General features: G+C 45.2%; 1 protein-coding gene across 1 annotated transcript; it reads right to left on the reverse strand.

The window, feature by feature from the left end:
• Nucleotides 1-1,166: 1,166 nt before the first annotated feature.
• Nucleotides 1,167-64,565, reverse strand: TAPT1 (transmembrane anterior posterior transformation 1). Its single transcript, XM_068975142.1, has 14 exons — nt 64,373-64,565; nt 51,240-51,370; nt 35,396-35,514; nt 24,052-24,214; nt 21,175-21,310; nt 19,289-19,386; nt 19,035-19,104; nt 14,772-14,852; nt 13,334-13,443; nt 11,737-11,796; nt 11,141-11,209; nt 8,065-8,141; nt 6,118-6,281; nt 1,167-3,433 (listed from the first exon to the last, which is right to left on the reverse strand). Exons 1-14 carry the CDS (start codon nt 64,563-64,565, stop codon nt 3,207-3,209), a joined length of 1,698 nt encoding a protein of 565 aa, XP_068831243.1. The 3' UTR covers nt 1,167-3,206.
• Nucleotides 64,566-144,179: the final 79,614 nt, after the last annotated feature.

Consider the following 144,179-nt stretch of genomic DNA (forward strand, 5'->3'; position numbering starts at 1 on the left):
TTTGGTTATCAGACGACTTGCTCCCAGCAGCTGCTGTTTCACTGACTTGTTTAGCGTCAGTCCCCCTAGGAGGGCAGGGACTTTGTTCATTGCTGGTCCCAGTAGCAAGAGCAGTTCCTGACACATAGGAAGTGTTAATGAGTGAGGCTTGAGTCGCTCAGTTGTGGCCGACTCCCTGTGACACCATGCCAGGCTCCTCTGTCCACGGGACCCTCCAGGCAAAATGGAGTAGGTTTCCATTTCCTTCTCCAGGAACTGTTAATACGTCCTGGTTAAAAGAATAAATAGGTAGAAGGAACTGAAATAGAGCAACATGTAGGGATTTTAAATTATTTGGGGCCTTTATATCTTTCTCTGCTGAGTTGGGCTCAGTGGTAAAGAATCTGCCTGCCAGTGCCTGAGACGCAGGAGATGTGGGTTCAGTCCCTGGATTAGGAAGATCCCCTGGAGAAGGAAATGGCAGCCCACTCCAGTATTGTTGCCTGGGAAATCCCATGGACAGAGGAGCCTGGTGGGCTACAGGCCATGGGGTCGCAAGGAGTCAGACACGACTTAGCAGCTGAGCACACAACACCGCTGAGTTACCAGGGATGGTAGGAACATTTCTGACGGAACACTTTCTAATTATAACAAGATTCTTCCATGTATACCTATAGAATATAAAGTCTAAATGTACAAAGTACGAAAGTACAAAGAAAATTTCAACAGGCTCTGAACGACTCCTCGTGTTTATACTTCTATCTTAAAGAAAAAGCTGTGAGCCTGACTCGTGTTGTGCCTTGGAATGTTTTTTTTTTTAAACCAAAGCTCTGTGTTAAACCTGACTCCCAGATGTGAAAAGCACATGGTGTGCCTTTCAAAACAACTGCAAAGTGAAGTACCTTAATTTGCTGAGATATTAAATGGTCTATGATCAAGATCCAGCCAATATCTTTCTCCAAAGGTAAAAAGCCAAACATTTTTCTCCCATTAAAGCCAAAAGAATAATTCAAATTAGACAGTCCTGTCACTTGTGAATTGGAAGGGAATTCTTACAGAGTGGGAAATTCACTCCAAATATAGCAGTCAATATAATTAAAATAAATTCAGTGGCCGTTTTAAAAAAAGATTATAAAATTGAATTTATTGAGTTTCACACAAGATGCACTTATAAAATTAGTACTGAATGCCATTTTAACAGAAGATATGAACATCAGTCCAAACTCCCAATATATTCTGCAAAAACAAAACAAAACAAAACAAAAACTTCCAAAAATGACAGTATAGTTACAGAGTCATTCAAGCTGAACTGAAAGATATACCCACATCATATTTTTGCTCTGATCAGGTCTTTGTTTGGCAAAGGTTTCTCCACGCTATTCCCATTCCTCGTGGACACTGTTCCTTATGGTGGTGAAGAGAAGGTGGGAAAACAATAACAACACAATAATAATTCTAATATGGGCCTTCACTGAAACATACACAAAGCAATTTCAAGTCTTTCATTTTTAACTTAAAGTACTTCCTGGTTTCCCACAAGCATTTCTGTACTATTTCCTTTTTCGTTCTTATGTGAACAATCATCTTCAGACTTCTTCAGCTTTAATGCAACACATTAAAAGTTGCTTTTATTTTTCAGAGGAACGAGTCAAAGCATTAAAGCCTACTTTGTTTCACCCAGGAGATAAGACAAATCAGCTAAAATTTACCTTCTGCGGTATCACATGCAGGGAATATCAGCAAAAGGGCTGAGCTTCAGATGAAAACCTCAAAGGAAGTTAACAGCTAACGGCAACATCTGGACATTCTGAAATCAGACCCTGGAAAATCTTTATAAAAATGCAGAAAGGCTCCTCAAGATAAAATGTGGTGGAAAAGAACTTGTCCTGTGATGTGGGCTATGGACTGGTAATTAAGCAGAAATAGAATCTTGATCTCAAACAAAGCCAAGAAGCACTGTTTGGCTGCTCCCCACACAAGCCCCTATACACGCCGTGACGACCACACACACGCCCCAAACGTCTCCTTTCCTTCTCCCCACACAGCCTGCCCACCCTGGCACATAGGCACCCAAGCACCCACCTCCCCCCAGGGCACAGACCCGGACCAGGTGTGGGCGCACAGACAGACAGACCGACAGGCAGACCAGTGCACCCGAGGGCCCATCTCCCCAGAGCACAGACCCGGGCCACGTGCAGGCGTACAGACAGACGGGCAGACCAGCTCTTTCTAGGAGCCCGAGCAAAAGGATGCCCCACCCACACAAGACTGACTTTAAAACTGGGACTTGAAAAACCCAGTTGAAGTTGATAACATTTGAATTTTGTCCTCTGATGATTCCTCAGCCTGTTTAACACCAAACCCTTTTAATGGTAACAACTTAGGAAGCAATCAATTTGAAAGGGAAACCAGTTAACTCTACCTGAAAATGAACACTGCTCTGCTTTTTTCAGTATAAAAAGTGCCTTTCTGTCAGGGAATTCCTATTTTATCCACTGCAATTACACAATACACAGCTCACATTTGGCTGTGAAGAGTAAAACTGAAAAATTAGGAAATATTTTCTCAGTGATGCAAACCTTCATTCATTCGTATTTTTTAAATAAACTGGCTTAAGGGTTTTTTTTCTTTCCCTCTATGAAATGCTACTATCCATCATGTCTCATTTAAGGTAGCTTTTTATTCTGATTAACTCAGATACATCTCCGAAGAGTATTCTGGTGGTAAGAACATTTATCGTAAGTTTAATTATCGTTATCTTTTTTTTTTTAATGCTTTGGCAGATGAAGTTTGAAAACTGTGGGAACAGAATGAGGCTGGAAACGGAGCATCGTGTGAGAGCTCCACCGTCTCCAGCGCATCCCGACGCCGAGGAGGACTCGAGGTGGAATCCCACCCTATGGAAGCACAGAGTGACGAGCGGAGGGGGTGGTGGGGTCGCTCCCGCGGGGCCCAGGGTGACTCTGTGGCTTCCCCAAGCAGGAGGGACCCTTCCTGAGCCATCCATCTGTCCAAGGGCTCGAGGCTGCAGGTTGCTGCTGGCTGCCCCGTGTGACCTGACTTTTAGCCAGACCACGTCACCGGAAGAAGGACACTAAGATTTGCTTTCTGTCAATAAGTTAAGTTCTTAAATAAATATTTAAGTGCCGTCTTCAGCATCTGTCCGTCCGGGGGGCACCACCTCTGGGGCCCCGGGACTGCGTCTTTGGCACCCGGAGCTCTGGAATTCAGTCAATTCGATTTCCACAAATTGTGAACCTGTCTATCTCTAACAGATCTTTCTTTGAGGACCTGTGTTTCAGTTCCGAGTTCTCCTGTGTTATGTCCTTCTCGTCGCCATCCGGGGTGGTCAGAAGCTGATCAGAGCTGCTCGTGACGAGCAGCGGGATCGCATTTTCCTTCTGATGAGAGGGCTGGCTGGTGACCGAGGCAGACAGGGTTTCTTCTGTGGAAAAACAGATCTGTTAAATTAGAAAAGGGTGTCCCGCCAGCCTACTATAACCACAAGCTTTCCAATACAGTGGGACTGAAAAAGAGTGTCGACTGTCCGTGCTTTCGGATAAAGCAAATCATAGCCTAATATTAACAGCATGCTGTATAAACCCTATAGCTTATAATGAAACTCAAGAGGCTATACTATTTCCATTTTCTCATCCAAAATCGTATATGGCAGTGTACTGTGGACCATCACTGTTAGCGGATGTGGGGAAAATCAGAGCTCCTGTGTCACAGCCACCTTCCTGCACAAGCAGGTCCCAGGAAGACCGCTGCGGACCAGGAACACTAGCACTGACTCCCACCCAGGACAGCAGGGCTGAGCGGACTCGAGACCACTCCGCCTCTCGTGTGTGGTCACGGTAGTTAGAGTCGGCCTTTTACCTCCGGGAAGTTCAGATCGGAGATTAAAAACACACCAATGAACGAAACCCCAAAGGGCCATGGGGATCCAGTCTGGGGGCCCGGACCCACCAATCTCTGAATCATACACGCAGCCCTTACCTGAGCAGCGTCATCATCGGGGTAAGAATGACACCCCCCAAACGGTGCCTGGTTAAGACGGAGGGTCAGACGGGCGCTGACACACACAGGCACCCCTCCACCCCGTTCAGCCTCACCCGCGGGGTCACCCCCTGCCCCTTCGCAGGCACACACCGTGCTCGGGCACTGACCCCGGGTCTCTGCTCTGCCACCTCACTGTGGACCTCTGCAGGTCCCCTTCCTGATGAGCCCCACCTGCACCAGGTCCTACTCCTTGCGCTTTGGGATTCAGTTCAGGCCTCACCAGCTCCAGGAAGGACCCCTCTCCCGTCCCCTCTAGAGCCCCACTGTCCCCGATCTGGATCAGCCGCTTTTGCTGTCTCCTCTGTCAGTCTGTGAGGTCCCAAAGCTGGATTTATTTACCTCTGTAGCTCCAGTGTCTCACATACCGCTTGGCACAGGCACAGAAGAGTAAACTGTTTAAACTAAAAGTCATCTGGATAAATACTCATGTGGACGTGGAACTGCCGTCCACTGACAACAATTAAGCCCCAGTCCTTCCTGGAAATCTTCCAGGCCAGAAATCCTGGGACCATCCTTAACTGCTCTCTCCAGGGCACGACCTCGCCAGCAAGCACTGTGCTCCTGGAGATGCGCCTGGAATCTGGTCTCCCGCCGCTCCCACGGTGACCTGTGCGCCGAGCCAGGCATTTCCCCACCGGCCTCCACTCCTGGGCTCACCTTCCCGAGTCTATTTCCCACAGAGACTGAGAGTGACCCTGCATCCTGGCGCCCCTCTCTCCAACGGCCCCTACCCACATGGCAGAAGCCGAGGTGCTCACGAGAGCGGTGGGAGCCCTGGGCGGCCTCTCGCCACCCGCCCCTCTCCCACCCAGTCCCTCTCCCCCGGGGTCGGGGCTCTCGGCAACCCCCACCCCCGGTCCCTCTCCCCTGGGGTCGGAGCTCTCGGCAACCCCCACCCCCGGTCCCTCTCCCCCTGGGTGGGGCTCTTGGGCCCGCCTTGTCCCTCTCCCCCGGGGTGGGGCTCTCGGGCCCCCCTCATCCCTCTCCCCCGGGGTGGGGCCCTTGGGGCCCCCTCGTCCCTCTCCCCTGGGGTCGGGGCTCTCGGCAACCCCCACCCCTGGTCCCTCTCCCCCGGGGTCGGGGCTCTCGGGCCCCCCTCATCCATCTCCCCCAGGGTCGGAGCTCTCGGCAACCCCCACCCCCGGTCCCTCTCCCCCGGGGTGGGGCTCTCGGGCCCCCCTCGTCCCTCTCCCCCGGGGTCAGAGCTCTCGGGAACCCCCACCCCCGGTCCCTCTCCCCCGGGGTGGGGCTCTCGGGCCCCCCTCGTCCCTCTCCCCCGGGGTCGGGGCTCTCGGGCCCCCCTCGTCCCTCTCCCCCGGGGTCGGGGCTCTCGGGCCGCCCTCATCCCTCTCCCCAGGGGTCGGGGCTCTAGGCAACCCCCACCCCCGGTCCCCCTCCCCCGGGGTTGGGGCTCTCGGCAACCCCCACCCCCGGTCCCCCTCCCCCGGGGTCGGGGCTCTCGGCAACCCCCAACCCCGGTCCCTCTCCCCTGGGGTCGGAGCTCTCGGTGACCCCCACCTCCAGTCCCTCTCCCCCGGGGTCGGGGCTCTCAGGCCCCCCTCGTCTGTCTCCCCTGAGGTCGGGGCTCTCGGGCCGCCCTCGTCCCTCTCCCCCGGGGTTGGAGCTCTCGGCAGCCCCCACCCCCGGTCCCTCTCCCCCCGGATTGGGGCCCTCCGCCTCCTTGGCTCTTGCTGCCGTTGCCCACACCCCAGCCCCTCACAGCTGGGGAGCCCCCACCCCACGTGTCCTCCTGCCAGCCCACTTCGCTCTCCCTGATGACTCGGTGCACGTCCACCTGCTCTCCCCCCGACCATCTCGTCTGCGGCCCAGCTGTCCCTCGACCCGCCAGGTACCAGGCGCCCAATGACCATCTACTGAACAAGGGACAAACAGAAAAAGGTTTCCCCAGGGGTGCCTGCGATGAGATCTCAGCATAAACACTAAAAATCCACAGCTGAGCAAAGCAAAATCTGGTCTTGAAAGCGCTGCTCAACAGTGATTTTTTTATCATGGAGAGTTCAGACAACTGATTCTTTAGGTAACAATTCACAGAGGTGATGAACAGAGAGCCAAACCCACCTTGGGAGGGTTTACACTTGTTTTGTGATTTACTGGACGGTTTGCCGGGAGCGCTGGCCGGGGGAGGGTTAAACAACTTCTCTTCCATTTTGGCCTCCTTCACGTACTGGCAGGATTTCCCCAGCAGGACAATGCTGTTCAGGACTTTCAGGGAGATCAACCTAAAACCGGGAAGAAACCACCACGTGCTGCTGGGGTCCGTCTTTGCACATGGGGGCCAGCCGCCCCCAGCTCGGCCAGTGAAGAGGGGAGCTGCAGGGACGGGGGACCACCCGGGCGCCACAGGACCAGTCCCTCGCGCAAACCCTGAGTTTTTGGAGGCTTCTTTACCCCAGGGAAGCATTTTTGAAAAAACTCCTTGGTTTTCATTATAAGAACAAATTATACTTAGAAGTCTTACCTGGTGCTAAACTGTCTAACATGTATTCTCTTACTACAAAACAAAGACATTTAGCAAACGTAGATGAAAACCAACAACAAAAGCTTATAGCGCCACACTGCAGTGCAGACCACTGCGACATTCGGCATGTGAACCTGCAGTCACCTGTGCTCTGAGTGGACATCTACTTGTGCCTCTCGCTCTCCAGAAACAGGGTGTCTTTAAGAAGGCAGTAGGGGACTGGAGCTCACAGCCAGAGGAGAGACTCTGGGGGCTGAGCATGTGGGTTCAAGTCCTGACTCCACTGCTCAGGACTGTGTGGATCTCAGTGAATTTCCTAACGAGTTAATCCACAAAGGGGTGATTTTGGTAAGATGCTCGGAACAGTGCTGGGCACTCAGAAATGCCAACCAGTTCTGCTGTATGCCCACCACTGTTGTAAATGACAGTACATCTGGAACATTCCCCTGACCCAGCGGTGGTCCTCAGTGAGCTGACCGTGATGGGCTCGCAAAGCTTCACTGTGCTGGCCGTCATATAATAGAACCCCCCAAAGCCTTCAATTTTGGGTTACTTAAGGTACTTCTAACATGCTGCTTCTATTGTTACAGAAGTGGGATTTCTGGGCCAAAAGGTACATAATATTTTTAGGCATTTGAAATAAATCTGGCAAAAATTCTGAAAAAACAAAAACAGAACAAAACTCTTCACACTGATATGTGTGTGTGTGTGCGCGCGTGCGTGCGCTCAGTCGTGTCCGACTCTTTGTGATCCCATGGACTGTAGCTTCTCTGCCCATGGGATTTCCCAGGCAAGAATACTGGAGTGGGTTGCCATTTCCCTCTTCAGGGTATCTTCCCAACCCAGGGATTGAACCCATTATTATCTCGTGTACTGCAGGCAGATTCTTTACTGTCTGACAAGGCCTACAGTGTGCTTAATAATTAGTGTGGCAAACATAGTAGAAAAAAACATTTCTTAAAACACAGAACAACATCTGATTGTAATGGCAAATTTTATCATAAAAGAAAACATGGGTGAAACTTAAGCCTTAAATAAGGAGGACTATAAGTAAGTGATTTCATTAAAAGATTAAGGCACAATCTAAAGTGCCATCAATACTTTTGCCCAACAGCATATTTAATTTAGCCAGAATTTAACTAAGTCACAAATACATCTGGGGATACATGCTGTCAAGGGCGATCCCAGGACAGCTGTGACCTGGTTGCTGTTAACTTCCACTACATTGTGCATTTTTGTGTGTGTGTGTGTGTGTGTGTGTGTGTGTGTGTGTGTGAAGTCACTTCAGTCGTGTCCGACTCTGTGCGACCCTAAGGACTGTGGCCCGCCAGGTTCCTCTGTCCATGGGATTCTCCAGGCAAGAACACTGCAGCGGATCCTGCCCTCCTCCAGGGAAATCTTCCTGACTCAGGGGTCAAACCCGCATCCCTTTACGTCTCCTGCACTGGCAGGCAGGTTCTTTATCGCCAGTGCCACCTGGGAAGCCCTTTGCATTCACACTTTACTGTACAACCAAAAACATATTAAAGAACAGTTAATCTTACCCCAAATAGAAGAGGATGACGCAGGCATAAGACAGGATTCCTTGCACCTTAACTGAACTTGTTACCACTCTGATGAGCTAGCCAGAGACAAACCGAAACAACAAATTACAAAAACAAAGCACACAACCAGAGTTACCAGTTAGTATTTAAAAGACAGTTTCTCCATGCCGACTCCAACACCTTGGGCACCTTCCCGTGGCCTCTGTCAGAACCCAAGAAAGCAGCTCTAGGACGTGTCGATTCACATCAGGACCTGGCTGCTTGTGGAACCTTTTATGGTAGATTTAGACTCTTTGGGCAAATCTAAAATGCCCGCTAATGCCAAATTCAACCACTGACTCTAAAGTCAGACACTGCTCCCAGCTCGTGACTAACATGTTTACCTGTGCTTTACAGAGATGCAAATTAGTTAACTTTAAAAATAAAAATTATTCTGGAAAATATAAACGGATTCATCTTGCTGCATGCCTCCCCACCAGGGCTGGAAGCATCTGGTGGGCATTTCCCTCATTCCTGCTTTTTCTGTCCTTTGCTCTTAGGCTCTCTAAGAACCCCAAGGACTTGCTGAGTGAGAGAGAAAAGGGAACCCTTAAGAGGCATGTACTGTTTAACAAAACTAAATACTATTATGAAACTAATTACTTAAAGGCCAGAAAACTTCTCTTTTGGAGAGTTACAGTTGCTAAGTTGCTTCAGTCGTGTCTGACTCTTTGCACCCTATGGACTGTAGCCTGCCCGGCTCCTCTGTTCATGGGACTCTCCAGGCAAGAATACTGGAGTGGGCTGCCATGCCCTCCTCCAGGGGATCTTATATTTTCTTACTTATCTCAGAGAAACATAAGAGTAACAGCACTACCTCTGGACATCTGCTGAATAAATCTGATGGGATCTGTCACTGAAAAGCATTTACACATGTTATAGGGTCAGCTTAATGCACCCATATATTACAGTATGCGGGGACCACTACGCGAAAACAGAGAATCAGGGAAAATACCCAACCTCATCCAGTAATGCCATCCTCAAATGGAAGAGTCTCAATTAAATAAATAACACAAGAACATTTCAAGTGACGTTTAAAAATGCTTTAAGTAAAAGAGCAATTGGGAGGAGCCAGACAGAATGAGCTGCCACACATATTTAATAAAACACCTGGCTCAGTCTCCAATGGGGAAGTGACCTGTCATCAAACATTTGTGATGGAAAGTAATACGGTTCTAGAATTTTGTTCAAAAATATGAAAAGCAAATGGAGGTTTCAATGACTTCATTTTTACCCAGTATATTATTAGGTAACTTTAAGATACATATATCCCAAGTCTAATTTCCTTGAGACCTTAATATGATTTACTTTTCTTGGATACGAACTCATTCTAGGACTTAAAGTAACATTTACAAGGAAACGCTGCTACTCTTGGCCTTAATGCAAGAATTGGCTTGGTTACCGAGGCCTCAGTTTATTCCTCAGAGGCCCGAGATTTCTGCCAAAGCTCTGCTGTCACTCTGGAGTTCAGTGAGAAAAACACTGCAGAAGAAAATCCCCTGGGTCTGCACGTAGCTCCATAATCCCCGTTAACACTACAGGAGATTCCCCAGAAGTGTTCTGCTAATCAAGTATTAACTAAACTTAAATCTTCTGGTATAACAACCATAAAGACTCACTTAAAAAATAAAATAAAGATTAATGAAAAATCTAAAGATATTAATTTTAAAAATTCATACTAATTATGATCAGAATTTTTTGGTGACTAAATTACTAGACAAATTATTATTTGGCAAAGCAGGACCACATTTTAATCCAACCAATTAACTAATCCTTAAAAAAAAAAAAAGGCAGCCTAGGTTTATTCTCACACTGTACGTATCCTTTTGCCAGTTGCAGAAAACATAGAAAAAATCTTAAAATTCTATTTTATCAATCTCTTAAACCATTAACAAATAATTTCACTCTTCAGAATTTTCTGTTTTTCCAAAATTCTAGGAGTTCCTTTCACTAAGCAAAAGAAAGCCATATTTGTATATAATAAAAACAAGCTACTAACACAACTGAAAACATTTAGGATGTGCTTATCTGGGGAGTCCTGCTGAAGCTTAAAATAACATATCATTCATCCTCTAAAAAAAAGTTAGGCAAGCTGATAAAAAATGCAGTCAGTATGACCAACACTTCTTTACACATCTCTTAATTTCCATGAGACTTTGCGTCTTTGGGAAACTTCAGATGTCCTTCAATGAAAAGACAGTGCATTTGTTTTGATGTGAGAATAGTTAGCCAAAAAGGAATGCAATCAAATATTAAGTGCAGCCAGCAAAATCTTCTTAATTATTAGAGCCCTAATTAAATATTACAGTAACTATTTGCAAGGCTGTTCTGAGCACTTCAAGAAAATATCAGAAGTTGATGACTAATGTTTTTGATTAAGTTTCAGTGCCATTATTTAAAAATATATAGGATATTTCCTGTGTATAACAGCAGAAAATTCCCTTGTAAAAACTTTGGAAAGAAACTTAAGAAGTAGTACTTATAATGAACACAGAATAGTTTTTCATTTGAGCATACTGTATTTATTTAATCTACTTCATCTGTTGCCAAATTTTCACTACTGTAAATGCTACTGCAGTGCATAACCTTTCCTATAAATCACCATTTGACTTTCATGACTGTTTTCTTAGGAGAAATTCCTAGAACTGGAATTACTTCATCAAAGCATAATACTGTCACAGGGCTCTTTAGAAATGTTGGATCAACTTATACTTCCACCAATGTGTGTTACAGTGGCCACTCAATGCCTATCACTAGGTATTTCCATTCAAAAAGAAAAATCACTGCCAAATGAATAAGCAAAAATGAATATTCTCATTGTTAGGAAAGCTATCATGTAAAATATGCCTTAAAATCTTTTATCCATTAAATGGCTCAAAATCCAAAAGGGAAATATTATAATTTAAAACAAAATTTCCTTCTAAGTTATGGACCTTTAATTTTACTATCAAGTCATTTTAGAACAAACTGATTGTTAATCCATTTATTCATATTCTTTAATGACGGTCATCTCATCATAAAAAGCGTATGGACTTACTAAAACAGCTAGTGGGAGAGGAATGAACCCCATCCTCCGGGCCACGGAGTCACTATAATCAGTATACGCCTGGACAGAGAGAGGAGAAAGGGATTTATGGGATTTAATAAGCACTTAAAAAGCAGAATTCATCAGAAAAGTCAGGTATAGGAATGTTATCTGTGCTCACATGTAATGTTTCTTATTGTTATCGTAATTAAAATAAGAAATGTTTCAAACTTAAAAAAAAAATGTACAATTCACTCATCACCAGCAAATATTCTAAACAGGAGAGACTGTAAGAAGAGACCCTAGTACCTATACTGAAATTTAGTAAAACAATGGAGTGATCTAAATGTTCATAAGAAGTTTAAAATACAAAGTTGTATAACTGTTACAATGCTGTAGAAATCATACACTATGTAATAAGTATTAGCATTATTTTTATTATTTTGTAAACATTTAGTGTCAAGAACAGAAATAAGGCAGTTTATCTAGCTTTCCTGTAATTAATATCCCATGCTACATTAAACTATTATTCAAAAAATTAATTATTAATTAATTAAACCACTGTGCAGTTAACTTCAGATTATGCCTTTTATATATATAATGCTTACATTTTTCTGTCGACTGCTAACAAGGTCAAAAGCAAGGCTGGCTCTATATTCACTGTAGACCTAAAGACAAATAAGAATGAGGTATTAAGTAATACAGTGCAAATACAGAACATGGGAAGATTTCCTTTGTAGATAAAATGTTCAATATCTAGCCAGGAAGGAGGTGCTAATAACCAAGTGACCTCTGGGTAGTTTTTCCCTATTTGTTCACCTACAATAAGAGTGAAAAAGAGCCTCAATTCCCCTTGATAGGTTCAAGGCCTTTTAAAGGTTTCCTTTAAAGAGGGATAAACATTCAATGATTATGGTCGTTGAGAGTTTAGACTTTTAGGAAGAGTAGCTATTTTAAGTAGTGCAAGGCACGGAAAATAATTCTGAAAATTTAAATTAAATGAACAGTTTTAAAAATTACTACTGTACATCTAATGATAATGATGTCTTCTCAGAAGAGTGAATGCTGAGTCTGATATTAAGCTGAGTTGGAGAATACAGCAGTCCTGAAGGCACTTGTAAACCATCATTTCCACTGCAAAACACACTAAATATCTGAATCAAGGCTATCAGTTTTGACTTCGGCTGCTGAGAAAATGTCCCATGAAAAGGGATTCCTGTTTTGAGGAAGCCGAGAGAGTAAAGGGTGAAACTGTTGTATCCGGCCTTTGCCAGAACCTGCATGATCATCTGTTATTCAAGGATATTAATACATTCAGAAATGCCATAATCCCACCATCGACTGTAGCAGCTGCAACTGCACTGCATTTTAAGTCCTTGCCTTTTAAAATATGACAATAAGCATGCACAACCCAAACCATATTGAGATACTGCTAAATTACCGTTTATTTGGGGCCTGGGGGAGGGATGAGCATTGCTCTTGAAAACTCGACTGGTGGAACGGTTCAGTGAGTAGGCTTCATTTTGTTTATATCAAGCCTACAGCCACATTTCTATTTTTGGAAATGCTACAAAATACCTGTTGTAACATCGCTCAAAGTTCCAACAAATGTTTTCAGTAGAAAAATATAAGGTGTTTGTCTTCTAGGACTTACCAAAAACCTATTAATAATCACAGGAGAAAGGAAAATCAACTTTAAAATATAAAATACTAAACAATCTAGCCAGAGAGAAGTTTTGGGTCTAATATTTTAAATAGGAACAATGTGACTTTTAAAAGTTTAACAAGACAGGTTATGATGGTATTAACAGTTTATAATGGTTTCAGTGACACCCTGATCTCAACTACTGATCAGTCTATGAGTGGGTGAGTGAAGTCGCTCAGTCGTGTCCGACTCTGCGACCCCGTGCACTGTAGCCCACCAGGCTCCTCCGCCCATGGGATTCTCCAGGCAAGAGTACTGGAGTGGGGGGCCATTTCAGTCTATACCTCTACACAAATGTACAGAACTGTTGAATACTGAAATAATGTACTTTTGGCAGCAAAATCATTTTTAGAAATTTAAAAGTATGATTCTAACTTTAAAAATGTAGTTCTTCTCTATCCTATTCATAAATTCAGTAAATTTAACTTGCTATCCTACAACCTTATGATACTTAATCAGAAGTCAACACCAAACATTGAATTGCCTATTAAAATACATACATCTGCCGTGATGTCATTGAACTTTGTGATAAAAGCATGTTTTACAATATCCACAGCAATTTCTGATGCGACCACCATACAGACATCTGGAAATAACACCCAGAGATGATCTATAAAGTAGGGGAGAAGAGAGACAATTACATCTCGTAATATGAACAGAATCCATAACATCCTATCACAGGCTACCAGAGAAATGTACACTCTCCACACGGCAAAACTAGAACATTTTCAACAAGTGATCATGGAGGGAACGGGCATAGAATTAATTCTCAGGAAGAGTCATATCTTATCAGGATAAAGGCTAAGTCATTCAACAAGTGCTTACTCCGAGCTTGGTACAGAGGAAGCCTTGAGGGGTGCCGGGGTCAGCGGAGCCCGGCTTCTCCCTGGGGAGAGGCACAGGACGCTGTGGGACGGTGAGTGAGGAGGCTCCGTCTAAGTCTCTGGGGCTGCCTCGGTGTGACAGTGGGTAACCAGGAGGACACGGTGCTAAAGTCAACTGGACCGTTTTTTTCTCTCTGATCACTAAGGTTCAACAATACTGATCCATCCTTTATTTCACATTCATACAGAGGTAACCTGCCAAATTTGCTCACCTTTACCATATTTATAAAACATCAACTCAGTACCAAGTGGCTGATTAACAAATGCAAACAACAGGATAACCTGCTTAGGCCCTGAAGGAGGATATACGAGGGGGACAGAACAGGAAGAAGACCAGAAATGCTGGCAGGGACCTGGGGCAATCCCACCCTGAGGCAGCTGGCGGGGCAGGTGGAGGGCACAGGGCTGGGGCTCCGCCTGCTGACCAGGAAGGAGGTCTTGGCGGGTCTCACATGGTGCTCAGCTTTAGCCAGGGCACCTCGACCTCTTTCAACACTTAGCTCCGCCACTGACTGGCTACCTGACGCTGGAAACGGTCTGTTAATAAGTTCCAGTTTCCTCCTCTGCGAGAGAGAAAAATGTCTACGCTGCAATGCTCAGCAGGGCCACTGGGTGCGCGGCTCCAGCGACGCTGTGTGGCCTGTGGGAACCGTGTGTGTGCACTCAGCCGTGTCCGACTTTGCGACCCCATGGACTGTGGCGCGCCAGGCTCCTCTGTCCATGGGATTCTCCAGGCAAGAACACTGGAGTGGGCTGCCATTTCCTCCTCCAGGGGATCTTCCCCCCTCCCAGGAATCGAACCTGCATCTCCTGAATTGGCAGGCAGGTTCTTTATCACTGGCGCCATGCTGGGCCAAAGACTACTGCGGGGGGTCTGGCTCCCACCACCCCATAGCGAGCAGAGGCAACCCATCCTCCATGTGAAGAGTGGACTAGCTAAAGGCTTCTAGAGTTTTCTGCACTTTTCTGTGTACTCATTTTATCCCATGGAAGAGAACGACTTTTCGCTCAAGAGTAAAATTGAAAGGCACCATAACTGTTAAGACTTCCTTACCTGGATTCCAAGAAAACTGCTCCATGTTTCTTAGACATACTATTAGCAAAAGCACATAATTTGTGAATCGTTCCTTAATATCTGAAAAAAAGTTTAACATAAAAAAATAGTAGAGTGTATATAAATAATATAATAATACTGTAGTATGTATCCAAAATAATTTTAAGTCAGAATATGATGAAATTATATTACAGTGTAAATGTCTGTGAGATAAATATTTTATTTATAGGGTGGTGCTACACTGGCAAGCCATTTACTTCTTTCCCCAACATAATCCTAGTACAGAAATGCCAGTTCTCCACAAACCTCAAAAAATGGTCAAAGCATCAGTCTGGTCAGACTCAGTCAAATTCCTCCAACGGTCTTTGGGGACATAAAGAAACTGTTTTTATTTTACAAAAGAAGATAAAAATAGAAGCAGAGAGTAAAACACAAGACTTTGGGTAACATAAAACCCCTGCTTCCCAGACTGCTTCCGATCTGGTAAGTATTTCAAGTCTGGAATACAAGAACCAACCGGATGACTCCTTTAGCTAGCTAACAAAGCCAACAGCATTACTAAGGGAACTTAGGGGAATAAGATAAGCCAAAAATTAGGTTTCATGATGATATTCACCTTAATTACTAAGTATTCTGAGCTTAGTCTGAATGAATTTAATAAAAGCAAAGAACTAAATTCCTGCTAAGGGCTAGTTAATACATTTCACTTTTTAAGCTGTTATCTTATCAGCATCTAAGATACTATGTAATCAGCAAAGGGAATGAAATAAATCTCTGACTTGGGGTGAACTCTTATGTTAAGTTAAAAAGTGAAACTTCTACCAAAACGGGAATGTTTTCTTTTAATCGTTATTCAGTTCAGTTCAGTTCACTCGCTCAGTCGTGTCCGACTCTGCGACCCCATGAATCGCAGCACGCCAGGCCTCCCTGTCCATCACCAACTCCCGGAGTTCACTCAGACTCATGTCCATCGAGTCAGCGAGGCCATCCAGCCATCTCATCCTCTGTCGTCCCCTTCTCCTCCTGCCCCCAATCCCTCCCAGCATCAGAGTCTTTTCCAATGAGTCAAGTCTTAAAAACACCGGTGATTAATACTTCAAAAGTATTTTTGATATTCAAATTATTAATCTCCTTTTTCTAAGTTACCACTAACAGGGATATACTTTAACATATTTACAATCACATTTCAAATGTGAAGTGACTATTTTGTTTCCAACAGTTATTCAAATGAATGCAAGTACACAGGCTTATGTTAAGAGACTTAAACAGAATTACCCTGAGCTGGAACCTTACTTCACACCAATGTAACGCCTGCAGGATCTTTCTGAATGTATAGTTCATAGTGTCAGTGGGTTACAAACTATGTAAAACTCTTCATTTTAAGAACCCAAGTCAGAGAGGCCTAGATTCCACACTCAGCTTGGGCTTACACTGACATGAAGTGCAAGAAAGGACCAAAAGTTGAAAACTTGTGTTTTATTAACTAAACTCTATTTCATGTGTCCTCGGACAATTCCCCGAAAGAAAACTACAGTCAGGCAATAAAATGAAAGGGATAAAGTTGCTCTAAAGTCTCCAAACCAGGTTTTCAACATTAAACTTGCACAACGTACTGAATTTGATCCCACCTACATGGCATCTCTCTCTAGGAGAAATTTTTCTTTTTCTTATGTGGGAATGGGTTTTAAGGCTACTTTAGGTAAAATTCGGAGAAGGCAATGGTACCCCACTCCAGTTCTCTTGCCTGGAAAATCCCATGGAGGAGCCTGGTGGGCTGCTGTCTATGGGGTCGCACAGAGTTGGACATGACTGAAGTGACTTAGCAGAAGGTAAAATTAATTTCTTGTAAAACTTGAAGGGAGATAGAAGGCGGTACAAGGCAGACCACACTGCACTGTAACATAAGCTATTCTACCTCTAACAAAAAGCAAAACTTTTCATGTTGATTTCTAACCATTTTAAGCCATAATATACTCTTGAATTTCTTATAAACTCACATGCATTGCTTGATCAATAGACCATTGTTTTCAGAGCTTTCTTAAAATGGAAATACTAAATTCCTAATTTTTCTAAGCTAAGAGGTTATAATTCTGGGGACTTGTTTCTTAGGAAAGGGGACATGAATTATTTCAACATATTGGTGATAAGGTTGAAAATTGTTCACAATCTCCTCCACACAATAAAGATTAAAAACTGTTAAAACCTTAAAAAGACCTGCATGCCTAGTTTACAGCTCTACGAAGAGTGCCTACTGAAATCAGGCTCTTAAGTAAAAAGAGCATGATTTCTGCTACAAGTGAAAGTCTCATTGTTGCCTCCATAGAAGAAGAAATCCTATCTCAGCTTCCCTCCTGTCTCTCCCCTTCCTCTCCCATTTCAAATTCACAGAGACTGGGAGCACACATTCAAAAGAGCATCACTGCACAGAAAGACACAAGCGCACACTGCCTCTCACAGCTCTGAGGTCCAAGGTTTTATCACTGCTCCACAGAACGGCCTAACGTTTCTCATGAGTTCTTTTTGTTCGCTGCCTAGTTATCAAATCTCCTGTAATTCCAAACGTTCCTCTGCTTCAATATATTCACATGCCATTACTTTCCTTGCCTAACACAGAGGCAAAATTTACACATGTGGAAGTTTTAAATGTAGAATTTGATGGGTTCTGATGAACCCATAAGCTCTGCCACCACTCCCGCAGCTAAAACATGAAGAGTTCCATCACTGCAGTAAGTTTCCTCACACCCTCCTAGCCAATACCCACCCCCATAAGCAATGACTGTTTGATTTCCATTATCATAAATTAATTTTGTCTGATCACAAACCTCATAAATATGCAATCACACAGCATGTACTTATTTATGTCTGGCCTCTTTTCACTCAGCATAGAGCTTTTGAGATGCCTCTATACAGTGGAAAATACCGTAGTTCTAACGGCTGAGCAGTGTTCGCAGTGTAGGTATACTGGCATTTATGTATCTGCTTTCCTCTGAACAGGAGGGTCTGGGTTGTTTCTAATTTGGGGCAGTGTTTAAGGCTGCCATAACCATTCTTGTACAAGTCCTCTTGTGAAACCATGTTCCTGCTGCTGGGCGACAGGGCAGGTGACCGTGTAAGGCTGGAGGAAGCCCCTAAGGGTTCCCGGAGCAGCTGCAGCCTTGCACACTGGCCCTCGGTGCTGGGCGCACCTCAGCGTCACTGATGCGCGCCGGCAGCCACTGGACCGGACATTCCGGTGGGCGCCTGGTGGTCTCTCCTTGGCTTTCTCACCCCGATTTGCCACCACGGTGCAGATAGCAACATGGTGAATGAGATAAATACCATCTTTACAAGAACAGTCTTGACTTCACAGAATCTTGTCCAGGGATCTGTGGGCCACACCTTGAGAACCAAGACACTGCTGTTCTGATTATGACAACTATGTTAAGATAATGTTTCTGGGATAAATTTTGTGCCCTCTTTGGGAGAATGGCATTGAAACATGTATACTATCATGTAAGAATCAAATCACCAGTCTATGTCCGATGCAGGATACAGCATGCTTGGGGCTGGTGCACGGGGATGACCCAGAGGGATGTTGTGGGGAGGGAGATGGGAGGGGGGTTCATGTTTGGGATCGCATGTACACCCATGGTGGATTCATGTCAATGTATGGCAAAACCAATACAGTATTGTAAAGCAAAATAAAGTAAAAATAAAAATTAAAAAAAAAATTAACAAGGCCAAAAAAAAAAAAATTTTGTGCCCTCACACTCTATAGAATTAGGAAGGAGGCAGTAAGTCATAACTGAGAAAGCTGAGACCTATCTGAGGTGTGTCACAATTCTTCTCTCAGCGGCTAAGTGGGTGACCTTGAGCGAGTCAGATCATTTTCTCTGTATTTCAATTTACACATCTGTAAAATGGAGTCATATCAGCAGCTTCCAAGAAATTTATGAGTTAGAAAGATAAGATAATAAATAATTATGGGCATTTGTATAGCACTTTGTGCTATAGTATGGTAAAGTGTAGTACCATACTATACCATTGTATGAAAGTATGGTAAAGTACTATACAAATGCCTGTAATTATTTATTGTATTAAACATCCTCAAGATTACAGTAACCAAAATACAAAAAACATGGTAAAGATGTTGAGAGAGTTAAGAGAAAACACAGCTTTAAGTCAAAGAAACAGTGGCCTGTTGGAAATGTGACATTAAGAGTTTCAGAATGAATTACACAGTAACTCTGCATGAAGCTTCAAGTAGAATCTGATTGTACCTACCGCTATTTGACATTTGAAAAAGATTGTTCTTTTCGAACTTCTTGAAAACACTTCCTTTAATTTCGACAAACTGAAAGAGAAAACACAAAAGTCGTCTTTATTATTACCAGTTTAAAAAAGTGATGTGCTATATATTAAACTTCCCAGAGAATAAATAACAAATAAGAAAAAAAACCCAATTTTCTCCCATCTAGAATACTGCTGTTAATGTACCCATACAACCTCAAAAATGTAAAATAAAATCTCATACTTACATTATTAGACATCATGATAGTAAGCAGGGACTTGTTGTGTGAGTTAAAAGCCACGTTCAGAGTTGTTGCTTGAACCATTATAAGGATGGCGTGCAAAACTAGCAGTTAAGTGACGTCAAGGGAAAAACTGAATTCTGGTTCCAGTTTATATTAACAGATATGTTATTAAAATCTCAGAAGTTTCAAATGGGGAAAAATATGACTATGCTTTCTAAATCATGCCTTACCTAAGTACTTTATTATCTTTGTAATTTCCCTGTTAGCTATAGTTGATACACATTTGATGGGATAAGACACCTATGAAACAAACTACGGAACAAACAAAAGCAGAAATGATCCAACCGCTTAGACGGTGAGTTCTGGAGAACAGCCGTCTTATTCTTTCTGGAGCTTTGGCATTGGGCACGATGCTTGGGAAACGGGATCTCAGAAAAGTTTATTAAATAATGGAATACATTATGGTAAATCCTGAAAGAAGAGACTTAGATATATACATTGTGAATTCAGATAATTTACATCCTAAGACAGAAAAGAACATAAAGTGAGAGTCAGTCGGGAACTGATTTTCCTCTCTGGTTTTCATCGGGGGATGGGGAACACTGGAGTCAGAAATGTCTGGTAATTAGGATTCTTCTTCAGATGCCAGTTCTGAAGACATTCATGAGCTGCAGAATTACATCGCCTGTGGAAGAGCTTAAATTCCATGGAAGAGCTTAAATTAGAACCGTAACTTTTTACTCCACTGTGTCTGAAACAATCTTTTACTCGCCACAGACATTTTCCCCATATAGTCCCTTAACTCCCCAGATGCTAACCCAATTCTTTTAGGCATTGTTCTTTCAAAGACAGGGCAAAACAAAACCCCACGACACATTCCTGTGAACCCGCCCTGCTCCCATAGGAAGCGAGTGTGAGTACGCGCATGTATGTAAACACACAGGCATGCACAGTATACACACGTGTGCACACTGTGTTACATAGTAAAACATTTATTCTCCAAAAGAAAAGCTTTTAGATGGAGGTGAGGGAGGGGGAAGAAAACCGCTAGAATCCCTCCCCGGCTCATTTCAAATTTTACTTCTAGATGAACTGTATACATGTTATCTTTCATTTATTTTTTTATTGAAGAACTGCATACATTCTCAGCTGAAGGTTAGGGGCAACTTTATAAAATTCTAACTTAAGTATGAAAAAGCTATATAGATCTATATAAATCTGAAGTATGTATAAATATAACTACCCCTTTATTCTAAAATCCTTCCTTAGAACCAGGTTCTAGCAGTTTAAAGGGGCATGCATACATGACTCTTTAATTTACAGTTAGAGCTGACCCCTGAGCAACATGGGTCTGAACTGCATGGGTCCACTTACACACATGTAATTTTCAATAGTAAAATACTACAGTATTAAACGGGCTGTTGTTGGCTGAACCCTCGGATACAGAGACTGGTTACAATTGATACCCGGATTGCTGCGGCTGCTATTTAGCTGCTAGGTTGTGTCTGATTCTTTGGAACCCTATGGACTGTAGCTCGCCAGGCTCCACTGTCCATGGAATTTCCCAGGGAGGAGTACTGGAGTGGGGTGCCATTTCCTTCTCCAGGGGATCTTTCTGACTCAGGGATCAGACCTGCGTCTTCTTTGTCTTCTGGTGGGTGGATTCTTTACCACTGAGCAATCAGATGAAGCCCCATACTTGGATTAGTCCCTGTGTTCAAGGACTAAGTAGACTGTTATAACCAATTTCTCAAAACAAAGTAGACATTTCACATTAATCTTTAGGATACACACACACACACCCACCCACACCCCTCTCTAAGTCTGAGAAATAGCTAAGCGAACAGGATAATGTAAGACGCACATCCCCGAGCGGCCTGAAAGGATACAGACATAGAGGACTGCCATGAAGAAGTGGGGGGCCACCCCGATGTGGGCCCTCCTCCGCTCCTTGGGCTCTGTGGCTGTCCAGTACAGAGCGTCTAACGTATCTTGCCCAAAGGAGGAAAACAGGCGATCTGCTACCTAAAGAGAAAAGTTAAGGAAGCGCGTTTCTTACTACGCCGTCGGTACGTCTTATTAAACTTCAGAGGTGACGCAAACACCAGAGGAGATAAGCTCCAAAAGAGTCAGGATCTTTGTTTACTTACTCGTTCACATTTTCTTATTCTCTGACACACGCGGAGCGCCCAAGTGTTGTACTAACTGAATTAGAATTTGTCTAACTAGCCATGTTTGTAACAAGGAAAATCTTAGTCATAAAAATAAAAGGCAGACGACACATCAAAATCATAGTTCTTCTGGCTTTAACTCTTTGAATTTAAATTCAGGACTCAAACTTTTAAGGACAAATGTATCACTTGACCCATTCTCCTCATACCTAATATTGGTAAGTAAGAATAGCTGTGATTTGTTTGAAGTTTACCGTATAAGAATATAATAAGTAAATTTATTCCTGGAAGACATTTTCAAGTACTCATCTCCATGAATATAGTCCAATAGATAAAGAGAAGCACATAAAAAAGAAAAAAAGGAGGGCTATCATTCAGGATTCAGTTGGAATGTCACATTCTGAGACAGGACGTTCCTGGCCTATCCAACCTTTGGTGGCTCCTGTGGTCTCCAAAGCATCATCCTGTTCCTCTTCATCACGGTATTTATCACTGCCTCTCTCCCACCTGTGGAATATTAGCCAGGAGACTAGGCTTGTCCATCTCAGGCTCTTCGGGATCTCAGCATCCAGGAAGTGTTGATTAAACATTTGCCAAATGAAGAAATGATAGCTACCATTGAGGGCGCTCCCACCACACGACTGGCTTGTCCTAAGCTCCTTCTATTCGCTGTCTCATGGAAACCTTGCAATTCTCCTAATATCTCCATCTCACAGACGACAAGCTGAAGAGCAGAGTCACTCAGCAGCTGGACGCACGTGCAGGATAACCAGGATTGGAGGGAGTTATCTCTAGACTAGAGCTTGGACTCTGCTCCACTGCGCTTAAACTACATCATCAACTGTAGTCTACAGAGTGAGTGAGTATTTAAACCACCAGGATCAGCAATTCATGGAGCCTCCTGCTTGGCCTACTTCCTGTTAACAGCAACGGCAGCACCTTGTGGACGCTGTACAACAGGAGGCACCTATCTTAAGTTTTGGGGGGAGGGAGAAGCCTGGTCAGCTGCAATCCCCCCAGGGAGGAGGCAGCGGGACTTGACAAGGAGAGCTACCCACATGGCCAGAGGGGACAGGAGGCCTGGGCTTTTCTTTGATGGGAGTGAGGGGAGCGCACGGACAGCTACTCTGCTTCACAAACCCAGCCAAACCCACTGTCACATCTCACCTGACCTGGCAAAGCAGGTGTGCGGCAACGAGCCCGCACCAGGAAGCTGGGGTGTGGTTCCAACACATCTCAGTCGATGAATTTAGGAGCAAACAGGATGGCTAGAGTGTGTGGTTTTGTGAAGAGACAGGAAGTCCCCACCTATCACACCCAGGCAGTGGCATAGCAGAGGGGCCAGCAGTCCCACATCACCCCACGTGTCCACCACACGTCAGGAAAACCCACTGCAGACATGACTTTGCCCACAAAGGTCCGTTTAGTCAAGGCTATGGTTTTTCCAGTAGTCACATACAGATGTGAGAGTCGGACTACCAAGAAAGCTGGATGCCAAAGAATTGATGCTTCTGAACTGTGGTGTTGGAGAAGACTCCTGAGAGCCCCTTGGACTGCAAGGAGATCCAACCAGCCCCTTCTAAAGGAGATCAGTCCTAGGTGTTCATTGGAAGGACTGATGCTAAAGCTGAAACTCCAATACTCTGGCCACCTGATGTGAAGAACTGACTCACTGGAAAAGACCCTGATGCTGGGAAAGATTGAAGGCAGGAGAAGGGGACGACAGAGGATGAGATGGTTGGATGGCATCACCAACTTGATGGACTTGAGTTTGAGTAGGTGCTGGAGTTGGTGATGGACAGGGAAGCCTGACATGCTTCAGTCCATGGGGTCGCAAAGAGTTGGACGCGACTGAGCGACTGAACTGAACTGAGTCTAAGAGACAGGGAGACTTACTGGTGTCCCCGAAAAGCAGTACAGAAAAGTACAAACTGAATCTTAAAGGTTAATGACATAACCCAGGTTAGTTTACTATTTAAAAAAAAACTTAAGATTCTGCCTAAAAGGAAAGTGGTTTTCTATTGTGCACTTTGTGTAACTGTTTATTTTTTACATAAATGCCGATTTTCACAGGATGACTACTTTAAAGTGTAGTGTACTTTGAAGACATATTGTATTAAAAGTGTTAAATACTTAGAGAAACTGGGATATCGTTTACTTGTTCTGTGTGAAAATTTAAAAGCAATTTAAAATATAAATCTACTATAGCCAATAAACACATAATCCTAAAAATCTCTTCATAAGATTTAAAGTTCTAACAGAAAGCACACACAGGTTTTCAATGAATCGAGAAAATACTCCCCTGTCATCTGACAGTTTACACTCTCAAGGGGGCACTGACTCCAAAAGGTCTAGACGGCCGGTCGCCCTCCTCCTCACCGGAGGACACATAATGCCCTGCAGACCGGCTGCCCCCAGTGTGTCCTGGGACGCACAGGCACCATCTTGTTAGAGGGATTCTAAATCAGAACGTGCGTTCTCACAAGGCCACCCCTGACGGTATGAAGCCGAGGCTGGAGGTGCGGCTGGCAGAGCCAGTGGGAAGCTGTCCCGTGCAGGCAGCCAGGCGCCGTGGGCCGGGCCTGCCAGGCTCACCTCGAGCATGTTGTAGATGATGTAGAGCTTGATGACCGACTGCCCCCGGATCAGGTGATACATCATGGAATAGTCCACGTAGTGCATCATGAAATAGCAGATGACCAAGATGACCCCCTTCAGGATGTCACACACCTGGGCGGGCTGAAGCACACGTCTGTCCCTGAAACAGATGAGAAGTAATAGACGGTGAGTTTCACCTTCCGTGCTCTTGAATAAATCATCTTTACGGGAGAGGCAGTGGCAAACAAAGGGAACAGCCAACAAAAACTTCACGTTAACGAGGAAAGTTATGCTGACTGCTCAACAGTAGCACATTTCCTGCCCAGGCCGAGAATATGAAGATACTAGACCAGAACTGCAATGAGAGGAAGTGGGAACCTTAGCGAGTGACCGCAGAGGGCAGGTGGCTGCTGGCCGAGCGCCTGGAAGCAAGGGGTCTCCACAGTGAGGACACAGGCCTCCCAGCTCATCAGGATCCCGGGACCCACGCGCGCGGCGCTTCTGACACAGGGACAGCGTTCTACGCTACTTTCCATTATCAGTTCTTACAGACAGCACGGTGTTCCACTGCGTGGATGCATCATAATTTAACAACACTGACAGATTTCCAGCCTTTTTCAACTATAAACCATGATGTAAGTAAGCTACATGTCATACCTCGTAAGTGAAAACACATTCATAGGATAAAGTCTTAAAACTGGAATCTCACATTCTTTACGTTCACTTGTCCTTCTGGTAATACTTGTGCTGCCCTCTGCAGGAGTTGTACCAATTTACACTTGCACCAGACGCCTGGAAGCTCACATGCATCCATGCAGGGATGCTGGCTAATGCCACTGGTGAGAATCCAATTCAGCAGTTTCACTGTTGATTTCCCTCACTAGAACACTGACATATTCTTCATATATTTATCTATACTTTCTGTGAATTCTCTCCTCGTTATCTTCTTCTTACTCATTTGTAGGATGGTTGTTATTATCACAAACATTAGCCCTCTGCAACATGAGCTGGAAATACAGCTGCCCCTTGAATAACATGGGTTGAACTGTACGGGTCCACTTAAACGTGGATTTTTTTCAATAAATACGTTACTTCAGCACTACGGGACCTACGGTTGGTTGAGTCCATGGATGAGGAAACAGAGATAGAGAGGAGTCCTGGATACAGAGGGACCATGGATATGGCAGGCTCTACAGTGCGCATGGGGCTGGTACCCCAACCCTCAGGGGCTCAAGTGCTGACGATGGTTTTTCCCCCTAATTAATATAAGCAGAATCATCCCTTACTTCCGAGGTCAGAGTCAAAAGAGCTAAACCTAAATTGCGAATGGAAATGTATTCCTAAGATACAGGGAAAAATACATTACAAAAGAAGGAAGATGTCTATCATGACACGTAAAGTTCCTGGGACTGGGACGGAAAGGTGTTTTCTCTCAGTCCACTGCAGGCGACTCCTCAAGATGGAAAACGCGCAGGCCCTGCCTTGGCAGCTTCTTCATACTGTGCGACCAGCAGAAAGCCTGAAGACCTGCATCAGGAGACGCAGAGCCTCTTCACTTTGCTGCCGTGATGGCACTGCGGCTCCTACTAAGGGGTGAGCTCCCTTTCCAGGGGCCGCCGGCATCCTGAGCTTTCACTTACTGGCTGCTCCCTGGCCACCTACTTCCTGAGCTCCTGCTGAGCCCTCGGACACATTCAGATCAGGGGCGCTTTTCTTGCAAAGATCCCTGTTGGGTTCAGCAAGGACAGGAAACCGCTGCCAGAGTGCTGTAAGGGTGACGGTGAGGCACGCAGGACCTCAGCGACGTGTCCTGGGAACGGCTTTCAGTCTCATCACAGAGAGAACATGGAGCCCGACAGACGCCCCCAAAAGAGGCAGACTCTGCGAGTACTGCGTCCAGGGAGGGCCGACAGCGGATGACCCTGGGCTGAACCAATGAGCTTAGATGCAGAGACAGGTCAGGACGGTCCAGGTCACACCCTGGGCCTTGAGACGGGCGCAAGAGAGCGAGGGGAGTTCTTCTCAGCAGTGAAAGTTCAAATCTTGGGGAAGACTGCCTCCAGGACAAGGCTGATATATCTCCACCATCACTTCTCTGTCCCCTTCTGTCTCCAGTGCTCTTCTCCCTCCCCACAGACAAGGCCCTGTTTTTCCCTATGAAATCAGGAGTGAGTTATGTCTTAGTTCAGACACTGAGCCCAGAGTACAGAACTCTGCCAGGGGCTGTGCAACTCTCAAGGGAATTCGCTGCCCCCTCCCCCCACGCCGAGATGAGTATTTGTCAAGAGCCGGAGGTAAACATTTCTAATGCAAACAATGAGAAAAGGAGACGTGCGGACACTCTTGGGCTCCTGGACTGTCTGTACCCCCGAGACGGCCGGGGCACAGACGGCAGCATCAGCCACGAGCGCCCGCCCACGTCCCCGCAGACGTGCGGGCACAGATGGGCACACACTGAAATGCACACATCACCCGCGGCTGGGGCCTTCCGTTTAAGTGCTGGAGGCCATGCTTTATGAATGAAAGAAAAGGACAGGAATGAAATGCAGGATGGCATTAGTGAATCTGCATTAATTACCCAAAGGCTTTAGGTAACTAATTACAGCAGAAATCTGTAGAGCTTTTAGGACTAGAATGGCATCTACTCAGTTAACTGGTCTCAGCCAACGCTCTTTAAGAGGTGAAGGGACTTTTGCCACATATATGTTCAATTGTGTCTCTTTATAAAACATTTACAACAATGGAACAATGAGATAGTATATTCTCTAAGAAGGAACAGGCTTCCCTGGTGGCTCAGATGGAAAGAGTCTGCCTGCAATATGGGAAACCTGGGTTCGATCCCTGGGTCAGGCAGATCCCCTGGAGGAGGGCATGGCAACCCACTGCAGTATTCTTGCCTGGAGAATTCCATGAATGGAGGAGCCTAGCAGGCTACAGTCCACGGGGTTGCGAAGAGTTGGACGTGACTGAACTGAACCAAACATTGAAAAGCTATAATCTCAAATAACATAATATCACACTGTTTAAACAAAGATGATACTAAGTCCAAAATCTCGCATAAATAACTTTAACTTAGCTTTATGTTGCCTAGGATTAAACCAGGTTGGGAAAATGCAGAAGTGCTGTAGAAACACGCTACAATCCCCAGGCCCTGTGTGGCAGGCCCCTCTCCAGGCACTTCGTACGTTCTCTCGTTCAGTTTCCACAGTGACCTTATGAGATCCTATGAGGAAGGGACCACCACCATCCTAATTTCCCAAAGGGTATCAGGAACGTGACTGCAGCTGCAGTTCGGAAATAATAAGTGGCGGAGCCAGGATCCGACTCTTGGCCTCTGGCTCTAGAAGGCAATTTCTCACTCCCGCCTACTATTCTAGACGTTTCTTTAAAAGAACTTTTTAAACTCACAGGAATCAGCAACTCAGCATGTTTGATCTTTCAGCCTAATTTAATACTGTATAATTTATCACTGTACTGTCATCTCATTTGGAAAAATGATTGGGCTAAATACCAAATAAAGCTACAATTTTTGCTCTTTGTTTCTAGAAAGAGAGGGGGAAAGGGCTGTTTCCACTGGGCCTGCTGCTTTCTGTGCACTCTCTGCTTTGGTGGAAATGTTCCATCGCTTACATCATAACTGGCTGCTATGGAGATGACTGATTTTAAAAATTAGAGAGATTTATTCAAATAAAAAATAAAAGAAGCAGAACTGTTCAGAAACAAAGGATCTTGCTATCATATAAATGTCCCTGCCAATGAAAAAGGAAAGCTGGAAAAACTGAAGAAAAAAAAATTCTAAGGTGGCATCACAACCTCTCTGAAGTAAGATTGAACCTCAGAGTAAGTTTACCTGGTGGAAACAACCCAAGCCAGCTCCAATGTTTGTTTCCTGCTCTGCCAGGACACTTGTGGATGACTGTGTGATACGCATTTCCAACTCCAAAGGAAGCTTATCCACCAGCCCTGCCAATCAGCTTTGAACTGGTTCCTGAGTAATGATTTCAGGGTGAAGCTCTTCCTTATAAATGCCTATGAAACAGCAGTTACTCCCAATTCATTTTGCAAATGCTGAAAATCCCACACAAACATATAAACAAGTGGAGGAAGCTGCTGGACAAAGTGAAAACCCCGCTAATCTAATTTATAGCTTGGCTATCAGTTATCATAAGACAAGTACTATTAACTAAGAAATTCAACAGAACTTAAAATCATTTAAAACTTCAGGTTAAGCCACACTTGCAGAAATTAAACTTTCTACATTTCTAAATTTTATCTTTCGGTCATTCAAATACTTTCCCTGGGTTTGCACATTTACCCGGGAAAGGACCCTGCTGCTTCAAGAGCACTCCTGGGGAACAGAATGACGGAGCAGACAAAGACGGTCAGTTGCAGGGTTTTCCTCACCCTGTGCAGCAGGAAGTGCTCAGCTGACCAAGACTGAAGTGTGAGCTGACAAGTGAACAGAAAGACCAGGGAAGAGGAGGCAGCGTCCGTGACCACGAGACCGCGGTAATCCGTGCCTACTTCATGTTCAAATCGCTGTTCAAACATGCCAAGGCACCAGCGTGAGGCACATCACCACAAAACACACAGGCTGGAGCTAGCTTTCTCTCTTAACGCTTCTAGCTGCTCATGGTATAACTGAAAGAATGAAGAAATACAAAGGACTATTGGAAAAATGTGCAAAGTAAAAAATGGTGTCCATTTTTGAAAGAGAAGTCATTTTCTAATTTTAAAGTAAACTGCAATTAACTATTGAGATTAAGAGGTTTTCCTTACTCAGAAGACTGAAAATTGAGCACCTTAAGGTTTTGCAACAGACAGTAGAAAAATTAACCACAAATGCTTAAACTGAATGACTAAAGTGTTTCTTGGACTTTAAAATGATTCCAAACTATACTAGGGAAAAAAGCACTGGCTTGATAAAGCTATGTTTGGTGCTTGGATGATGCAAAATAAAAACCACTCACATCGAAGGAACTGAAGCTCACGTGAAGGAACTGATGGGGCGTGGGGAGTGAAGGACTTGATGTCAAACCTAGACAACATGTGTAATTGAAATTCATTTTATCAAGTGATCTTCCTAGGTTAGGTGAGATTCTGCTCAAATCCTGCACAAATGTGGACAAAACTATCACCAAGTTAGGATAAGGAAGCTCGTTTCCTTCTGAAGTGTCCATGTCCAAACAGTCATGTCTGTTTCCCATTATAATCAATATCTTGTTTGTACTGATGTCAATTTGGACAAGAGAATAGAAGAAAAATCAGGGTTTACTCACCACGAGGAGTCCCTGTGACACCACATTCCACTCTACAAAGGAAGTGAGAGTGCTCCTCCCTTCGGTCTGATTTACGAGAGAGAAAGAGAGAGAGAACGTTGTGATGTCGCTGCGCTGCTGAGAGCGCCAAGGGGAGGAGGAGGAGGGGACGACGAGACCTGCGGTGGGGAGGCCCTCTAACGAGACTCTGCTCTCTACAAACGAGCATGGAGGCCCGGCCTGGGAGGGGAATGACGGCCGGCCGTGATTCCCGGAGAAGCGGCGCGAGCTGCCAGGGGCAGCACAAATCACTCAGGTCGGAATTAAGGCTTATGTCTGAAAAGAGGGAAAATCTCGTGTGTGTGTGTTCGTGTGTGAAGTTCATTTCAGGGAGAACTACCTTGGAGGAGGTAAGGCAGGGGGAGGAAACCCAACGGGTTAAGAAACGCTCGAGCATCTGAAATTCTTAATTCTTCAGGAGATGAGAGAGATTTTTATGGGGTAAGTTACCACTGCCTTAAAAACAGAAAGGTACTTGAAGCTTCCTGAGAGATATGCTTAAAACCAGGGTGAGAAATCAGTAAAATTTACTTGCATGTATTTTATTTGCTCTAATAGTAAAAAAAAAATACTCTAGCATTTACTACTTAAACCTCACCTACACTTATTGCTGTCTAAAATATCACAGCAAAGTTTTCAAAACCATCAGTTCTTGGCATGAGATACTATCATTTTTCTCTACAACTTCTCTCACCTTCTAACTCAAGTAAGACTGAGGATTCTAAAACACAAAATGAAGTCACAGCTTGGAGGAGGAAAAGGATACATAAAAATGCCAGGTAAATTAGAAATACACATACATACAACTGTTATTATTTATTTATTCTTTAAGTTCAGAAAAATAACATTGGGCACCTCTTTAGCATAAAGCACATTATGCTACATTTAGCAAATGTAGCTACTGTAGAGCAGTCTACTTCTCTAAAAACAAAATGCTTTCATTCTTTCAAGAAACAAAGATGTCTCATATAATAAACCAAAACTTAATTCCCATTTTCATCTCATCATTTAAAGAATTACCTTAATTCAAGAATTTTCTCAAATGTTTTTCCAAAACTATACTACCCTATCTGAGAAAGAGGGAAGAAATACATAAATCAGTAGGCTTTTAGAGAACCTGCATGTGTTTATTATAACCTACAACAAAGTATGTAAGGGCAAAGATTTTTCAAGATTGTTAATTCGTTAGCAATAATTTTCACCTAGTTATTCCTGAAATTGCTAAGGGTGGGTGTAAACGTTCTATGGAAGCAGTGCAGCCTTTGCAGATAACGTGCATACAACTACAGAGTCAAGAAAAATTACCCTGCCAACATCTCAAAACAAAAAAATATTTTCACAGGGTCAGAGGCTGGCACAGTGCCCATCAGTGGAGCAGCCACGATACAGGCCGGCCTCCTTAAGGGCTGCTGAGTGGCCTCAGCCTGAAGGAAAAGCAGCGAGTCGGCTTTGTGTCAGGGCCAATTAAACCCCCAAGCCAAATCCTGTGGCCAGTTTACGGAAGATTCACAAGTGAGTCCAAAGAGTCCATTCTAAAGCAGAAAACCTGGGAGACTGTCAGCTTCCACAGGCCCCACAAACACCGTGCCAGACCTGACTGAACGTACAGGAGGTGAGAGCGCCGACCCCACTTCTGAAAGGAGGGCTATGCCAGCCCTCGGCCACTGTCGGACGCCGACAACACAGCACCAGGGCCTGCAAACTGCTGCTGCGTTCATGCCAGCACCTTAACCACTTTGACAAATATCCTTTCTCCTCGCTCCCCAACTTTCTGGGTATACTTTCTAAGAACTAAGAGACTAGGAAGACAATAACTTTGTTTGTTTTGGGCTGCAGCTAGAGGCAGGTGGAATTTTAGTTCCCTGACCAGGGACCAAACCTGTGCCCCTGTGCTGAAAGCATGGGATCTTACCCACTGGACTACCAGGAAGTCCCCAACTTGTTTTTTTAACAGAAAGGAAACTAAAACACAGGAGTGTGAGAAAAGGGAAATACAAAAAAATGCAATTGACCTCTTTGCTGATCTTTTTCATTTCTTCTTATCTCTTCGAAAAAATTAAGTCAGACTGAAGGAAAGAGCACTTTTTGCTTGCTGAAAAAGATGGAACATGATATAGCCACAGGAAAGAAAAGTCAGATAATCCTGAACAGAATAGAATGTTGGAAGAAACAGAAGGCAAAACTTGTCTGATTAATAATTCTGTAAAAGAGAAAACATATTCATATACTCCTAAAATATCTGAAAGGTTTTAGACTTAGTATTAACAATAGTTTTAGTAATACCATTTTTTACATTATATTTTAAGTTTCAAATATTTCAAGTTAGGTGCTTTAAAAAATAATGCTCAGAAGACTTTGCTTTCCAAATTGCTCAAAGAAAATATGGACTGCAGCCCATGTTACCGTCAGCAAAGTACTCCATTCTGATAAAGCACACTTAAGGCGCTGAGACAGGGAGGCAGGGTCTTCGTATCTGTATGATCTGCCTATGCTCACGGAGTGCTTAGAAGTGCTGACGTTCCGTTATACCATTTTAACTGCGCTTCACGTTATATACACATATATAACTGACAGCATAAAATGTAATTTTTCAGAGGAGCCAAACTGCAGGAACAGCAAGCATCCTCTGCCCAGGAAAACTGAACGGCGCCTTGCAGCAGGGTGACGGGCTGCCCTCTAGTGTCGGCCTGGCTGCAAGAGCGTGAAAACAGAACAGACTTGAATGCTGCTTTAAAATGTCACTCAGATTAATTTAGATTAAAAAGTATTTTAGAGAAATATATGAAAGTTATCATCTTTATTTTATAGGCTAAAAAAAAAAAATCTGAAAAGGTCTAGAAAAGGTTGGCTCCAGGGACCATCGACCCACTGAAGCCACCAGGAGCAGAGGGCTGAAGGCATCCTGGCTCTCTCCAACAGCTCTCCCGGTTTCGAGAACAAATACCAAAGGGCTTCCCTAGGCGACCTTGGTGCCTTGCTCCCCCAGGGGACACAGACACAGTTTAGATGCCTCTGCCACAGCAAGAACTCGGCTCTTCAAATAAGAGCCGCGAAACAGGGGCCCTTGGGAACACGGCAAATCCCCTTCGTCACTCACCCCGTGAACATCCACTGAGGGCTTGAGAGACCCCAGGAGCCCCTACAGAAGGACGGGGTCTTTAGGTTACACAGCCTTTTGACCCTTTACCTCATCATGCCAACAGCCACACAGAATATGCTTAAAGACAGCTAGAGCAGGAACTTGCCTCACACTGCTGAGCCGAGAATAACTTAGAGGGAACCCAGCTCACGGAGCAGACATCAAAAGCTACATATGGCATGAGTTATCCTATGTGAGGCAGCCTCACCTGGCTTTACCCAACTTTCCATGTGTTCATCCTTGTTACGCAATCACACATGAAGACTTCTGTTTAGTAATGTCTTACCAGATTTTTTTTTCCTGCTGTTCTGAAAAGGTAACTGAAATAACCATGACTTTGTTGAGCTCCCAGGGGTGATAAAGAAATAGGGACAGTACAGAAGGTGAGGCTCTGTGAATGTTACAGGCATCTTCCAAAAAGGTTTCCTGGTATGAATAGGCCTTCTTAAAAATTCTTCCAAAGGCATAAAACAAGTACTTGAATAACTTAAAGTTGATGGTAAATTCCTAAAAAAGATTTCCCCATTTGATTAATTGTACTTAATAAAATATAAAACACAATTCTTCCATTCTCGAAGCAGAGTAAGAAGACAAGAGTATAAAGCATTACATATAACAACGATGTGACCTTAACCCTTGTAATTGTTTTATTCCATGCAATCTAGCAAAGGAGTTTTTACTCTTATCATAATATCATGATAAATAAATTCTTCTAATTTATATTGGAGGGATTAGTGGAAACAGTGTCAGACTTTATTTTTGGGGGCTCCAAAATCACTACAGCCATGAAATTAAAAGACGCTTACTCCTTGGAAGAAAAGTTATGACCAACCTAGATAGCATATTCAAAAGCAGAGATTACTTTGCCAACAAAGGTCCGTCTAGGCAAGGCTATGGTTTTCCCAGTGGTCATGTACGGATATGAGAGTTGGACTGTGAAGAAAGCTGAGTGCCGAAGAATTGATGCTTTTAAACTGTGGTATTGGAGAAGACTCTTGAGAGTCCCTTGGACTGCAAGGAGATCCAACCAGTCCATTCTAAAGGAGATCAGCCCTGGTGTTCTTTGGAAGGAATGATGCTAAAGCTGAAACTCCAGTACTTTGGCCACCTCATGCGAAGAGTTGATTCACTGGAAAAGACTCTGATGCTGGGAGGGATTGGGGGCAGGAGGAGAAGGTGACTACAGAGGATGAGATGACTGGATGGCATCACCAACTCGATGGAAGTGAGTTTGAGTGAACTCCGGGAGTTGGTGATGGACAGGGAGGCCTGGTGTGCTGCAATTCATGGGGTCACAAGGAGTCGGACACAACTGAGCAACTGAACTGAACTGAACTGAAAACTGATTAAGGCTCATTTTGAAAAAGCCTGAATGTCATTCGGTACTTACTAAATACCAAGTACACACTCATTTACTAAAAGAGAAGCTTCGAGGACTTTAGTCTTTGAAAAGAAAGCAACATATAATTCTGGATATATTGTATATTAAACTTAGTTTCTGTGGTTATTGATAATAATGTTATTAACTATACATTTAATATACCCATGGAAGAGTCACCTACTTCATAGCTAAGTTTCACGTATTATTATCCACTTCAGTATTCTGAAACTTTTTGGAATGAAATGTATTTAAAAAAGTGATGCAGTGTTAGAAATGCAACTTGGGCAACTGTGTTAAGAACTGTAATAATGTTACAGAGAGGGACTACATAGAGTAGAGGCATGGAGATACAAGTATGGAGGAAAAAACCGTAAAATCCAATCTCTAACCTCAAGACCAATAAACCATCAAGATTCATGTAAGCTTTACGTTTTCATCTTCCTGTTCCTAGTTTCGGAAGAGAAGGAAAGAAGGAAACTAGTATCTGTTCCTGTCACTACGCTGGGTATTCTCTTTACATCTCTCAATCTTTGCAGTAAAAGATGCCGGCACTAAATATCCCCTTTCTGAGGATGGGGACACAGGCTGAGAGAAGTCAAGTAATGGCTCCTGAGTCATCAGTTCCTCAATGCTGGGCCAGGCTGTCTGATTCTTCCCACCAGGACAATGTCTTTCAGGGTTTTCCCCTCTCAGAAATCAGAGGGTGTCTCACCTGTAAGCAGGTAACGCTTGCCAGACCACGAAGACAGTGTCTCTCAAATGAGATGGAGGAGAAGCCTGCAGGGGGAGTTCCGTAGGAGCTACTGATGCTACCCGCCCCTCCACGTCCCAGCCTAGAACCTGCTCCTCACTTTATACAGACTATGCCCAAGAGGCTGGGGACGTGAAGAAAATAAAAGCACAGGCTGAGCAGCACAGTGGCCATGTGGTCGGGCCTGGCCCTCAGCACTGGGCCCTTTCTATACTTCCCCGGTGGCTCAGATGGTAAAGAATCTGCCTGCAGTGCCGGAGATCTGGGTTCAATCCCTGGTTAGAGATCCCCTGGAGAAGGGAAAGAGTACCCACTCCAGTATTCTGGCCTGGAGAATTCCATGGACAGAAGAGCCTGGCAGTTCATAGCATTGCCAAGAGTTGGAGACGACTGAGCAACTAAACACACACACACAAACACACACACACACACACACACACACAGACACACACACACACACACACACACAATCTGCATTATTAACATTTGTCGCCTAGCCAAAACAAAGTTCTGGTTCAGAACCATTTGGGAAAAAAAAAAAAAGTACAAATAAAAAGTAGAAATATTATATAAGCATAGTATATAATATTCACTACAAAGATAAACAGCATTAGTTGATGCGTTAAGGGCCAAAGTATGAAAGAAACTTAATGAGTTATTCCTATTCTAAAAAAATCTATCCAAGTTGATTACTAAGCACAAGTAGCAAAAATAATTTAAACCTTTACAATAGTTCATCATCTTAAACTTACCTTAGGCCATAGCAAGGCAGAGTGAAGAGCCTGAATAGGGCCAGGAAGACTCTGACGGGAAGCAGGGTGAACACATAGAGAAACGCGTCCAGGCACAGAAAGATCCCAAAAACCATGAGCTGGATTTTAAAAGGAGAGAGGAACGTAAAAGACAAAATGCAAAACAAACTGTTCTTTAAAATATTGTAGATGAAAATTTCAAACAGTCAAGGAATTTCTAAACTTGGTAGCAAATTCATTTCTCATAACTTAGCTATGGGAATAACAAGTTAACAGTTCTCCTTGTCGAAAATGAGCCATATTCTAATAAAAGATTTCTTTTCAAAATGCAAGCTTGTAGTTCTTCTTCTGGAGCCTTTGGTTTATCATCTACACAAGTCAATTATTCAAAAGACAAGTCACCCTCAACCACAACTATGCGACATCTGACGTAGCTCTCTGGGTACTTCCTCAAGCTGCAGAGATGTTATAGAAAACCTTTCAGATGAAACTTAAACTCTAACTTTAAAGTAAAGATATTACTTATTTTAATACAATTTTAGGTACACTTGAACTTGCTGTGCAAAGAAGTCATTATTTCTCCCTGGAGGAGTAGCTGTTGATGTCTGCACCTCTTCTCCTTTCTCGTGTGCTTGTCACATCCTTCCTGTTTCGGGTGATACTGTACACTTTCATCTGTTACATTTAGGACTATATTTCGTGCTCTCCACACTTCATGGCAAACAGAAGGGAAAAAGTGGAAGCAGTGGCAGATTCTATTTTCTTGGGCTGCAAAATCACTGCAGATTATGACTACAGGCACGAAATCAAAAGACGCTTGCTCCTTGGAAGAAAAGCTATGACAAACTTAGACAGTGTATTAAAAAGCAGAGACTCTGCTGATAAAGGTCCATATAGTCAAAGCTGTGGTTTTTCCAGTAGTTATGTATGGATGTGAGAGTTGGACCATAAAGAAGCCTGACTGTTAAAGAACTTATGCTTTCGAATTGTGGTGCTGGAGAAGACTCTTGAGAGTCCCTTGGCCTGCAAAGAGACCAAACCAGTCAAACCTAAACAAAATCAACCCTGAATATTCATTAGAAGGACTGAAGCCGAAGCTCCAATACTTTGGCCACCTGATGAGAAAAGCGGACTCACTGGAAAAGACCCTGACGCTGAGCAAAAGGAGAAGGGAGTGGCAGAGGATGAGATGTTTAGACAGCATCACCGACTCAATGGACATGAATCTGAGCAAACTGCGGGAGACAGTAGAGAACAGAGAAGCCTGGAGTGTTGCAGTCCACTGGGTCACAAAGAGTTGGACACGAGTTAGCGACTGAACGACAATATTTCACAGATGGAGGGTAGAATCTTGTGATGCCTTAGCAAATAGCCACACCCAGGCTGCTAACCTGTACTATTTCAAGAGGGGTGACTTTCTGTACATTTGACACACAGACATGGTATGATGTACACACCCTCACACACAACACTCCATGTATTCTTAGTCAATAAACTGACCTCCAGAAATGTACTAAGTAGCTAACACGCACACTGTTACTGGAAGAACTGCATACGTTGCTCGCAATTCATATGCTGAGGGCCTGACCACAGCCCTCCCTCCCCACACCTCAGAATGTGACTGTATTTGGAGCGGGGGCTCTTTAAAGAGGGAATCAAGTTAAAATGAGGTCGTGAGGATGGCCCTTATCCAGCATGACTGTGCATCCCTGTAGGAGCTGTTAGGAGGCAGACACACACAGGGAAGATAGATGATACGACATGGATCAGACGGAGTACACAAGCGAGGGAAGAGGCCTCAGAAGACACCAACCGTGACGACCCTTCCATCCTGGGTCTTCTGACCAGACTGAAATTGGTCTCTTAAAGAATCAGACTTTCTGTCAGAGAACAGTCATCCTTCTTAGGCTTAGAGAAACTTGTGTTAGCATTGCTTCTCATCTATGGCAAGCAACAGTAACAAACGTCTAAGGGCCTTCCCATCGCATTTTAAATCAGCCCAGGAAGCAAAAATCCCCCCACCCCTGCACGCTCAGCATCTAGGGACCACCGGAGCTATCGCGACAACAGATCACAATGTGAAAATGGAAGGAAGCAAGCGGCTGTGATCAAAGACACTTCAACTGGGGGCCAGGAAAGCACCCAGCTATGCCTTTCAGGGTTCAGGAATGTAACCAAGTGACTCCATTCCTGTACCTACTGCTCCGTGACGTTTGTTCACAAAGCACAGCATTCTTTTAAATCCTTTGCAAATGATAATGAGAAAATGTCCTTAAAAGACAATAAACAAGATGTAATCCTGAGAACAGTTACCCTTGAGGGAGGGAGAGGAATCCCTGGGTGCCCTGATGGGCGCTCCAGGGCGTCTGGTTTAATCTGCCTGGTGACCCAGGTGTCTGGGTGGCTGTGCCAAGAGGGACTCCCGTGTCCTTGGGCCTCAGGGCGTGCGGCATTGACGGCTGATTGCTTCATCCCTGTCAGCTCCTGAGCTGCTGAGTTTCAGCCCTGCTCGGCACACCAGGAAGCCATAGTTTTGGTGGCTGGACCCCGGCCTGGGGCTGCACGTTGGAGTGCAGGAGCTGGCCTGCACGCTGCGGCTGTCTACCCTCAAGCCCCGCAGGTTTGAAGCCGTGTGAGTGCAACAAAAGATCTCAGGCCCAGTTTTTGCTAGGTATAGAAGGCAGCGTGCTTTGGCATCTTGATAAAACGTTGTAGACTGTTGTGGTTGCTTAGTCACTCAATCGTATCTGACTCTCGCGACCCTATGGGCGGTAGCCTGCCAGGCTCCTCTGTCCGTGGGATTTCACAGGCAACAGTACTGGAGTGGATTGCCATTTCCTTCTCCAGCGGATCTCCCCGACCCAGGGACTGAATCTGAATTCTTTACCCTTGAGTCACCACGGAAGCCCACCTTGATAAAACAGACAAGGATGATGATTTACTTTTCATTGGCATCAAATAACCACAAGGCAATCACGGAGTCTGAAGCAAAGGCTGATGAAATTGTCCCTAAAATATGCAAGGTGTTAACTACAAACCAGAGAGACTGGTGTCATATGCCACCCTCTGTCTCCCTTCTGAGAAACAAAAATCTCCTTTAAATGTCACTGGAAAGGTCAAAATGAATACAGTGGTGTGGCTAAAATCAAAGCAGCACGATGCTGCTGGAATCCATCTCGACCGTGGGTGCACGCCCGTCTAACCAGATGGTAGTCACGTCACCGTGTGCCTGGGTCCCTGTCTCTAGCTCGCCCCGCCCCCATTTCTCTCCTACTCCAGTTCCATGCACCCACCCCCGCACCACTTTACCCATCTTGTAGAAGGTGATAAATTATGTATGTCTAAGTTATAACTATCTCTTGCCTTAGCTGTGTCTGAGCTTTACGGGGTGGTGGAAGGGGAAGCCTTATAAACATGTCATCTCTCTGAACCAGCAATTATATGAATTTTTTAAAAAAAGTGAAGTCACTCAGTCATGTCCAACTCTTTGCGACCCCATGGACTTGTAGCCTACCAGGCTCCTCCGTCCATGGGATTTTCCAGGCAAGAGTACTGGAGTGGGTTGCCATTTCCTTCTCTAGGGGATCTTCCCAACCCAGTGATTGAACCCAGGTCTTCTGCCTTGCAGGCAGATTCTCTACCAGTTGAGCCACCAGGGAAGCCCAGTTATATGAAATATAACAAAATGCAAAGATGCCAAAGCATAATGAACATGCTTCAAGAAGAAATCCTACACTGCAGTTGCCGGCTTTTACCTCTTTTCCAGCTGGTGGATTTTCCCGGGGTTGGATGACAAAATGCTACCTGAGGTTTTGTGTGGAAACTTCCCAGGGCTGACTTAGGCTTTGATTTCTTCCTCCTTCTCTCTCTTAACTGAGCATTCATTGCCTTTCTCACAGGAGATCTTGTGTGGAAGGGTTTCAGAAGCCTTTCGCAGGTACTGGGCAATAGGGCCACGCGCTGGCCTCCATCCAGCCTCATCTCCACCTGGACGTCATCACCATGCCCCCAACTCTGCAGCGAGGTTCGGGGGCTCATCTGGTGCCTGAGCAGCAGAGGCAGGGCCAGCCCCCCACAGGTCTGCAGAAGACGTGGCTTTGAGACTGAAGCACTATTTCTACTAACGACACCTGCCACTCAGCCTCAACCTTGCCACTGGATTTGTATGTTTTTTAAAAAAAAGGATTTACCACTAAGTTTTTAACATCTGAACCTCAATGTGAAAACCACAACGATTCTATAACACTGGTCAACATCACCTGCTAGTGAAAAGTTCCACAACCAGCTCTTACCACACTCATTTTGAACCTACTGCTACTGCTCTCGATCATCTGAAAGATACTAGCCTCAAAACAAATAAAAACAAATAAAATGCCGGCCCCTCTCCATGGAGAGCAGAGCAAGGTTTCTTCACCTTTTAAAAATGTTTCCTTTTTTGACCAAAACTTCCTGCCTTTCTTTTAATGCCACTTGGAATTTCAAAATAAATAAAATGTTATGGCTACAATTAAAAGCAGCACAGGGATTTGGAAGATGCCTCTTTGAGCTGCAGAAACCACCTCTGGCAATTCTGTATCCATTCCCCCACAGCCCCAAGCAGTGCCTGGAGCAGAGGGCGCTGCTATGGGGTAGGAGCCGGGAAGCAGGGGTCAGGCAGGAGGAGGGCTTTCTTTCCGCCCCAGCTCCAGTGTGTGAGGCTTTGGGTCCACTCCTGCGTCTTGCTCAGTCCTATACATGGGATACAAGGTCACTGGGGAGGGACCCCTTCCCCAGGGAATTCAAAGTCAGCGAGGAGGACCGCATGGTAAGGGCTGGATGAAGGATGTGCTCTGGGTGCGCTGGGGACAAGCTAAGGGCTGTGCACCAGCTGGGGTGGGGACGGGGGCTGGGGAGTGGGCACCCTGGGGAGGCAGGAACGGTCAGCAAAACTCCCCCACGAGGAGAAAGATGGGCACGAGCTGCTGCCAGGCACAGAAAGGAGGAAGCACCTTGACAAGAGCGCCTGAGTGCTTTCTGCTAGCTTCACAATGCCATCTCCGGACTGTCTCATTGACATAAAAGCGAAACAGCGGCTGCAACTACCTCTTCTTAACATACCCTCACACTACAGAGAAACTAAAAGGCTTTACATGACATTTTCATTCAGTTCCTTATTTTGAAAGGAAGTTTTTGATTTATTTTTCCTAAATGTTTATCACCTGTCTGACTGTCAAAAGAGCAGAACTGAGTTCCTCCACTAGAGAGATCAAATCTGCCTTCTATGACTCTTTTTTCCCTTGCTGCCACATCCTCTCCTTGTGGGCAAACTCATTCACAGGGTCACGGACTGCCGGCCCTCCTGAGATGACCGAGTCCAGCCTCCTAATCTCAGACAAAGACAGCCAAAGCCAGAGCAATGGCTTAATCGGTGGACCTGAGATGTGAAGGCGAGGTTGTCCATCTCCACCCCAAGACCCCCTGTGCGACACTAAGCTCTCCTCTCCAACAGGAGCACAGTCTATGCCCCAAACACAACGTTCTATACCTACCGTCATACTTATCTCTTCAACCTGATGTGACCTATGTAGTTACTATTTAAGACTAAGCAGTTGAATTCAATTTTCTATAAAAAACTAACATACAAAGCATGGTAACAATGAAAAAGACTGTCAAAATGCACAGTTATAAGGCAAAGAAAAGTCAAAATTATGATTTCACCTTAGTTCTACATCTTAGGATAGGCAAAGCTATATAAATGTATGCTACCATAGAAAAGTAATTTCGATAAAAGTCTTCATAATAATCACCCCTACATCTGACATGTGTTTAACTTGAGGGATATATTTCTTAAAGAGGAAAATTAATCGACTGGTTTGAACCTGAAGAGCGCACACCTGGAGTGGTCTTGACTTCTCCCTGTTTCCTTCATTTCCAGTCCACGCTGAACATCGCTATGCTTCAGAAGCAGATCTCTGGAGGGGGCAGATGACCCCTCACCACCCTCAATCTCCTTTTCCCTTTGCTGGAAAAGCCTCATCTACCCTGGCCCAGCCCGCGTGCAGCAGAGTGGCTGTGCAGCTCAGTCTGGCCAACAAGGCACCGGCGGAAGAAGGCACACTGGGCACCTCTGGGGAAGCTTTTAATTTATTATGAAAGGGTCGGTGGAGAAGGCGGCGCTGTCCATCTCCTCGTCTCTGACTGTAATGCAGATATAAGGTCGGAGGTGCAGCTGACATCTTTCTAGTGAAAGGCAGCAAGGGGACCAAGAGCCAATTTGCCAGTGATGGTAAAAGAGAAAGAGAAAAAGGACTTGAGTCCATGCTGGCCTCATGAATCTGCTGGAAACAGATCGCCTTCCTCTAGGCTTGTTAAAAGTTTTTTAAAACCTTTTCGTTTAAGTCACTTTTAGGTATTTACGCTCAGTCACTCACTCGTATCCAACTCTTTACAACCCCAATGGACTGTAGCCCACCAGGGATTCCCCAGGCAAGCATACTGGAGTGGGTTGCCATTTCCTTCTCCAGGGGATCTTCTTGACCCAGGGATAGAACCCAGGCCTCTTCTCTGTGTCTCCTGCATCAGTAGGTGGGTTCTTTACCATTGTGCCACTGGGAAGCCCATTCTGTAATACAATACACACAGCTAAAAGTATTCTCGAGGAAAAAGTTTTAATTTCCTTCCGATGCCAGCCTAAATCCCTTAGTCTAACCTTCAGAGTCACCTGGTTCCAACCCGTCCTTTCAGTGCACCTGTCCTTTCTTTTCTGTTCCTGACAATCTCCCAGCTCTGGGTCTCCCTAGTATATCTCACCCCCTCACCGCTACATGGACTTCCCTGTGGCTCAGATGGTAAAGAATCTGCCTACACTATGGGAGACCCAGGTTCAATCCCTGGGTCAGGAAGATCCCCTGGAGAAGGGAATGGCAACTCACTCCAGTATTTTTGCCTGGAGAATCCCACGGACAGAGGAGCCTGGTGGGCTACAGTCCATGGGGTCACAAAGAGTCGGAAAATATGGAGCAACCAACACTAACCAGCACCTCCACGTACGCCCTAAACTGTACAGAAGTGACCTCTGTGTCCTCATCACCTTGCCATTCCCTTCACGGGTCCCATGTTTATCTCTGTACTTCCCCACGGTAAAAGTGCCTGGAACATAGCACTCAAATCAAAAACTGAGAAGATAAATAACTGCACGAAGGTGGGTGGGTGGTTGTTCCATCACTAAGTTGTGTCTGACTCTTTCTGACCCTCTGGACTGCAGCACGCCAGGCCTCCCTGTCCATCACCAACACCCGGAGCTTGCTCAAACTCATGTCCATTGAGTCTGTGATGCCATCCAACCATCTCACCCTCTGTCGCCCCCTTCTCCTCCTGTCTTCAATCGTTCCCAGCATCAGGGTCTTTTCCAATGAGCCAGCTCTTCAAATCAGGTGGCCAAAGTATTGGAGCTTCAGTATCAGTCCTTCCAATGAATGGGTGATTTCCCTTAGGATTGACTGGTTTGATCCTGCTGTTCAAGGGACTCTTAAGAGTTTTCTCCAGCACCACAGTTCAAAAGTGTCAGTTCTTCGATACACAGTCTTCTTAATGGTTCAGTGCTCACATGTGTATATGACTACTGGAAAATCCATAGCTTTGACTATATGGACCTTTGTCTACAAAGTGATGTCTTTGCTTTTTAAAACACTGTTTAGGTTTGTCATAGCTTTTCTTCCAAAGAGCAAGCATTATCTCTGTAGCCATCAGCTAAACCCCCATGAAAGATAAGCTTCACTCTCAGATAGCTTGACTGCAAGGACAAAGGGAAGAAAATATTTTTCCTAAAGGTTCTTTCTGCCTGAGATCAGCAACCCAAGAGGCTGGGGGTCAGAAATCATGACCCTTCCAGAGTTAGAAGAGCCCTTTATTAGCAAGTGAAGCAGGATGGTTAGTAGTAGAGCCGGAGATCAAAGAGGGACACAGAGAACCTTGAAAACCAGTCCCCTCCCAACCACTCCCTGCTGGACTCAGCCCAGGGAGACTGCCATCCCCACCGCAAATGAAACGGCCACTGCAGTACAACCAGGGGACAAGAAACCTTTCAACCTCTTCCTGTTCTCCCAGGGCAGGGCATTGCAATTTGCTAAGTGGAGGTGATGGAATTCCAGTGGAGCTATTTCAAATCCTGAAAGATGATGCTGTGAAAGTGCTGCACTCAATATGCCAGCAAATTTGGAAAACTCAGCAGTGGCCACAGGACTGGAAAAGGTCAGTTTTCATTCCAATTCCAAAGAAAGGCAATGCCAAAGAATGCTCAAACTATCACACAATTGCACTCATCTCACACGCTCGTGAAGTAATGCTCAAAATTCTCCAAGCCAGGCTTCAACAATATGTGAACCGTGAACTTCCTGATGTTCAAGCTGGTTTTAGAAAAGGCAGAGGAGCCAGAGATCAGATTGCCAATATCTGCTGGATCATGGAAAAAGCAAGAGAGTTCCAGAAAAACATCTATTTCTGCTTTCTTGACTATGCCAAAGCCTTTGACTGTGTGAATCACAATAAACTGTGGAAAATTCTGAAAGAGATGGAATACCAGACCACCTGACCTGCCTCTTGAGAAATCTGTATGCAGGTCAGGAAGCAACAGTTCGAACCGGACATGGAACAATAGACTGGTTCCAAATAGGAAAAGGAGTGCGTCAAGGCTGTATATTGTCACCCTGCTTATTTAACTTCTGTGCAGAGTCCATCATGAGAAATGCTGGACTGGAAGAAACACAAGCTGGAATTAAGATTGCTGGGAGAAATATCAATCACCTCAGATATGCAGATGACACCACCCTATGGCAGAAAGTGAAGAGGACCTCAAAAGCCTCTTGATGAAAGTGAAAGAGGAGAGTGAAAAAGTTGGCTTAAAACTCAACATTCAGAAAACTAAGATCATGGCATCTGGTCCCATCACTTCATGGGAAATAGATGGGGAAACAGTGGAAACAGTGTCAGACTTTATTTTTTGGGCTCCAAAATCACTGCAAATGGTGATTGCAGCCATGAAATTAAAAGACGCTTACTCCTTGGAAGGAAAGCTATGACCAACCTAGATAGCATATTCAAAAGCAGAGACATTACTTTGCTGACTAAGGTCCGTCTAGTCAATGCTATGGTTTTTCCAGTGGTCATGTATGGATGTGAGAGTTGGACTGTGAAGAAGGCTGAGCGCCAAAGAATTGATGCTTTTGAACTGTGGTGTTGGAAAAGACTCTTGAGAGTCCCTTGGACTGCAAGGAGATCCAACCAGTCCTTTCTAAAGGAGATCAGCCCTGGGATTTCTTTGGAAGGAATGATGCTAAAGCTGAAACTCCAGTACTTTGGCCACCTCATGCGAAGAGTTGACTCATTGGAAAAGACTCTGATGCTGGGAGGGATTGGGGGCAGGAGGAGAAGGGGACGACAAGAGGATGAGATGGCTGGATGGCATCACTGACTCGATGGACGTGAGTCTGAGTGAACTCCGGGAGTTGGTGATGGACAGGGAGGTCTGGCGTGCTGCAATTCATGGGGTCGCAAAGAGTCTGACACGACTGAGCGAGTGAACTGAACTGAAGTGAGATTTGTAAAGATCTTAAAACACTTACAGAAGGCTTTTGTTGTTTAGTTGCTAAGTCATGTCCGACTCCTGTGAACCCATGGACTGTAGCCTGCCAGGCTCCTCCGTCTATGGGATTATCCAAACAGGAGTACTGGGTGGGTTGCCATTTCCTTCTTCAGGGGATCTTCCCCGCCCAGGGATCCAACCTGGATTCTCCACCATTGAGCCATCTAGGAAGCCCACAGAAGGCCTGCCACGTAGTTAGCATTCGGATGAGAAAACTGAGGCACACGGAGACAGAAGTGAACTGGTCACAGCCTCACACTTGATAAACTGTGGAGCCAAGATCCAAATTCAGGCAGGCTGGGCTTCGAGTTCATGCCCTTTAACCACCTTGCTATCCTGGCTCTCAGTTCAGGATGCAGAGATCCTGCAGTTTAGCTTCCTCTTTGTGTGGAAGAAAAAAATACAGCTCCCAAGGTGGAGCATATGAGCAGTTAGTAGCAGATCTAGACAAGAGCCCCTGGAGCCTGTGGGAGCATGGGGAAAGGACTGCGGAGGAAAAGAAGAAGTGTTGCCCCCACGTCAACAAATGCTCCAAAATGTCATATCCTTACATCACATTGAGAAGTTCAAGCTTAAAAATGTGCTAATAACTAGGAAAACTACTTTAAATATATAAGCAATTCATCTTTATTAAATGTCAAGTATAAGATGTTTATCTAGTGACAATATTACACACAAAACCTGTCTTTTTTTTCTTTTTAACAATCACTAAACAGGTTCAGTTGGAGATACTGAGTTGACCTTTCTGTTGACTTTAAAATAATAAGCATTAATTACATGCTTTATAGTATCTGCAACTCCTGAAGACACAAAGTGCTCTTTAATTATCAAGTTTCTCTTTTTGCAAAGGTTAGGTGGAAATACAGTAGCGTGTATCCCCCTCAAAAACAAGAACATTTAAAAGAAGATTAGTATGGCATTATATATTGGATAAATAAACCCAAAGATAACCAATAAAATTAAGTTATATTACCACAAATGTCCCGACTGCCTCTCAACTCTCACGATAAATGCCTGAAGTGGGACTCCCTCCCCACGTCTAATAAAGGCCTTAGAGACAGCAGAGTGAATTCATGCTGTTATGAGATATTTAAGCCTGGAATTAAACTGAAATCTAAGTCTGTTTTCCTCTATGCTCCACTTAGTCTTATTCAGTTCAGTTCAGTCGCTCAGTCGTGTCCGATTCTTTGCGACCCCATGAATTGCAGCACGCCAGACCTCCCTGTCCATCACCAACTCCCGGAGTTCACTCAAACTCACTTCCATCGAGTTGGTGACGCCATCCAGCCATCTCATCCTCTGTTGTCCCCTTCTCCTCCTGCCCCCAGTCCCTCTCAGCATCAGAGTCTTTTCCAATGAGTCAACTCTTCACATGAGGTGGCCAAAGTACTGCAGTTTCAGCTTTAGCATCATTCCTTCCAAAGAAATCCCAGGGCTGATCTCCTTTAGAATGGACTGGTTGGATCTCCTTGCAGTCCAAGGGACTCTCAAGAGTCTTTTCCAACACCACAGTTCAAAAGCATCAATTCTTTGGTGCTCAGCCTTCTTCACAGTCCAACTCTCACATCCATACATGACCACTGGAAAAACCATAGCCTTGACTAGACGGACCTTAGTCAGCAAAGTAATGTCTCTGCTTTTGAATATGCTATCTAGGTTGGTCATAACTTTCCTTCCAAGGAGTAAGCATCTTTTAATTTCATGGCTGCAATCACCATCTACAGTGATTTTGTTGATACAAAAGAAATTGTGGTTTTGGACTGTGAATTTTAGATTTTAACTAGGCTCAAACACATCTTTATTAATCAAAATAGGAACCATTACAATCCACACATTTTTGCCAACAGAAATAAGTTTTTTTATTCCTGTAGTATAAAAATCCATGCTTCAGGATTCAATGGACTCCTGGAAACCATTTTCTGCCTCCTGCTGGTTATGGCAGTGTTTTCCCTACAAAAAGCTGTCAAAATGCTTGAAGAAGTGGTAGACGGTCGGCAAGAGGTCAGGTGACTATGGTGAACGAGGCAGAACTCTGTAGCCCAATTTGTTCAACATTTGAAGCCTTGGTTTTGCAATATGTGGCTGGGTGTTGTTGTGCAGAAGAATTGGGCCTGCTTTGTTGACCAGTGCTGACTGCAGGCGTAGCAGTTTTCAGTGCATCTCATCGATTTGCTGAGCACACTTCTCAGATATAGTGGTTTTGCCATGATTCGGAAAGCTGGAGTGGATCAGACTGGCAGGAGAGCACTAGTGTCCAAGGTCATTTGTTTTTTGGTACAAGTTTGGTTTGGGGAAGTGCTTTGGAGCTTCTTCTTGGTCTAGCCACTGAGCTGGTCATCACTGGTTGTATAAAACCCACTTTTCGTCACACATCACAATCCGATCAAGAAATGGTTCGTTGTTGTTGAAGAGAATCAGAGAGGACACTTCAAAACAATGATTTTATTTTGATTTTTCAGTCAGCTCATGAAGCAGTCACTTATCGAGCTTTTTTACCTTTCCAATTTGCTTCAAATGCTGAATGAATGTAGAATGGCTGACGATGAGTTCTTTGGCAACTTCTTATGTAGTTGTAAGAAGATCTGCCTTGATAATTGCTCTCAATTGGTTGTTGCTAACTTCCAACGGGCAGCCACTAAGCCCGTCATCTTCAAGGCTCTCGTCTCCTTTCTAAAACTTCTTGAATTACCACTGCATTATATGTTCATTAGCAGTTCCTTGGCCAAATGCATTGCTGATGTTGTGAACTGTCTCTGCTGCTTTACGACCCACTTTGAATTTGAATTAAAAAATTACTCAAATTTGTTTTTTGTCTAATATCATTTTTATAGTCTTAAATGTAAAACAAACAGCAAGTAGCAAGTCACTAGCAAAAAAAAAAAATAAATAAAGTGAGAAATGAGCCTTAAAATGGGGTATAACATAACCACATTTATATAAGAATGTACTCCAATATCAAAGGGCCAACGTGCAATTACTTTTGCACCAACCTAACAAGAAGAAACTTCTCTAAACTGAAAAAGATGATATTCTTCTGTATATTTTAAGCAGTAAAACACCTGAAGTATTGTTCTCAGAGACTAAATCAACATGTCTTAAATAGGCCTAAAACCAAACGCCTTTCTCGCGGGCAATAGGATTAGAACATAATGGCAACTGTGTGTGAGCGGTGTCCACTAAACTTTTCTCACGTTAATAATGTTTCACACACATACAAGTGAAACCAAAGTTTCAAAAAAAAAAAAAAAAACCCACTTACCCTGAGTACAGGCAACGAATGCAATGTGATACTTTTTCTATTCTTCAATTAAACAGAATAAATCCTCAGCAATTACAACCTACTGCATGGGTTATTCCACCTACTAGTGGCCCTACAGCAGACCACAGGTTGAAAAACACTGGTTTATACTGAAGCCCCATCAAGACCTGCAGAGATTTTCCCAGAAGACAACTTAATACTCACAATGACAAATATGAACTGCTTACAAGTTTCTGTGAGAAACTTGCTTGTAATTTCAATGCTGATAATGAGGAAAAGAACTGTGTGCTGGAGGCCCCTCAAGAGTCCCCTACTGCAAGGAGATCAAGCCAGTCAATCCTAACAGAAACTATCTCCGAATATTCACTGGAAGGACTGATGCTAAAGTTGAAGTTCCCAAACTCTGGCCACTAATCTGAAGAGACGACTCACTGGAAAAGACCCTGATACTGGGGAAGACTGAGGCAAAAGGGGGCGGCAGAAAGTGAGATAGTTGGATGGCATCACTGACACAATGGACGTAAATCTGAGCAAACTCCGGGAGAGAGAGGAGGACAGAGGAGCCTGGCGTGTTGCAGTTCATGGGGTCGCAGAGTTGGACACAACTTAGTGACTGAACAACAGATGAGGAAAAAGGAGGGATGGGTGTACTGAGCCTGGTTCTGATGAGCTGACGGTTACAGGGGCTGCGGTCACTGTGAGTTATTTCTACCACAGGTGGAGTGGTACAAGGGGTCAGAAGGACACCTCCTTAGTTGAAGTCCATAAAGTCTGCCTGTGGACAGTGGACACGACCCTCTGGGCTTGCCCAGAGCAAAGCGGGAGGCCAGCAGCTCAGACAGACTGGTGGATGAGCATCCAGGCTGCAGAGAGAAGGCAGACCCCCGGCAGGGCCTCCTGCAGCAGCCTCCCACTTCCAGCCCATGGCTGATCACTGGCAGAAAAAAGTGAGCTCTGAAAAGCAGGTTAAGGTGTTTTAGAAAGACACAAGAATTACTTTAAACAAAAAATTCTTTTTTCAAGCAGAAGAAACATCACCCGCCAGGTTCCTCCTGGACAAAACCTTAAAGCTACTCTAATACACAAAACAAGGGAGCTGCCGCCCTGGGGAGGAGGGCTGCACCCCTCCCCCCGCCCCAAACACCTCCCTCACCTCCAGGCCTCTGCTCCGGCACAGAGCCCCAGAGAAAAGCAGTGACTCGGTAACAGCCACGCGTGTTTGAGGATCCTGGCCAAAGGCACCAAACTGCTTCATCGTCTCAAACGTCTGCTGGCTCCCCCACTCTCTACCCTCACCCCGATACAGAACCCCCCAAAGCTCTCGCGTGACACCCGCCACCAAAAACCCACAGAAACAAGGTCTGTCAAGCTGCCCCTTCACACGTGCCCCTCCTCCTTCTACCAAACGGATGGATGGTTAGAAAGGCCTGTGCCTTCCCTTCTCGCTGTCTACCGCCCCTCCTGTTGTCACAGCCCATGGAGAAAGCACACCAACTAAACCCTTCCATGCCAACCTAAGAGAAACTGACTCCAGGGAAATGACTCGAACAGCAAAAGTTCTGTTTCTAAAAATGTATGAAGACATGTTGTAGCATAGCTAAAGCTGAATTATTGCTTAACTCTTTCCTTCTTATAAGAAACTTCCATGGATGTACGAGCTGGACCATAAAGAAAGCGGAGCGCTGAGGAATTGGTATTTTTGAACTGTAATGTTGGAGAAGACTTGAGAGTCCCTTGGACTTCAAAGAGATCAAACCAGGCAATCCTAAAGGAAATCAGCACTGAATATTCACTGGAAGGACTAATGCTGAAGCTCCAATACTTTGGCCACCTGATGCGAAGAACTAACTCCTTAGAAAAGATCCTGATACTGGGAAAGACTGAAGGCAGGAGGAGAAGGGGATGACAGAGGATGAGATGGCTGGATGGCATCACCGACTCAATGGACATGAGTTTGAGCAAGCTCTGGGAATTGGTGATGGACAGGGAAGCCTAGTGTGCTGCAGCCCCTGGGGTTGCTAAGAGTCAGACACGACTGAGCGACTGAACTGAACTGAAAGCTGAATTATCACTTAACTCTTTCCTTCTTATAAGACATTTCCAGATGGTTCAGACTCATCAACTCTGTGAATGCAGAGGAAAAGGGTAGCCTTGGCTTCGCATCTGATCAGTCCTGGTGGCCCAGGGCACGTCAAGGGAGCACCACGTGGAAGGATCAGTGCTGTTGCTACGTGTTTATTCCCGACTGGGATGCTTTCTGTGTTGAAGGTGAAACAGACTATCTGATTTTCTTTGAAGAAACTGTCCTTTACATTTTTAAAAATGAGGGCTTTCTGAGAAACTGACACCTTAACAAAGGGTGAAATTAAATAATTTATATCGTGCTGAATGGGGAAAAAAAAACTGCTAGGAAAAACAAACTGAAGAGAACTGGAAGGATAATAGGACAGTAATTCCTTGAAGAAAGTTATCTGGATGGGACAGAAATGGGAACTGCTGTTCGTATTCTTTAGTCGCCAGGAGCGTCCAGCTCGTCTGTGGTCCCATGGACAGGGAGCCTGGTGGGCAAGGGCTCCTCGCTCCGCAGGATTCTCCGGGCAAGAAGACTCGGAGGGAGTTCCCATTTCCTCCTCCAGGGGATCTTCCTGACCCAGGGATCACACCCCCGACTGCTGCATTGGAGGCAGATTCTTTACCACTGAGCCAGCAGGGAAGAGTCAAATGGGATTCAGCAAGTTTAATAAATAGCGAAGTTACAGATCACTGGATCTGACACCGAAAAATGCACTTTTGAAAGACTCTTCCTATCTGGGAACTCCTATCCCACCTAATCATTCATGATCACATTATTCCCAATATTTTAAAAATTCCACTCAAGCAGTTCAAATTGTTTTTAATAGAATTAACATGCTGACATAATTTTCAAAATGATGGCAAGTAATTAAAAAAAACACAAATAACAGTACCTTTTCCAATTCTCTTGGTATTCGCATACACGTGTACACTCTTTCTCTTCTTTCTGTATACTTGGCCTCATTATGTTCAAGGAAGTACCCTCTGGTTAGTTCAGCGCTGAGGAACCTGAACAGTGAAAGCTCTACAAGAAAAAAAAAGACAAAACAAAAAAGAACAGCATTTATCAGGCGCCTTCCATGGCTAGCTGGCGCCCCAGGTGACACATACGTAAAACAAGAGGACAAAACAAAGCAATCTCCGTTTCGGTGCCCAGAACTGAACTGCACATAAGCCATCAGCGGACAGTGAGAAAACTGCTGTTTTTGTGTGATATAAACTGCCAATGTCAGGGGAATATACCAGGGGCCATTGCTATAAGCCAGAATATAAGTCAGAAGTTCTCTGTGAGAGTCTAGCGAGGAGTCTTAGGTGATAGAGGGCCTGGGCTGACACAGAGTAGAAGGCAGGGCAAAAGATACTCATGGAGACACACGCACAAACACACACAGAGTGGGTACTGAGTGCACACAAAATGGAGACACACACACGCACACACACACAGAGTGGGTACTGAGTGCACACAAAATGGAGACACACACACGCACACACACACAGAGTGGGTACTGAGTGCACACAAAATGGAGACACACACACACAAACACACACAGAGCAGGTACCAAGTACACACAAAACGGAGACACACACACCCACACAGAGCGGGTACCGAGTACACACAAAATGGAGACGCAAACACACACACCCACACAGAGCGGGTACCAAGTACACACAAAACGGAGACACAGACACACACACACGCACACATACACACAGAGTGGGTACCAAGTACACACAAAACGGAGACATACACACACGCACACACACAGAGTGGGTACTGAGTGCATACAAAACGGAGACACACACACACCCCCACACAGAGCGGGTACCAAGTACATACAAAATGGAGACACACACACACGCACACACAAAGAGTGGGTACCGAATGCACACAAAATGGAGACGCAAACACACACACACACACACACACAGAGCGGGTACCAAGTACATACAAAATGGAGACACACACACACACGCACACACAAAGACTGGGTACCAAGTGCACACAAAATGGAGACGCAAACACACACACACACACACACCCACACAGAGCGGGTACCAAGTGCACACAAAACAGAGACACAGACACACACACGCACACAGACACACAGAGTGGGTAGCAAGTACACACAAAACGGAGACATACACACACACACGCACACATACACACAGAATGGGTACCAAGTGCACACAAAACAGAAGACACAGACACAGGCACAAACACCCGCCACACAGAGCGGGAACCAAGTACATACAAAACCGAGACACACACACACACATACTCCTACACGCACAGAGTACCAAGTACACACAAAATGGAGACACACACACAGAGTGGGTACCAAGCGCACACAAAACAGGGGACACACACACATACACACCTACACACACAGAGTGGGTACCAAGTGCACACAAAATGGAGACACACACACGCACAAACACCCCCCACACAGAGCAGGTACCAAGTACATACAAAACGGAGACACACACACACACGAGTCCAGTCACCCGAGAGGCACTCCTCCAGTCCAGGAGTGAGCTGGGCTGAAGAACACACTGGACACTGCTACAATTTCTTCCTTCTTCTTCAGCCTCAGAGATGCTGCTAAGTCGCTTCAGTCGTGTCCGACTCTGTGTGACCCCAGAGACGGCAGCCCACCAGGCTCCCCCGTCCCTGGGATTCTCCAGGCAAGAACACTGGAGTGGGTTGCCATTTCCTTCTCCAATGCATGCCAGAGTCTAAATAACAGTATTTCCCCAGGTGAAGGCTTCCCAACATGATGGTAACTGTGAGTCATACAAGACAGAACCTCAACCCCATCTGAAGACCGCACTCCCCGTGGACCTGTCCCCTGTTTTCCGTTCCTCTGATGCAAATTCACCCTCCATTCTCTCATCTCAGCTGAGGAAACAAAGGCCGGAGGAGGCTGAACACTTTCCACTGGGCTGTATCTGGCAGACCTGGGATGGCAAGGAAGGCTGTTACCTGATCCCGTTTCCACCACGTGGGCCACGCTTCCTGGCAGCCCACCACCTGGGCAACATCTCGGCCCCCTCCCTCCTTCACTCCCTGGGAGGCCGCCCTCTCTTCCCAGACTCAGGACACCAAGGGCTGCAAAGCGTCCTCTCTGCTCCAAGCTGGCCTCTTGCTCCTTCCTCAAACCCCACGTTGCTGTTCCCACCCACAGATGACAAGGCAGGGAGGTCAATTTCACCCACGAGTGTCCACCTGCGGAGTTCCGTCTTATGTGAGGCCAGGATTTAAAGGCTGCAGGGGTGGGGAAGAGTGTACAGTCCTAAACACTCTGGAAGAGCCCTAGGAAGACTCAGAAGTGGACTTACTAGCTCTCAGTGGGCCTAAAACAGCTGACTTCCTCCAGCACTGGGACAGACAGCAAGTTCCTTGAACATGAGGTGAAGTGGCTCGCTTATGTGCAGAAGTGAGAGTCCCACCCACCCCCAAATTACAGATTTCTTTAAACTCAAGATTCATAATTGACTTGGAGAGTCAGCGGTACCATGAAAGCCACCTAGAGACTGAAAGAGGTGGAGAGAGAACCCAACCTGTGCCTACTGCAGCCGGGCAGAGAGGCAGGTCAGACCGCACAGTGACCACGATCGTGGCGCTCTCAGGACACTACGGCAGAAGCCACAGACACAGGTGTGAACCGCACCGTGCGTGCCTCAAGGCAACCGCATCCGTGCGGAGTGAAGCCTCTGGCTCGGAACTTTCTAACACGTTGGTGGCTGGCCAGATCCAGCACAAGCTCTACTGCCTGAAGGAGAGAGGAAAAAAGAGTGTTTTGTGCTATAAACAAGGACAGCTAAAACGGAAGAGAAAGACCAAACAGTTAAGACTTGAACGCAGTTCGGTTTTCCAACTGGACAGAAGAGAGTCAGAAGAATATCAATTCTTTCAAGTGAATGAATGCTGGGAAGCAACGGGACATTCAGGAAGCAGAAGAAACTGCGCTGGCACAAACTGGCACTGACGCCACCCAGCGGGGTCATGAGCCCTGAGGGTCGCGTCACCAGATTCCCTGGTCTTCCTCCACCCAATCCTGAAGGGCTTGCGGGTTTGGTTGGGTGCTCTTGCTTCTTATGTGCTTCCTAGGTGGCGCCAGGGGTCAGGAACCTGCCTGCTAATGCAGGTAGATGCCAGAGACAAGGGTTCGATCCCTGGGTGGGGAAGAGCCCCTGGAGGAGGGCATGGCAACCCGCTCCTGTCCTCTTGCCTGGAGGATCCCACGGACAGACGAGCCTGGTGGGCCACAGCCCGTGGGGCCGCAAAGAGTCGGATATGACTGAGCGGCTTCACACACACACACGCATGCACCAGGGCAGGGCTCCAGTGAACTCCCGGCCACCCTTTAGGCCATACTGTTTCATGTGCCACCAGGTACCTTTTCTTCATTCTTCTTATCTTTCTTCCCTACACATACTCTCCTGGGGTGATCTAAGGTCAAAACCATCACCTCAATCCTGACGTTGCCATAGCTTCCGCTTTTGACTTCTGAGCCTGGACTCCTACTTCCCACTGCCTTGTGGGCAACTCCACCTAGAATTTCCAAAGGCACCTTTAGCCGGCAAACTGCAATCCACCCTTTCCCCGTTAACCCCCACTACTGCAGCCCCACCGTTAGTTCAGGGCTCACCAGTGACACAGCTCCAGGCCGGCAGCTGGGGGCCGATTCTGACCATCTCCTCCGGCCCCTTTCCAAGCCCTGATGACTCCTCAAAACGTTTACAAACTTACCCTCTTCTTCCGGACTCCGCCTGTGTGTGGTCCTCCCCACTCTCTCCAGGTTACCACAGAGGCTGACCAGCACCTGCCTTCTGCTCCTTGCTCCCCTAGGCCCCACCTGGCCTGGCCTGAGTAGGCACACACACAGGCCAGCGGCAGAAACCCTTCGGGGCTCGTGGCACCTCCAGGCGAGGTCAACACCCTGGCAGCGGCAACAGCAGAGCCCTGCCAACTTGGGCCCAGGTTATCTTTCTTTCCCGCCACGCAGCACGCCTGCCTCCCCTGAACGTTAAGGTCACTGTTCTCTAGGTACAACACGTCTCACCGCGGGCAAACGCTGTATGTCGGCTCCCTCTGTCCACTCGTGTGAGCACACAGGTGAGCCTCCGAGGACGAGTAACGCGCGGAATCATCTGCTCCAGGAAGACTCCCCGGGTTTCCTCCGGAGCCCGGGTACACACACACTCTCATCCGGTGTTCTTTCCCTCTGCACCCTCGGGACACAGCGCTGAAGAGGGCTCAGCCGATGCTCCCTCACCGAATGAGTGGCTCAGAGGAGAGGAAGGCAGTCTCAGAGGAAGGTGTGGCGGAGAGCAAGAACTGGAAATGAGAGGCAGCAGAAGCAGAGCACGGCAGCTTCTTGAGCACAGAGCCCGGGACTGGGGCAGGTGTGTTCTGAGATGTAGGCACTCTCAGCAGGGAAGAGCTCTGGAGCATCCGGTCAGTGAGCATCCAAAGGACGGTCCCCGACAGGCACCTGCACTCCGCCCCAGGGGCACAGCCAATAAGGGCCCCGGCTCATCGTCCACACACAGTAACGGCAGGGAAGGGAGCTGAGGGGCAAGAGCTAGTATCTCGGTGTGTGAAGGATTAGATAAACAGGCTGTTACATGAGTTAAACCAAAAGGCTGGGATGAGCTGTCCGTGTGGTCAGGCCACTCAAGATGGCTGTCCTCTTGCTCTCTGTCCATCTGCTGACCGACCAGGGCCTGCTTCACCTGTGTCCCTGGCGCAGGGCTGACCTTCCTGCAGAGGCGCCCCCAGCCCTAGCCTGTGCTGGTCAAAGGGTGGGGAGGGGCGTGGCCTTCAGCTGGTTTCCCTGGCAACCAAAGAGCCCCCTTCTCCCTGGGAGCCCCCCACCCCATCCATTTCAAACCACTGAGGTCTCTCTGTTGCCGAGTCCTGGCTCTTCCTTCGGTCCTGAACCTGGGCAAGCTCAGGCTGGGTGGGCCCACAGGCTGCAGCCCGACCCTGCACCCTTGTTTATTTAAAAAGTTATCCTCTGGGCCGGTGTCCTCCCTGGGCCCGCAGACGACGGAACTTCCTCCACAGTGAGGGTTTTGTCCTGGTCCAGAGGAGGACGCAGGGAGAGCAGTCAGATGAGGGCGGATCCGCACTGGTTCTGTCTCCACTGGTCCTGGGACCCCGCTCCACCCACAGATCTCAACGGTCACAGAAGAGGGAAACCGAGGCTTGGAGCGGTTTTACACCTGTTACCTGCTCGTCATTCACAAAGGATGTTCGAGCGACCGGGCATGAAAGGTTGTGAAGACCGCAGAGCGTGACACGCTGTCTGGACCACTCACTAGCCACCTCCTGTGGTCCAGAGCACTAGCCAATCCGAGTTTGGTGGGCACCTAGTGTTTACTGCTACGTCTGCAATCCTGCTTCCAAGGATAAAAGGGAACACGTCTAACAAGCACACTTAACAAACTGTATAACCTAAGGAACTTTCCTTAAACGAGTTTTAAAGAATTGTAAAATATAAACCTATGAGGGTGTTTGAACTCTATTATAAATGTGAAGAAGTACTGTATCAGGATTCTACCTCTAGAAATGCAAGAATTTCAGTTTTAAACACCAATTTTGATTCTCCAATGGAAAAGTTAACAGTAAACACAAGCATTAAAGGATAAAACATGTTTTGAGTACACAGTTCTCATAACCACGAGACAGGCTTCTATCATCATGCCCATTTTATAGATGAAGAAACTGAGGCACAGAGAAGTGAAGGAGGCCTCCCAGGTCACAGAAGAAGTGAACAGTACAGCCAGCATTCAAATCAAGCAGTCCATCCCTAAAGCCTGTGCTTTCTGGCACTAGATTATTCTATCATCTTCAGTGCTTTTGTAAACAGGCCACTGTGTTCTGGAAAACTGGGAACCACCCCCCGACCCTATCTCCATGCTCCCAGCACCCTGGGTTTACTTCTGTGATGTTACACTGTTTACTAAGCAGCTCCCTTGCCAGCCCTTAAACTTTCTGAAACCAAGCACCATGTATCCAGATCTTCCTTCCCCAAGTCCAGCCCCGAGTGAGCTGAGTGTAAGGGTAGGGTTTACCTATCATTAACACCATACTAGTGGGCTGGAGTGGAAAAGGCAGTGGCATCCCACTCCAGTGTTCTTGCCTGGAGAATCCCAGGGATAGGGGAGCCTGGTGGGCTGCTCTCTATGGGGTCGCACAGAGTTGGACACGACTGAAGTGACTTAGCAGCAGCAGCAGCGGGTTGGAGAAGTTTTAAAAGAAACATTAAAGCAATACCAACAAAAGAACCAAGTTTCATGGGGTGAGACAGATGGAAAGCTTTCCTCCCTCCTCCTCCCCACACTCCTCCCTGTCCACCTCCCCCCCACCCCCACACACACTCCTGAAGGACTGGCCCTGCTTAAGGAACTGGGGTCCTCTGCTTCTCTGGTGGCTCAGAACTGCCTGCAACGCCAGGAGACCTGCGCTCGATCCCTGGAGTAGGACGATCGCCTGGAGAAAGGAATGGCCACACACTCCAGTATTCTTGCCTGGAGAATTCCATGTATAGGGGAGCCTGGCAAAGAGTCAAGACACGACTGAGGGACTAACACAAATGAAGCACCTGACTGAGGTGGCTTACAAAGGTGCTGCACACATTACTTCAAAAAACCCTCGCCACAAGTCAGAGCTACAGGCGCAGTAACAGCGTTCACGTTTTTCAAATCAAGAATCTGAGGCTCATAGCGCTTCAGAGACTTGTCCAAAGTCACTGAAAAGCTAAGAGGCAAGTTGGGAATAGGACCCAGCACCGAAGAACTGATGCAAACTGTGGTGCTGGAGAAGACTCTAGAGAGTTCTTTGGACTGCGAGGAGATCAAACTAGTCAATCCTAAAGGAAATCCACCCTGAATATTCATTGGAAGGACTGACGCTGAAGCTCCAATACTTTGGCCAACTGATTCGACAAGCTGATTCACTGGCAAAGACCCTGATGCTGCAAAGACTGAAGGCAAAAGGAGAAGCAGACAGGAGAGGATGAGACAGTCAGACAGTATCACCGACTCGATGGACATGAATTTGAGCAAACTCCAGGAGATGGTGAAAGACAGGGAAGCATGGCGTGCTGCAGCGCCTGGAGCTGCAAACAGCTGGACACGGCTGAGCGACTGCACACACACTCTCCCCTGGACCGTAATTGCCATCCGTCTCTCTGTCGATCATTCTAGAGAAGATGGCTGAGCCCTGCCTGGCTCCCATCTCCCAGGAGGAGCCTCTGACCCACACTGCAGAAGGGGCTTCTGCTGCCCTGTGGCCCGAGCTCCTCAGGGGTGGCGCGGCAGTCCTGCTGCTGTCTGGTCCCCGCCCGGCCGCCCCCCAGCCTTTGCCTGGTCACGGATACATTCTTGAATAGATCCTCTACTTCTGTGCTGGAGCCGTCCGCTCTGGAGCACAGCTGCATTTCAGTGCTTCTGTTTGTTGTTGCTATTGATTTAAACACTGTTTTCTCCATTATACGGATGGACCTGAACTCACCTGTCCTGCGATACTGGCAGGCTGCCTGGCTAATTATTCAGGAAGATGACTACTGTTCTTTGACCTGTGGCTGCCATTCTTCAAGAACTCAGCTGGTTCAGTGGACCAGAGCTCCCACGGACAGAGGAGCTGGCGGGCGACAGTCCACAGGGTCGCAAAGAGCTGGACACGGCTCAGGAACTGAGCACACACACAAGGGGACCTGAGCATCTGTCTTTATAGTGTAAGTGCAAATTATTTTCCGAAATAAAATAATCAATTGTTTGTTTTCTCAGTATCACTTGAGCTTTTCAGATGTCAACCAATTTTAGTTCATTTATCCAGTTCTCACCAACAAGAACTATTATTCAGTAAGTCTTTTAAAAATAGAAGTATTTCACTGTTTAATAGAAATAGGAGCTTCTACATTTGAATAAGTAAGCCTTGCCAGTTATAAACATTTAACACTAGGAAAATAATATCAATCATAAATCTGAATCAATTTCTCCAGATTATTTTTAATTAGTACACATCTACTACAGAATTGCTTGGTGATCCAAATTGAGAAAATGTATAGTATAAATGGCTTCTTCCTCATACCTGAACAAAGAAATATTATGATTAATTATCTTCTGAGAGAGCTTGTTTTAGAAATAAGAACTCAGGATAAAAAAGTATTAATCTGAAGTAATGAGTAATCCTAAATATATTTACATGTTCAGTAATATGTCTAAATATATCTTTCTTAAAATAGCATTGACCATTTAAAAAACTGGAAAGTAATACTGGTTAACTGCTAGAACAATACTATGAAACATGCATATCTCCATGATCTTAAATACTGTGTTCCTTAATAGGCTTTACTAAAGTTACACTAAAATATTAGTTACAAGTTTATTACACAAATACAAAGGCACACCCTTGTACAAGGGCAACTAGGAATCAATGATAGCAATCTTGCTTTCCTAACTCAAATATAGTACAGGTACCTCTTAAGCTGTTAAAGCTATCAAACTGCTTATAAATAACCTCATTTAGGGAAGTAAATAACAGAAAAGATACTCATAAATTTATAGCTGGAAAACAGATACAAAAAGAGTGGTGACTTTTTCCAAGGTTACGAGGTTACAAAGAACTAAAAATGGGAGCAGAGTATCATTAACTTGACAGTCAATGATATACAGTCTTTTCAAAGACCTCTTTCATGCAAGCATTCCCCAAAGTGGGCTCCAAATGAGCTTCTAGGACTGAATTTTGGAGGGCGAACCAGATGGAAGCTTAACATCTTAAAAAAGGTCAAGATATTGACCTGGTCAAAGATCGTATCATTGCTTTTTAGTTTGCAAGTACTAGTTAAATACAGCAGGTGAGAATTTTAAAAGAAAAGCAATCATCTGTCACAAGAAAAGAAGCTAATTTTACATTATCTGTATCAGGGTTGTGGACACTCCAGGTAATTTCTTAGGCAGTTTTACAACTATTCTTAATTTCCTTTGTAGATGAGAAATTGATTTACTCTAGGGCATAATTTTCCAAATCACAGCCTTTAATCATCCATCAGGATAAGTCTCGGGCCACAAGCATAACCATGTAACATATTTTATAGAGGATCAGGACTGGTTAAATGAGTATGTATTTTAACATATTAAATTTTCAGTTACAAACAGGACAGACATGGTGAATCTGAACCTCAGTCCCAGACGAAATCTTTTGTGGGAGCTGCTAAAAAGGCGTCAGTTGGTTTTTCTGGGCTTTAGTTTTCTTTCCTCTGTTCACTCTCTCGTGGAGGTATGCAAGAGGTCAAAAATGCAGGGAAAGTGAAGAGAAGCAAAAGGGGTGGTAACGAGTTTAAGCTCCAGAAGTGAAGAGTCACCACTGAGAAAGGAACGAAATGGGCCCCACGGCACTGGGGCCATTTACAGTCAGAAACCTGGATGTTCACCCATACCCTACTCCAAGCTCTTTTGCTCTATAAGCAACACCTGCTCCTATACATACTCCAGTACCTGCATTATATAGTCACTGCTTCGTCTTCACCAGTAGAAGCTGCGTTTATTCTACACCAGGGCTTCCATTGTTAAGTCTCCAGTCTTTAGAGCCAACTTAGATACTGCGGATACTAAGCCACTGAGTGGTGGAGTTATGAAACAGAGCCAAGTAGATTAGGCAAGCACAGAGTCTACAAAGCAATTCAGCCACCGAAATAAGCCAAGAACGGATTGCACAACGCTTAGTCCAAAGTTGACTTGCTGGACCTAGATTCCTAAATAGGAACAGGATTATACAGAAACTCGACCACTTAGAACTTCTGCAGAGCAGTGAGGTGGGGAACAAGCAGGGAAACATAGCAACATGTACTTTTTTTTGGTGGCGTGGCGGGGTTGGGTGAGTGGTGGTGAGGCGGGTGGGAACCTCCTGGCTGGCAGGATCTTGGCTCCCTGTTCAGGGATCAAACCCATGCCTTTGGCAGTGAAGGCGTGGAGTCCTGAAACCACTGGATCACTAGGGAAGCCCCAGCAATGTGTACTTATTATCTGGTCTTATAGCAAAAACGACAATAGATGTTGGTCATATTTTAATTTTTAAATTTATTTTTATTGCAGTAAAATATACATAAATGTTACCATTAACTATTCTTAAGTGTACACATTAATACATATTTTTTAAGAAGAAAAAAAGAAGAGATGAATCTGCAGTTCGTGCTGACTAATAAATATATCCACCAGAGTTCAAGACAGAGGACCATATGAGGCAACGGTGGAAGAAATACACAGCGGCCGTCATGAGAAAGAGAACAAAACTGGGAGTGAGGAGTGAACTAGCCACTTCTAACCATGTTAGGATTTAAGTACCAGCACCTGAGAAAAGTCTCAGCCCACCACCAGGCTACTCACGACTCAGAGGGAGTTCAGTGAATGAAATGATTACAAGAGTTTAAGGGCGAAGAACAAACGTTACCCTTGATGTAGCTGTATCTATACCAACCAACGCACATATACCTTCTACGCACACACACACAAACACAGACAAGTACAAAATAAAACTAGGGACCTCAAACACTATGTTCTGAATTATTTTACGTGGACTGAGAGGGCCTGGCTAATCACCTAATCTGTAAGTTCATTTACAGGATCTCGGATGGTTAGGACAGGCCAACAAACTTCTAATTTATAAAAGTCCTACATTCCTTGGGAGAAATGATAAAGGGGACTTTGGAACTAACTGATGCTTCAGGCCACAAAGACACTAAAATTCCAACTTTCAAAAGGCAAGACAAAGGTTGCCCTGAATTGGCAGGAAAGGAGGGAAGACCAGAGAAGCAGAGGCAGCGCCAGCATATAAAGGATGGACAAAGTAACACCTTTAGTGCAAGCATCCAGTCTTGGGAGACATCTGACTCAGGAAGAAATGCTGCTCACAGGACCCTAGGTGGTGCCACTCCAAGGCCCTCTGGCCCAGGGCAGCCCCTAGGGAAGAATTTTCTAAATTCTGGACAGGAGAGGAAGGAAAGGATGCTGAGCAGCGGAAGGGAGCAATGCTAGAGGGTCAGGGTGAATGTGCTAGGCACTTGAGCAGCCCAGGGCCTTTCAGAATGACTGCAAGACTTCAAATCTCCAGTGAGCAGAGTTTGACCAGAGCAGCATCAGAGTTAGGGAGTGGGTTTTGGCAGTGGCGAGAGCTGTGTGCCTAGCAGAGAGGGACAGACACCCGGGAGAGAGGACAAGGGGCCCACGTGGAGGCCAAGACAGAACAACGCTGGCTGGTGACTCCAGCTGAGACCTCCTGGGACCCTCACCTAAGTTCTGATCCTCAAGAGCTGCCACACGTATCTCACCTCCACTGAACGGCTGGAACTGGGGAAACACTTAACTACCCAAACAACCAGAGCCGCAAGTGTGTCCCTGATAACGACTTTCCGCAACTCTGAGTTGAAAGTCCAGCTTCAAACATGTTAGGTAAACCACCCTCAGTAACCCAGGATGAGGAAGAATGCATGGGCGGCATGAAGTCTGTGGAAGTTCACGGTTACAGGTATCCAGAGGGATGGTGGGCAGGGCCACGGAAACGGGGCTAAGGGTCCCAGCATCTGTGCTCATCAAAAGGCTCCTGACAACTTCATTTTTTGTGCGTGCAAGCAACATTTATAATGCTGAATTTCCTGAAACTCATAAATATTTCAAAAAATTACAGTGAAACCTGGCCACATTGCTCTCTATTTGCACCAGAGTGCTTTTAATTTTCAAGTCCAAGTAAGTAAACAGACAGCTGAGAGATTTAATCCTCTGTCTTACTCAGATCTGACCAATTCAGAAAGTAAACACTCTCCCAAGCAAAAGTTTAAATTGGCAACTTAACCAGACAATTTAATTTTTCAAAGATAAAGATCTCTACAAAAGCTAACCTATACTAGTTCTGAAAATTAGCAAATCAATCACGATCTCACTTGATCAGACCAAGTTAGCACTAAAGGACTTCCAAGTCTTCCATACACAAGGACAGCCAATGATACAGTAAGCCTTACGACTTAAACATTTATTGGCACGAACTGCAGGAAATAACGACCAATGCAGCTCCTACTGTGGAGCTGAAACAATTTGTAGTTGGAAGAAATTCAAAGGGAGTTATGGCTCCACTGATCTTCAAAACTCAGAATTACGCCAAGAATTAAAATGCTATGGTCACTCTACATTCAATGATACACCTCAATGTCTTCCCTTCTTTCGAGCCTCATACAGAACTGCAGTATGAATACAAAGGCAACTTTTTAAAACTTTCTGAGCACAAGAATAAAATCCTACAGCTGAAAGAAACAATACTAAAACAACAGCCTTAAAAACCGGTCACTGAAAGGAGGATTCACAAGAGACGCCTTTTCTTTTCTTTTCTTTTTAAAAGTGGCTTAAGTTTCGGTTTAGGAAAAGTTCACAGGTAACATGTGCAGGAGTGCTAAATATTTATACCCTGGGCAGAAGGGCTGAAACTTCACTGCCATTACCACCGCGTTATCTGCGGCAGAAGAACACATTATTTAGAGAGCAAGTTAACAGGTTCGGATGACTCAAGTTCGCTGGAAACACAACAGAAGTCACCTTGGCACACAGATAATGAAATCCAGCCTCGCGCTGCTCAGTTTTGAGCTCGAGCCGGGGGTGGGGGTGAGATGCTCGCCCACGTTATCCAGGCGGGAGGAGACCCCAGGCGCCCTGTTTCGTTTGTTTGTCTTAAATAAAGACCTTTCAGAAGCAGCAGGAAAAGGGAGCGGGGACGAACGCCCCCCGGCCGCTGCCCCTCTCGGTCTCTCGGACGCACCTGGCCGGGCGGGCGTTTTATCGCCCGGCGGCCCCGCCCGAGGAGCCTGTCGGCGGCCGCGGCGCCTCGGGAGCCGCGCCGGCTCCGCGCGCGCCCATCCAAGCCCAGCCACCCCCGGAGCTCGCGGCCGGAGTCCCGCGCGGCGCCTCTCGCCGCCCTTCGCCGCCGCGGCCGCGGCCTAGCGCCGCCCGCCTCCCCGCCCGCCCTTCTCACCTGCGCGGCTGCGGCGCCGCTCCCGCCGCCGGTCGCTCTCGTAGAAGCCCAGCGTCTCCGTGTGCTGAGGCGCCGGCGGGGGCCCGCGACCGCCGCCGCCGCCGCCCGGCTGCTCCGCCTCAGCGCGGCCGTCCCGCTCGGCGCCGTCCGCGCCGCCTTCTCTCGGGGCGGCCGCGTCGCCGACGCCCGCCATGTTCCGCGCACAGCAAACCGTCCCCACCGCCTCCCTCCAGGCGCCGGCCCGGCCTCCGCCTCCGGCCGGCCCCCTTCCCGCCTCGCCCCGCCCCTCAGCGGAGCCCGGGCCGCCGCCGCCGCCGCCGCCATCCGCGGCCCGCCGGCCGGCGCGCGCCATTGGCGTCAGCGGCGCGTGAGAGGAGGCGGCCGCCGCCGCCGCCGCCACGGCCGCCGCCATCTTCTTCCTGCCGTCGCCGTGACGCGCGCTGCCTTCCCGCGCCGCGCCGGGCTCCATGCCGCCGGGCCGCGCGGCCGCGGAGAGCGAGCGCCTCCGGGGCTCGGGTCGGGGCCCCGGCGGGAGCAAGCCGAGCGCGGCGGCGGCGGCGGCGGCCGGAGGGTCGGCCGAGGAGCCCCGGGGCGGCGGCGGCGGCCGCTGCTGCTGCGCCCGCTGCCCGCCGTCTGCGAGGTGGCCGGCCTCTCGCCCGGGGCCCCTTTTGCAGGCTCGGTGCCCGGAGTGCGCCGGCGCCGCCGCCCGCCCGGTCTTGGCACCGCTGGCGCGGCCGCGGCGCTGCGGGCCGGCCTCCAGATGATCGCCGGCCCCGCGGGTCGGCTCCTCGGGCTCCCGCCCTTGTGCATTGTTAGGCTCGCCCGTCCGCATCCCGGGCTTCTGGGGTTTTGTTGTTGTTGTTGTTGTTGACAGTTTCCAAAGCACTTGGGCCAGAAGGTGTCCCGGAGCTGCTGCCCAACAGGTGGGGGTGCGGAGCGGGGAGGGCACGGGTCCGGGGACTCCGCCCGAGGAGCCGGGTGCTTTCTACGTTTTTTTGTTTGTTTTTTTCCGCGCCCGCGGACCTCCTAAGGCCGCTTGTCGGCGTTAGGGTTAGGATGCGGCTCTCGGCCGCCCTCGCTCATCACCCGGGGCGCCCCCTCTTCACTTGGGGTGACCGCCCTGGGCAGCTCGGGCGTGTGACTCCGCACCGAGCGCGGTGTCCGCCGCCGCTGGGAGTCAGGATGCTCCAGACTCCGGGAAGGGGCCGGTCGCTCCGTTTAAGGGGGTGGGGGATTTGTGGCCGGCCAGTTTCTTGTCTGCCAACTAAAACCTGTGCCTCTGGGGGTTCCCTTTTGATTAAGGAAAACTGGAATTCTTCGCTTAAGGTTAAGTTGTCTGGAAGTTCCCTAGACCTCAACTGGAGAGCTAGAAAAGTGAAGTCACTTAAGACGTGTCCGACTCTGTGACCCCACGGACTACTGTAGCCCACCAGGCTCCTCTGTCCGTGGGATTCAGGCCAGAAGACTGGAGTGGGTTGCTGTTCCTTCTCCAGGGGATCTTCCCAACCCAGGGATGGAACCGGGGAATCCCGCATTACGGCCACACGCTTTACCGTCTGAACAACCAGGGGAAGCCCTGATAGATACAAGCGGGTGTGAACAGAGTAAGAATCGACCTCGTGGTGGTTCATCAGAGACCTTGAGGGTTCTGTTGTCGCCAGCGGGTACCCACCTGGTTGCGAACTCAGAGTGGGCTGTTCTGGGCTCCATGCAGAGAGGACAGCCGCCTCACAGATTTAAGAGCAGGTTGAGGGGTAGGGGGCGAGGGACCCAGCTCGACCAGGGAGGTCGGGTAGATGGGAACTGGCCCTCGGGCGCCAGTGAAAGGAGGAACTGATGTCTTTGGAACATCCTTATCCTTCTTCAGAAAACGGAACCGTTGGGAAGATTACATTTCTAAACATCCCTGTGACCACGAAATTCTCCTGCTTTGGTTACATCTGTCAAAACTGAGTTAAGAAATCAGTCAAAAACAAGTGCTCTGATCAAATCTTTAGAATTATTTTGAAAATCAAAAGGTACTGAAAACTGTGGCCTCTGAGATTCCTTAAGGCTCAAATTCTGTTATTCTCTGATCTTTGATAGAGTAAAACCATCCTGTTGTATTATTTACCGATTGTCCAGGAGGAAGGAAGCTTTTACTGCTTGTGGCTGTCAGTTCCCAATTCCTGTCTCACCACCTTTACTGGCTGATGGGCCCTGCTTTTAACTCCACAGGAGCTGGAAGGGAAGGAATTGTAAGGCCTGTTTCCTAAGGCAGCAGTTGTAGGAATGGATTTCTCTCTTGTTCTGTAAGGGCCTAAAGAAGACAGGGTGTTCTAAAGGCCATCTTTGTCCTTTAAAGTGGTCAGCAAAGGGAGGGAGTCTTGTGTCCAGGCCAGGTGTGAAGGTGTTTCAGCAGACGACCTAACCAGAAACAGGAAAGCTGAAACTCTGATAACTTTTCACCAAGTGGATCTTTTTACTGGCGATACATTATTTTCTCTGATGTTTTGTGAAATTGCACCATTTCAAACAAACCCATCTTGAAGTGGAACATGATAAAAAGCATTCTTGAGGGACTTCTATGGTGGTCCAGTGGTTACACTCTGTGCTTCCAATGCAAGGGGCTTGTATTCAATCCCTGATCCGGGAAGTAAGATCCCACATGCTACTCGGCATGGCCGAAAAGAAAATGAAAAGCATTTTGAAATGAACATTAAATAAATTTTTCAGTTAACACTATTCTTTCCTTGTCTAGGTATTGATAATTAGTCAAATATCTTCTTATACATGAAAAGTTTGCATTCATTAAACCCATTGTCAGAATTTCAGAATCCAGGAAAAAGGTATTGTCAAATAGGTATTCTGTATCATCAAAAAGGCAAGTTACACATCATCTTAAATAGTTATAGAGCATAGAAACCGTTCTATGTGAACAATAAATAGAAGTTAAAATATAATGTTTTCTTTATCAGTTGCAGAACAAAAGGTATACGCTCAGATTTATAATGCTACTGTTAGGAAATAATAGGAGTAGTTCAAAAAAGACATGATAACCCTCACCATTAAAGACACATCAAAAGGCATTTTGAGTTAAGGCATAAGTTAAAAGCAGGATCTGGTTGACAATAAGCTACAGGAATTGAACTTAAAACATTAATTCAACAAACAATTAGATGGTATGCTGTTAACATGTCACTGTATTAACTACTAGTGAAAGAAAGAATTCATTGGTGGGTAATGGTTTCAACAGAGGAAAGTAATGGGCAAGAATGAGAAGCTGAGAATAGTCATTACATGTAAACAGTACAGAAAGGAAACGATTGAAGGAGTGGAGAAACTTCTTAAGGGATTTATACATTCATATTGTATTTTAATATGTACACATAACTGATAATATAAATTCAATCAAGAGCTTGTAAATTGCTGCACATATTCTTAACTGTGTAACCTTTACCTAATGGTGGTAATATCTACCATGTAGCTGCTGTATTTTGAAAAGAGCAAAACACAAAATGTTTTTAAAAAGAATGAAAATTGGGTGAATAGTGTATATAGTTGAGAAAATAAATCACATGACTTCATTTTTAATAAATGTTTAATAACTGATTTTATGACTATAGAAAATACATTGAACACATTGTATATGAACCATGGGTTCAAGCTCCAGAAAATTTTCTTATGAGGTCTGTAAACTCAGGTTCTCAGTATTTTTCACTGGTAAATGGGGCAATACCTACACAATAGTAGGAGCTAAAAAAACAAAAAAAATTTTCCTTTTTGTTCCTCCTTAGTGCTAACTTTGAATGCTTCTTTTTGTTTAGACTGAGTAGGTCAAAGCAACTTACCTCTTGATAATATTTCTGGTATATTGCCCCTAAAATATGTTTGAAATTAGCTCCATATACTTTTCCCGAGTAACAAAAACACCATGTGCTTTGCTAATTGAAAAGGACCCTGAATCTGGAGAAGCCGGGACTTTAGCTCTCCCATCAGAGTCTTTTGACCTACGATGACACATGTGACATCTCTATGTTTCATTTTCTCCCCTGTAAAGCATTACACTAGATTACCCTTGTGTCCTCTTGTAGAATTTTGTGATAAAATCCTTCCTAACCCTTTGCAGATTCTTGGACCCCTGGATTATAAAAAGCTAGATATTTGCCTACACTCTCAAGATTTGTAGAAAGGTATGAAATCCTTAGTTATAGAATTATTTTGTAATCAGCCCTAAAAGTTGAATGCAGGGATTTCAAATGCAGTAACTTTATTGGTAGAGGCTTCCCTGGTGGCTCAGTGGGTAAAGAACCCACCTGCCAATACAGGAGATGTGGGTTCCATCCCTGGGTCAGGAAAGATCCACTGTAGAAGGAAACGGCTACCCACTTCAGTATTCTTGCCTGGGAAATCCCATGGACAGAGGAGTGTGGCAGGTTGCAGTCCATGGGGTCACAAAGAGTCGGACGTGACTTAGAGATTGAGCATGCAGACACACAACTTTGTTGATAGCACATCAAAGGTGTGTTATCTTTAATGTCCCTTCTTCATGATCTAAGCATCACTTCTTCATCCCTGTGTGTGAGAACGGATGGTTCCCCTGACCTTTCCAGTCCTAACCCCATTGCTGCTGCTAAGTCGCTTCAGTCGTGTCCGACTCTGTGCGACCCCATAAACGGCAGCCCATCAGGCTCCACCTTCCCTGGGATTCTTCAGGCAAGAACACTGGAGTGGGTTGCCATTTCCTTTTCCAATGCATGAAAGTGAAAAGTGAAAGGGAAGTCGCTCAGTCGTATCCAACTCTTAGCGACCCCATGGACTGCAGCCTACCAGGCTCCTCCGTCCATGGGATTTTCCAGGCAAGAGTACTGGAGTGGGGTGCCATTGCCTTCTCCACCTAACCCCATTACTTTTGTACATTTATAAATTTCCCTTACTGGACCCGTGCATACGTAAGTCTAAGAATACTGCTTGAAGGTGGCATTGAACAGCAACTGAAAAGGTATTGGGTTGGCCAAAAAGTTCGTTTGGGTTTTTATTAATAACATCTTACAAAAAACCCAAATGAACTTTTTGGCCCAACCCAGTATTTGAGATGATTACTGCTATAACATTCATTTTGGTAGTATAGATTCAACCACTGAATAGAGTACAGTTGAAAAGAATTCTGCATTTCCCAGTTGAAGTTCATTTCAGCAATACATGACTTCTATTCTTTCAACCATAAATACCATGGATCTAATTCACAAAATGTAGTACTGAAGTTAGTTCCTCTGCCATTTTCTTTCTGAGAAAAAAGTATGAATTGATTTTTTAAAAAAATCCGAGCAGTTTTGCAACTGATGTTCTAAAGAAATAAAATATACTATGGGCCCCAGAGCGAGGCTTTGCAGTAAATTTATGTGAGTTTATTGAATCTCTGAGTTTCAGTAATAATATTTCCTATCTTCAGTAATCATTTTTGGACTGATACTTATTGTGTTTTATCCCGGCTGGGCTTTATTCCATGAATTTCTAAAGAACATCAACTCAGTTTGTTTCTGGAAGATGTAGCACAAATTGAATAATGTGCCTTTGATTCTAATGTACCTGTTACAACTTAACTAAAATGGTCACGAGCAAAATCTTATTTCTAAAAGCTTTTTTCTGGCACAAGAATATAGGACTCAAACCATTTTAAACAGGATCTACTATTTTGTTACAAGAGATGCTTTATAAAAGACACTCTGTTCTGAAGACCTAAAAGTAGGTTCTGTTTATGTAATAAAAGTGTATAAACATAAATCCATATTTTATTGGCTAATGAGACCTTTTATTCATGATCAGTTATAAGGTTTGTTTCATATTAAATTTTAAATTTCTGGAAAATTCTGAAATACTGATGGGAGAGACCATGGTGATGGCTTAGCAAACTACAGTCCAGAGTTCTCTCTTTGAGGAGAAAAGCATTGTTCATTTTTCATTTTCCTGATTAAAAAAACAGACGTGTTTAGTGTGGTTTTAATCATTTAGTTAATTAACAAGAATCCATTTGCAGACTGAACTGTTGATAACTGTCTAAATCCTTCATTAGGATTCTAGCTACCAAAGGTTTTAATTTTAGGAATCATGCAGCAGAGAAGGTTTTATGTATCACTTGGTCCATGTTGCTAGCCCTTTTGGATTTTGCCTTTCAGAATTTTTTTGTTTTTATTGTCCTGTTTCCATTATTCCCTGGTGGTGAGTTATTTATTGCTTCTTCTGGCCAGTTACCGAGTCGTAGTTGGTAGTCAGAAGACCTCACATGCTATTTAGGACAATTTTTCTTTCTTTTAGTGTCTCTGGTTGAGCTGTCTTGGATCAAAAGAACTGAGTACAGTTTCTCTTTACTTCCACGCCATTTTAAGTTCTTTTCGGCTGTGATCATGCAGTCCTACCCTTGTAGTTCACTTCCCTTCTGCTCATGGATCAGCATTTCCATTCTAACATTTTTTTTTCCATTTCTCCTCTTTGTTTCTGATATAGTTAGAAGTGAATGTACCCCTTGGGTCTTACTAACATCGATTATTTAAATTTTGCCTCTTCTTATGCAAACCCAAGTATTTATCTCTTTTTGGTTTTTGATACCAAAATAATAGTCTCAAAATAATCCTTTTAAAAGGGTTTTTGCTATCCAGGCTTTAGAAATATGTCTGTATGAGTTTAAGGCCTTGAATTTTCAAATTGCTTCTTTATAAACATCTATCGTAATCTCCTTTTCAATATTCTAAATTTACGTTTATATGTAAAATCCTTTTGTTGTTTCTGATATTTTGCTAATTTAGTATCAATTTCAAATACTGCACAACTTTTACCTCCTTATCTTCCATATGAATGCTTAATAAATAACTTAGGTGTACAGTTTCATGGAGAAAAACATTATTATTAATAGTTCTTCAAAACAGCAATAAAAAGAAAACGTCTTGTGGCTTTACTTTCTTGGGCATTGAGCATTACTTTCTTGGGACAGTTTTATCCTCCTAATTATGCTTTGCCCAAGGTGATACTAGTATTAATTCACATTGCCTTGTGCATATGCCCGATGACAGATATATGCTGGGGTTACAAACGTGGCATGGGGAATTCACACATAAATATCTGATTGCTACGGAAACAAGCTAAATCAGAGGCTGGTCATTGTTTTTCATCTTTTGACTTTACCTGTGACCTTTTGTCCATATTCTTAGCTCTGTGGTAACACGATATACAAATAAAAATTCATTTCTAGTCCTGCAAGCTATTTTTATTATTTTATTCAGTTTTAATATGTATCACTCTGGAATTTATGATCTGACATGGTTAGCTAGATATCCTTTTTCTAGATATTGTTAAGTTTCATGCAATCTGAGTTTGTTTTTACAAGCTTATTCTCTTTCACAGTTTCCAGTTTATCTTAGTGCAGACAATAAAATCATTCTTGTACTAAGTAATTACAGGTTCAAAAATAAGTTGATTCTGGTGAGTTTGGGCAACTTAATATTCATTCTAAATCTCCAGCCATTTGTTTCCTTTCCTTCTAATATTGTAATAACGTTCCGTAGAGAAGCCTAATTGGTACAATATGGTCCCTTCACTGGTATTTTATAGACAATGTTCTGTTTTATGGAGAGTAGTATAATTGGCTTTTCTCTTGAAAGCAAATCATTTTCTATGTATTTGTGGGGATTGTTAAGTTGTATTTTTAAAAACAATATATTAGCAGTGTTTTGTTTTTTCAGAATCTGTAATTTTTAAACTTTCAGATAGGCAGTGTCCGTTGATTTTTAAGGGACTTGTATAAACACACAGGTGGATGCATCCATGCAAGCATTTGTTTCTAGCTAGCTGATGGCTTTCTCAAAACAATCTGTTTTGCTTCTGTACCAGAGTGGGTGGCATCTTTATTCGGGACTAGACCTTACAAAGGCATTCCTAGTGGCTCAGATGGTAAAAAATCCGCCTGCAGTGTGGGAGACCTGGGTTCAATCCCTGGGTTGGGAAGATCCCTTGGAGGAGGGCATGGCAACCCACTCCAGTATTCTTGCCTAGAGAATCCCCTGGACAGAGGAGCCTGGTGGGCTACAGTCCATAGGCTCACAAAGAGCTGGACATGACTGAGTGACTGAGCACAGCACAGATTTTACAATCTGGCTTTCCCACTGGCTTCTCAGGTAAAGAACCTGCCTGCAAATGCAGGAGACGTAGGAGACACAGGTTCGATCCCTGGGTTGGGAAGATCCTCTGGAGGAGGGCTTAACAACCCACTCCAGTATTTTTTTCTGGAGAATCCTATGGACAGAGGAGCCTGGCAGGCTGCAGTCCATAGCGTTGCAAAGAGTCAGACGTGACTGAAGCAACTTAGTGCAAGGATAGGACAAGTACAGTCTAACATCAAGTGATGGCAGTAGGCTAGGAAAGATCTTCACTGTGTCTGAGGACGTTACTAGTCATCCTTGGGATGAGCTCTGGGTCTTAATTCTTTGATAGCAGGGGACGGGCTATATTTTCTTGAAGTTTCCTTTCAGTTTTAGACTTAGGAGGTTTTAAGTATGAATACCTCTTTAGGGTATTTTAGGTTGAATTTAAATGTCGACTTAGCATAAAGCTTGTAATGTTATTTTTCTTCTGATGAAGTCAAGTTCCCTATTCTAAATTATAATGCTTATCTTAAATTGCTTACCTTTAATCCACAGACTTCAGTATTTCCTATTCAGCAAAGGTTCGTTGAGTGTTTTTGGTGTCGGTTACTATACAGAACCCAAGAGTAACAACGACAAATGACATGTGTTTCCTGTCTGCAAGTAAGTGCAGTATGATAAGTATCAGGGCTTCCCTGATGGCTGAGCCACCGTGGCTCAGTGAGTAAAGAATCATCTGCAATGCAGGGAACACTGGTTCAATCCCTGGGTCAGGAGGATCCCTTAGAGGAGGGCATGACAACCCCTCCAGTATTCTTGTCTGCTGAATCTCATGGATAGAGGAGCCTGGTGAGCTACAGTCCATAGTGTTGCAAAGAGAAAAGGCTGAAGCAACTAAGCACGCACACACACACATGGTAAGTATCACTGTAGAGGAATGAATGAAGTGCTGTGGTAGTTCAGAGGGGAGATGGAATAATTCTGCGAGGGGTGCAGGGGGTAGGCCGGGGCGGGCAGGACAGTTTAGAAGCAAGTGGCTTTTGAACAGGTCTTGGATGATGCCCTGGTGGCTCAGCTGGTAAAGAGTCTACCTGCAATGCGGGAGACCCTAGTTCGATCCCTGGGTCAGGAAGATTTCCTGGAGAAGGCAATGGCAACCCACTCCAGTATTCTTGCCTGGCAAATTCCATGGATGGAGGAGCCTGGTGGGCTACAGTCCAAGTGGTTGCAAAGAGTTGGACATGACTGAGCAACTTCACCTGGAAGATGTGTTTGTCAGGTGGAAAATGGGGCAGAGGGAGGTGGCTAAAAAGGCCTTAATGGGCAGATGGAACAGCACGGGCGGAGGGAGCAAGGCAGGAAAATGCAGTGTTTGAGTAGAGGTTCAAGACTGAGTTTGTTTCCAGGGCTAAACCAGGCTCCCTTGTCCATGGGATTCTCCAGGCAAGAGTAATGGCGTGGGTTGCCATTTCCTCTTTCGAGGGGTCCTCCCAACTCAGGGATCGAACCCGAGTCTCCTGTGTTCCAGGTGGATTCTTTTACCACTGACCCATCGGGGCAGCCCCTGTTTACTATGTATTAAGTTTTATTCCAGGAAATAGTGGAGGACAGAGGAGCCTGGTGTGCTACAGTCCATGGGATCGCAAAGAGTGGGACTTGACTTAGCCCCTGAACAACAACAACAAGTCTTATTCTCAAAGTCCAAGTCTCATACCTGGTTAACTTTTACTGACATCTTTTTTTCTGAAGATTTATCACAGTATGTTTACAGAACAAATATTTCTTAAAGATGTGTTTTGTTTTGTTTGGCTAGGAGACAAAGGATTAGGTATTTGACAGGGAATCACAGGGGCAATTTAATGATAAGCAATGTATTCTTTACATAGAGAATATCACATTTCACCTCCAAGCCCCAAATCTTTCAGTGTATTGAAAGAATAAAGTGGGATGACAGCTTGGAGGTTGCTCTTTGGAACATTAAAGCTCTAGATTATTTTGAGTAATTATAAATATCAGAAAGAACACTATTAAATGTTATGTCTGAGTCTTACCCCTCTCCCCCCGGCAGTTCTGGGGTGGGGTAAGAACTGTACGTCAACTTGGAATCAGGCTGTTTGGAGCCATTTAATTTAGACACATTGTTTTAATATAAGCACTTTTCCTTTGGCAGGCAGTGTACAATTTTAATTAGCACTTGGAACACAGCAGAATAGGTTGACGAGGTGCACGACACGAGGACATGTGTTCATGATGGCCTGCCCGAGGACCCTGGCAGTGTCCGGCAAAGCGGCTTCCAGCGTTGTGCCTGACACTTCCGAGAAATCACCTCCGCTGGCACGTACCCTCTTACACGTTTAATCACTTCAGTGTTTTGAAATGTCAAAATGCTGGCATTGGGTGCTTTGTCATCTAAATGACACTTGGAGGGAATATAAATTTCTTAAGCTTATTATGATGCAGCAACCAGTATATGAGAAAACTAAACTCGTTTCCTACATCTGCCCAAGGGTTTGCTTCTCAGCTTTGACAGTCAAGCTCTCAGTCATCCTTTAAACCCTAGTTGGAATATCCCTCCTCCCAGTCTTTCCGAACCTCCCCTTTCCCCGTGGCCAGTCTGTTTTCTGTATGTACCTATTACCCATGCACCTGCGACTGCATTGTTACTTGTTTTTAGTAATTTTACTTGCTTACTTGGCTGTGCTGGCTCTTTGTTGCTGCGCGGGCCTGTCTCAAGGTTCAGAGAGCTGGGGCTCAGTGATGGCTCTCTCTAGTTGTCGTTCGTGGGCTTCGTGTTGCAGTGGCTTCTCTTGTTGTGGAGCACAGGCTCTAAAGCACAGGCTCAGTAGTTGTGGCACACGGGTTCTGTGGTTTGTGGAATCTTCCCGGATCAGGGATCGAACTCGTGTCTCCTACACTGGCAACTGGATTCTTTACCACTGGGCCACCAGGGAAGCCCTGCCCTGTCATTTTTTAATGCGTTGCTCTCCTGTCGACTCTCAACACCATATCTGTAGGAATTGTGTCTCCTTGTCTGTATTTTGTTTGCATCTAATTCGAAGACAGTCAGTCAGTTCAGTCGCTCAGTCGTCTCTGACTCTTTGTGACCCGGTAGACTGCAGCACTCCAGGTTTCCCTGTCCATCACCAACTCCCGGAGCTTGCTCAAATTCATGTCCATGATGTCAGTGGTGCCATCCAACCATCTCATCCTCTGTCGTCCCATTCTCCTCCAGCCTTCAATCTTTCCCAGCATCAGGATATTTTCCAATGAGTCAATTCTTTGCATCAGGTAGCCAAAGTATTGGAGCTTCAGCTTAAGCATCAGTCCTTCAAATGAATAGTCAGGACTGGTTTCCTTTAGGATGGACTGGTTGGATCTCCTTGCAGTCCAAGGGACTGTCAAGAGTCTTCTCCAACACCACAGTTCAAAAGCATCAATTCTTTGGCACTCAGCTTTCTTTAGAGTCCAACTCTCACATCCATACATGACTACTAGAAAAACTGTAGCTTTGACTTAGACCTTTGTCGGCAAAGTAATGTCTCTGTTTTTTAATATGCTGTCTAGGTTGGTCATAGCTTTTCTTCCAAGGAGCATGCATCTTTTGATTTCATGGCTGCAGTATCATCTGCAGTGATTTTGGAGCCGAAGAAAAATTCTCTCACTGTTTCCATTGTTTCTCCATCTATTTGCTGTATGGGAAATAGTGATGGGACCATATGCCATGATCTTCGTTTTTTGAATGTTGAATTTTAAGCCAGCTTTTTCACTCTCCTCTTTCACTTTCACAAGAGACTCTAGTTCTTCTTCACTTTCTGCCATAGGGTGGTGTCTTCTGCATATCTGAGGTTACTGATATTTCTCCCAGCAGTCTTGATTCCAACTTGTGCTTCATCCAGCCCGGCATTTCTCATGATGTACTCTGCATATAAGTTAAATAAACAGGGTGACAATATATAGCCTTGACCTACTCCTTTCCCAGTTTGGAACTAGACCCAATTTGGAACAAAGACACTGCATGATGGAATAAAAAGAAGATGCACTTTATGGGTAAACTGTAATAGGTTTAGCCTTAACTGCTGTTTACTTTCCGTGGAAGCTTGGACAAGTTAGCTGACTCCTTTGTGCTTCCTTCAGTAAAGGCAGTAATGCCTGCTGTGCAGGATTGTTGCGATGATTAAATAGGATCCGTCCTTCTGTTTGACCATCACATAGAGAGGGCTCCTATTACACATAGGCCACTATACTCTGTACTAAGAATACAGTGGTGAATGAGGCATGATTCTCCCCTGAGAACTTTATGATTTATTGGACAAGAAAACAAGCAACTGCAATGTCATTCTTGAAGGACATGTAGGAATTCCCTAGCACACGGATTCTTGGGTTTGGGTGAGGGCAGCAGGATTTGAGGTCTAAGTGGATAACGTGAACTGCACTTGCATCAGAGAGAAGATGGCAGGTCAGGACGCAGAGAGAGCCGTTGTTGACCAGTGGATGTGGGGTTGAGGATGGAGATGTAGAAACCCACGAGGGCCCCTGCGTGCCAGGCACGAGGCAGAGGGAACCTGTGATGAATGTGTGATCAGATGAGACATTTAGAAAGCTCTCCCGCCGTCCAGTGAGTGGGAGTGGTTTACCATAGTCTCGGAAACCAAGAGGACCAGTTAAGAGGCTGCTGTGCTGAAGTGCTGTGGCTTCCAGAGCAGCAATCATAGTGGGGATGGAGAGATGGGAACACATCGAGGGACATTTAGGAGCCAGAAAGCTTCCCTGGTGGCTCAGACAGTAAAGCGTCCGTCTTCAATGCGGGAGACCCAGATTTGTTCCCTGGGTTAGGAAGATGCCCTGGAGAAGGAAATGGCAACCTATTCCAGTACGCTTGCCTGGAGAATCCCATGGACCGAGGAGCCTAGTCGGCTACAGTCCATGGGGTCGCAAAGAGTCAGACACGACTAAGCGACTTCACTTTCCTTTCCTTTTCCTTTAGGAGTCAGAAAAGGCAGGATGTGATCAGATATGGTGAGAGGGCGGGGAGGGGAGTGAGGGAGAAGAAAGGATGAGGGATGTAAGTGGGGGAGGAAAAGAGAGTCCTGTTTGAAAACTGTGGGGTTTGAAGAACCCACGAGGGAGCGTGGGACATTTTGACTTCATCGTTTTCAGCTCTTGTATATTTAGACCCTGATGGGGTTTGTTCTGGAATGTAAACACTTCTGTTACGATGATATCAACACTGATGAATTCTGTGAATGCCGTGGAGGCGATTTAATTCCTTGATCCACTTTCTCTGTAGCGTATTACAACTGTTTCCACTGGTTTCTACTTTCATTTTCATCTTACCAATATTATTTGCATCAGGATAAAATCTTTCTCATGTACCTTTCATAAGGAAGATATGATTTTTCTACCTCTTTTTCTTCATCACTGTCAAATTTTTATAGATCGTAGTTTTTTCTATGGCAAGATTCCTTTTAGGTCCACTTTTTTTTTTTTTTACCATGCCAAATTTTTATATACACAGACTTTATTTATTTATTTTTTAACTTTATTTTACTTTACAATACTGTATTGGTTTCAACATACATTGACCTGAATCCACCACGGGTGTACATGCGATCCCAACATGAACCCCCCTCCCACCTCCCTCGCCACAACATCCCTCTGGGTCATCCCCATGCACCAGCCCCAAGCATGCTGTATCCTGCGTCAGACATAGACTGGTGATTCGATTCTTACATGATAGTATACATGTTTCAATGCCATTCTCCCAAATCATCCCACCCTCTCCCTCTCCCTCTGAGTCCCAAAGTCCGCTATACACATCTGTGTCTTTTTTGTTGTCTTGCATACAGGGTCATCATTGCCATCTTTCTAAATTCCATATATATGTGTTAGTATACTGTATTGGTGTTTTTCTTTCTGGCTTACTTCACTCTGTATAATCGGCTCCAGTTTCATCCATCTCATCAGAACTGATTCAAATGAATTCTTTTTAACGGCTGAGTAATACTGCATTGTGTATATGTACCACAGCTTTCTTATCCATTCATCTGCTGATGGACATCTAGGTTGCTTCCATGTCCTGGCTATTATAAACAATGCTGTGATGAACATTGGGGTACATGTGTCTCTTTCAATTCTGGTTTCCTTGGTGTGTATGCCCAGCAGTGGGATTGCTGGGTCATAAGGTAGTTCTATTTGTAATTTTTTAAGGAATCTCCACACTGTTCTCCATAGTGGCTGTACTAGTTTGCATTCCCACCAACAGTGTAGGAGGGTTCCCTTTTCTGCACACCCTCTCCAGCATTTATTGCTTGCAGATTTTTGGATCGCAGACATTCTGACTGGTGTGAAGTGGTACCTCATTGTGGTTTTGATTTGCATTTTTCTAATAATGAGTGATGTTGAGCATCTTTTCATGTGTTTGTTAGCCATCCGTATGTCTTCTTTGGAGAAATATCTATTTAGTTCTTTGGCCCATTTTTTGATTGGGCCGTTTATTTTTCTGGAATTGAGCTGCATAAGTTGCTTGTATATTTTTGAGATTAGTTGTTTGTCAGTTGCTTCATTTGCTATTATTTTCTCCCATTCAGAAGGCTGTCTTTTAACCTTGCTTATATTTTCCTTTGTTGTGCAGAAGCTTTTAATTTTAATTAGATCCCATTTGTTTATTTTTGCTTTTATTTCCAGAATTCTGGGAGGTGGATCATAGAGGATCCTGCTGTGATTTATGTCGGGGAGAGTTTTGCCTACATTCTCCTCTAGGAGTTTTATAGTTTCTGGTCTTACATTTAGATCTTTAATCCATTTTGAGTTTATTTTTGTGTGCGGTGTTAGAAAGTGATCTAGTTTCATTCTTTTACAAGTATACACAGACTTTAATCAAGTCTTTTTGATTTTTCATTAATTTGTAAACTATATATTTATTTATTTATTTATTTTACCATTTGCTGATTTAGCTATTGTCCACAGTAGTTTGCTTTTCTTTTTTAACCTAACCCAATATTTTCTGAAAAAATTTTTGTGGTTTTTAAATTTAGCCATGATATGATCGTCAAGTCAGCTTTTCACCTGTCATACATTTTTCTGCATCTCATTTTCAGTGCTCAGTCACTCGTCGTGTCTGACTCTTCGTGACCCCATGGATTGTAGCCCACCAGGCTCCTCTGTCCATGAAATCTTCTAGGCAAGAATGCTGGAGTGGGTTGTCATGTCACCCATCCCTAGGACCTTCCTGACCCAGAGATCAAACTCAAGACTCCTGCGTCTCCTGCGTTGCAGGCAGACTCTACCATTGAGCTTCCTGGGAAACCCGTGTCATTTTGGCCCTTGTCAGCTTCATTTTGGTCCTTCAAATCAAACTGCCTTCTAATGACAGAATAAAAGTGGCCTATTTCAGCCCACTAATAGCCAAGGAGGGGTGTTCAGGAAATAGCATAGGTACTTAGGTATGGCAGTTGGATAGAAATTGGGGCCAAATGTAGATTTGGGTATCATTTGCATCGGTGTTGAGGACAAGAGAATGGGTGGCCCAAGGAGGGTAGGCAGCATGATAGGCGAGCACCCAGGAAACGCAGGAGGAGCACCAGCATTCCAGAAAGTTGGAGGAGCCGGAGGAGAAGTCCGTGGAGGAGAGGCAGAAGGAAGCCGGGTGGAGGGCGTCACCGTGGAAGGCGTGTCGAGGAAGAGCAGCGGTCAGTGACGAGGGCGCAGCAGAGGGCGTGCAGGAGCCGCATGAACCTGTCCTGTAGCGTGAGCAACAGTGACACCATCGTCACGAGCAGGAGAGAAACACAGCGCGGGGGACTCACAAGAGGAGTGAGAGGGAAGAGAAGACGTGGCTTCAGTTGTCCAGCCAACTGCGGCTGCAGGAAGGCAAGCCCGTTTGCTTCTCTGTTGATTGGTTTATTTATTTCCTTTAACAGAAGAGAGATGGGCTTCCCTTGTGGCCCAGTGGTAAAGAATCTCTCTGCCAACCAGGAGACTTGAGTTTGATCAGTTGGTCGGGAAGATCCCCTGGAGAAGGAAATGGCACTCACTCCAGTATCCTTGCCTGGGAAAGCCCTTGAAGTCACAAAAGAGTCGGACACGACTTAGTGATTAAACCAACAACAAAGAAAAGAGGCTTGAGCGTGGTTAACGGCCCGTGGGTTGGAGCGAGAGAATGAACATGCAGGAGAATTGGAAGGGGATCTCCAAGGACAGTTAAGACCCCAGTCCTTTCCAGGGGGTGTGATCTAACATCAGTCTTGCTGCCTAAAGCTCTGTATCCAGTGAGTCAGCAACCCAGTGCCCCCAGAGAAATAACCATCATAAATCAATTGGCCTGTCCAGTGTGGTGTCCCAGTTAATGTTGCGATGCCTTACTGGGCCTGGAGCTCTGCCTTGAACTATCGCTGTTTGATTCACACTTAAAATCCTTAGTCAGGGGGTTTTTATCTCTTGTCTCTAAACCCACGATGCTATCATACGCCTTGACCTGCTGTAGTGAATGTTCAGTTGCCATGTGGCTTTCCAGATGGTGCTAGTGGTAAAGAACCCGCCTGCCCATGCAGGAGACATAAAAGACATGGGTTTGATCCCTGAATCGGAACGATCCCCTGGGGGAGGAAATGGCAACCCACTCCAGTATTCTTGTCTGGAGAATCCCATGAACAGAGGAGCCTGGCGGGCTACTATCATCCCATAGGGTCACAAAGATTCGGACGTGACTGAAGCTGCTTAGCACGCACACACGCATGTTTTGACACCCTTGCTTTCTAGTTTGCGAGCACGCGTTTAGCACATCGACCTAGAACTGCTGCTCACAGGGCATGGTGCTATGACCTTGCCCATCCCTGCTTCTCCCATTTGTTCTCAGACTGCACAGTACTTGGATTGCCTCACAAAAAAGAAGGCTGGAGGCAACACATATCCGCTATGCATCCTCCAAGCTCTCCCCAGTCCCCTAGACATCTCTTTGCTTCCTGCTTGATAGGTGCTTACTTGCACCGAGCGCTGTGGTGAACAGTGGGGTTAAAATATGAAAACACACTGTTCTAGCCCTCTCAGAGCTCACGGTCCAGCAGGTGAGTTAGTTTGCAATAATGAGTGAGTGAGTTGCAATAATGTGTGAAAGTGGACGGGGTAAAAAGCCAGCAGAGACACGCACACACATTCATGCTCAGTCGCCCAGTCGTGTCTGACTCTTTACCACTCTATGGGCTGCAGCCCGCCAGGCTCCTCTGTCCATGGAATTCTCCAGGCAAGAACACTGGAGTGGGTTGCCATTTCCTTCTCCTGGGAATCTTCCCGACGCAGGGATCAAACCCTCACCTCCTGCAATGGCAGACGGATTCTTTATCACTGAGCCCCCTGGGAAGCAGAGACCAGTACATGGCCTTAATTATTCTTATTACTGTAGAATCTGTATCAATCTTGGGCTTTCCTGGTGGCTCAGTGATAAAGAATCCTCCTGCCAGTGCAGGAGACCTGGGTTCAATCCCTGGGTCAGGAAGATCCCCTGGAGAAGGAAATGGCAACCCACCCCAGTATTCTTGCCTGGAGAATCCCCTGGGCAGAGGAGCCTGGTGGGCTACAGTTCGTGGGGTGTCAAAAGAGTCAGACTAAGACTGAGCAACTAAGCAATAACAACAAATAGCAATCTGAGGAGAGCAGTTGAACAGATGAAACACACTCTTTTTTTTCAAACTTTAAACTTTTAATTTTGTATTGGGGTATAGCTGATTAACAATGTTTTGATAGTTTCAAGTAAACAGCAAAGGGATTCAGCCTTTCATATACGTGTATTCATTCTCCAGCCCCCCCCCCCCCAACCTCCCTCCCATCCAGGCTGCCACATGACACTGGATAGAGTTCCACATGCTATACAGTAGTTCCTTGTTGGTTATCCATTTTAAATGTAGCCATGTGTACATGACTTCCCAGGCTCCTTAACTACCCCTTCCCCCACCCAGCCCTGCAACCGTAAGTTCCTTTTCTAAGTCTGTGAGCCTCTTTCTGTTTTGCAAGTGAGCTCATTGGTATCACTGTTGATACATCTGAAATGCACTCTTTCCCTCATGTTCTCATTTCACCTGCCCGTTCGCACAGACCCAAAGGTTAAGTTTGTATTAGGAAGTCGAACAGGTTTCAGGACTGTGATTACCTTCACGAAAGCCTGTCTCCTGTAGCAGCTGACACAGCTCCCACCTCCAGGACTTCGAAGAACCCTGATTCTCCTTGCTTCCTTTGTATTTCTAAATAGCATCCCTCCCACCCTGTCCCCGTTCCGACCCTGCTTTGGTTTGTTTTTCTGCTGTTGTTTTGCCTTTAGGGCAAAGTACAGGGCACTTTCTCTTGGCTGTTTTGAGTCGACTGTGTTTGTGTGACCTCCTTGGAATTTTGTTCTGAATTAAAGAAAGGTGGACCGAGCGATCATGAGTCCTCCCTGACAAGTTCTCTCAGCTTCTGCCTTTGCTTCGTGTTGCCCTCCCAACCCCACAGAGATGCTGCTGCCTCTGGGTCTTAGCACAGACACCCGGTGTGGGGTGACCCTCTGGTGGGTCAGGACAGGGCTAGGGGAGCTCAAGGAAAATCAGACACGCCCTACTTTTGTTTCCCCGCACCAAGCCAGAGTTCCGCTTGTAGAGTGCGTGTGTCTAATGAGCTTGGAAAGGATCAGAGATACTGGGCATATCTTTCATCCCCCAAATTGAACTGTGCGATCAACCCTGCATGCAAGTGATCTGTAGACCAATTTAATACTAACTTCAGACCCATGGGCTTCCCTGGTGGCTCGGAAGGTAAAGCATCTGCCTGCAGTGTGGGAGACCAGGGTTCAATCCCTGGGTCAGGGAGATCCCCCGGAAAAGGAAATGGCAACCCATTCCAGTACTCTTGCCTGGAAAATTCCATGGATGGAGGAGCCTCGTAGGCTACAGTCCATGGGGTTGCAAAGAGTCTGACACGACTGAGCGACTTCACTTTCACTTTCAGACCCACGGTAGGTTGCTGGGAAGAGGAAACCCTCACCCCATCCCAGAGCGGGCTCTCTTCCTGACATGTGTCTCAGTTCCTGACCTTGTCCCCTGCCAGAGCACCGGTGGGGCTGGGGCTGGGTGGTGTTCACCGCCCGTCTTTATAGGTCGGGCTCTGCACAGCCTTTTCATATGGCGTGGGTCTCCTCCCCCACTGCCCTCCCCCTCGTCGTCTCCCTGCCTTGCTTGGAGTGCAGGTCTCAGGCTGGGCTCTGCCTGGAGAGTCCTGGCCTTGTGTTCAGTCCATTCCTGGCATATTAGCGGGATCCTCTCATTCTCGGGACCCTAGACATCATTTTCTGACTCGTCTTCCCTCTTTCCTGGTGCAGTGGTGGGGCAGTGAGTGTTAGACAGACAAGCATTTGAGGTCTACCCTCCCCATATGCTCCCCAAGGCAGTGAAACCCACGGGCACCACCTCGCTGCTCCACGGGGACAGGGGAGCAGAGACAAAGGGTGGGACACTCATGGGCACAGTTTACTGTCTTCAATTAGGATCCTGTCCCGCAAGCCCCAAACGCTCACGGCAAAGAGGTTCTCTCCTAAATATTTAGGAAAAAACTGTTTACGATGTAAAAACAATCTGGGGGAATGACAGACTCCTGGCGCGACAGAGGGGGAAGTCCCTGCGGCCGGCAGAGGGGCGGGGTGGGGGTACTGTCGTGCCATGCTGCTCTGCTCTTCCGGCTCTCCTGCCACTTCCTCTGGGCCCCCTCCTCCTGAGCCACGTGGCTCCGTGCTCCATACAGCCCCGTCTTTCCCCACCTGTGTCCTCCCCCCGTCCTATAGACATCCTCGGAAAGCCTTTTGGAGAGGACCGGCAGACCTCAGTCAGACCCCCACTTTGGGGGGGTTTGTCTAGCAGGCCATACGCCACATTTTGACATCTCCTTAGGGTTTACTTTCGTAAAATATCTCCTTTTAATTTCTGCAGGAGATTTTTTTTTTTTAATTAAGTTTTACTCTTGGAACACACAATTTGTGTGATTCCAAAGTCAAGAGGAGAGAGTCATCCTCAGGGCCCCATTGCCTCCCTCCTGTGCTCTGTACCCCTCTTGCCTCTGCAGTCTGCAGGTAACTCAGGCTGTGGCTGCAAATAGCCTTCTACTGTTTCTGCGAATATAAGAATATAAATAGGAAACACGGCATATGACTTGCTGGGTTGCACCTTGCTTTTTTGCACATCATTTATCTCAGCTTCCATATTGGTACATATGCCGTTGAACTTCGTTTTTCTTCAAGGCTGAACATACAGGATTATGAGAATGTATCATAGTTTATGGGCTTCCCAGGTGGCTCAGTGGTAAAGAGAGGGCTCCTGCAATGCAGGAGACAGAGGATACGTGAGTTCCGTCCCTGGGATGGGAAGATCCCCTGGAGGAGGAAATGGCAAACCACTCCAGTACTCTTGCCTGGGAAATCTCATGGACAGAGGAGCCTGGCAGGCTATAGTCTTTAGAGTCACAAAGAGTCAGACACAGCTGAGCGGCTGAACAACAGCAGCAGTAACAGCATCGTAGTTTCTAAGTCCTCTATGGATGGAGGTTTGGGTTGTGTCCAGTGCTCTGCTGGTATAAATTATGACACAATGAATAAACAGCCTTCTCCCTTTGTCAGTGACTTCCTTTAGGTAAAACCACTAGGAGTGTGGATAGTAGGGCAGGAGGGAGGAATAGATGGAGAGGTAGAGAGAGAGATGCTTGATTGTTTTAAAAGATGGTGCTTAGAACTAGAACACTTTTGCAAGAAGCCCCATATGCCCTTGGGAATCAGCTGGCATTCCAAAGCATTTTCTCTTCCCAGTGGCTTTTGTGTCTTGTGAGAGAACCCTGAGAACTACCCCAATCTGTCCATAGGCAGCGAATTAATGGGGGACCCCGATTTGTTTCCCCTTCATGGATCACAGCCTTGTTGGGATCAAAGGGCTTGTGTAACTCAATGAAGCTAGGAGCCATTCCGTGCAGGGCCACCCGCGACGGAAGGGTCATGGTGGAGTTCTGCCAAAATGTGTTCCACTGGAGGAGGGAATGGCAAACCACTCCAGGATTCTTGCCGGGAGAACCCCATGAACAGTATGAAAAGGCAAAAAGATAGGACACTGGAAGATGAGCCCCACCAGGTCTGAAGGGGTCCAATATGTTCCTTGGACAGCAAGGAGATCCAACCAGTCCATCCTAAAGGAAATCAACCCCGAATATTCATTGGAAGGACTGATGCTGAAGTTGAAGCTCCAATAATTTGGTCACCTGATACGCAGAACTGACTCATTGGAAAAGACCCTGATGCTGGGAAGGATTGAAGACAGGAGGAGAAGGGGATGACAGAGGATGAGATGGGTGGATGGTATCACCGACTCAGTGGACATGAATTTGAGCAAGCTCTAGGTGATAGTGATGGACGGAAGGGCCTGGCAGTCCATGGGGCGGCCAAGAGCTGGACTTGACTTAGTCGTTGAACAACAACAACAAGAACAACTGCTGTTTGAGGTTTGAATCTGTCCTTGAGAGTGGACTGACAGTCATCTACTTAAGCAGGTCAGGGTTTCCGTGGTGCTGGGAAACCGCCTCTCCAGCACATTCCCTGATTTTTCCTGACTCCTTCTACAGGAATAAGCCTGACATTTACGATCAGAGCTGTCCAGCCAGAGAGCACTTACTGGCCTCAGTGTGTTGATGGCATCTGTCCCAGTGTCCCAGGCACTTCCTTGACAAGACGTTTCAATAGAGCAAAGGTCAGAGCAAGTGTGACTGTGCCAGGTGGGAAGATGGGAGTTGGGGAGAGGGGTAAGACCCATAGTCCCTGCAACCTTCACATCTCAAGACCCGCAGTCCCTGCAACCTTCACATCTCACACACAGGTAGACTTTAACCCCTGACGCTGCTATTTCCCATCTTATTAATTTGAATACCCTTGCCTTGGTTCACTGGAAACCTCAGTAATCTGTGCTGATCTCTGTCTCACTTCTTCACCCTGCAAATGTCATTTGCTTTGTCCCTTCTCTGTTCTCTGGTGGCTTAGATGGTAAAAAATCTGCCTGCAGTACAGGAGACTTGGGTTTGATGCTTGAATCGGGAAGATCCCCTGCAGAAGGGAATGGCAACCCCCTCCAGTATTCTTGCCTGGAGAATCCCATGGACAGGGGAGCCTGGTGGGCTACAGTCCATGGGGTTGCAAAGAGCTGGACACGACTGAGCAACTAACACTTCCACAGTTCTCTCTTTCAGTTCTTACTGCCCTGGACAGAACCTCAATGTTTCTCTCCCGGAATCGAGCAGAAAAGCCTGCTGACTCTGGAGCCGGAATCCCAGGTTTTCTGTTTGCTTTTGGCTCTGCAGAGCATCATGTGGGATTTTAGTTCCCTAAGCAGGGATCAAACCCATGCCCCCTGCATGGGAAGCTTGGAGTCTTAACCACTGGACACCAGGGAGGTCCTGACTCGCAGGCTGACGGCACTGCTCCGTGCTTAGCAGCCTTGACTCCCTGGACCGCTTACCTAGGCGTTCACGTCCCAGTTTCCTCCTGCCGTTTGAGATGCACAACAGGGTTTGTCACATTCAACCCTTGTGAGGATTAAGTGAAATAAAATGTGGAAAATGCTTGGCCAGCACCTGGCATGTCTTAAGTACACAGTGAGCACTAGAGATCACTTCAAGAGCCTCCTGACAGGTTTCTCTGCCTTCTCTGTTTCTCTCTAATCCATTCCCCTCAGGCTGGGCAGACTGCTTCCTGTGGCAACTGCTTGCACAATCCTGCGGACCTTCTCAAGCAGCTTCCAAGGCCTCTTCCCGGCCTCATCTCCTGCCGCAGCCCTGCAGGACTCTCTGGACCTTCCCCTGCAATCTGCAGTCACCTCTCTGCCCCCCGGGGCTCTCAGCTGCACTTGCCTTCTTTCACCTTTCGTCCCTTAGTTAATATCCGCATCTCAACCTTCAGGCACAGATCAGATGTCCTGAGCTCCGTGAACCCTTTGCCGACTTTCCCCTCCTCATCACTGTATCACGTGGACTGCTGTCTTTCCTGCAGTCTCCTGGCAATTTGTCAGTCCCTCTGATGTGGCTGCTGCAGGGAGAATACGTGTGCACTCCAGGTTACCTGACCCAGTGGAGGGGAAAGCCGTGCCCTTCCTATGCATCTCGGTGCCCACAGGATTTCCTGGGATCAGACCACCGTCCACCTCTACTCACACCATCCCGCATTCCTCTTCCCAGCAGTAGTCACAGTCCCTACCGGAATGGAGGCGAGTGTGCTTTATTCTGTGCGAAAAAGTGGTTGCCAAAGACAACGAGAAGAATGAGCCTGGTGAAGGGCAGATTTATAGGAGCTAAATAATCTGATGGCCACACCGTCTTTATGCTTCTCCAGCACTTTTCTTTTTCAAGGACATGTTTTTCTGTTAATTTGGCTGTGCTGGGTCTTGGTTGCCGCACGCTGGATCTTCGATCTTTGTTGCGACACGCGGGGCGCACTGAGTGCGGGCGGCTGCGTCCCGGCACACTGAGTGCGGCCGAGAGGAGTTACCCCATGTCCGAGGTCAGGGGCAGCGGCCGAGAGTGCCAGGCTGCGACGCACAGGAACGGCTGAGAGGGGCTACCTCGTGTCCAAGGCCAGAGGTGGCGGCTGGGAGAAGCGGTGACTGTGCGGGCACAGGAGGGCCTAGAGGAGCTATCCCACGTTGAAGGTCAGGAAAGGCAGCGGTAAGGAGATACCCCTCATCCAAGGTAAGGAGCAGCGGCTGTGCTTTGCTGGAGCAGCCGTGAAAAGATACCCCACGCCCAAGGTAAGAGAAACCCAAGTAAGATGGTAGGTGTTACAAGAGGGCATCAGAGGGCGGACACACTGAAACCATACTCACAGAAAACTAGTCAATCTAATCACACTAGGACCACAGCCTTGTCTAACTCAATGAAACCAAGCCATGCCCGCGGGGCAAGCCAAGACGGGCGGGTCATGGTGGAGAGGTCTGACAGAATGTGGTCCACTGGACAAGGGAATGGCAAACCACCTCAGTATTCTTGCCTTGAGAACCCCATGAACAGTATGAAAAGGGAAAATGATAGGATACTGAAAGAGGAACTCCCCAGGTCAGTAGGTGCCCAATATGCTACTGGAGTTCAGTGGAGAAATAACTCCAGAAAAAATAAAGGGATGGAGCCAAAGCAAAAACAATACCCAGTTGTGGATGTGACTGGTGATAGAAGCAAGGTCCAATGCTGTAAAGAGCAATATTGCATAGGAACCTGGAATGTCAGGTCCATGAATCAAGGCAAATTGGAAGTGGTCAAACAAGAGATGGCAAGAGTGAACGTCGACATTCTAGGAATCAGCGAACTAAATTGGACTGGAATGGGTGAATTTAACTCATATGACCATTATATCTACTACTGCGGCCAGGAATCCCTCGGAAGAAATGGAGTAGCCATCATGGTCAACAAAAGAGTCAGAAATGCAGTACTAGGATGCAATCTCAAAAATGACAGAATGATCTCTGTTCGTCTCCAAGGCAAACCATTCAATATCACAGTTATCCAAGTCTATGCCCCAACCAGTAATGCTGAAGAAGCTGAAGCTGAACGGTTCTATGAAGACCTACAAGACCTTTTAGAACTAACACCCCCAAACAATGTCCTTTTCATTATAGGGGGCTGGAATGCAAAAGTAGGAAGTCAAGAAACACCTGGAGTAACAGGCAAATTTGGCCTTGGAGTACAGAATGAAGCAGGGCAAAGACTAATAGAGTTTTGCCAAGAAAATGCACTGGTCATAGCAAACACCCTCTTCCAACAACACAAGAGAAGACTCTACACGTGGACATCACCAGATGGTCAACACCAAAATCAGATTGATTATATTTTTTGCAGCCAAAGATGGAGAAGCTCTATACTGGCAACAAAAACAAGACCAAGAGCTGACTGTGGCTCAGATCATGAACTCCTTATTGCCAAATTCAGACTCAAATTGAAGAAAGTAAGGAAAACCGCTGGACCATTCAGGTATGACCTAAATCACATCCCTTATGATTATACAGTGGAAGTGAGAAATAGATTTAAGGGTCTAGATCTGATAGATAGAGTGCCTGATGAACTATGGAATGAGGTTTGTGACATTGTACAGCAGACAGGGATCAAGACCATCCCCATGGAAAAGAAATGCAAAAAAGCAAAATGGCTGTCTGGGGAGGCCTTACAAATAGCTGTGAAAAGAAGAGAGGTGAAAAGCAAAGGAGAAAAGGAAAGATATAAGCATCTGAATGCAGAGTTCCAGAGAATAGCAAGAAGAGATAAGAAAGCCTTCTTCAGCGATCCATACAAAGAAATAGAGGAAAAGAACAGAATGGGAAAGACTAGAGATCTCTTCAAGAAAATTAGAGATACCAAGGGAATGTTTCATGCAAAGATGGGCTCGATAAAGGACAGAAATGGTCTGGACCTAACAGAAGCAGAAGATATTAAGAAGAGATGGCAAGAATACACAGAAGAACTGTACCAAAAAGATCTTCACGACCCAGATAATCATGATCGTGTGATCACTCACCTAGAGCCAGACATCCTGGAATGTGAAGTCAAGTGGGCCTTAGAAAGCATCACTACGAACAAAGCTAGTGGAGGTGATGGAATTCCAGTGGAGCTATTTCAAATCCTGAAAGATGATGCTGTGAAAGTGCTGCACTCAATATGCCAGCAAATTTGGAAAACTCAGCAGTGGCCACAGGACTGGAAAAGGTCAGTTTTCATTCCAATCCCAAAGAAAGGCAATGCCAAAGAATGCTCAAACTACCGCACAATTGCGCTCATCTCACATGCTAGTAAAGTCATGCTCAAAATTCTCCAAGCCAGGCTTCAGCAATACGTGAATCATGAACTTCCAGCTGTTCAAGCTGGTTTTAGAAAAGGCAGAGGAACCAGAGAGCAAATGGCCAACATCTGCTGGATCATGGAAAAAGCAAGCGAGTTCCAGAAAAACATCTATTTCTGCTTTCTTGACTATGCCAAAGTCTTTGACTGTGTGGATCACAATCAACTGTGGAAAATTCTGAAAGAGATGGGACTACCAGACCACCTGACCTGCTTCTTGAGAAATCTGTATGCAGGTCAGGAAGCAACAGTTAGAACTGGACATGGAACAACAGACTGGTTCCAAATAGGAAAAGGAGGACGTCAAGGCTGTATATTGTCACCCTGCTTATTTAACTTCTATGCAGAGTACATCATAAGAAACTCTGGGCTGGAAGAAACACAAGCTGGAGTCAAGATTGCTGGGAGAAATATCAATAACCTCAGATATGCAGATGACACCACCCTTATGGCAGAAAGTGAAGAGGCGCTAAAAAGCCTCTTGATGAAAGTGAAAGAGGAGAGTGAAAAAGTTGCCTTAAAGCTCAACATTCAGAAAACGAAGATCATGGCATCTGATCCCATCACTTCATGGAAATAGATTGGGAAACAGTGGAAACAGCGTCAGACTTTATTTTTTTGGGCTCCAAAATCAATGCAGATGGTGATTGCAGCCATGAAATTAAAAGACGCTTACTCCTTGGAAGAAAAGTTGTGATCAACCTAGATAATATATTCAAAAGCAGAGATATTACTTTGCCAACAAAGGTCCATCTAGTCAAGGCTATGGTTTTTCCAGTGGTCATGTATGGATGTGAGAGTTGGACTCTGAAGAAGGCTGAGTGCTGAAGAATTGATGCTTTTGAACTGTGGTGTTGGAGAAGACTCTTGAGAGTCCCTTAGACTGCAAGGAGATCCAACTGGTCCATTCTGAAGGAGATCAGTCCTGGGATTTCTTTGGAAGGAATGATGCTAAAGCTGAAACTCCAGTACTTTGGCCACCTCATGTGAAGAGCTGACTCATTGGAAAAGACTCTGATGCTGGGAGGGAATGGGGGCAGGAGGAGAAGGGGATGACCGAGGATGAGATGGCTGGATGGCATCACTGACTCGATGGACGTGAGTCTGAGTGAACTCTAGGAGTTGGTGATTGACAGGGAGGCCTGGCGTGCTGCAATTCATGGGGTTGCAAAGAGTCGGACACGACTGAACTGAAATGAACTGAACTGAACTGGAAGTAGGATCTTTAGTTGTGGCAATATGGCATCTGATTTCCTGACTAGGGGTCGAACCCGGGCCCCTGGCTTTTGGAATGGAGAGTCTTAGACATCACTGGACCACCAGAGAGGTCCTAGAAACTCCTTAATACTAGTGTCAAATTCTGGGAGGTTCCTACACTGAGGATTTTGCTGGACTCTGCTTCCTGAGCTCATCTGCTTCCTTGGAGGCAGTTAAGAGAAAACAAAAATCTCTGAAGCCATGAAAGTAGTCATGGTTTTGTCTCTTCATCCTGCAGAAAGAAGAAGGTTCTCTACTCTGCGCCTCTTCTCTCTGGGGATCCTTGGTTTAGCAACACAGCAAGGAACACACAGATCTGAGTCCCTGCGGGTCTGTGTTGGGTTCTCAGTCCCCTTCTGGAAAACATTTGCTAAACCTAGCTGAGTTAGGCTGGGTCCTTAGAAGCAAAGCCTGAGGCAGGGGGAGTTGTGACTGTGATATTTTGAGGGGTTGCTCCCCACAGAAGGGGCGTAAGAGGACAAGAGCGGGGAAGGAGGAGGGGATGCTGCATGGACGTGGCCTGGGGGCTGATTTGGACCTGACTTCGTAGGGAGTTTCAGAGCACACGCTGCATCACAGAGCTGGGTCCCTCTTCAGGCAAAGGGGCGGTGTTTCAAACCCTTGTGTTGGTCAGTCATTGTCCCTGTCTTCTCTGAAGAAGGGATGGTGGAAGCTGAACCTCCTGGATGATGTAGCTCTTTTTGGTTGGATGCCTACAGATTTTACCCACAATCCTGGAGCAACAAAGTAGAAGAAGGAAGCTAAGAGGGCATACTGATGACTAGAAATATAACCTCACAGGCACCTTGGAGATGCTGACATGGGATGTGCTGCTGCTAAGTCGCTTCAGTCGTGTCCGACTCTGTGCGACCCCATAGATGGCAGCCCACCAGGCTCCCCCATCTCTGGGATTCTCTAGGCAAGAAACTGGAGTGGGTTGCCATTTCCTTCTCCAAAGTGGGTGCAAATGGCACCTCCATATGTATGCCTGTGTCGGGTTTTCCCAAGGCACCTGGTATGTTTGCTGTTGTTCAGTCATGTCTAACACTTTGTGACCTCCTGGACTGCAACACACCAGGCTCCCTTGTCCTTTATCATCTCCCAGAGTTTGCTCCGACTCATGTCCATTGAGTCGGTAATGCTATCTAACCATCTCATCCTCTGCCACACCCTTCTCCTCCTGCCCTCAATCTTTCCCAACATCAGGGTCTTTTCCAATGGGTCAGCTCTTCACATTAGGTGGCCAAAGTATTGCAGATTCATTGCAGCATCAGTCATTGCAATGAATATTCAGGACTGATTTCCCTTGGGATGGACTAATTTGATTTCCTTGCAGTCCAAGGGATTCTCTAGAGTCTTCTCCAGCAACCACAATTTGAAAGCATCACTCTGTGGTATGGGGCCCAGGCAGTTCCATTAGGATATTGAAAGGATGATGATCTTAGAAGATAGAGAACTTAGCATAAGGGAAATACCAGACATTCATTTTTTGATAATCCAGAGTCTGTTTAAAAGACCAGAGCTGTGCCATGTCTGTGTCCAAGTCTAGAAGCAATTGACTATGGCAGTGTGTTGTGCTTTCTACTTAGTTTACCTAATTTGTTTAGAAATTTTACCTGACTTTGTAGACTTTAACTCATATAAATGAGGCTGCTCCAAAAGACAAGTTCAGTTCAGTTCAGTCACTCAGTTGTGTCCAAATCTTTGTGACCCCATGGACTGCAGCACACCAGGCCTCCCTGTCCAGCACCAACTCCTGGAGTTCAGTCAAACTCATGTCCATTGAGTCCGTGAAGTCATCCAACCACTTCATAACTCATGTCCATTGAGTCTGTGAAGCCATCCAGCCACTTCATCCTCTGTTGTCCCCTTCTCCTCCTTTTTTCAGTCTTTCCCAGCATCAGGATCTTGTCCAATGAGTCAGTTCTTCATATCAGGTGGCCAAAGTATTGGAGCCTCAGCTTTAGCATCAGTCCTTCCAATGAATATTCAGGACTGATCTTCTTTAGGATGGACTGGTTTGCTCTCAGTGCAGTCCAAGGAACTCTCAAGAGTCTTCTCCAACACCACAATTCAAAAGCATCAATTCTTTGGTGCTCAGCTTTCTTCACAGTCCAACTCTCACATCCATACATGACTACTGGAAAAACAATAGCCTTGACTAGACCGACCATTGTTGGCAAAGTAATGTCTCTGCTTTTGAATATACTATCTAGGTTGGTCATAACTTTCCTTCCAAGGAGTAAGTGTCTCTTAATTTCATGGCTGCAGTCACCATCTGCAGTGATTCTGAAGCCCAAGAAAATAGTCTGTCACTGTTTCCATTGTTTCCCCATCTATTTGCCATGAAGTGATGGGACCGGATGCCATGATCTTCATTTTTTGACTGTTGAGTTTTAAGCCAGCTTTTTCACTCTCCTCTTTCACTTTCATCACGAGGCTCTTTAGCTTCTCTTCACTTTCTGCCATTAGGCTGGAGTCATGTGCATATCTGAGGTTATTGATATTTCTCCTGACAATCACTGCCCAAACCTTTGTTGGGGAGTTACTGCAGGAGGCTCTAAATTGACCTCTGAGACTTAAGACAAAAATGGGATAAGACAAAAAATGGGATGTGTGTATTATTTGGAGTAAAAGGAAACTATAATATGAAGAAAGACACAAAGCTTTATTAACCTCTTCTGATAGTCTCAAACTGAATGGGTGGAACTTGTGCCCAACTTGGGCAGCCTTGTTCCTGGTTAGTTACCTCAGATGGCTCCAAACATGACTCCCAGAGATTCTAGCGCTCCCAGTGTCCTGAAATAACTTCCTTGCTGCTTCAACTTGTCCTTGTAAGAATAAATGAACTCAGAAAGCTGGTGGACTTGAAGACATAATTATGGCCAACTCTGTATTTTTGTGTATTGAAGGGTCTTTAAAACGATCACAGCTTGCTAGTTGACTGTATGTCTCTGGGTCCTGCTGAAATTTTTACTGATATCAGACAGTCCAGCACCATATCTCTAAAGTTTTTCCCATTAGGTTTTCAGTGGACAGTCCTGTCTCTGCAGTCACCATTTTCTAGATGCCCGAGTAATGTCTTCCAAGAGGCAAGGTTATTCTTGGTGAAAGAGCTTGAACCTTTTGAAAACTGAGTTTGAAAATTTTGCCTTCCAAAGAGTCTCCTGATCTTAAGAACTGTGGCTATTGCCCTTTCCTGTGTGTACGTGTGATTGAGAGCTATAGAGGCAGATGCTGTTTCAACCTATTAATGGCCTGAGAAATCCAATTGCTAGCTTCTTTCCTTCTTTCTTTTAGAAGTCTAGGGCAGAATAAGTAATTAACAGTTGATTGAGACAGTCCATTCATTTTGTTTCTGATTAATGTCAAGAAGGCTCTAATCTTAGTACTATTGACTCCAGGAAATGATGTATCAGACTACTTACAAAACTGCAATGATATTATTAAAGGATGTTTTCAGAAAAGTCATTTTCTAAACAGAGATAATACGACTTAAGATGTATGTGTGTGCTTATATCTATGATGAGTACCTGGTGTGCTGGAAGTTTTTAGTTAAAGGTGAACATAGAAAGTCACATAGGAGTGGCATCCTTTATATAAATGTAACAAATGAGGCATATCTTGACTTTGGGAAATGGCATACTAAGTAGTTAAAAAAAAAATCCTGTGATTTAGCCAAACTTTTCCTCATTTTGCAGAGGAGGAAGTAGATGTATTTGCCTAAAGATCCCAAAAGGCTTATGAGAAGAGAAGAGGTAAGGTACCCCTTCCACCAAAACTGTTTTTTTTTTTTTTGCTGGGCCAGGTCTTAGTTGTGGCATGCAGTATTTTGATCTTCATTTCAGCATGAGGGATCTTCAGAGGCAGCATGTGGGCTCTAGTTCCCTGACCGGGGATCAAACCCAGGCCTCCAGCACTGGGAGTGTGGAGCCTTAGCCACTGGGCTACCAGGTTGCTGTTCAGTTTCTAAGTCATGACCGACTCTTTGTGACCCCATGGACTGCAACACGCCAGGCTTCCCTGTCCATCACCATCTCCCGGAATTTTGAATTGAACTGAAGTTGCTCAGTCGTGTCCGACTCTTTGTGACCCCATATACTGTAGCCTACAAGGCTCCTCCGCCCGTGGGATTTTCCAGGCACATGTGCGGGAGTGGATTGCCATTTCCTTCTCCAGGGGATATTCCCAACCCAGGAATCGAACCCAGGTCTCCCGCATTGCGGGCAGATGCTTTACTGTCTGAGCCATCTCCTGGAGTTTGCTCAAATTCATGTCCATTGAGTCAGTGATGCCATCCAACCATCTCATCCTCTGTTGTTTCCTTCTCCTTTTATCTTCAGTTTTTCTCAGTATCAGGGTCTTCTCCAGTGAGTCGACTCTTCACATCAGGTGGCCAAAGTGTTGGAGCTTCAGCTTCAGCATCGGTCCTGAACAGCATGAATATTCAGGGTTGATTTCCTTTAAGATTGACTGGCTTGATCTCCTTGCAGTCCAAGGGACTCTCAAGAGTCTTCTCCAACACCACAGTTTAAAAGCATCAATTCTTCAGTGCTCAGCCTTCTTTATGGTCCAACTCTCACATCCATTCATGCCTACTGGAAGCACCATAGCTTTGACTATATGGACTTTTGTCAGCAAAGTTCCCTAAATCTTCAGGGAAACTGCTACAGTGGATGGTGGTGGTCCTGACCAAGCTGCTGGGACAGAAGAGGACACTTGAATTCCCCAGAGGGAAGGTCACCACAAGACAGAGCAGAGTCTGCCAGTGATCTGAGTGCCACAGGACATCCCAAGTCAAGGTGAGCAGCTTCTGCTGATCCACCGCGAGCCTGAGTTCAGAAGATCCACAGGTGGGAGCCAGGAGACCAGCCATCTTGGATGGTTGACCAAGAGCTTAATTCCGGGTTGAAGAGTTCTCATCAAAGCAATGGCCTGGTTTTGGTATTAAGTAGTTCGTTCCAGTGGCCAGTGTGGAGACTACACCTAAGAGGAGCAAGAGTGGCGTCTGGGAGGCGGTTGTTGTGGTCCAGGGAGAGGGATGGGGCCAGAGGTAGAAGGGAGAAGTTCAAGTAGTGAGAGGAAAAGCCGTCATGTTGGTAACTGATGAATCCAATGGCTGCAGTTCTTAATTTGTTTGCTATTTGTGCTGTTCATTATTATTATAAATGGTGGGCATTTGGAATAAGTGGCCAATTATTCTTTTCCTGATTCCACTTGTTTCAGCTGTTGGTCTCTAAAAAGAAAATTATGACAATGGGGCTTTGATTAGCTTCACTCATTTTCATAATGACCGTGGTTATCATTCCCAGTTTCTTAAGCAGAGTCATCGTTTTAATTTGCATAAGTGGCTTTTGGATATGCAAAGCCAATTAATTAAATGCTAGATATCAGTTGATACAGAAGAACAATTATCTTGATATGGCCATGATGTTAAAGAGAATAAATGTCTGACTGGCGGGTTTGCCAACATTTCCATTGAGTTAATTCTAGCTGCCAAAGATTGATGAGAGGAGAACACAGAGAAGAAGAGATGTAGATGGTCTTGGCCAAATGGTGTCTCTGCAGCTTAGAAGCATGGGGAGAGGGGTGATATCATTTGTTGTTTTTTTTTTTTTTTTACCAAAAGTGTTTAAAATGATAAAACTAACACATTTTTGTTGTAAAACAATGACAACGACAACGACAATAACCTAAAATGATAAAATGGGATATATAGTAGAAATGAAAAAACATCTCCACCCCCGACAATGCCCTACTTTCTGGACCCAGTTAGTAACCACTCATCAGATTCTTGTGGACTCTTCCAGGTCGAAGGTGTCCACAAAGAGATCCCAATCGTTTTGCAGGATCGAGGACGGCACGCGTGTCATCGAGGTAATCCTTGACCTATCTTGTTATCGGATAAAGTCCACTTGATGACTCAGTTCGTAGCTTGCTGGTTGGCTGAACGCTGGGATTGCTGTTGGCAGGAGATGCTGTGCTATTGGGACAGCAGACAGAGAGACAGGACAGGAAGCCAGGGAAAAAGGGTCAAGTGAAGGTTGAATACAAATGGCCGCTGCCAGGCAGGAAACTAGGACGAGCTCAGGATCAGAGGCTTGGAAGTCTCCCTTCTCCGCCTTCACTTTCTCACCCCAGTCCTAGTCCCGCTAATGCCTGGCTGCTCTAAATTATTCTCCCAAAGGTCACAAAGGGACATTTGGTCAGCACACAGAATGACATGCTCTCAAATGTCACCTTCTTTAACCTTGCTCAGTAGATGGTGTTTCCAACCACCATCCTCCTCACACATCTTCCCCTGTCCTTGGCGCCATTGATGATGTACCCTTTCAGTTCTTGACCATCCCTGACCTTTCTGGCCCTGATTTCCATCCTGACTCTGTTTCTCTCCCAGCCCTCAAGCTGTGGACGTTGCCTACAAACCGGTCCCTTTCCTGCTCCTCTTTTCTCTGCATTCCCTGTCTCTTGAACATTTAATTCACATCTGTGTCTTAAAGAGCCTCTTGATGAAGGTGAAAGAGGAGAGTGAAAAGCTGGCTTAAAACTCAACATTCAAAAAACGAAGATCATGGTATCTTGTCCCATCACTTCATGGCAAAGAGATGGGGAAAAGATGGAAACAGTGATAGGCTTTATTTTCTTGGGCTCCAAAATCACTGCAGACAGTGGTTGCAGCCATGAAATTAAAAGATGCTTGCTCTGTGAAAGAAAGGTTATGACCAACCTAGATGTCATGTTAGAAATCAGAGACAGTACTTTGCTGACAAAGGTCCATATAGTTAAAGCTGTGGTTTTTCCAGTAGTCATGTATGGATGTGACAGTTGGACCCTAAAGAAGGTTGAGCTTCTTTAGCTTGACCAAAGAATTAATGCTTTTGAACTGTGGTGTTGGAGAAGACTCTTGAGAGTCCCTTGGACAGCAAGGAGATCCAACCAGTCAGTCCTAAAAGAAATCAGTCCTGAATATTCATTGGAAGGACTGATGCTGAAGCTGAAGCTCCAGTACTTTGACCACTTGATTCGAAGAGCCAACTCATTGGAAAAGACCCTGATGCTGGGTCTTGAGGGCAGGAGGAAAAGGGGACAACAGAGGATGAGATGGCTGGATGGCATCACTGACTCGATGGACGTGAGTCTGAGTGAACTCCGGGAGACGGTGAAGGATGGGAGCCTGGTGTGCTGCAGTCCACAGGGTCACAAAGAGTCAGACAAGACTTAGCGACTGAACAACACAAACAGCAAAAATGTCTTCACAATGATCTCTGTGAGGGAGATGCTGAAATATTACAGACATTGCTAGAAATGAAAGCAAGAGTCTGGCCCCAAACTTCTCTGGCGTCTGATCTTCCATTTTCCGTTGCCCTCTAGACATGTCCCGTGTATATCTCAGGCTCAGTACTTCTGAGACTAGGGCTGTCCTCTTCTCCTGGCAGACTCCTCAGCATGGCCTAGCGGGGTCCTCATGATCTGTCCTCACCCACCTCTGTCCAATCTCTTCTCTTGCGGCCCTCACAGAAACACCCAGTTTCCCAGTCATGTCTAAATAAAGACATATGCATGACCATGCCATGCAATCTTGTGCTTCAATGCTCTTAACTGTGTTCCTTCCACCTGAATAACCCTTCTTTCTGAGCCTGGATTTCTCTTCTCCCAGACAACCCTTCTTCAATCCTCAAAACTTCCCTTGAGCATCACCTTTTCAAGGAAGGCTTCCTTGAATCCCTAGATCCCCTGCCCCTCTGAGGTTTCCTGTATTACCCCTGGAAACTCCTGTTATGAAACTTATCATGTTACAGTCTGATTGGCTGTTTCCTCATTTGTGTTCCTGACAAGCTGTGCGCCCTTTGAAGGGAAGGAAAACGTCTTTGATCGCTGCACTCCCAAGGCCTAGAGAAGTATTTCACATACAGTAAGTACTTAACAAATGCTGGATGAGTATAAGAATCAGCGTCTCCCTCCTGGGTGATGGAAAAGCCATCTGACGTTTAGATCTCTAACCCTGACATCTCCTGCAAGTCCAGAATCATGTCCTTCCTTTGCAGTCTGTCCACTTGAATTTTCAGCAAGTTCATCAAAGGTAACAGGTTCAAAGCAAAGCCCTTGATTCCTTGGCCCACTAGTCTCCATCTGAGAAGGGCACAACTATTTACCCAACCTCTCACAGTGAAAACTTCAGAAGCATCCTAACTTCTCTCCTTTTCTTCCGTACTACATCACATGGAATAAAAGAGATCCTGTAAACCTTATCTAAACATATATTGGGGGAATCTGGCTGGTCTTTGTCTTCTCTGAAAATACCACTTTAGTTCAAGCTATCATCATCTCTTGCCTGGACCCATGTATTGTAGTACCTTCTTGCTTGTCTTTGTATTTCCACTGCTGCTCCTCTACGAATCATTCTTTTGCACAATGACCAGAAGTCCTTAGCCTGGCCTTTCACTTCCCTTTTAGCCTCCAGATCTCTGTCACTTCCACAGAAAGGACTCTGATCACACATCTTAAAAAGTACCTCCCTGATGCTCTCGCCCTCCATACTCTCCCCCTGACTTTTGTCTCTTTAATCCCATGACATTTTATATTTCTTTGTACATCTGCTGATGAAATCTTATCCCTGGTACAGACGCTCCCCGAGGGTAAGGTCTTTGTTCACCAGATTCTTCGCTGCAGCCCAGAATCTGGAACAGTTCCTGGCATTATAGTAAGAGCTCAATAAATATTTGACAGATGAATGACTTATTCTCGCTTGAAGGCTGTGAACCATTTTTGCCTCTTCACTCGCCTTCCTTGCTGTGTCGAGTCACCAAGTCCTTTAGCGTTTTCCTGGTGTTAATTCAATTAAGATTTACTGATGCAAATTGATTGACTTGCAGTGTGTCTACCGTTGAGCGATTTACTTCTCACAATTGCTGTATCAACAGAAATAAGTGATGGGGTAAGAACTTTGTAAACTCTAAAGCACCGCACACACATCATTTGCCTTCCAGCACCCCCACCCACCCCTAGATGATACTAATTAACATTGCTTCCACTTGAGCCTCTCACTTATCTTCCTGCTTCCAAACTCTCCCCAGATAATATATTCCAAACTCTGCGGCTGACTTAATTTTCTTAAAGCATTACTATAATTATGTTCCTCTCCTACTCAAAAACTTTGCCTGTCTTCCAATTTCCGACCAAAGAATATATACAAATCCTTGGCTTGTAACCAAGATTTTCCCCAACCCAAGTTCAGATGGCCTTTCCAGGGTCTCCCTCTGTTACCCACTGAAGCTCTTGGTGTTCAAGTCCATCTAGACCACTCAGTTGTCCCTGAGGACAGCTGCCTTTCGCCCTCCCCTTCACTCATAGTCTCTCTCTGGCAGGAACGCTTCCTGCACCCCTTGCCCTGAAATATTCACACCTAGTAGGTTCAGAGCAAATGACCTCATGACAATGCTATCCTCCCAGGATTTTCCACTTCCAGGTGAATGTTAATGGCATTTAGTTCTTCCTTTTGAGGGAGCACTCATCTCCCATCCAGCCTTTCCTTAAAGGAGGAAGGGAGGAAAAGGAGGCAAGGAGTAATTTTAGTATCTCTCTCTTCTCTCTCCATCTTGATTGGGGAGGTAGAGAAAGCTGGACGTCCGTTTGTCCAAGCTTCTCTGATTGCTTCTCTCCCCATCTTCCAAACGGGCCGTGTGACTGTCTCTCTGGAATCTGCCTTTCGACAACCTGCTTGCATTCGTGGCTCCCACCTCTCTATGATAGACTTCGAAGACGGGTTTTCATTTTGCTGGATGTAGTGGCCTGCTTTTCTGAGTAGGAGGAGACTACTTTTGCTACAGGATGAGCTCCATGCTCCAACCTAGCCTTCCTGAATTGTAAATTTAATGCTTTGGCCTCCATGCATTGGGCTCTATTTCTTAATTATTTCTGGACTCTGAGGAGGAAGAGCAATTAACTATCACCCTCCCTTAAACTCAAACATCATCCAGATGATCTTTTTTAATGCACTCTCCTATAGCACAGAATTTATAGTATCTTATTCAGGATTTGTAACCTAAGATCAGAGGCATATAGAAAAGAGAGGCAGTGTTTTATACTGTTATTCTTCCTGAATCTCTTTAGACTTCAGGTTCATGGGCCAGGATTTCTTGTCATGGAGGTCGTGATAGGCAAGTAAAGCTGACACTAAGAAACAAAATTACAAATAAAATGCGTATGATGAGTAATGGGAAGTTTCCTGTAGAAATTCTGGCTGAAATTCAAAGCTACTTAAGATGTATGACAAATTCCCTGTGTTATAAAGATCAATGCTAGACACATTTCTGCAGGATTTACTGAGAGGTGAAGAAACCGGTTCTTTGTCAGCTCCATCAACTCCAGCAACCACCTTCAACTATATAAGAGAAAGCTGGACGATGCTTTAGGTGGGCTTCTTAGGCATAAGAGCATCACAGTATTTTTCTGGTCTTCTCTCTGGGGTGAGAAAGGAGAGTTGTCCCTTTAAGCCAAGTTAGAGTGGTTCTCAAGCAAAGCTAGAAAAGAGGAAAGTCTGCCAGGGGAGGACATTGACATCCCCCAACCATGAGATTGGGGCCTTTCCATTGCCTGGGGGTCCTGAGGGTGGGAGGCTAATTGGAGCTGTCTGAGAGGGCAACTGAGCACTGAGGGCAGGAACGACCGTCCAGGACTTCAGGAGTGTGACAGAGATGCATGTCTGAGTGACCGCAAAGAGGGCATTGACAAGGTATGGATTATTTTATTAATTCTCAATGCAAACCTAAGGAGTGGTAGTTTTGTTCTCATTTTATAGATGAGAAAATAGAGACATGAAGAAGTTATTTACTCAGGGTCATAGAATTAGCCTGGAGCTGACCAGTGTTGAAGAGCAGATCCTTGGCTTGATTTTGATACCTTCTACCTGTTCTCAGAGCTCCCTCATAGCTCAGTCGGTAAAGAATCTGCCTGCAATGCAGGAGACCTGGGTTCGATTCTTGGGTCAGGAAGATCCCCTGGAGGAGTATACCCACTCCAGTATTCTTGCCTGGAGAATCCCATGAACAGAGGAGCCTGGCAGGCTATAGCCCATGGGATCATAAGAGTTGGACATGACTTTGCGGCTAAACGGCCACTGCCATCTGTTCTTGATACTCGAATATTCCCAGCTCCTCTCTCTCTCCTGCATTTTTCTCTCTCCCTGAACTCAAGGCTTGTATATCCACCTCCTTACATGATAGCCCCATTTGTGTATTTAATAGGCAATGGAAAAATAATATATCCAAAATGAAAACTCCTGATGGAAACCCTGTTCCGGTCTCACTTTTCCCCATCTCAGTTGCTTAAGCCAGTCCTTTTTTGTCCCCCTCTCTTGTCGAATATACTTTGTTCACGTAGAACTAAAATCCATCCACTTCTTTCCCCGTCTACTGTCCTCTTTTTGGTCCAAGCCCCATCACCTCCTGTCTTTACTTTTTCCTCTTCAGACTGCAGAAGACACTCCCTTCACTGGTCTTGCGTTTCTCTCCAAATAAAAGCCCCACTGTGTGCTCTGGAGCCCGGGGAGGCTGGCTTCTCCTGCTCTCCCATTTCCCACTGGACCAGCAGCACCCACTCTGCTCTGTTCCCCAGGAGCCTGGGCACTTGCCCGTGTCTCCTGTCTGCCTGGGAGGCTCTCATCCCATCATTTTGCATGGATAGGTCATCTTCGGTGGACGTGAGTTTGAGCAAGCTCCAGGAGATGGTGAAGGACAAGGAAGCCTGGCGTGCTGCAGTCCAGGGGGTGGCAAAGAGTCGGACACCACTGAGCGACTAAACAACAAGATCCTTTTCATCTTTAGGTCATTTCAGCTCATAGGTCACCTTCTCATTGCTATTCCTGGTGACTCCATCTCTCTTTCCTGTTTATTTTTTTCATAGCCCTTCATACAATTGGTAATTATCCTCTGCCTTGTTTTTTTGTGTGTTAGTTTTTGGAAGTATTCATTTCAATCTCCTCCCCTCAACAAGAAGGTGAGCCCCCTGAAGATGGGGCCTTGCTTACCTTCTTCTTCATCACTGTACTCCCAGAATCTAGTGTATCACTTTGTGTGGAACATGTGTGCACAAACACCAGTAAAGTAAATGAATGGAAATTTCACTAAACGTTTGTTGTATAAAGAGCACCATATGGGCTTCCCTGGTGGTCCAGTGGTTGAGAATTTGCCTTGCAATGCAAGGGACATTGGTTTCATTCCAGGTCTGGGAAGATCCCACAGACCTCGGGGCAGCTGAGCCTGTGAGCCACAACTCATGAGCCTGTCCTCTGAATCCCTCCAGCCACAACTGCTGGGCCCACACATCACAACCGCTGAAGCGCATGTACCCTAGAGACTGCGCTCCACAACAAAAGAGGCCACCACAACGAGCAGCCTGCACACTGCAACTAGAGAAAGCCCACCCAGAGCAACAAAGACCCAGCACAGCCAAAAACTTTTTTTTTTTTTTTAAGAGCGAGCACCATGTATCAGAGGCCATATACTGGACATGGTCAAGTTTTGACCTGATGGGAGTGGAGGTTTGCTGGGGGCGCAAAAGCACGTGGTCGTCATGATTAGGACAATTGTCTCTTCTGGAGACACTGAAAAAGCACCACTGCTCACTCATACTTACTCCTGTGTTCAAACAGTACTTATTGTGTTCTCATGTCCGAAGCACTGGGTTAGTGGCCAAGGATAAAACGACAGGCACAGTCCCTGCCCACTTCTGGTGCAGCATCCTCCACCACAAAAGAGCAGGGGAGAGTGGGGAGGGGGCAGTAATGGAGCAAGCCTCTATAATGTCTGCAGGAAGTGGCACTCTCAGTATTTTAACCTTGTGTTAATTGCTCAGTCAGGTCTGACTCTTTGCGACCCCAGGGACTGTAGCCCGCCAGGTTCCTCTGTCCATGGGATTCTCCAGGCAAGCATACTGGATTGGGTTGTCTTGCCCTGCTCCAGAGAATCTTCCCGACCCAGGGATCAAACCCTGGTCTCCTGCATTGTGGGTGGATTCTGTATTCTTTGAGCCGCCAGGGAATCTTAAATACAATGTAAAAGAAAAAACACAGTAAGAGTCTCCACCGGCTAGCAAAATGCCCTCTCCTTAAAGACAAGAACCACTGAGCAGCTGAAGCAGGACTTCATCTAGAGATCAGTGAGATGAGTTGGTGTGAACACGGCCCTTCTCTGATGCGGAAACTGTAAGTTGGCAATCCGAAAGCTGAAACTTCGAGCTCAAGATACTTTGAGCCATTTAGAAATTACACCAGCCCCATTATTCAAGACTTCTGCCAATATCCACTCTTAATGCAAGGGAACAGGGAACAGTGGAGAAGGCAATGGAAAAGTTGAAACTGAGAAACTGGACGAGAGTGGCTGCGTTGTTCCTGCCAGCTCACGTACCTTAAGAATTTACTTAATCTTTTCTGGTCCCAGATGACTCATCTATGTATTGAGGATGAGAAAAAGCACACATCTTGTGATATCGTTGTAGATTAAATGAGCAAACACATGCGCAGTGCTTAGCATAGAGCTAGTCACCTAGCACAGGGGAAAATGTTAGGTAATATTAACGTGATTTTTTGGGGAGATTATTATAGCAGCACCCAAGTCACAGGGTTGTCATGAGGAGTAAATGATGTGTGTATGTGGCTGTGTGTGTGTGCACGCACCTGTGTTTAATACCTATTACAGTGCAGAACATGGTAAGACAATAAATAATGGTTGTATAAGCTAATGTATTGGAAAATCTACAAGGTGTAGATTGTTATAAAAATGCTTCTGCTTTTTATTATTTATTGTCTCAATAAAAATAGGTCCAGGAATCAAAAGCCTTTGTGTGACCAAAAAAAAGAGAAAGATGCTCAAAACTTTCCCAACCAACCAGGAATGATATTTAGAATACTTAGCAATCGGTAGGGCATGTGTGTAGATCAGTCAGAATGGCTGCCAGCAGGAGCTACAGAGAGTAGGGTTCCAAGACCTCCCACCCTTCCCAGCATTATCCCTTTAGCTAAAGATTGTGAGCAAGCCTTGGAGGAGCCCTAAGGAGGAACCAGAGAAAAAGAAGAGAGGTCTGGGGTAGAGACATTCGTGGAGCATAGAAGTCATTTTCTAACACATACAAACCAATTTTGCAATGGACCTAGAGGGCATTATGCTTAGTGAAATAAGTTGGACAGAGAAATGCAAATACTGTATTTGTCACTTATATGTGGAATCCAAGAAATAAGACAAACAGAAACAGACTCACAGGTATCGAGAATAAACTCCTGGATACCACTGGGGAAGAGGGAAAGAGGCAGGGCAAGGTAGGAGTAGGGGATTAAGAGGCACAAATCGCTGTGTATAAAATAGATAAGCAGCAAGGCTATATTGTACAGCATAGGGAAATACAGCCATTGTTTTGCATTAACTTTAGAGGGAGCGTGATCTATAAAAATACTGAATCACTGTGCTGCACAGGGGAAAACAGTATTGTAAACAAATTGTCTTTCACTATAGGAAGCCATTTTGCTGGTTTAGTATCTGGGTCAGCTGTGTTGGTGCCTGTGTTCCGTGTGTGTGCATGCTCAGTCATTTAGTCGCATCCAATTCTTCGCAATCCTGTGAACTGTAGCCTTCAGGCTCTTCTGTCCATGGGATTCTCCAGGCAAGAGGACTGGAGTGGGTTGCCATGCCCTTCTCCAGGGGATCTTCCCAACCCTGGGGCTGAACCTGAGTGTCTTACACCTTCTACATCAGCAGGCAATTTCTCTACCACTGGCAAAACCGGGAAAGCCTGTCTATGTCTGGTGCAGCTCTGAACTATACCCTATGGGAACTGGAGTTGAAAGGAGAGAGAATATATCCCATATATACTGTGCTCCCATTCACTTTCCATCCTAAACTAGGGTTTGCTTGCTTCTAAGTAATGTTCAAAGAACTAGGTCAAAGAAAAGACCCCCAAGAACTCAGCATCAGGAGAAGCGTGTGAGTGTTCCTTTAGGGATCTGTGAAATACAGTCTGTTTTTGGTAACACGTGGGTGAGTTGCCAATTGCATCATCCATAGCGGTTCGCTGCTCTTTATAATACATTATTAGTCATCCTTATTCTGACAAATTCCTCATCATGAACTGTAGATTTGGTGCTGAATTTCAAATCCACTTGAGTAACAGTATGTATAACTGGAATGTTAGAAATCCTGCATTATTTGAAAAACAGCAACTTATTTGATGATCAGAGGGAAAGTTGGTGAATAAGCAAACTTCTAGTCACTATATTATAAAAATGCTATTAAGGAATTGATATTTAATATTCCTCTGTATAACTCATTTAAGATCTATATTGATATACTAGATATCCTGACAAGTCAGTGGCTTCTGTGGGGTTTGAAGTCTGGAAATTATAGTTAGGAGAGTTGGAAGTGAGATCACAAATCTTTATGTTCTTTTCCAAGTGAAAGATGTTTGAAAAGGCTGTGTAAGCTGATTAGCACAAATGACTTCCATAATTCACCTACTGGAGAGCTTATGTGAAAGTACTTTTTGTAAAGTGTATTAGCCAGGGTTCTCCAGGGAAATAGAACCAAAAATTTGTCTCTACCCCTATCTCAATCTCTATTTCTAATCTTTGTATCTATTTTTCTATCTATTGATCTGTGAGATTTATTTTAAGGAATTGGCTGTATGTCTAATCTTTATATTTATTTTTCTTTCTTTCTATTTCTATCTATCTATCAATCTATGAGACTTATTTTAAGGAATTGGCTTATGCAGTTGTGGAGGCTTGGGGAGTCCGAATTCTGATGGGGTAGGCCAGCAGGCTGGAGACCCTGGGAAGAATTGTAGTTTGAGTCCAAAGGCAGTCAGCTGGTAGAATTCCTTCTTTCATGGGTGAGGTCAGTCTTTTTCTATTAGGACCTTCAACTGATTGGATGAGGCCCACCCACATTCTGGAGGATAATCTGCTTGACCCCCAAGTCCACCAGCTTCAGCGTTACTGTCCTCCAAAAAATACCTTTGGAGAAACATCAGAAGCGATGCTTGACCGACTGTCTGGGAATTATGGCCCAGCCAAGATGACAAATAAAATTAGCCACCACACTTCCTGTGGTCATGTATGGATGTGAGAGTTGGACTGTAAAGAAGGCTGAGCGCTGAAGAATTGATGCTTTTGAACTGTGGTGTTGGAGAAGACTCTTGAGAGTCCCTTGGACTGCAAGGAGATCCAACCAGTCCATTCTGAAGGAGATCAGCCCTGGGATTTCTAAAGCTAAAGCTGAAGCTCCAGTACTTTGGCCACCTCATGCAAAGAGTTGACTCATTGGAAAAGACTTTGATGCTGGGAGGGATTGGGGGCAGGAGGGGAAGGGGATGACAGAGGATGAGATGGCTGGATGGCATCATTGACTCGATGGATGTGAGTCTGAGTGAACTCCGGGAGTTGGTGATGGACAGGGAGGCCTGGCATGCTGCGATTCATGGGGTCGCAAAGAGTCCGACATGACTGAGTGACTGAACTGAACTGAACAGAATTTACTGTGAAGTATGACTAATATTTTTATGGTTATTTATCTGTCTGTAAGAGAGAGCTGCAAAAATGGCCAAACAGCAGCTCTTTGAGGAACAGCTGCAGGTTGAGATAATCAACTGGGAAGAAGACAACTTAGGGGATTATCGTAATGCAAAGACAGGAACACCTTGCTGTTCTCACAACCCAGGTATATATGTCACACACACACTGTATATCGCTAGGCCGAGAGAACATCAAGGTGTTACTATCTTGTATCTCTCTGTGTCTTATACTATCTTATAAATATATATATCTTGAATATATGTATTTTATGTATCTATCTTACATATCTTCTGCATTTGCAAAATGCACAAATGCCTTTGCATATGAAAGGCAAGGAGGAGAACCAGGACTTTCAGAGGAGATGGATTTTGACTCAAGAGGAGTTGGAACCATCAATCAATGATGACTTCGGACCACAGCTGATCCTACACAGCACCACTCCTGCCCTTCTGTGGTGACCTTATTGCCCACTGCTTGCAGTGACTGTCACAAAGTTTCCCCCTTTCCCTCAAGTCCCTCCCCTCCCATTCACTTTATTTCCCTCAACGCAGAGACAAAAGGCCACCGATTCGGTAGCGTCCTTCCTAAACACCTCTATTTTCAGAGCTTCTTTCTTTCTATCTGAATGGATAGATTTCCTGGATTTTCCCCAAGACCAGTTTACTTGCTTCTTTGCTTGGCTCACTCTTTTCCACCTTCTCCAGGTCCTTGCTCATTCGGTGAACCTACAGTTTTTTAGAAACAAATATGAGGTGTTCTTTGCACTTAATATTTTGTAGCAGTTAGCTTTTTCATCTCATTGTCTGCTATGCTAAGCTTATGGCTGACAAGATTTATATGTAAACCAGATGAGTAACACATTTATCTATCTATCTATCCATCTCTCACCTATCTAGCTTCTATCTGTCTGGGTATGTTTGGACTAGTGTGGGGGTAAGTGAAGTGAGGTGAAGTTGTTCAGTCGTGTCCAACTCTTTGCAACCCCATGGACTGTAGCCTGCCAGGGTCCTCCATCCATGGGATTTTCCAGGCAAAAATACTGAAGCAGGTTGTTATTTCCTTCTCCAGGGGATCTTCCCAACCCAGGGGTTGAACGTGGGTCTCCTGCACTGCAGGCAGACTTTACCTCCTGAGGAAAGCCAGGGAAGTAGGGAGTCAAGAAAACAAAAAGAAAAGCAGGCGCACAAAAACAGAACCATGAAGCGTGAGGTGTTTATGGGCAGAGAGACTGGAAGTTCTTTGCTATTTGTACTGAGTTTTAATACATGCCAGCAGAGAAAGCCTGGAGAATCCCATGGATGGAGGAGCCTGGTGCCCTACAGTCCATGGGGTCGCACAGAGTGGGACACAACTGAAGCGACTTAGCAGCAGCAGCAGCAGCAGCAGCAGAGAAAGCGTGCGGCATGGCGACCAGAGTCATCCACTTACCGTGCATGAAGGACAAGTTGCAGACAGTAGCAACATGGATGCGGTGACTAGGCTCCCTCCCTTCCGTGTGTCCCTATCCCCACTGCTGCACCCACTGTCTTGTTTATGTTAGTATATAATTGACATAAAATAATTCCCCCATTTACGTGCACAGTTGGATGAGTTTTGAAAGATGTATACAGTTATGTAATCACCAGCACACTCAAGACGTAGTTTCAATCCCATCATTCCCCCAAAGTCCCCTCATGTCCCTTTGCGTTCAAATGTCCCCCCACTCACAATTTTAGGAAACCACTGATCTGGTTTCTCTTGGTGTCCTGAACTGCATGTTTGTATCCCCCCAAGATGGATGTGTTGGAAGTCTAATCCCCAATAGGTGGGGGCTCTGGGAGATAGTTAGGTCGTGAATAATTAGGCCCAAATCATGCTGCTGCTGCTGCTGCTAAGTCACTTCAGTCATGTCCGACTCTGCATGATCCCAGAGACGGCAGCCCACCAGGCTCCCCCGTCCCTGGGATTCTCCAGGCAAGAACACTGGAGTGGGTTGCCATTTCCTTCTCCAGTGCACGAAAGTGAAAAGTGAAAGTGAAGTCGCTCAGTCGTGTCCGACCCTTAGCGACCCCATGGACTGCAGCCCACCAGGCTCCTTCATCCATGGGGTTAGTGCCCTTATTATCAAGCTGTCTGCTGTCTCTACCATGTGAAGACACAAGAAGAAGATGTGCTTCTGTAAACCAGCAAGAAGGCTCTCACCAGACACCAGATCTGTCTGCACCTTGATCCGGGATTATCCGACCACAAGAACTATGAGAAATGTTTGTTGTTTAAACCACCTAGTCTACGGTACTTTTGTTAAAGCAACTTGAGCTGACTAAGACACTTAGTATTGACTACTGTTGCCTTTTCTAGAGTGGAATTAGATATTAGTTTTGACTGTGTAGATAAATGGTGGCCAAGTATAGCTTGTTAATGCTTGATTTCTTTTCCTCAACATCATATGTTTGAGATTCATCTAAGTTATTATATGTATCAGTAGTTTGTTCCTTTTTATTCCTCAGTGCTATTTTATTGTATATGGTGGTGGTGGTTTAGTCCCTAAGTTGTATCCAACTCTTTACAACCCCATGGACTGTAGCCCGCCAGGCTCCTCTGTCCATGGGATTCTCCAGACAAGAATACTGGAGTGGGTTGTCATTTCCTTCTCCAGGGGATCTTCTTGACCCAGGGACTGAACCCACCTCTTCTGCATTGCAGGTGGATTCTTCACCACTGAGCCACAAGGGAGGCTCTGTCTTATTGTATAAATATACCATAATCTGTTTATCCAACAAAATCACACATTTGAGTTGTTTCCTATGTTTGGCTCTTATGAATAAAACTACTGTGAACGTTTGTGTGTGTGGACATAAATTTGAATATTTGGTAGGGGGTACATGCTCAGGAGTAAGAAAGTAAGTGTATGTTTGGCTTTATAGGAAACTGTTTTCTACCAGCAATATTGCTTCATTTCTTCCTGGCAATATTTTAAAATTTATCCATTCTAATAGATGGATAGCTGTATTTTATTTTTGGCTTTTAATTTTCTGCTTTACCTAATGACTAATGATGTTGTTTGTCTTTTGGGTATTCAGATATCATCTTCTTCTGTGAAGCGTCTGTTTAAGCCTTTGCTTATTTTTATTGGGTGTTTATCCTCCTATTATTCAATTGTAAATTCTTGGTATATTCTGAATTCAAGTACTTTGTCAGATACATTCATCACAAATATTTTCTCCCCATCTGTGGCTTGTTCTTACATTTTCTTAACAGCATCTTTTGAAGAAAAGTTTTTAATTTTATAAAACTCAAATTTATTATTTTTCTTTCATAATGCAAGCTTCTGCATTCTACCTAAGAAACCCCCAATGTTGGGAAGATTTTCATGTTTTTTTTTTAAATAGACATTTAATAGTTTGCCCTTTAATGTTTGCCTCTCATCTATTTTGAACTAGTTTTTATGTGTGCAGTAAGCTAAGAGTTGAGGTTAATTTTTTGTGAATGGATAGTCAGTTGTTCAACATCATTTATGGAAAAGACTATTGCTATTGATTTATCTTGGCGTTTTCAGCAAAAATCAATGGGCCAGGTTTGTTGGCATCTATTTCTCAACTCTTTTTTGTGATCCATTTATTTATGTGTCTCTCTTTGTATGAGTCTCACATGTCTTGGTTTCTGATGCTTTACAGTAAGTTTTGAAATTAGGTGATGTAAGTTCTCCAACTTTACTCTTCTGTTTCAAAATAGTTTTGGCAATTCTAAGTCATTTAGATTTACAAAAAACTAGAATCTAAGTCTTTTTAAAAAAAACCTGTCTGCTGCTATTCTGATTGTGTAGAGTTGGCATCTTAACTGTATTGAGTCTTCTAATCTGTGAATTTTGTTGCTGTTTTTCAGCTGCTCAGTCATGCCCGACACTTTGTGACCCCATGGACTGCAGCATGCCAGCCTCCCTGTCCTTCAGGATCTCTTGGAGTTTGCGCAAACTCATGTCTGTTGAGTCCATATGGCTCTCCATTAATTTAGCTCTCCTTTACTTTCTCCCATCAGTATTTTGCATTTTTCAAGGTACAGAGCCTATATATACATATATTTCAATTTGCTATTAACTGGTTTGTGTTTTTTGATGCTATTAAAAATGGCTTATTTTGGGAATTTTGGTATTCATGTCTGTTGCTGATATATAGAAATATAATTGGTTGCTGACCTTGTATCTAAAACCTTGCTAACTCCATTTAATTAGTTCTATCGGTTTTGTTATTTTTTTTAGATTCCTTAGGGTTCTCTATGTATGTATTCCCTTTAAAATCAGCTCCATATCCCTGGATGCTTTCCTGGGAGAGCTGGACTACAATCATTTCTTCTAATCTGCGCTTTCTCCCCATCCTCCGTGTCTGGACTTTCACTCTTTTTGTTTTAGACTCTCACCTCACCAGCAACTCCAGTCTTGGAGCCTGTTGTTGTCTTGGTGGGAATGCCTCCAGCTCTAGCACTAACCTCAAGAACCCTAAGTTCCTTCCTAGATGTGTCTGGAATGGAAGGCCATTCCACATTCCTTAGGATCATGACCTGTAGAAATGTGGGATAAAATTTTAGGGTGATACAGAATCGGAAAAATTAAAGAAAAAAGCAATCACTTTAGAGAGACATGCACTGTTCACCAAGCACAATTTACAAGGAATTTTACCAGCATAGCACTGACTGAAAAGAAAAATGCACAACATCAAAGTTGTGAGTTGTGTTTTATTTGGCAGATTTCAGGCCCAGGAGACAGGACTCTCAGATGGCTCTGAGAGAACTGCTCGGAAGAGATAAGGGAGGAGCCAGGATATATAGGAGTTTTGTAACAAAAACCAGATGGCTGGAACATCAAAAGATGACTGTTAATCAAAGAAAATGAGATATCTCAAGTTAATGAAGTTAGTGCTTTTCTATACATGGGAAGATGCAAGAGTCTGGACTCATTGAAATTATTCCTTTGACGTGGACCTCAGCTCTCTGGGGCCAGTATCCTGTGTTTTCACATTCCTGAATTTCCAAGGGGGCATCCTTGGGGGTGGGTACCTACAGCAGTTGCGGGCTTGACGGCGGGCATCCGGTTTCCACCCTGAGGTGGCTTGATGGCTGCAACATCCTTCGTTCCCTGATGCCGCAGACGTCATTCCTGGTCCATGGTGCAATGAAGTAGAATTGAAATGTAGTGCCGATAGAGTCATGTATGGTCCAATTATACTATGTAACAAGCAATTATAAAACCTTAGTGCAATCTACACTGAAGAATATGTTTTCCACGCGTCTAAGGTAAACTGGCAGACCTCAGCTGGCCATGGCTGGTGCAGCTGGTGGGGTGTTGCTCACTCCACATGCTTCTCATCTCCAGCTGGCTAAGCAGGGCATACACTCATGTGATGACAGCAGCGCAAGAGTGAGTAAGCCCAGCGTGCACCCCATCTCAAGCCTCTGCTTGTGTCAAGGCTGCTAACCTCTGCTGGTGAAGTGACATGATTAAGCTCAAGGTCAAGGGGTACAACAGAGCACCCTGCTCACTTCGGAGTCACATGGCAGAGAGTGTGTGTGCAGGAAGGTGTTAATAATGGGACCAAAGGACTCTACGACACTGCCAGAAACTCTCTAGGTATTGGGTTTCCCAGAGGGCTCAATAGTAAAGAACCCTCCTGCCAACACAGGAGATGCAGGAGACTCGGGTTTATTCCCTTTGTTGTGAAGATTCCTGGAGGAGGAAATGGAAACCCACTCCAGTATATTTGCATGGGAGATTCCATGGACAGAGGAGCCTGGTGAGCTGTAGTCCACGTGATTGCAGAGAGTCGGATATGACTGAACGACTGAACACACACCCACTGGGTATTATCTGTAGATGTATTTGAATATGCTCAAATTTGTGGTTAGATAAACCACATGCAATTTGCAATTAGGTCGTTCAGCTCTCTTCCCCAAATCAGGAGCAAATAACATTTGTTTAATGAAGTTCTGATTTAGCCCCTTCAGTTGTTGTTTTAATTATCTGAAATTGGAAAACACTCATTGGCTGTTACTCACCATTTTGGTACCCAGAACCAAAAAACCAGCTATCATTCACAGAGACACAGGAGTAGTTATATAAATCCACATGTGAAGTATATAAGACACTGTTTGGTCTTTGGTCAATAAGTGTTGGTTATTTGTATTCTTATTTTCTGAAACTTAAATCTTATCATGACACTCCTCTGTGGCTCCCCATCTTGCCTAAAACTCTGATTCTCAAACTTCAGTTTGTCTCAGGATCACCTGGGAAGCTTGATAAACATGCGTGGTTCTGTATTCCATCCCATACGTTCTGACTCAGTAGTTCGGGATGGGGCTCAGAAATAATCTTTATTTCTACAAGTGCACAGGTCATCCGGATGCAAGTGGTACTTGGATCACACTTGGAGGCACGTAGACCACAGGGAAAAAGTTCAGGCTCTTAAGCATTGCACCCAAGTCCCTCTTCTGAGGCCTTATCTCCAACCACATAAAACTGATATTTACCAAACGAATGAAAGGTAAGAATGACACGGCTATTCTTTGTTTTCTGAAGAGGCTGTCTTTCAAGTTATCTTAAGCCAATGAGTGTTTTCTGAATGTTAACCTTCCCTAGGATGGGACACATTATCTTTTTTTTTTTTTTTCTTTTCTTGTTTAGGTACATAATGTCAATAATCCCATTGCCCTTCACTCCTCCAGACTGTTTTGCGTCACAGAAAATTACATTTCCCAGGCCCTTTTGCCTTCTGGTTTCCTGAAGGTTTGGCCAGCGAGAAACACGGGTGGGAAGGGGAGAATGGGCATTTCTCTCCATTTTCTTTGGCTCCGCCCACCGGTCATGGCAGCTCTGCCACCTGTGATGTGTCTTCTGTGGTTCCAGCTCTTACCCGGCAGCTCCCACCACGCTTCCCCAGCGTCTGGACTCCAGGATGCCTCAGCATCCCGCTGTTCCCCCAGCTGTAGTGCTGGTATGCATTCTCGCCGTCAATAGTGATGGTCGGTCTTCTGTATCAACTACAGCACCCAGTTATCCATCATACTCTGATCTAGGTGTTGATGTGAAGGTATTTTATAGATGTGATTAACAGCTACAATCAGTTGATTTTCAGGAGATGATGACCAATAATGTGGGTACACCTGATCCAAGGTCCTTCAGTTGAAAGGTCTTAAGAGCAGAACTGAGGTTTCCTTGAGAAAGAAGACATTTTGCCTGTGGCCCTGTGGATTGCAGCATCACCATCTGCCCAAGCATTCCGAGGGAATGCTTTTTGACAGCCTAGCTGATGGCTTCAGTCTAGCTGATGCCTAGCCACCAATGACCTGAGCTCGTTTCTCACAATGTGTAACGTATGTAATATCTATCTATCCACCTATCTGTCTGTCTAATATGCTGGCTCTGTTTCTCTGGCAGAGCTCTGAGTGATGCAGGTCTTCTCCAGGTTATCTCTCTACTCTGTGAGCCCTCACTGGCACAGCATATTTTAAAGAAACTTTTCAAAGGACATTGTTTACAGACTATGCCAACATTACCTTAAAAATTCATGTGTGTTATAGATCAGTGGAACAGCATAGAGAGCCCAGAAATAAACCCACGTGATTGTGATCAATTAATCAATGACAAAGGAGGCATGTATACACAGTGGAGAAAAGACAGCCTCTTCAATAAGTGGTGCTGGGAAAACTGGACAGGTACAAGTAAAAGAATAAAAATGGAACGTTTTATCACACCCTACACAAATATAAATTCATTAAAGATATAAATGTAAGACCAGAAACCATATAACTCCTGAAAGGAAATATAAGTAGAGCACTCTCTGATGTAAATTGTAGCATTATTTTTTGGATATTGTCTATTAAAGCAAGATAAATAAAAGGAAAAATAAACAAATGGTACCTAATTAGGCTTAAAAGCTTTTGCACAGCCAAGGAAACCATCTACAAAACAGACAGCCTTCTGAATAGGAGAAAATATTTGCTAATGACTTGACTGATAAGGGGTTAATTTCCAAAATATATAAAGAGCTCACACAACTCAATACCAGTAAAACAAACAACTCAATTTAAAAATGGGAAGAAGACCTGAATAGACAGTTTCCCAAAGAAGACATACAGAGGGCCAACAGGTGCATGACAAGTTGCTCAGCATCACTACATCAGCGAAATGCAAATTAAAACCACAATAATACATCACCTCATACCTGTCAGAATGGCTATCATCCAAAACAACACAGATTACAAATGGTGGCAAGAATGTGGAGAAAAGGGAACCCCTATGCATTGTTGGTGGGCATGTAAATTGGTGCAGCCACTGTGGAAAAATAGTACAGTGGTTTCTCAAACAACAACAACAACAACAACAGAATTACTGTATGACCCAATAATTCCATTCCTGGGTATAAATCTAAAAAAAAAAAAAGAAAATGCTAATTTGAAAAGATACGTACTTTCCAGTGTTCATAGCAGCGTTATTTATAACAGCCAAGATATAGAGTGGACGTAAGCGTTCATCAACAGATGAATGGATAAAAAAGATGTGGTGTATATATATACATATATATACATACATACAGTGGAATATTACTCAGCTATAAAAAGAATGAAATAATGCCAGTTATAACAACATGGGTGAATTTGAGGGGTATTAAACTAAGTGAGATAAGTCAGACAGGAAAAGACAAATGCTATGGGGTATCATTTATATGTGGGATTTAAAATAACAAAACAAATAAATACAACAAAAAGGATACAGACTTACAGATATAGAGAAAAAACTAGCGGTTCCCAGTGGGGAGAGGGAAGTGGGGAGGACAACAAGGGATAGGGGCTTAAGAGGTACAAACTGTTGCATATAAAATAACTAAGTTGCAAAGACATATTGTACAACACAGGGAATATAGTCAATATCTTTAATAACTATAAATGGAGTATAACCTTTGAAAATTGAAAATCACTGTTAATATACCTGTAACAATATTACACAGCTCAGTGGGTAAAGAATCTACCAACAATACAGAAGGCATAGGAGATGGGGGTTTGATTCCTGGGCCAGGAAGATCCTCTGAATAAGGAAATGGCAACCCACTCCAGTCTTCTTGCCTGGAAAATCCCATGGACAGAGAAGCCTAGTATGCTACTCTCCAAAGGGTCTCAAAGAGTCAGACACAACTAAGCCCGAGCACGGATATCTTGGTTTAAAAATTGAGTGTATGTGTAATGAATGCTTGACGAGAAGTTTATGATTTCTAATGTACTAACACAAATTGCATCATGTAACCCTCTCTCTCCCTTTGTCCCAGTGAGTTGCATATTACAATGTTGAAATTCAATGAAGACAGTGAGTCTCAGACAGGCTAAATAATTTAAGCGGTGTCATGTACCTGGGAGATGGAGGGACTGTGGTTTGAGCCCTGGTCTCCGACACAAAATCACATACAATTCCCAGCTCTCCGTGTGGCCACATGAATGTCGGTCCCATGAATGACCACCGAGTGTGGTGTCTGAGAACATGGACTATCTGTGTGAAAGGGGAAACTTATTTACATGATCTGGGGCTGGTTTTCATACCTATGAAGTAATAGTAGAATCTATTTCACAGGTAGATTTTGAAGACTAGAGGAGATAAAAGAACTAGAAAAATGCTGAGTCGGCCAAAAAGTTCATTTGGGTTTTCCGTTACATTGCAGAAAAACCCGAATGAATTTTTTTGACCAACTCAATAATTGGCACAAAAATTCCATCAGAAAATCTAGCTATCACAACTGTCGCACTATGTGTAATTTGATTCTCCAAGCCAGGCTTCAGCAATACGTGAACCATGAACTTCCAGGTGTTCAAGCTGGTTTTAGAAAAGGCAGAGGAACCAGAGATCAAATTGCCAACATCCTCTGGATCATTGAAAAAGCAAGAGAGTTCCAGAAAAAAATCAATTTCTGCTTTATTGACTATGCCAAAGCCTTTGACTGTGTGGATCACAATAAAATGTGGAAAATTCTGAAAGAGATGGGAATACCAGACCACCTGACCTGCCTCTTGATAAACCTGTATGCAGGTCAGGAAGCAACAGTCAGAACTGGACATGGAACAACAGACTGGTTCCACATAGGAAAAGGAGTACATCAAGGCTGTATATTGTCACCCTGCTTATTTAACTTCTGTGCAGAGTACATCATGAGAAACGCTGGACTGGAAGAAGCACAAGCTGGAGTCAAGATTGCTGGGAAATATCAATAACCTCAGATATGCAGATGACACCACCCTTATGGCAGAAAGTGAAGAGGAACTCAAAAGCCTCTTGATGAAAGTGAAAGTGGAGAGTGAAAAAGTTGGCTTAAAGCTCAACATTCAGAAAACGAAGATCATGGCATCTGGTCCCATCACTTCATGGGAAATAGATGGGGAAACAGTGGAAACAGTGTCAGACTTTATTTTTTGGGCTCCAAAATCACTGCAGATGGTGACTGCAGCCATGAAATTAAAAGACGCTTACTCCTTGGAAGGAAAGTTATGACCAACCTAGATAGCATATTCAAAAGCAGAGACATTACTTTGCCAACAAAGGTCCGTCTAGGCAAGGCTATGGTTTTTCCAGTGGTCATGTATGGATGTGAGAGTTGGACTGTGAAGAAAGCTGAGCACCAAAGAATTGATGCTTTTGAACTGTGGTGTTGGAGAAGACTCTTGAGAGTCCCTTGGACTGCAAGGAGATCCAACCAGTCCATTCTAAAGGAGATCAGCCCTGGTGTTCTTTGGAAGGAATGATGCTAAAGCTGAAACTCCAGTACTTTGGCCACCTCATGCGAAGAGTTGACTCATTGGAAAAGACTCTGATGCTGGGAGGGATTGGGGGCAGGAGGAGAAGGGGACAACAGAGGATGAGATGGCTGGATGACATCACTGACTCAATGGTAGTGAGTTTGAGTGAACTCCGGGAGTTGGTGATGGACAGGGAGGCCTGGCATGCTGCGATTCATGGGGTTGCAAAGAGTCAGACATGACTGAGCGACTGAACTGAACTGATATGTAATTCCATTTACACTGAAAACATGCTTAATGAATGGTCATTATTAGCTTCTTATGGTAACAAGAGTAGTAACTCTCTGTGAGTAGTCTGCTAACAGTCTCTAACAAGGTAAAATCTGGAAACTTTTATAGCAATTTTTTTTTTTTTTTTGCTTCCTTGGTGGCACAGACTAAAGAATCTGCCTGCAATGCAGGAGACCCAGGTTTGATCCCTGGGTTGGCAAGATCCCTTGGAGAAGGGAACGGCTACTCACTCCAATATTCTTACCTGAAGTATTCCATGGACAGAGGAGCCTGGCTGGCTACAATACATGGGGTCACAAAGAGTCAGATGTGACTGAGCAGCTAACTTTCACAATTTTTCATAGCAACTTTTTACATTGCTCCAATATCTGAGAACATCATCAGTGAACTCATTTTATTTCTATAGTATTTTTTTTTTTTAAATATCAGTCTGCGATGGGTTGTTGTTTTTTAGTCGCTAAGTAGTTGTGTCCAGCTCCTTTCGACCACACGGACTGCAGCACACCAGGCTTCTTTATCCTTCACTATCCCCTAGAATTTGCTAACTCATGTCCATTGAGTCATGAGCTATGTGTGATGGGTTGGGGAAGGAAATTTCTTCATCACAGAGAATTTGAGAAGCACTAGAAAAAATGCACAGTCTCTCATCTCGGGGAACCCTGAAGATTGAAGCTCCTAAACTCAAGAGCAGAGAGGCAGTGGAATCGGGGAGCCAGACATCATATGAGAGGCGTTGGAGAGGTTCTTCAAATGTCTTCAGTGGAGACAGATGTTGAGTACGGTTTAAGCCAGGGGCCACAGACTGAAACTCCCAGGTGGGCAGCAAAGATGAGTCACGGGGCCCGAGTCTAAAAAAGGTCCGTGTCATTCTGATATGAAACATGTACGAACATTTGTCTTGTTGTTCTCAAACTATATGGACTTCACTTTTGCATCTTCTCGATTTTTGCTGGAAATGTGTCATGGAAATAGCTCAGTGTGAACACGATTCCAAGACACGAACAACAACAAAAACACCAGCGCAAGTTTGATAATGAATGATAAACTTTTTTAGCCAAGTGTGGCAGACAGGATTCTAAGAGTCCTGCCTCGTGTTTGTGTGCATGGCCTGCAAAAGCCATGGGACTGTCACTGTGATGGGACGTCACCCCCAGGAGTAGCTTGTGTCACACAGGGGCTTGACTTTAAGGATAGGAGAGGAACTGGGGTGGGCCAGCCCTAGTCAGGTGAGGCCTCAAAGGGGACTGAGCTCCTTCTGGAGGGAGAGCTGGAGCATGAGTGGGGTGCTCCCTTGCTGCCTTTGAATATGCAGGCCACGCGGTAAGGAATGCTGGCGGCCAGCAGGACTTGAGACTGTTCCTGCTCAGAACCAAGTGGTACAGGCATACGACCACACAAGGACTCAGTCCCTGCCTGCACCACGTGGTCTGGGAGGGGATGAGAAAGCAGGCTGGCTGGCACACAGATGGTAGCTTTATAAGACTGTGAGCAGGAAACGCAGTCATGCTGTTCCTGGGCTTCTGACCACAGGGCTTTTGACCACAGAGTGTCAGCTGCCCCATGAGTGCTGTTTTAAGCCTCTAAGTTTGTGTGGTCATTGTTACAAAACAAAAGAAAACTAACACAGCTAGGAAGCAGACACCAGGGTCAGAGCAGATGGAAGATTATGGAGGGCTCCTAGTTGGTTAAAGGGGGTGGCTGCCACTTGATGCCAGCCTTCTGCTGCATGTGAAAATATGGAGGGGATATAAGTATACTTATAGCTGATTCACGTTGTGGGACAGCAGAAACAAAGCGATTATACGGCAATTAAAAAATAAAAAAGAGAAAATATGGATTCAGTGTTTGCAGATCTGTGGGCTCTAGAGAAGCCAAGAATCTGGATTTTTGTATGAAACAGCTTGAATTTTAACATGGAAATTCTACACACACACAGAGACACATACACACATGAAGTCAAGGAACCGCCTTCATGCCCTGACTCTAGAATGACAGTTTGCTACCAACAGTCTTAAATTTCTAATTTGTGCTGTATGTTTTCTTAGAGTTAAAATTCCAATTTTCATTTGTAGGTCATTCATTGCCAAGTAAAATCCAAGATCTGACTTTGAGAAAATTTCGTCATAACTGGTGTTGGTATCTATCAACAGCTCTCTTTGCTTAGAAAGTGAAAGTGAAAGTCTCTCAGTTGTGTCCGACTCTTTGTGACCCCGTGGACTGTATACTCCATGGAATTCTCTAGGCCAGAATACTGGAGTGGGTAGCCTTTCACTTCTCCAGGATATCTTCCCAACCCAGAGATTGCACCCAGGTCTCCTGTATTGCAGGCGGATTCTTTGCTTAGAGGTGGATTGTTATTTCCTTTGGTTAAATATTAATGAAGAAAAGATACCTCGTAGAATCCACCCTTTTTCTCCATCATACTTCAGTCTCAAGAATTTTTACCTGAAATGCAATGTGTGAATGTGTGGGCTCCAATAATGCCTCTAATAAATCCTTTCAAGTTAAGCTGAAAAAGCACTGAAGTTCTTTCTGTTGTTTCAGAAATCTTTGAGAAGCTGACATTTGTTCTTAGAGTAGCTTTTCACAGTTTCATTTCTTACTTCTGTGTGATATCATTATTTGTTATTCCATGCTGCCACCTAGTGAAATAGCAGAAGGGCTGTGCAGGTGAGTTCAAATTTTGTGCTTTTTGTATCTGAATTTTGGTGAGTATTGTGATTCTCCCAAATTATGTAGTGGCGCTTGTGGTAAAGAACCTGCCTAGCAATGCAAGAGACGTAAAAGACGTGGGTTTGATCCTTAGTTGGGAAGATCCCCTGGAGGAGGGCATGGCAACCCACTCCAGTATTCTTGGAGACTGGGGTTCAATCCTTGAGATAGGAAGGTTCCCTGGAGAAGGGACTGTCTACCCATTCCAGAATTCTTGCCTGGAGAATCCCATGGACAGAGGAGTCTGGCGGACTACAGGCCATGGTGTCGCAGAGCTGGATTTGACTGGGAGACTTTCACTTTCACACTTATAGTGGAAGTATTGCTATAGGCTAGATTCCCTAGAAAATGAAGGGTCTATATAATATGAATGCTTTTAGTTTTTTAAAAAAGCACTGGAGAAGGAAATGGCAACCCACTCCAGTGTTCTTACCCGGAGAATCCCAGGGTCGGAGGAGCCTGGTGGGCTGCAGTCTATAGGGTCGCACAGAGTCAGACACGAATGAAGCGACTTAGCAGCAGCAGCAGCAGCAGTTACTTTGTTAGATTCTTGGAGGTCTAAAATAAAATTCAAAAGCAGGTTATTTGCAGCAACATGGATGGATATAGAGTGTCATACTGAGTGAAGTTAGTCAGAGAAGGAAAAATATCATATGACATCCCTCATAGGTGGAATCTAAGTGGAATTTAAGGTGGAACCTAAGTGGAATTTAAGGTGGAATCTAAGTGGAACAGGTGGAATGATGCAAACGAACTTACTGAGAAAACAGAAAGAGACTCACAGACTTAGAGAATGAACTTACGGTTTCCAGGGGGACAGGATAGTTAGGGAGGCTGGGAAGGTCAGGTGCCCATTGCTATATTTAAAATAGTTAATGAACAAGGACCTACTGCATAGCACAGGGAACTCTGCTCAGTGTTATGTGGCAGCCTGGATGGGAGGGGAGTTTGGGGGAGAATGGATACATGTGTATGTATTGCTGTGTCCCTTGGCTGTTTACCTGACACTACCTCATTGTTAATCAGTTATACCCCAATACAAAAAAAAAAGCAAAACCTTGAAAAAAATTCAAAGGCATATTGTATCTTTGCTATGTTTTAGCCTTACATATAGCTTGCTTTGTTTTCAAAATTGTTGTGTTTCATTTTTTAGAGATGTGGAGGTTCACAAAAACGGAGAAATTTCCTGGGAAAACAGGTTATCATTCTTTTGAATGTTTCTTTAAAGCAAAGTGTTCCTGCTGCACTAGACTGCACCCTAGTAAGTAAATTCTTATGTTCCTGCTTCCCCCCCACCATTCCCAGTCTCCCCACCATCTTGTGTCCAGTTCTGGGGCTTTAATTTCTCAGCAGAGAACTTTATATCTGAAGTTTCCAATATGTGACAAGCAGGTCACCTATTGCAATCATTCATAGATTCATGGCATCTCCTCTGCTAGAAATGACCTCAGACTTTAAAAACATGTACTTTTCTCTCTTTAGAGAAGAAGCATCTCCTACATGGGCCCTGTGGCTTTCTCTGGTCTCAGAGTGTCTTTACAGTAATGCTGGGATGAGGCTGAAGTGTCTTGATGGCCATCGGGACACCAGGACGTGCTCCTTGTCCTGATAAGAGAGCTTGCTGGGGCTAAGCTGGGCTGGGGAGGAGATGCCACTCCATCAGAGGGGCAGGAGGACCCTGGTCAGGAGAGGGAACCTCAGCTCTCCAGCACTGGGGTGGTCTGCAGCCAAGGACGAAGTGTTTATCAGCAAACTCTTCTTCACCCAGCCTGTGGGGACTCACCCTGCATCTGTTCAGGTCATGCAGGGCAAGGAAAACGTGTGCGTCTGCCTTTCCTTGGAGAAAATGGCAACCCATTCCAGTGTTCTTGCCTAGAGAATCTTGTGGACAGAGGAGCCTGGTGGGCTGCTGTCCATAGGGTCTCATAGAGTCGGACATGACTGAAGCAACTTAGCGTGCATGCGTGCATTGGAGAAGGAAATGGCTGCCCACTCCAGTATTCTTGCCTGACGAATCCCAGGGACAGAGGAGCCTGGTGGGCTGCCGTCTATGGAGTCACACAGAGTCAGACATGACTGAAGCGCCTTAGCAGCAGTAGCAGCAGCTACCCTTCCTATTCAGAGGTGCTGGCTGGAGCTGAGAGATGCTGAGCTACAGTTGGCAGCTGGCTTGATGGGGTTGAGCCTGCACCATCCTCTTTGACTCTCCAAACACCTTTTTCTATATAAGCCAAGAAAAAGAAAAACTGCTATAGCCATATCCTTATACTATTACTAGTCATTAGTGATCAGTTATTAATATCACACAATTAATTATAAAAATTATATAGCTACTTATTATTACTAGTAATTGTTAATTGCCTATATTAGTTTAATTCCATGTCAATATTTAGTATACTAGTATAGTATGGTTTTTCCAATAGTCATGTACAGATTTGAGAGTTGGACCATAAAGAGGGCTGAGCGCCGAAGAATTGATGCTTTCAAATTGTGACGTGGAAGAAGACTCTTGAGAGTCCCTTGGACTGCAAGGAGATCAAGCTAGTCAATCCTGAAAGAGATCAACGCTGAGCATTCACTGGAAGGACTGATGCTGAAGCTGAACCTCCAATCCTTTGGCCACCTGAGGCAAAGAGCCAACTCATTGGAAAAGACCCTGATGCTGGGCAAGATTAAGAGCAGGAGGAGAAGGGGGCGACAGAGGATGAGGTGGTTGGATGGCATCACTGACTCAATGAACATGAATCTGAGCAAACTCTGGGAGATGGTGGAAGACAGAGGAGCCTGGCATGCTGCAGGCCATGGGGTCAAAAAGAGCTGGACTTGGCTGAGTGACTGAACAGCAACAAAAACTATCTAATTATAACTGGCTGTGTTAATAATTAGTACTAGCTTTTTCATAGCAGTAAAATCAGTGGTAGAGACAAAGATGATCGTAACCATAAACAACCCTCCAGGAAACTTGAACAGTTCTGAACTCATCTACACCTAAGAGCATGGTTTTCAAAATACATTCTAAAACACGAAAAGAATTTTAAGGAGAAACGGGTATATTTCTGCTAATGGTGAGAAAGCTTCAGTTCAGTTCAGTTCAGTCGCTCAGTCATGTCCGACACTGCACAGCTCTAAGCTTGTGAGCTCCGCTGGTTGCTCTGTGGCATGTGGGCTCCTTGCAGACCAGGGATCGAACCTGTATCCCCTGCACTGGGGATTTGGTGATTCAGACAGGGACAGATTTTACTCTGGGGATAAGCAGGCATACGGAAAAGCTTGGAATGAGTCTTGTTGGACATGGGCCTTTTTAGATTAGATACCCTGAGAGTAGATAAAAGATCACTGTGGCCACATGTTGCTGCTTAATTCTAAACTTGACAAGGTTTCTTTTGAGTGGAGGTCACTAAACATCTAATCTTTTTCTATTTTGGTTCATTTTTAACTATACGCATTAACTCTGTGAATAGATTAGAAAAAAAATTTATGGAAGGAAAATAAGAAGGAAGGAGGATCATGATTGTGGCTGTGTTCCAACTTACAAGTAGACAGAGTGTGACTGAAGGAAAAACGTCTATCTCCTGTAGTCTCCCACTGAAGACATTTTTAGAACTCTTCCTGAACAAGTATTTATCCAGCTCCTATTGGATGAGTCCCTTTGTCAGCAGGGACATCCAACCAGTCCATACTAAAGGAAATCAGCCCTGAATGTTCATCAGAAGGACTGATGCTGAAGCTGAAGCTCTAATACTTTGGCCACCTGATGTGAAGAGCTGACTCATTGGAAAAGACCCTGATGCTGGGAAAGATTGAGGGCAGGAGGAGAAGGGGACGACAGGGGATGAGATGGTTGGATGGCATCACCGACTCAATGAACATGAATTTGAGCAGATTTTGGGAGATAGTGAAGGACAGAGGAGACTGGCGTGCTACAGTCCATGGGATCACAAAGCTGGACAAGACGTAGGGACTGCAGAGCAACAGCAACATTAGATGAGAGCCAAAATGTCCCGGGTACTAGAGCTGGAATGGTGAATTGGAGACTTTGTCCCTGTCTTCAGGAGGAGGGAGGCCAGGCTGGTATCTTCCAGTGTCTCAGTTTCCTCCTACTCAAGCCCTAAATTAATCTCTTTTGTTGTTGCTGTTTAGTCGCTAAGTCATGCCCAACTCTTTGTGACCTTATGCACTATAGCCCGCCAGGTTCCTCTGTCCACGGAATTCTCCAGGCAAGAATACTGGAGTGAGTTACCATTTCCTTCTTCATGGGCACTTCCTGATCCAGGAATCAAACTTAAATCTCCTGCTTTGGCAGGCAGATTCTTGACCACTGAGCCACTAGGAAAATAGCTAAAATTTAACCTCTGCCCCATCCCTTATTGGCGTGTGGCTTGGGATGGTGGTTTCATTCTGTTGAAATAACCCTGCTCAGTAAGCATTTTAAGGAGAGAGGTCATTACCCTGTCACCCAACAGTACTCAGGACTCAGAATGTTGACTACTTGGCACCTTTTGCTGGCAAGGTATGAGGTGCTCTGTGCCATAATCATGTAGGAAGACCCATGCCAGCCTGTCGCCATGGAAACCCACTGGGCACAGCCTAGAAAGTGCTGCCAAGCCTCTCCAGAGCCTTGTGATGGGGGGCCTGTAATCCAGAACCTCCTTGTCAAAGGGCCTCCTCCATGCATGTCTGCCTTGATTTCAGTGACTGCTCCCATGCACCAGAGATTTCTCCCCTGAAACTTGTCATGAGAGAGTCCACTCTGTTTCTAAGCATCCCTGGCAATGCTGAGGGGGGTCACTATCCCTTATTCCCAAGCCTCTCATTACTTTATTTAGTTAGTTCAGTCATTCAGTCGTGTCCGACTCTTTGGGACCCCGTGGACTGCAGCATGCCAGGCTTCCCTGTCCATCACCCACTCCCAGCTTTTACTCAAACTCATGTCCATCGAGTCAGTGATGCCATCCAACCATCTCATCCTCTGTTGTCTCCTTCTCCTCCTGCCTTTAATCTTTCCCAGCATTAGAGTCTTTTCCAGTGGGTCAGTTCTTCGAATCAGGTGGCCAAAGTATTGAAGTTTCAGCTTCAGCATCAGTCCTTCTAATGAATATTCAAGATTGATTCCCTTTAGAATCGACTGGTTGGATCTCCTTGCAGTCCAAGGGACTCTCAAGAGTCTTTTCTAACACCACAATTCAAAAGCATCGATTCTTCAGCACTCAGCTTTCTTTATAGTCGAACTCTCACATCCATACATGACCACTGGAAACACCATAGCTTTGACTTGTCACTTAGGGTGCTGTAATTGGAACCCATGGCACTGGCTGGCATTAGAGACAACTTACCTGTAAAGCTCTACAGAATCAAATGAACTTTTATCTAAGAACCTGACATTTGGGTGAAAAAGTCTCTAAGGACTGCATTGCTGGAGAGCCAGCAGCCCACCTGAGTAGGGACTTCTGGGGAAGGACACCACCACGGTATCTACGACAGGACTTGGTAATCTGGCCACCTTTTGGGATCAGAACGCCAGCAGGCCAGTACAGCCTCTGTTCACTGGCCACTGTTTCTCTCAATGTGTATGTGTGTGCTTAGTCATGTCTGATTCTTTGGGATCCCATGGACTGTAGCCCACCAGGTCCCTCTGTCCATGGAATTTTCTAGGCAAGAATACCGGAGTGGGGCGTCATTTCCTACTCCAGGGGATCTTCCCAACCCAGGGATCGAACCTGAGTCTCTTGCATCTCCTGCACTGGCAGACAGATTCTTTCCCACTAGGGCTGCCTGGCAAGCCCTGGTGTCTGACTCAGATCTGCCTTGAAATATGCCTGTGCCTTGATTCTATCCACCACCACCTCAGCTCAAGCAAGACATCCTGAGCAGGAAGATGGGTGCAAAACACGGTGTATGATGGAGCTCCAGACTGAGACCCATAGACTTTTTGATGTCCTGCTCTTATTGCTGTTCAGTCTCTAATTTGTGTCTGATTCTGTGACCCCATGGACTGCAGCACACCAGGCTTCTCTGTCCTTCACTATTTCCTGGGGTTTGCTCAAACTCATGTCCATTGAGTCAATGATGCTATTCAACCATCTCATCCTCTGCGGTCCCCTTCTCCTCCTGCCTTCAGTCTTTCCCAGGATCAGGGTCTTTTCCAGTGATTTACAGGCAGCTGGAGACTCAAGTATCTCGTTCAGAGTACAGGGTGTCCCACTGCCTTCAAACCCAGAAATGTGTAGAGGGTTGGACTTAGTAAGGCCCTGGTGGACTCTCAAATGCTCGGTGGCTCTGGCTCCTGGGAACTCGTTCAAGTGACGGTGCATCAGATTAGCTCTCTTTGGAAAGCCTGAGAGCGCTTTGGACAGGGCTGGAGAGTAATCCCACCCCAGCCTGGGGGAAGGACCAGAAGGTGAAGCAGAGGATACAGGTGCTGATCAAGGGCTTCTGGGAGAAGTGGGACAATGGGGAGGGGCAGGGGCATCTCCCGGGACCCAGGTGCCTTGGAAACCATCTAAGAAGGCCATCAGGGACCACAGCGGGTTTGGGGATCATGGACTGGGTACTTTGCTGTCAGGCAAGCACCTGCTTGTTTCCCAGGACTTGCTTTTGTGAACCAGAGGGGTCTGTGAGAACAAAGACTTGTAATTCCTCACTTTTGCAATTTACATTTGTGGCAGGGCATGAGTGACCCCTGGGGAGAATGGTCAGGCATAGTCTAGATGCTCTCACGGTTACTATCTTTTGGTATTTAGCAACGGAATCCCTTTCTAAGAGGCACAAAGGCAACCAAGCCTATCTGTGCACGCTGTCATTGTTCAGCAACTAAGTTGTGTCTGATTTTGTGACCCCATGGACTGCAGCACACCAGTCTTTCCCCTGTCTTTCGCTATCTCCTGGAGTTTGGTCAGATTAATGTCCACTGTGTTGGTGATGCTATCTAACCATCTCATCTGTTGCCACCCCCTTTCTTCTTTTGCCTTCAATCTTTCCCAGCATCAGGGTCTTTTCCAAAGAACTGGGTCTTCTCATCAGGTGGCCAAAATATTGGAGCTTCAGCATCAGTTCTTCCAGTGAATATTCAGGGTTGATTTCCTTTAGGATTGACTGGTTTGATCTCCTCGCAGTCCAAGACTGCTATGTTTGGCAGGCTTTAAAGGAGAAATTCTGGAGGAAAAAATCTCAGGCTTGAATCATGGCAATACTATGGGAATATTTGTAGCCCCAGGGGGATGACTTTGGATGCTACCTAACTCTCTGTACATAGATGTCAAGTCAGTGTATTGAATCTTATTTTTCAAATCTTATTTGCCTACCCACATAAGCTGTTTTTCAGAAAACTTAATAATAACATTTTACATGCTTACCATGCTTGCTAGCATCAGACTCTGTTCTATGAATTCTACACGTATAACTCATCATTTTCCTAACAATCCTGGAAGGAATGGATTCCTGCTCCGTGCATTTTACTTGTAAGCAATTTGCCCAAGGTCATGCCGCTCTGAAGTGGAGGAAGTGAGGTTCAAACCAACGCGGTCTGAGTTTGGAGGTTGGTTCCTAACCACGGCCTCCACTGCTTCTGATGTCATCTGCTCACAGGATATTTCTGAATTTAAGCTGACCACAAGCAGTCTTAAGAAACAGCCCTAATTTACTATCTAATCATTGCCTTCTTCCTGCCCTGGAGCCCCACTGGAGGCTCTGATGATCTGACTTAAATTTCCTAGGATAAGTGTATCTGTTAGGATTCTTTTTTTGGCTAAGATCATATAAACAGGAGAATTTGTTAGAGGGATGTTGTGTGGATCAGGGAGAGGGAGGGAGGCTGGAGGATCTGGCCTAAAAACAGAACAAGAGGGGCCACAAACAGAAACCTTGTGTGTGGTGGAGTGCAAGCAACAGGGCCCTGGAGCTGCAAGGATGGGCTCCATTGCTATGAGCTCCAACGGGAAAAGGAGCCCATTGTCCAAGCTCAGGTTCCGTGTCCCAGTGGGTGTGCAGGACGGGGAGAGAAAGGCTGTGGTGGAGGACGCCTTTGGATTCCTCCTCCCAAGGTGGAAAGTGCGGGGCTTTAGCTGTGGGGAGAAGGAACTTCTGCCCTTCCAGAGCATGGGATGGGCAAGGCTAAGAGAGAACGGGCAGACGAAGAGACAGATCTGAAAACGATTATCATAGAACGAGTAAGTGGTGATGTAAGACTTAATCTCGGGTAACAGGAGAGAGACTGGGGAGAAACTAAAAGGTCTAAGGGGATGACTTAGCAGCAGGGTTCTTCCTCTTTGTCCTTTTTCCTTCACGTTCTGAGACATTCTCTCTGACCCCAAGTATATATAAGTAACTCTGAGAATTAAAGCTTGTATATTTCCACATCTGGGGCCTCCCTGGTGGCTCAGTGGTAAAGAATTCTCTTGCAATGCAGGAGATGCGGGTCTGTCCCAAGGTTGGGAAGATTCCCTGGGGGAGGAAATGACAACCCACTCCAGCATTCTTGCCTGGGAAATCCCATTGCCAGAGGAACCCGGCAGGGGTCGCAAAAGAATCAGACACAACTTAGTGACCAAACCATAATAACACTTCCATGTCTGTCTTCTGGCCTGAAAACTTTCAGCTGAGGACCATTTTTCTTAAGTCCTAAATCTCATCTTCATATGATTTTGTTCCCCAGTATTTTCGATCCCAACTCATTGTACTTTTACTAGAGATTGCAGCAAGTATAGTTTATCTTCTGAATAGAAATGTAATTTCGGAAGCAGGCCATTCTCCTTGATTACAAGCAAAATCAAACTTAATATTAGTTTGGATTTATTTGACTGTTAATATTATTTACTTTCAGAAAACAGACTAACCCCAATTAGTATTGTGAATTGTCTGCCCTGTAATGACCTGAGATTCCTTTCTATTACATTACTGAAATCATTTGCATAGTAATTACGGTTTAGCTATATTGGTGAGTGAGATTGTTTCCCTTCTGGTAATGTTGTATGATGGTCTCTCATTAATCACGTGGAAAACCTCAGCAGATGGCAGAATTAAGCAAGTATAGTAATATACTCCCGCTAAACTCATGGTCGTTTGAGGTTCGAAACCAATGTTTCAGTCTGCTCCCCCGTCTTCCCTCAAATGTGTTTTACTTTCTAAACCACTCGAGCAACAGAAAAACAACTTAAGTTGCAAATGTGATTGGTCTGGGGAGCTTTTATTTAAAAATTCAGGATTGCAGTTTGGTGTTCTGTGATTACCTGGAGGGGTGGGGTGGGGGACGGGAGGGAGGGAAGGGAGGCTAGGAAAGGGATGTGTGTATAATAATGGCTGATTTGCATTGCTTTTTGGGAGAAACCAGAAAAATGTAAAAACTAAAAAATTTTTAAAAATTAAAAATTAGAGTGAAAAGAAATATTCAGTAGTGCAAATTATGCATCTTGTCTTCTCCACTCTCTCTCCCTCCTCCATTATTATCAACAGAGCCTGAAAGCAAATATGACAGGCTATCAAGACAATTGAGACTTATGTACACCTGGGTGTGTGTGCATGTGTCTAGGTGTGTGTTTGTGTGTGTACTTTGCCCTAACCAAACGTAGCATAGGAGAATCTGAGTTTGCTTAATAAAACCAAACAAAACTGGGACTTAGACTTCACCTTACAAAAGGTCTGTATTTAAAAATGTCTTTGAACCACACAGTGCCCTGGATGCAATCAAAATATTATTTAGGGACTTCCCTGGAGGTCCCTAACAATTAGTTTCCCTGGTGGCTCAGAGGGTAAAGCATCTGCCTGCAATGCGGGAGACCTGAGTTTGATCCCTGGGTCAGGAAGATCCCCTGGAGAAGGAAATGGCAAACCACTCCGATACTCTTGCCTGGAAAATCCCGTGGATGGAGAAGCCTGGTAAGCTGCGTTCCATGGGGTCTCAAAAAGTCGGGATATGGTTGAGGGATTTCATTCATTCACTCATTCTGGAGGTCCAGTGGTAAAGAATCTGCCTTGCAATGCAGAGGACACGGGTTCAATTCCTGGTCAGAGAATTAAGATTCCACACTCGGTGGAGAAACTAAGCTGCCACATCACAACTCCTGAGTCTTCCTGCTGCAACTCCTGACCTCGCACGCCACAACTAGTGAGTCCCAGGTGCTGCGCAGAGAGATCCCACATGGTGCAAAGCTGATCCAGCGTGCTGCAACTAAGGACCACGTAAATACTATTTAATATCTAGAGTTTTACATTTTTTAGAAATTAGTTCAACAAAAAGTCTAAATTGATGCACACACACACAACACGCGTGCAAACATAAGCACAGTCACAGATGCGTGCACATCACCTAAAGTTTCTCTGGGACAGGCTGGTACAGGGGGAAGAAAGCAGGTGAGGAGCCAGGCAGCTCTGGTCCATTCTTGGCTCTGATAGCATGGAAGTCATTCTGCTTGAGCAGTGGTTTCCTCATCTGTGAAACAGCTTGTAACAGTAACCTATTGGTATTAGCTGGGATACAGGGTGAACACCTTGGGCTTCTTAGGAGGCCCAGTGGTTAAGACTCTGCCAGCCAATGCAGGAGACACAAGAGACTCAGTTTTGATCCCCGGGCTAGGAAGATGCCCTGGAAGAGGAAAAAGGCAATTCACTGCAGTATTCTTGCCTGGAAAATTCCATGGGTAGAGGAGCCTAGAGGGCTGCAGTCCATGGGGTGGCAAAGAGTTGGACACGACTGAGCATGCACACCTAATACCTTCGCAGAAACCCCCAAGACTGTGCCCTGCGTAAGACATAGGGATGCTACGCCCTTCAGGGGACAGCGAAAGTCAGTGACTGAGGCTCCCTGCTGCTCCCCATCCCTGTGGGGGGGTACCATTGTCCTCAAGACCCAGGGCAGGTCATCTGCCTTCCAGCCTGTGGGAGAAGGAGAAAGGGAAGGTGAGGGTGTGCCCCCTAGCTTCTAACAGCCTGTCTGGAAGCTGCACAGTCACCTGGGTTCACACTTGTTGGAGACAGCATAGCCACCTAGGCGGCCCCACCTAGCTGCAAGGGGAGTGGGAGACTTTCATCCTCACTTTGGTTGTCCACGTGCTGACTTAAAACTAGAGAGGGTTCTGCTACTAAGGAAGGAGCAGGAATGGATACTGGGGCATGGCTAGCAGTTTGCCACCCCACCTCACATGGCAACCAGGGAAATTGAATGAGATCATAATAGCTGGAACAGTCCACATCCACAAATCATAAACCCCTTTGCTCACTCATATTTCTAATAGCCCCGTCGTAATAGCCAGAATGTGCAAGTAACCCCAGTGTCCACGGACGAGTGAATGGATAAACAAAACATAGTGAATACACACAGTGGAATATTATTCAGCCTTGAAAAGCTGAATAGCCTGCAGGTGGGTCTACAGAATTGAGGAACTTGAGGACATTATGCTAAATGAATACGACTGCTAAATGAATATGAATATGCTAACTGAATGCTAAATGAGTTACTTCGGACAGTCAAAATCATAGAAATAGAAAGTAGAATGGAGGTTGCTGGGAGCTGGAAGGAAGGGCAATGGGGCATCTTTAACAGGAAGAGAATTGTGGTTTTGTAAGATCAGTCCAGTGGGAAAATTAGCAGCCCCCACTACACGTCAAGAAGGGTTCCTTCCCTAAGCACTCAAGAGTCAAGGCATTGCTTGTATTCGTTATACAAGATAACAACACAACAATAACAATCTGATTCCTTATCTATGTATAGCACTAAACAGTTTACAAAACACTTCTGGATATAGTGTGTCAGTCAAGAGAGGTGATTCCTGCAAGAAAAAATGGCAGTGTCTCATAAACACAAAGATCCATCTAGTCAAGGCTATGGTTTTCCCAGTAGTCATGTATGGATATGAGAGTTGGACCATAAAGAAAGCTGAGTGCCGAAGAATTGATGCTTTTGAACTGTGGTTTTGGAGAAGACTCTTGAGAGTCCCTTGGACTTCTAGGAGATCAAACGAGTCAGTCCTTAAGGAGATCAGTCCTGAATATTCATTGGAAGGACTGATGCCGAAGCTAAAGCTCCAATACTTTGACCACCTGAGATACAAAGAGCCGACTCACTAGAAAAGACCCTGATGCTGGGAAAGACTGAGGGCAGGAGGAGAAGGGGGCAACAGAGGGTGAAACGGTTGGATGGCATCACTGACTCAATGGACATGAGTTTGAGCAAGCTCTGGGAGATGGTGAACGATGGGGAAGCCTGGCGTGCTGCAGTCCATAGGATCGCAAAGAGTGGGACCCAACTGGTCAACTGATCATCTGACCAAAACATAAACACAAAGGGGATAAGTATTAAGAAGAACTTGCAGAAATCTGTGAAATGGAGACATAGAACGGAGACATGGTAAGCTCCTTGGTCCTCGACGGCATCACTGAGTCACTGAATCTGCTCCTGCTTGAATCTTTGCCTGATCATGGGCCTCTGTGTATCTTTCCTTCTTACCTAAGGCAGTTGAGTTTGGTCCTCAGATATTTACAGCTAAACCCTTCCTGAGTGATGCAACTCCTCCATCACAGAGATTTTATCTGGGGGAATCCTTACCTGGGTGATTTACTAGAAGTAAGGAATGGCTGTGGGGCAGGTGGAAAGCTAGACTATCTTTACAACAGAGTTAGCAGGTGGTAGAAATGGCATGACATTATTTCTGACTCCCGCTTGGAGTTCTTTCCACTACTGCAGGAGTGGGCAAGTGTTCACATAAAGTTCTAAATAGTAAATACTTCAGATTTATAAGCCTTAGGTTTCTGCTGCAACTACTCAGCTCTGCTGTTGTAGTGACAGCAGCCGAAACAGTATGCAGATAATGGATGAGCAATAATCCATAGATACGCTGAAGATGAATTAAGAATTCCATTTCCAAGTCTCCCTGATTTCTTTGGCCTATTATTCAACAATAACTTTGAAAATGATATTTCTATATATTCCATTAGACTGGAAGTTAGGTATGGATTTGAGGGTTGGACCATAAAGAAAACTGAGCACTGAAGAATTGATTTTGAACTATGGTGATGGAGAAGACTCTTGAGAGTCCCTTGGACTGCAAGGAGATCCAACCACTCCATCCTAAAGGAAATCAGTTCTGAATATTCACTGGAAGGACTGATGCTGAAACTGGAACTGCAATCTTTGGCCACCTGATGCGAAGAACTGACTCATTGGAAAAGACCCTGACGCGGGGAAAGATTGAAGGCGGGAGGAGAAGGGGACGACAGAGGATGAGATGGTTGGATGGCATCACTGACTCAGTGGACATGAATTTGAGCAAACTCCCGGAGTTGGCGATGGACAGTGAAGTCTGGCGTGCTGCAGCCCATGGGGTCACAAAGAGTTGGACATGACTGAGCGACTGAAATGAACTGAACTAGGAACCTTGGCTTACTGTGCTGGATTTCTGACAACTTGCCTTGTGATCTTGGACAAATCTTTTAACTTCCCAAGACCTCAGTTTCTTTACCTGCAGATTGAATGAGTTGCATGCAAAGACCTCAGAGGTCCTTTCCAATACTCAATACCCATTTGTTTCTCTTCTTCATTAGAGAGTGAGTTCGTGGAAAGCAGAGACACCCTGTGCCTTGTTCACCGTTTTATCCCAACAACGTGCACATGCGGCATAGAGCTCAGTAGGCGCCCAGCTAAATCTTGTGGAATGCAGCTGAACAACTCCGGGTCTGTTTGCTGCCGCTTTTCTCTCTATCAACTAATCCTACATTCCCTTCATTCTTTGGTTTCCATGGTATTCCTACAGAATAACATTGGAGTGAGTTCTAGAATTGCTCTCAGAATTGGCTCTTCTCTGTATCTTGGATAACTACTCTGAGCCTCAGGTTCCTTATCTCCAAATTAATAAAATGATTTCCATGTCACAGAGCTATAAGATTGAGTAGACTTGATCATGAATGTGAAAATGCTTTAGTAAACAAAAAAATATATACATGTATGAGTTATGATGATAACAGTATTGATTATTGTAAAGTTCTTGGCATGAACAGTGAGTGCTAAGTTTAATTTAATTTTATATCTATTAATATAAGCATCTTGAAGTATTACAGAGGGGTAATGGTGACAACAATCTTCCCTAAACAACAAAAAAAAAGACTGCCTCTTCAGCCAAAATGTGATCATTGGAGACTATAAATAAATTATCCCTTTCTATTCTCATGAAATATTCAAGAGAACCACTAATATTATTTTTAATTAAGAACAACTGAAAGACAATGAAAAATTCTAGGCTAGATTCTGGAAAGTTAAAGAGAAAGAAAAATCAGTTATGTTAGAGCAAGAGAAGTAATAGTAGAAAATTAGATATTAGGAAAAACAGTATATTTTAAAAGCCATTGGAGTAATTCAATTCAATTGATCAATACTAAAGTTGGTGACAGATCATATCATCCTTCATATATGGTCCTGCTAATGTTTCAGATATAAAAATGGATATGTATATATCGGGCTTCCCTGGTGGCCCAGCTGAGAAGAATCCGCCTGCATAAAGAATGTAGGAGACCTGGGTTTGATCCCTGAGTTGGGAGGATCCCCTGGAGAAGGGAACTGGCTACCCTCTCCAATATCCTGGCCTGGAGAAACAAATAAAAAGAAGAAATAAGTAATGAATCTTAAAAAATCTCTCAGGTAAGACTGTGTGCCCTGTGCTCAGACACTCACCCGTGTCCGACTCTTTGCAACCGTATGGATTGAGAACTTCACAAAATACAGCAAGTGATGTCAGTAGTTGGTAAAAAGAAAAGTTTTCGAATACAGGTATAAAAATTTGGGCTGTATCACAGAGATACTCATTTAAGCCAAAGGAGGGAGAAAGTGTAGCTTGACTTATTAAGACAATTATACCATCAGGATGCTTTTTTTGCAAGGAAGAAATGATATACACACATTGCATTTACACTGGGCTTCTCTGGTGACTGACTTGGTAGAGAATCCACCTGCAGTGCAGAGAACTGGGTTTGATCCCTGGGTCAGGAAGATCCCCTGGAGAAGAGAATGGCTACTCACTCTAGTATTCTTGCCTAGAGAATTCCATGGACAGAGGAGCCTGGCAGGCTGTAGTCTATGCGGTCTCAAAGAGTCGGACACACTTTCCATTGTTTTTTATTTGCATATAATTTCCAAATGGAGGGTGCATCAGCATTGAGTTTATCCAGATTAATGAACTAGGTTATCTCTGAAAGGCCCATAAGACGAAATTTCTTATCTTGAATCTCATTTTCAGGGCTCTCCATTATGTAATTGGAGACTCATTTTGATTAAAGGCCAGTAATTCATTCAACAAATATGTGTTCATTCCCCACAGTTTGCTGGGAACAAACAAAGTGGAGACACAACAGCAAACATGATTCCGGAGCAGGGGGACTTACTTTCCCAATACATCTTGTCTCGTTTGTTCACTCATGGGGCTATTTATTCACTTTGGATGGCTAGTCTTCCCCAGGATCAGAAGTTCGGAGGAGAAAAAGCCAGCCACAGTCCCAGCCTTCTTGGCGCTTACAGACTGGTGAGCATAAGCAACCATCAACTACCCTTACAACTTGCCATGTGCAAGGCACTACATGGACAAATTATGTTCATAATATTTCTTACCACACTGCGATGGTGATACCATGTGACAGAGGAGGAAATTAAGGCTCAAAAGTGGCAAAACAAACAAACAAACAAACAAACAAACAACCCTGCCCAAGGTCATAGCGCTCACGAGTGGCAGACCTGGGTTTTGAACCCAAAGACTACACTCTTACCTACTCTGCAACACCACTTCCTATTGCTGGAACAATTTCTGGGAAAGCTCAGGAGTGAAGAACCTTGGTGGCTGAAGTAATTGCTGGCTTGGAAGCAACTGACAGGTGAAGAAGTGAGAGGGAAGGCAAAGAGTTTGTCTCCAGTGTTTAACATTTATTGAACATCACAGGCTTCCCTTCTGGCTCAGCTGTTAAAGAATTCATCTGCAATGCAGGAGTCCTGGGTTCAATCCCTGGGTTGGGGAGATCCCCTGGAGAAGGGAATGGCTACTCACTCTAGTATTCTGGCCTGGAGAATTCCATGGATAGAGGAGGCTGGTGGGCCACAGTCCATGGGATTGCAGAGAGTCTTCTTACATGACTGAGCATGCAAGCACAGAGCTATTTACTAGCCAAGCCCACATGGGATAGTGGCAGAGGGTCTGAGAAACTGGGCTTGTCAGGGAGACTGTCTCCTCCAGGAAGTCTGGAACTTCCTCCCACAGCAGACAAATGCTGTCACATCCCGATAGGAAGACCTTATATTCTCTTTTAATTAATTAAATGTGTTTAATTCTCAAGGCAAGGCTAGAAGTAGGTCTGGCAGGAGTTATGATCGTCTGAGTAAAATTAAGTCAGTTTTACAGCATCACACAGAGAGCTAGGGGGAGGAAGGGATGCCCTGTGATTCTAGGTCAGGCACACTTCGCTCTCAGTAGAGCAGCCCGTGACTCTAAAGACCAAGTGCAAACACACCTGGGGAGAGTCATCACAGATGAATGAAAGGGACCCATATCAGAGCCAGAGTGAGGCGAGGCTGGACACCCAGGCTAAGGAAGGGGAGGGGATGAGGCGGCAGAAGCAGGGATGCTGGAGAGACCAAAGGCAGGCTTTCTCAGCTTCTAATTTGGCTGAAGAAAGTACGGACAGTTGCCTGGATCAGGGCTGGTACGTGTGTCCACCACTTTTCCCCTTAAGTAGGCACAGCAGACAGACTCAATGGATTGGACTGGGATCACAGCACTGACCTTGATATGGCACTCCAGGCAAAAACTACCACCTAAATGTTGTTCTGTGAAACCACACCCGGATGCCATCCCTGGGAACACATGTAAGAATTAAAGATTTTAAAATTAAAAAATAAAAATAAAATACAAAAAAAAAAAAAAAAAGAGTCAACAGCTAAAACCTGCACATTCTCGGTCAAGAAACATACAGAGAGAATTCTTGAATGCTAACCAGATATATCCTGAGAGTCCTTGGTCATTTTACTAAAGTACCTGAGCCTAAATTTCCTCATTTACAAAACAAGGACAATAATACTTACTTCACAGGGCTGCTGAAGGATTTAAAACCATAATCCCTACCCAGTATTTACTGGGTGCCTGTTTTTTAATCTTTATTATCAATGCTAGATGAGAGGTGACTAATGCCTCCTTACAAAATCCAATAAGTACTAATATAAGGAAAAGACAGAATCCAGTCTCTAATTTGGCTCCCAACAGAGAATCAAATTGATTGATTGATTGACTGATTTATTGATTCATTCAGTTCAGTTCAGTTCAGTCGCTCAGTCATGCCCAATTCTTTGTGACCCCATGGACTGCAGCATGCCAGGCCTCCCTGTTCATCACCAACTCCTGGAGTTTACTCAAACTCATGTCCATCGAGTCGGTGATGCCATCCAACCATCTCATCCTCTGTTGTCCCCTTCTCCTCTTGCCTTCAATCTTTCCCAGCGTCAGGGTCTTTTCCAATGAGTCAGCTCTTCGCATCAGGTGGCCAAAGTATTGGAGTTTCAGCTTTAGCATCTGTCCTTCCAATGAATATTCAGGACTGATTTCCTTTAGGATGGACTGGTTGGATCTTGCTGTCGAAGGGACTCTCCAAAGTCTTCTCCTACACCACAGTTCAAAAGCATCAATACTTCAGTGCTCAGCTTTCTTTATAGTCCAACTCTCACATCCATGCATGACTACTGGAAAAACCATAGCTTTGACTAGATGGACCTTTGTTGACAAAGTAATGTCTCTGCTTTTTAATAACTGTCTAGGTTGGTCAAAGCTTTTCTTCCAAGGAGCAGGCATCTTTTACTTTCATGGCTTCAGTCATCATTTGCAGTGATTTTGGAGCCCCCCAAAATAAAGTCTGTCACTGTTTCCATTGATTCATTCATTCAAGAGTTATTGAGTGCCTGCAATGTCACTCTAGAGCAGACTTATTGGAAAAGACCCTGATGCTGGGAAAGATTGAGGGGAGGAGGAGAAGGAGGCAACAGGGGATGAGATGGTTGGATGGACATGAGTTTGAGCAAACTCTGGGAGATAGGGAAGGACAGGGAGGCCTGATGTGCTGCAGTTCTTGTGGTCACAAAGAGTTGGACACGACTGAGCAACTGAACAGAACAGCAACAGAAGCTGCAATGTCACAGTCATCCTGTTAAACATGGGAAATGCAGTGTGGGATTCGCAGTGGGGTTTGACATCTTTCCTACAGTCAACCTCTTGGGGATGTGACTGTGTAACAGAGAACTGACTGGGACTTTACTCTCTGTGGTCAGTGACTTGGATCTAAGACTGAAGACAAAGAGGCACACAGTATGTGTGGTGTGCATGCTCAGTCGTGTCCAACTCTTTGTGACCCTGTGGACTGCAGCCCATCAAGCTCCTCTGTCCCTGGGGTTCTCCAGGCAAGAAGACTGGAGTGGGTTGCCATGCCCTCCTTCATGGGATCTTCCCGACCCAGGGATCGAACCTGTGTCTCTAAAGTCTCCTGCGTTGGCAAGCAGGCTCTTTACCTCTAGCGCCACCTGGGAAGCCCCAGGAGTTCATCTTCAGATTTCTACAAATCGGGGCTGCCTCTTTTGGTGAAGCTGTAATGATGGTGTTTTGGATAATAACCCAAGAAAATGTGAGACTCCAGAGGCTGAGCTCAGCCAAGGAGTTCTGTCGTTGTTTCAGTCCTTCTTAAATAAAACTTCAGAATCTGCACTGTCTCTTCCTTCTCCTAGATGACGGTGTGAGCCAGGAGAGAAAATACTTTCATGTTTTCACTAGTTAGGGCTTTCTGAGCAAAGAAACCTAGGACTTGGATTGAAGGACCAATTTGAGAAGTTAAAAACGGATTGAAAACCCTTAGGAGGCTTATCTCTCCATGTGTGCACTTGTCACACATGGACGATAAGGGGGATAAGACTCTTAGTTGTAAACTTCAGTTTGTCTTCTCTATATCCTAGAGATAGTTATTTAAATTCCAAAGTGTAAAAATTCTGGAATTTTCTCCTTGTTTCCCCCAAAGGAAAGCATATATCTTAAAGAAATGAGGTTTTTCTCCCTCTGTCTGGAGCACAGGGAACAATATGCGTATGCACTCCCAGATATATATTTTCAGAGTCCCTCCCCTGTGGTTGGTTGGGCACCTCCGTTTGTGCCTGTGAGGCTCACACTGCATCACCCCAGAAGGAGGAAGAAAGGGGGCATGAGGAATGGGTGCAGTTATTGTTGTAAGTAAAGAATAAGGATTGCTTTGACCGGAAACCTCATGTGTGCATTCAGGACAATATATAAAAATACAAGTATTAAAACCTTCTGTAAGAATCGAATCGCCAGTCTATGTCTGACGCAGGATACAGCATGCTTGGGGCTGGTGCACGGTGATGATCCAGAGAGATGTTATGGGGAGGGAGGTGGGAGGGGGGTTCATGTTTGGGAACGCATGTACACCCATGGGGATTCATGTCAATGTATGGCAAAACCATACAGTATTGTTAAGTAAAATAAAGTAAAAATAAAATAAAAAAAAAAAACCTTCTCAGCTGGGAGCCTGAAGAGTGGTGTATTTCACGCATTGATGGAGGCACACAGCAGATGGGCCACCTAGATGTACAGCTGGGCCTTTCTGTACACTATGGGCTAGTGTCTGATGCAGGAGGGGGATGGCAGAATGAGGACATCTTCTGACTCCACTTTCTGTTTCAATCAGCAAAGAAATAAAGGGCCCATAATAATATCTGATCACATAGATGATACAGGGATATGCTGGTTAAGTGTTTAACAACCAGTTCTAGGGGTGGGGTGGGGTCTTGATTTGGAGTGTTTGCCAATGTCTGTGGTGTAAATACTCCCAGCACACTGACTGCAGACTGGTATGTCAACCAGCTTGTGAAAGTCCTGAAAATGTGGCAATAGGCCCTCCCAAGCTGGTATGAGCCAGCTGTTCCACACGACTGGCACTCAGCTAAGACAAACAAGCTACAAGCCAGAAGGGAAGATATACATCGAAAGAGCAAGCAATAAAGGAGAGTTCCAAATAATATGAGTAGATGGTTCCCCTTCAGGAGCTAAGGTTTAATTGCCACACCCTCCTCTCCCACTTCCCCACCACTGACAGTGTGTTACACCCAGTGACTCTTTGCAAAAAATAGCACAGGGCGTAAGAGCACCTTGACAGTGGAGAAACCTGTAAATAAACAATAAAAGTTACATCATGTGATACGATGCCACCTGGATGTCCTGCACCCCTTAATTGGATGTAATGAGAAGATTGATTCATACCTGTATGTTTGTTCAAAAACCTCATAGCCTCAGGCTAACAATGAAAAAAACAAGTGAAAAAACAGGGAAACGCAGGTTATGTGATATTCTATAGGGTATTTGATCAACATTTTTACGACTCTCAAGGTCACAGCTACCAAGTCACAGGCCAGAGGAGACCAGGAAGACACGATAGCTAGATGCAACGTGGCACTCTGAGCTGGATCTGGAGACCAGGAAGACGCGACAGCTAGATGCGAAGTGGCACTCTGAGCTGGATCCGGGCACTATAAAGGGTAGTAGCAAAAAATAATGATGAAATCAAATAAAGTCTGGAGCTTGGTTAAATGTCAGGGTCTTGGTTTTGACAAGTGTACTGTGAAAATGTAAGATGTTTCCAGTGAGTGAAACTGGCTGAGGGGTATATAGGAACTCTGTGTAACATCTTTGCAACTTGTCTGCAACTCTAAAATTACTGCAAAATACGGATGTTTATTGATATATAAAAGACACAAGCGTTAGAAGGGGAGGGGTGATGGACAGGAAGAGCACAGAGGATTTTTATAGCAGTGAAATTATTCTGCATGGTACTTCATGCACGCTCAGTCACTTTGGTTGTGTATGACTCTTTGTGACACCATGGACTATAGCCTGCCAGGCTCCTCTGTCCATGAGATTCTCCAAGCAAGAGTACCAGAGTGTTTAGCCATGCCCTCCTCCAGGGGATCTTCCCAATCCAGGGATCGAACTAAATAGCTAGTGTTTTCTGCATCGCAGGTGGATTCTTTACTGCTGAGCCACCGGGGAAGACTGTATGATATTATAATGATGGATACATGTCATTATGCATGCATGCTAAGTTGCTTCAGTGGTGTATGACTCTTTGTGACCCTGTGGGCTGTAGCCCGCCAGGCTCCTCTGTCCATGGGATTCTCTAGGCAAGAATACGGGAAGGGGTTGCCATGCCCTCCTCCAGGGGATCTTCCTGACCCAGGGATCGAACCAGAGTCTCCTAAGTCTCCTGCATTGGCAGGCGGGTTCTTAACCACCAGCACTACCTGGGAAGCCCACGTGTATCCGAATCCACAGAATGTGCGACACCAAGAGTGAACTTTGATTTCGGTTACGAACTTTGGGTGATAATAATGAGTTCATGAAGGTTCATGGGTTTTCACAAATGTGTCCCTTTGTGGAGGAGGTTAAAAACTGGGGAGGCTGTGAGCATATGGAAGCTGTTTTTAGCTCAGTCTTTCTGTGAACCTAAAACTTTTCTTAAAAAATGAAGTCCATTAGAAACAACAACAGCATCCAGGCAGGCATAAGTCCTAATCTAAAAGGACTGTTAATAGCATTATATGCATACTTTCCTCATTGTAGGTGGATAATCTGTTCTCGGAAGGGACCGGGGGTTCTAAGTGTCTGTCTTGAGACATAGAGTTTTTCCACGAAAAGAGAACACAGTGCTTCTCTGAGCTCTCAGGGGATAGATAGAACCTTCCATTTTGAAGATCTTTTATAACCCCTTCATTTTTTTCAAGTATAGTTGATGTATGATATTAGATAAGTTGCAGCTCTACAATATAGTGATTCACAATTTTTAAAGCTTAGACTCCACTCATTACTACAAAATACTGGCTGTATTGCCTGTGTTGTACAACATATCCTTCCTTATAGCTTATCTTATACATAATAGCTTGCGCCTCTTAATTCCTACCTTATTTTCCACTCCCCACCTCCCTCTGCCCACTGGTAGCCACTAGTTTCTTCTCTTTATCTGTGAGTTTGTAACTCCTTCATTTTGGAAGTCAGTTCCTTAAATCAAAAGAGTGCTTGTTTTTTCTTGCATTCTTTCAGATGTTTTCAGAACACATTCATTCTTTACCCAAGTAGAAATGTAGAGTGTTAGTTACTCAGTCATGTCTGACTCTTTGTGACCCCATGGACTGTGGAGTCCACAGGGCTTCTCTGTCCAAGGAGTTCTCCAGGCAAGAATACTGGAGTGAGTAACCGTTCCCTTCTTC

Source organism: Capricornis sumatraensis, chromosome 7 (assembly GCF_032405125.1).
Source record: "Capricornis sumatraensis isolate serow.1 chromosome 7, serow.2, whole genome shotgun sequence".
NCBI classification, from domain to species: domain Eukaryota; kingdom Metazoa; phylum Chordata; class Mammalia; order Artiodactyla; family Bovidae; genus Capricornis; species Capricornis sumatraensis.

Bases quoted from the DNA above. Each gene is read 5' to 3' on its own strand.
- TAPT1 (XM_068975142.1), bottom strand. From the start codon at position 64,565: ATGGCGGGCGTCGGCGACGCGGCCGCCCCGAGAGAAGGCGGCGCGGAC. The intron at 19,105-19,288 runs GTAAGTATGAGA...TTTCTCTTTCAG, and splicing joins CTATCATGATGTCTAATAAT to TTTGTCGAAATTAAAGGAAG. The intron at 6,282-8,064 runs GTAAGATTAACT...TCCCGGTTTTAG, and splicing joins GTCATCCTCTTCTATTTGGG to GTTGATCTCCCTGAAAGTCC.